The sequence below is a fragment of the Oncorhynchus kisutch genome, linkage group LG5 (assembly GCF_002021735.2).
Source record: "Oncorhynchus kisutch isolate 150728-3 linkage group LG5, Okis_V2, whole genome shotgun sequence".
Classification (NCBI taxonomy): domain Eukaryota; kingdom Metazoa; phylum Chordata; class Actinopteri; order Salmoniformes; family Salmonidae; genus Oncorhynchus; species Oncorhynchus kisutch.
Genome location: NC_034178.2, coordinates 27751231 through 27871934, shown reverse-complemented (window position 1 = coordinate 27871934; position 120704 = coordinate 27751231). Strand labels below are relative to the sequence as shown.

Genomic DNA, 120704 nt, shown 5'->3' with positions numbered 1-120704 from the left:
TCACAAGACAATCATGACAGATAATAAACAGAGTAGCAGCAGCGTGCGTGAAGAGTGTGAAAGAGTGTTAAAGTGTGTCTATGTTTGAGTGTGTGTGTGTGTGGGTGTCGTCAATATGCATGTGTGCGTTTTGTGTGTCTGAGCGTATGTGTGTGTGTTGAAGTGTCAGTGTACTATGTGTGAGTTTGTGGGTAGAGTCCAGTGAGTGTGCATAGAGCCCGTGCAAGAGAATCAGTGCAACATAAAAAAAAGTGGGTCAATGCAAACAGCCATTTGATTAACTGTTCAACAGTCTTATGGTTTTGGGGGTAGAAGCTGTTCAGGAGCCTTTTGGTCCCAGACTTGGCGCTCTGGTATCGCTTGCTGTTCGGTAGCAGTGAGAATAGTCTAGTCTATGACTTGGAAGGCTGGAGTCTTGAAATGTTTTAGGGCCTTCCTCTGACACCACCTGGTATAGAGATCCTGGATGGCAGGAAGCTTGGCCTCAGTGATGTACTGGGCCATTCGCACTACCCTCTGTAGCACCAAGCAGTTGCCATACCAAGCGGTGATGCAGCCAGTTAAGATGCCCACAATGGTGCTGCTGTAGAACCTATTGAGGAACTGAGGGCCCATGACAAATCTTTTCGGTCTCTTTACGTTGGTGTTGGTGTGTTTGGACCATTATAGGTCCTTCGTGATGTGGACACTGAGGAACTTGAAGCTCTCGACACGCTCCACTGTTGCCCCATTGATGTGAAGGGAGGCGTGCTCAGCCCTCTATTTTCTTTAGTCCATGATCGTTGTCCTCTGCTGACGTTGAGTGAGAGGTTTTTGTACTGGCACCACACGGCCAGGTTTCTGACCTCCTCCTTGTAGGCTGTCTCATTTTTGTCGGTAAACAGGCCTACCACCGTCGTGTCGTTGGAAAACTTAATGAGTATTGGAGTTGTGCGCATTAACGCAGTCGTGGGTGAATAGCGAGTACAGGAGGGGACTAAGCACGCACCCCTGAAGCGCCCTTGTGTTGAGGGTCAGTGTGGCGGATGTGTTGTTACCTACTGTCACCACCTGGGGGCAGCCTGTCAGGAAGTCCAGGATCCAGTTGCAGAGGGAGGTGCTTAATCGCAAGGTCTTTATCTTAATGATGAGCTTGTAGGGCACTATGGTGTTGAACACTGAGCTGTAGTCAATGAACAACATTTTCACGTAGGTTTTCCTTTTGTACAGATGGGAAAGGGCAGTGTGGAGTGCAATAGAGATTGCGTCATCTGTGGATCTGTTGGGGCGGTATGCAAATTGGAGTGGGTCCAGAGTGTATGGGATGATGGTGTTGATGTGAGTCATGCCATGTGACCAGCCTTTCGAAGCATTTATTGGCTACAGATGTGAGTGCTACGGGGCGATAATAATATAGAAAGGTTACCTTGGCGTTCTTGGGCACAGGGACTATGGTGGTCTGCTTGAAACATGTAGATATGACAGATTGGGTCACGGAGAGGTTGAAAATGTCAGTGAAGACACTTTCCAGGTGGTTAGGGCATGCTCTGAGTACATGTCTTGGTAATCTGTCTGTTAACCTGGTTAATGGTCATACTCGCATCGGCTACGGAGAGCGTGATCACACAGCAGTCCAGACGAGCTATTGCTTGCCTCGAAGCAAGCATTTCGCTCGTCTGGCAGGCTCGCACCACTGGGCAGCTCGCGGCAGGTTTATCTTTGTAGTCCGTGATAGTTTGCAAACCCTGCCACTTCCGACGAGATTCAGAGCTGGTGTAGTAGGATTTGATATTAGTCCTGTATTGACCCTTTGCCTGTTTGATGGTTCGTCGAAGGGCATAGTGGGATTTCGAATAAGCGTCTGGATTAGTTTTCCAATCCTTGAAAGCGGCATCTCTAACTTTTAGCTCAGAGCGGATGTTGCTTCTGGTTGGGATGTGTACCTACAGTCACTGTGGGGACGATGTCGTCAATGCACTTATTAATGAAGTCAGTGACTGATGTGGTAAACTCCTCAATGCCATCGGATGAATCCCGGAACATATTCCATTCTGTGCTAGTGAAACAATCCTGTAGCTTAGCATCAGCTTCATCAGACCACTTCTGTATTGAGCGCCTCACTGGTACTTCCTGTTTGAGTTTTTGCTTGTAAGCAAGAATCAGGAGGATAGAGTTCTGGTTATATTTGCCGAATGGAGGGCTAGGGAGAGCTTTGTACACATCTTTCTGTGTGGAGTACAAACAAAGCTCAAGTAATGTGACTTTACCTCAAACATATCTGACTGTCAAAAAAGTGTTTAAATTGCATAATTTGTACATTGCAAATTAATCCTGATTATCTGATAATCCCTTGCAAACCACACTATTTCCAGGTAGTAGGTGATGTCTATGCTTTACGACTGTGATACTTAACGACTGTACTGTATGTGAATATACAGTGCAGTGCTGTGTCTATGTGTGTGTGTGCGCATGCATGATTGCCTGTGTGTGTGTGTGTGTGTGTAGTTGACCATGAACTTAATGGTCTCTGTGGCGCCAAGACTCACACTCTCCACTGGGACCCTCTATTAGCTGCAGGCTGCAGGGCGCACACACACACACACACAACCCCTGGCCACTGGTGATGAAATCATCCTCTGGCTGAGCACATACTTAAGTGTGCCCTCCCTCTTCGAGGAATCCTGGCTTTCCTCTCTCTTCTCTTTTTACTTTGACAAAGTATTTTTCAGGCAAGGTTTTAGCCGTTTAAGGCAATAGCTTGTTTTTCTTGAAAAAAATAAAAGTTTTACTGTGTGCATTGGAAACACTAGAGGCTGAAGAGAAGGCTCTTGATTAGTTCTTTATTAGATTTGACACAGCACTGGATCGGCCTGCTCTACTAACCTTTTCCTCATTTCCCCATTTGTCTGTTGTCTGTTTGCTGTGTGGAGTATCACATGATAGCGCCTGAGGGAGGTCCAATGGAGAGGCGCGAGGCCGTTGTTACTGAGAACTATGGAAATGTGACTCGCAGGAAAATATGACTTCCTGGAGTTGAGTTTAACCCTTTTTTTATTATAATTACTAGATGTCTCGGCTGAAAAAGATTCCGTAGTTTATTTCAAACAAATACAAAAATATTCTGCTTATCTGATTGAACATCGAAAAAGTGTGAGAGTGTGTGTGGGGGGGGGGACCTTGCACCCCTACCCGGATCGTTCACTCAACAATCAAGAATGTGTACTTTTACTTCCCTCTCATTGGCTGTGCTTCGCGGCGCACTGTCTGTAAACAGAGTGCAGAGAGGAGAAGTGCATCTCGGGTCATAACGACCACACCTCTCCTCATGAACAGACTCATGTTGGCATGGATCTTTCTTCCTCTAATGGACTCACACAGCCAAGACCCCAACTGGCTGAGTACATACTATGTTTTATGCTAGTAAATATACTAGATGTACCGCCAACCATGGCTGGCATATATTCTCCACGGATGTGGCAGTTTGCTCCGAAATTATACACTACTGCTGATTTCCAAACAGCTTACACCCATCCAATCGTTTCAGAGCTACAGGAGTGGCTATAGAGGGGTAGGGAGGTCTCGTGGTTGAATTGGAACCTAGTGTATGAGAAATGCTCCAAGCACAACGATCGTAGATCAGAGAGTCTTGTTTGTGTATCATTATTCTATTATAGTGCCCTGAGAGCCTGGTTCTTATGGTTGTAGAACGTCATGTTGTTTATAGTGAACCCTAAAGAGACCTCCTGCCATTGTCCCTGTCTTTAACCCTTTTCGAAGCAGCAGCTCCCTCGGGGCCTGGATAATTTAGCCCACATTTTCCTGTTTCGTCTTCATTGTTTCCCCTTCCTGAGGTACGGCATTTCTCTCTCTGTGTACCATTTAACAGGCTTTACAGTGCACCGGGTTCAGTGTCCTCAACTACGCTGCCTGCTGGGTCAGCAGTAAAGTGGCAAACTGAAATATTTTGACACTTCAGACCTGGAACTTGAGCTCTAGGTCACTGCCGCCACCTCTGGAGTGGATGTATTACCACTAGCTGGCTTCAAACCAAATCAAATGTTATTTGTCACATGCTTCGTAAACAACAGGTGTAGATTAACAGTGAAATGCTTACTCAACGAATATTCCCAACAACGCAGAGGAGAAAGAAAATACAGAAATAATAGAAAAGTAAAACACGTAATAATAAATACACAATGAGTAACGATATCTTGGCTATATACACGGGGTACCAGTACCGAGTCAATGTGCAGGGGTATGAGGTAATGGAGAGTAGATATGTACATATAACTAGGAATAAAGTGATAGATAATAAAACAGTAGCAGAAGTGGGTGTGATGAGTCAAAAATGTTTGTGCAAAAAGGGTCAATGAAGAACGTTAACCAAATAGCTACCCAGACTATTTAACTAATTATTTAGCAGTGTTATGGCTTTGGGGTAGACACTGTTCATGGTCCTCTTGGTTCCAGACTTGGTGCATTGGTACCACTTGCCGTGCGGTAGCAGAGTCTATGACATTCTATGACTTGGGTGGCTGGAGTCTTTGTAGGGCCTTCGTCTGACACCACAGTGGAACTTAACATAATCCCCCCCCACCCCCGGGTCAGTGTTTGCACAACCTTTAAAATGTGTCCCCTTTTCTACCCTTTTATTTTGTTCTGTGTTTTGATGTTGTTCTGTTTTGTTGTTACAATTGTTAATGTATTAAGAATGTTGCTTTAACTAGCATTTATTGTGATGTCTTTTCCTTACTGGATGCAACATTAACCCCTATCCTGTCACCAAATGCATAACTACCACGTTCAGCATGTTGTAGTGATGCACTTGATTTGATAACAACAGTAGGTCTATACGTACAATTGTTGTGAAGACACACAGCACCACATCCCTCAGTTACAGTCAGCTTGGTGTACTGTCTCTTTAAAATCTTGACACCCTCTCCCCAGCCCTGAGGTCATTGGCCTTCCTTAGGCCGTCTGCCAAGTGCTGTGTTACTGTCAAGGGTTTACAGAAATGCCAGCAAAGCTATTAGTCTATACTTCTTTCAACAGGCAACGGGCTGGCCAGTGTGATGGGGCATACGGAGAGGAGAGGCGAGAGAGGAGGCGTCTTTCATTCAATAGCTTGAATACTGATTTACTGTTGAGACACAGACAGGTGCAGTCTGCAGATGTATACTGTGTGTGGCCTACAGCACTGTATACCGCAAGGGCTGAATCACAGGAGGTTGGTGGCACTTTAATTGGGGAGGACAGGCTCATAGTGACGGCTTGAACGGAATCAATGGAATAGTATCAAATTCATTAAACACATGGTTTCCATGTGTTGGATACCATTCCATTCACACCATATGAGCCGTCCTCCCCTCGGCAGCCTCCTGTGGGCTGTATACTGTACAAGTGATACTATCATAACTACAGCACAACTGACTATGCTATGAATACTGCTAAAACTACTAAGAATAATATTACCACGAGCAACACATTATTACAACTACTTCATCGTCAGTATTATATTGACTTACAGTCATCTCCGAAAGTATTGACATCCTTGATTAAGATGAGCAAAAAAGACTGTATGAAATAAATTATACAAATACTGAGCTACATCCTCATTATCCTAGCAAGGGGAGAGGGTGCCAGAGTATTGAAAAGTGGGGTGCCAATCATTTTGACCTCAATCTTTTTGAGAGAACAAAAGTATTACTTCACAAAATCTCTCTGAGCAATTGTATTAGTATAATATATATATATATATAACTGAGAGAATAAAAGTATTAATTAAAATCTCTCTCCGAGCAATTGTTATTGTAGAAAAATATATATAAAGTTCAACTTCTTTAGAGCATACAATAGTCAGTATTTTTTATTATTTATTTTATACAGTCATATTTGCTCATCTTTATCAAAGGTGCCAATAATTTCACAGTTGACTATATAAATAGCACAACGAATGAAAATCGTGAAAATAGAGCCTGTGTTGTTACACGGTAGTTGACAGTTAGTGTAGCCGAAACGCAATGTAAGTACACATTGTTACAATGAATGACACATTATCGTCATGCAATAGGCTTATAAAAACATCTAGATGCAACGTAAAATCGATTAAAATGGCTGTATACTCAAATGATTGTGCAGAATCTCTCATAAATCTGATGTGCGCCCCCATGTGCTTTCACTGGCTCCTGCAACACTTGTGGTCTACTGATATTCAGCAGCATCTGGTGGTAGAAAGTAGGAACTACAACTATGCTTCATATGACTGTTGCACGATCACGAAACACCACTCCTCCACCAATGGTAAACACACACTGGTTCTCGTTCATATACCAGAATGTATGTTGAATCGGTTTTTTCTTATGCTGTTCCGGTTAGGGAAACTCTTATAATAGAGGTTGACAATCCAACCCTATCAGATCTCCCTCTTTCTTCTGAAAAGGATTGAAAAGACCCCAGATGGTGTAGAGCTGATTATGGTAAACCGTAGTGAATTGGGGGGGGGGGGGGGGGGGGGTTCAGGATGTCTTGTCGTGTCCTGGTGGGGTGGGTGGTAGTGGAAGGGACAGGTTGCCCTGCTGGCAATCTGATTAACAAGTAGTGGTGGAGAGGACTAGTGGAGTTGTTGAGTGGACCAAATCCTTTGTCGGCAATCCTATTAAGAGGTAGTAGTAGTAGTAGTAGTGTGCAGTGGAATAGAGTGGAGTGGATTAGTGAGGTTGAGGGGACCTGTTGCTCTGTAGACAATCATCTTAGTGAAGTGGTCATAAGACCAGCCCACATAGCCAGGATCAGTATGAACCCCTGTGGGCAGTCACACAGTGGTGGGCTAAGGGGAGACCACACTGACCACAGCACAGAGCACATCCAATGATCAGCATCTACTTGGAGCCAGTCAAAGGTATGTGTGTGTGCATGCATGTGTGAGTCTGAGCTTGTGTTTATGCCTGTGTTGAGGGCTCTAAAGTGCGACCAATTTGGTCGCATATGTGACGAAATATTTATCTGTGTGACTAGGAGTTGAATTTTGGGAGCACCGTGCGACTAGGAAAGCAATATTACACATAATAATTGTTGTAATGCTAAGGCATTGCTGTACCGTGGTTTCCGGGTGCCCTAGAGAAAAATATTTGATAGCGTCATGGTTGCGCTATTACTACAGGGAAAAACGGCTTGCTTCTAGCACAATCAGGTCAAAAGACCTGGCCCACAATTGATGGCGCAACATTTCTTTCTTCCTATAGCGGACCCCGAGACCGCATTTTACAGTTCTGAACTTACTAGCGCATCGTTAACTATTTGTTTACACTTTGTTCAGTCATGTTACCTCATTGGCTAGCTAACATTACCAGTATATCCAAACATTTGGGGCCACAGAAAGAAAGGAAACTGGATTTATACATTTATATTTTCTGGTTGCCCTAAATTTCATGTGGTGCTCCTAACTTTAAAAAAAAATAATAATAATTGGGAGCACCAGTGTTATCAATGAAACATTTGAATTTAGATCCCTGCCTATGTTTGTCTGCCTACATGTGTGTGTGTACATGCATGTGACTTTATTTACATATAAAGTAAGATTTTGTACATTTAACTAGGCAAGTCAGTTAATAATAAATTCTTATTTACAATGACGGCCTACCCCGGCCAAACCCTAACACGGACGACGTTGGGCCAATTGTGCGCCGCCCTATGGTGCTCCCAATCACGGCCGGTTGTGATACAGCCTGGAATCAAACCAGGGTCTGTAGTGACGCCTCTAGCACTGAGATGCAGTGCCTTAGACTGCTGCGCCACTCGGGAGCCCACTAAGATTAAGCACCACCATTTCAATTGAAAAACACTTACTGTAAATCAATGTATTACATTGATGAAGGGATCAAATTTTGAAATCATAGGCTTACAAACAAAAATGTGTTCTTAAGAAGGGTTCTTCCCTCCTTTTTGACACATGTCCAGAACAACCAGCCACTCCTCGAACACAACCACTTTCCTTCTATGATTCCTACCCCTCTCCTCAGGACACTCATGCCTCTCCGGAAGGAAACCCTCAGAGACGTCTGGACAGACGACCGGTAAGATCTTGGTGCATGTCTTAATATACAGTGCCTTCAGAAAGTATTCATACCCCCTTGACTTATTCCAAATGTTGTTCTGTTACAGCCTGAATTCAAAATGGATTACATATATTATTTTTCTCTCCCCCATAATGACAAAGTGAAAATATATTTTTTTAATGTTGCAGCCACCACTGTGCTTGAAAATATGGAGAGTGGTACTCAGTAATGTGTTGTATTGGATTTGCCCCAAACATAACACTTTGTATTCAGGACAAAAATGTAATTGCTTTGTCACATTTTTTTCAGTATTACTTCAGTGCTTTTGCTTTACTGCAAACATGATGCATGTTTTGGAATATTTTTATTCTGTACAGGCTTCCTTCTTTTCACACTGTCAATTAGGCTAGTATTGTGGAGTAACTATAACATTGTTGATCGATCTTCAGTTTTATCCTATCACAGCCATTCAATCCTGTAAATGTTTTAAAGTCACCATTGGCCTCATGGTGAAATCCCTGAGTGGTTTTCCTTCCTTAGGAAGGATGCCCGTGTTTTTGTAGTGACTGGGTGTATTGATACACCATCCAAAATGTAATTAATAACATCACCGTGCTCAAAGGGATTTTCAATGTATATTTTTTTTACCCATCTACCAATAGAGGCCCTTCTTTGCAAGGTGTTCAGGAGGGTGCAATGTTACAGATATACATCATGTAGAACAGACATTACACTATTTTGCGAATAATAATAAATAATGTCAGCTCAATGCATCTCAATGTCATATATGTCTTGCCCAAACCTATGTCTGAAGAAATGAATTATTAAAGTGTCACGATTTTTAAAAATTTATTCCACAGGTCTCAAGAAAGTCAAGATATGTCCACTCCACATAAGGTAAAAGACAATCATACCAAGTTTTAAAATACAAAAAGATACCTACATCAGGGTGTGCCTTTGCGTACATTTTTAAGACACTTGTTGTCCATTTTACATGTGTGTGTGTGTGTGTGTGTGTGTCGTTTAGTTCCTGTGTTGTGTTCGAGTCAAAGTTGGTTTGGGGGGGGGGGGGGGGGGGGTCCGTTATCACATGTGTATAATGGACCTGTGTTTGTCCTCTAACACACCTCCTCCCCTGCCATGTTGGTTCGTCCCGTTGACGTGTCTCTGCCTTTGAAGAGCTGATGACTTTACACATAAATCCTATTAGCAACTTTCTGCTGATTGCCAGCCATTGAGTCCCAGGCTACTCACTCGCTTTATTATCTCCATTGTGTTGAATTTCCCCCCTCCCTCTTCCTTTTAAACTAAAAACTTTTATGGAAAAGAGGAGTCTGTAGTTTGTTAGAGCTGAAGTCACTGGCCACACAATGTCTGCAGAGAAGGTAACGTTATCGAAACTGTTTTGAGGGGCTTTTCTTGTCGAAGGGACGCCGGAGAGAAGGAATATTCGCGATGGGTCCTATAAAGTTAATAACATTTCTCATATAGCATTTTGATTCATTCGGATATACTGTAATGGTGTTTACGATGACTACGGGTCAAATTACTTGCCCTCTTGATTGCTAGACAATTCAGTGGATAGAAAACCGGTTGAGTGATTGAGCATGCTGCTGTGGTATTGTTACAGTTCTAAAGTGACTGGTTTTACCCCAGCCTGTTGTGCGTCGTGAGTAGCCCTTCCTCACAGGAGTAGGACGGGAGCCTCCTGTTTCGTAGCGTGAGGCAGCTTCAGTTAAAAAGGACACCCTCTGGATGCGAGTCTATCACAAGGCCCCCAAATCTATCATCTTAACGCAGAGTGCCAAGCAGAGGTGCATTGGGTCCCATTGGTATCACTCGGACAGCGATCAAACTATTACACCTCCAATCGTACTTTAACCGCAAGGCCAGAATCGGTGTCTGTTGCGTATTGATGGTTATGTAGAATTGGCCACTGGGCTGTGATGAGGCTCTGGTACATTTGTGAGGTAACATATTTGCTGTGATGTGGGAAAGGGGGTAGGGGGGGGGGGGGGTAGAGGGTCAATGTTGACTCTCATTCATGAAATAGCCAACAATCTATTTGATGGACATATTCAGATTTCTCTTGAAAAAAATCCATGATGACCGCTTGGTCTGCAGGCCGCTAGTGGCAGCTTGTCTGAGGTGAGGACAGAAATAGAGCCACATCTTAATCGGATTACTGTGGGCCATCCATCGCTGCACTCCGTCGTCAGTCCGTGTTTAAATGAACAGAATAACAGTGACTGACCTTATTCCAGTTTTCTTGGGATGCTGTGGTGTGGTGATAGTTGGTCCCCCCCCCCCACACACACACACAGCAGCCTTGTGTAATTGATATGACTCTGTTTATTACTCTAAATCTCTAAAGCCCTACTGCTACATTATAATAATGTAACTTCATTTTTTAACACTGGATGTGACAAGACATGTTTGTGATTGAGGCAGGTGACTAATGCTTGATTGTTAGGTCACTGTGTCAGAAGGGCAGGTTACATAACATAGAAAGTATTACCTAGAATATTAGAATGATTGTTATCTGTTCCAAATGTAGACATTACTGAATTGGCCACTCTTTCCTTTTTGAAAATGAATCGGTTTTAAGAGAATGTCTTGACAGTCGTAAAAATATATAATATGGGATAATCAAGTATACTGTGTTTATAGAAGTGTGATTTGAAATGTACAGTGCTTTACTCGTTTCTGTCTCCATACATTTCTGCTTGCACCTTACTGTCTTTTGGATGGTAAGTCACTAAAATCTTCATGCTCCTGCAACATTTACTATTGGCATACACTGAGTGTACAAAACATTAAGAACACCTTCCTAATATTGAGTTGCACCCCCCTTTTGCCCCCAGAACAGCCTCAATTCGTCAGGGCATGGACTCTACAAAGTGTCAAGTGTTCCACAGGGATGCTGGCCCATGTTGACTCCAATGCTTCCCACAGTTGTGTCATGTTGTCTGGGTGTCCTTTGGGTAGTGGACCATTATTGATACACACGGTAAACTGTTGAGTGTGAAAAACCCATCAGCGCTACAGTTCTTGACACACTTAAACCGGTGCACCTGGCACCTACTATCATGCCCTGTCCAATGGCACTTAAATATTTGTCTTGCCCATTCAGCCGTTGAATAGCACACATACACAATCCATGTCTCATTGTCTCAAGGCTTAAAAATCCTTCTTTAACCTGTTTCCTCCCTTTCATCTATACTGTTATAAGCGGATTTAACAAGTGACATCAATAAGGGATCATAGCTTTCAACTGGATTCACCAGGTCAGTCTGTCAAGGAAAGAGCAGGTGCTCTTAATGTTTTGTGCACTCAGTGTAAAAGCATGGTTCATGCAAAAGGCTGTTACGCACATACAGTAGATCTTAAACGTAGGATTTTGTCCATACTGCACAGCTGTGTCATCTCTCTCCGGTGTCTGCCCCGCTCTCCTTGTCTCCTCTCTGACTCTTCTTCCTGCAGATAATGCTTTCTATAAGCCAAAGAAGAAGGCCGAGTCAGCCAACCCAGCCACCAATGGTGCCGATGCCAAGCCCAAAAAGAGCAAGAACAAGAAGATCGAAGAGCTGTCTGGAGAAGAGAATCCTGCTGTTCAAAGTATGGACTGCTCTGCACAGTTTAAATGACATACAGTGCCTTGCGAAAGTATTCGGCCCCCTTGAACTTTGCGACCTTTTTCCACATTTCAGGCTTCAAACATAAAGATATAAAACTGTATTTTTTTGTGAAGAATCAACAACAAGTGGGACACAATCATGAAGTGGAACAACATTTATTGGATATTTCAAACTTTTTTAACAAATCAAAAACTGAAAAATTGGGCGTGCAAAATTATTCAGACCCTTTACTTTCAGTGCAGCAAACTCTCTCCAGAAGTTCAGTGAGGATCTCTGAATGATCCAATGTTGACCTAAATGACTAATGATGATAAATACAATCCACCTGTGTGTAATCAAGTCTCCGTATAAATGCACCTGCACTGTGATAGTCTCAGAGGTCCGTTAAAAGCGCAGAGAGCATCATGAAGAACAAGGAACACACCAGGCAGGTCCGAGATACTGTTGTGAAGAAGTTTAAAGCCGGATTTGGATACAAAAAGATTTCCCAAGCTTTAAACATCCCAAGCAGCACTGTGCAAGCGATAATATTGAAATGGAAGGAGTATCAGACCACTGCAAATCTACCAAGACCTGGCCGTCCCTCTAAACTTTCAGCTCATACAAGGAGAAGACTGATCAGAGATGCAGCCAAGAGGCCCATGATCACTCTGGATGAACTGCAGAGATCTACAGCTGAGGTGGGACACTCTGTCCATAGGACAACAATCAGTCGTATATTGCACAAATCTGGCCTTTATGGAAGAGTGGCAAGAAGAAAGCCATTTCTTAAAGATATCCATAAAATGTGTTGTTTAAAGTTTGCCACAAGCCACCTGGGAGACACACCAAACATGTGGAAGAAGGTGCTCTGGTCAGATGAAACCAAAATTGAACTTTTTGGCAACAATGCAAAACGTTATGTTTGGCGTAAAAGCAACACAGCTCATCACCCTGAACACACCATCCCCACTGTCAAACATGGTGGTGGCAGCATCATGGTTTGGGCCTGCTTTTCTTCAGCAGGGACAGGGAAGATGGTTAAAATTGATGGGAAGATGGATGGAGCCAAATACAGGACCATTCTGGAAGAAAACCTGATGGAGTCTGCAAAAGACCTGAGACTGGGACAGAGATTTGTCTTCCAACAAGACAATGATCCAAAACATAAAGCAAAATCTACAATGGAATGGTTCAAAAATAAACATATCCAGGTGTTAGAATGGCCAAGTCAAAGTCCAGACCTGAATCCAATCGAGAATCTGTGGAAAGAACTGAAAACTGCTGTTCACAAATGCTCTCCATCCAACCTCACTGAGCTCGAGCTGTTTTGCAAGGAGGAATGGGAAAAACTTCAGTCTCTCGATGTGCAAAACTGATAGAGACATACCCCAAGCGACTTACAGCTGTAATCGCAGCAAAAGGTGGCGCTACAAAGTGTTAACTTAAGGGGGCTGAATAATTTTGCACGCCCAATTTTTCAGTTTTTGATTTGTTAAAAAAGTTTGAAATATCCAATAAATGTCGTTCCACTTCATGATTGTGTCCCACTTGTTGATTCTTCACAAAATAATACAGTTTTATATCTTTATGTTTGAAGCCTGAAATGTAGCAAAAGGTCGCAAAGTTCAAGGGGGCCGAATACTTTCACAAGGCACTGTATCTTCAAATGAGACATACGCAAATGATTGGCAAAATGCTGGTGATCCACAAATACATCATTTCTATCTGAGATAGTGTGCAGTATCCAAATGTAATGAATTAATATGGCTATCATTCAAAAGTATATTCATTTCTTTTGGAGGTCATCTCTCAATTCATTTTTTTTGTTGTCAAATAGGTGGGAAAAAGGTCAAGAAAAAGAAATCAGACGGAGAAAAAACAGAAAAGGAAAAAGTGAAAGGGAAAGAGAAAGACGAGCCAAAGAAGAAAACAAAAAGTGTGCCAAAGAAAAAGAAAGGTAAGCAGTCAGCAATATATAACTGAGATGATGCTCTGCGTGGAACTGCATGTTAAAGCATCAACATTTATTTCAAACCCAATAAATAAATAAAAAGTCACCTTTTCTGCTCAAGGTTCAGATACAGAAGAAGATGATGATGAGGAAGAGACTCCACAAAAGAAGGCAAAGAAAAAGACCACAAAAGAAGGTTCTGACAAAGATGGCATGGAGAAGAAATCCAAAGCGAAAGGTGGGCAGGAGTTACTGAAACAACAAGAATACGACCTGGTTTAAGAGGATTCGGTAGGAGATTTCTTAGCGAAATGTTGAGTGAGAGGAAACACTAGTCCCGCACAGCCTTACATTGTCATCACCAAACAAGCTGTTGCACATTACACACCAGACAGAATGCAAATATGTATACAAAAATAGAAAACACGTTTCAGAACTTCTTTTTGTATAGCACTGGGGAGAAAATGGCATCGCTTGAGAGGTGTATTTTTGCCTCGCGCCTTTTTTTCAGATGACAAAGAGTATGACAAAAAAACGAAGAAAGACACCAAGAAAAAGGAACCGGCTTCTCTGTTCTGTGTAAATGGAGATAAGGATAAGTCAGACTCCAAGAGCAAGAAGAAAGGTAAGTGTTAACACTAGCTTTACGTATTGATTTTAAACCGCTGCAATTTTAGGGATAAATAATGATTGATTTGATGGCTGACAATCTCTAACCCATCGTCATGTATTACTTGTGTCCCACACCCATTTTGGAAGAGAACACATTGCAATAATGTTACAGCACTGTAGGTACACTGAGATATGATCATAACCTGGAGTGCATTCTCTAAAACCAGCAGCCAAATCTGATAGTGATGACAGTGAACCAGAAACCAAGTCCAGCAAGCCAAAATCAAAAAAGGAGAACGCCAACCCGGCATCCATGTTCGCAGCAGGGGGAGACAAGGACAAGGACAAGGGTAAAGACAAGAACAAAGACAAGAAGAAAAAGAAAGGCAAGTGTGTTCTGCTTTAATTAAATACAGCCCAAGTGTTTGGGTGTCTTCCTGCCAGTTTTCCTAATGTTTTATTTTTCTATCAGCCAAAGCATCAGAGAGTGACGATTCTGACTCCGAGGCAGAAAAAGGGACAAAAAAGAAAAAAGGAAAAGGGAAGAAGAAGAAGGTAGGTTTGTGTCTGCCGGTCCCCGTTTAGTGACTAGGGTCTCGATTCAATCCGTATCGCATAAGTTCAGCACTATAGCACAATACCAATTGGACTGTAAATGCTGCCTATGTCGGTTCAATCAGAAGTGACCTTTTACATTTCAAACGCACTATAGTGCTGAACTTCTGCGATTTATGGATTGAATCGTGACCTAGGTCACAATGTTGCTACTGCACAGTGATGGTTTGTGGGGTGGAGTATACAATGCTGCATTCTTCTGATCAGGGCTCCAAAAAAGATTACTCCTTGCCTCATCAACCACGCTGGATAAGAAAGTCTAAGGTCTCTCCCCTCTGACCTTCTCCAATGCATTTAAGAAACAGGCGGAGAGAGAGGATGAAAATGTAGATAGAGCCGAGCCATGTATAAATTAACCTACTGATAATCCAGTTTTTTTTCTGTCCCACATCCAGGAGGAGAGGCCTCCATCCCCGGACATTGAGTTTGACAGCCTGGAGGAGTTTGTCCTGCAGCCAGCCCAGCAGGGGGTGACGGTCAAATGCAAGATGACCCGGGACAAGAGGGGCATGGACAAAGGCTTGTACCCCACATATTATCTCCACCTCGACAATGAAAAGAAGGTGAGGCACTCCCGGAGGTCCAATTTAGGGGTTTGTGGATCTCTATTCTGTCTGTCAATGTATTATAACCCACAAATGTGGCTTCAGATGAGTCACACACCGCTTTTGAGGTTTTGGTTTCAAAATGAATCTCAGTCTGAGATGGAGCCAACGTGAGCTTAAAACCAAGTTGTGGATTTACGTTATGTTATGCTTTTGAGGAATCATTGTCCAGGAGATTTATTCTGTGTTTTTACAGGTCTTTCTACTGGCTGGGAGAAAACGAAAGAAAAGCACAACCTCCAATTACCTTATCTCCATTGACCCCACAGACTTGTCTAGGGGTGGAGAAAACTTCATTGGAAAGTTGAGGTATCTGTAACCTATAGTCATAGATCAAAACTGTAACTTGTCTATAAAATACATAGTATTACACCTGGAATCATGCATTTCATAAGCTCGTTGCATTCATGGATTGATTATTTACACTCCATAGGTCCAATATGATGGGCACTAAGTTCACAGTGTTTGACAATGCTCTGCATCCAGACAGAGCTCTACCAGACATGTCCAATGCTCGCCAAGAACTAGCAGCCATCATTTATGTAAGGCTTTGACATTGAAGTACCCTTTATGAAGGTTTTATAAGTCGTTTACAAACTGCTAATTATTTCTGTATAGTTGAGCCATTCAATGACTCTTTAATGGGTTACAAAGGGTTAGTGAAGGGGCTATAGGTACTTCAAAGAATGTTCATTATAAGATTGTAATTAGAAAATCTTATGTTAAATTGATAAATGGTGGACTCCCAACTTCCATGACAATGTAATTCCTATTTCCGCGTATCGCTCTGACCTTTGGTCGACAGGAAACTAATGTCTTGGGAATAAAGGGCCCCAGAAGGTTGACCGTCATCATCCCAGGGATGGGCAAGGACAGTGAACGGGTACCCATCCGACCTCGCAGCGTAAGCAAACCATTGTTTTACAGATGTCATTCTGCTTGTGTTATGGATGAGGATGAACAACACCATTGTCCTGATTTTAAAGGTCTTGAATGAGCAATCTTTTGTAGGAGGCCACATAGTACATCGGATGGTCTCCTTTCACCGCAACATTCCTCGTTGTCCATATTGTTAATGTGACCAGCCACACTGCTGCGTTTCTCCCACATCCCTCTTCCTCAGGACAACAACGGTTTACTGATGAAGTTCCAGAACAGAAAGATGGACAATCTGATCGAACTCCACAACAAGACCCCCACGTGGAACGACGACACGGCGTCACATGTGCTGAACTTCAACGGCAGGGTCACACAGGCCTCCATCAAGAACTTTCAGATCATCCACAGCAAAGATGGTGAGAAGAGCCTCAAACCGAAAAATCATCCACAATCATAACATTGTGTACATATTGCTTATTTCTGGTAACTATCATATACAATACGGTGGATGAAATTCCAAGAACAAAATAAGGTGAATAACGTTGAATAAAGTCACAAAGCTCCCAAATACAGTATATTTTCTGGGAGTTTTTTTGTTGCAAAAGTGTAAATGTAAAACTGTGTGTACATTGTTTTCATTTCTTTCCTTTTTCTAGAGGCCTATATTGTGATGCAGTTTGGACGAGTAGCAGATGATGCTTTCACTCTGGACTATAGCTACCCCATGTGTGCGGTGCAGGCCTTTGCCATCGCTCTATCCAGCTTTGATGGCAAAATAACCTGCGAATAACAGGAAACCATGGGCCCCTGTGCCGCCTCAAGCTGCTGCAACTCGTTATATTACAGATGCACACTACCAGAAAGAAGAATTTCCTTCACCACTCAACATCAGTGCAAGGTACACAGAAGGATGGACGTCCTAGACGAGATGGGAATCCAAGTGCATTTGATAACACATGGACTGCCTTCTGGGATTGTTTGGTTTGTTTGCGTCTCATGCACAGGAGGCTGCTGAGGGGAGGGTGGCTCATAATAATGGCCCGGAACTGAGCTGACGGAATGGCATCTTGAAGACAGCTTGGCTGTCGAAACGTTGGTAATTAAATTTTTGCATCTGAGCTCCTAGAGTGTGCGGCTCTCTTTTTATTTTCAGGAATGGCATCAAACACCTGGAAACCATGTGTTTGATACCACTCCACTAATTCCACTCCAGCCATTACCACGAGCCCGTCCTCCCAAATGAAGGCGCCACCAACCTCCTGTGGTCTCATGATAATGATAATCATAAACTTTTCTGGGAACAATGTTACTTTGTCCATAGGAGATCCTTGCTGATGCTGCATGCAAGGCTGAGCACTTGAGATGTGGTGTGCTTTGGCATTACACCATTTCAGTTTCGGGGGATGCAGACCAATTGGGGGATGAAAGTAACACCTGAAGACAGGCTTTCAATCTCCCTCCCATCTACATCAAGGATTTTATAGTATGTCCAATTCATTCTGTTGTATTTCGTTTGGAAGGCAAATCCGATCATGTGTAATCTCAAGTCCGTTGGTAGAAAAACTGGGTCTACGTGGACTTATTTAGGCATACTTGTTCTTATTATCAGTAGGGTTACGTTTGTTTCCATGCATTGTGTTATGTCAACATTATGAAATTGACCTTATTTTAGCTCAATATGTGCTTATCAGATGTCTACTGTATGTTCATGTTAGGGATTTTTATCACCAATATTATGACCTCCTTAAACAAATTAGAGGTTTCATTGTGAACACTTAAGAGGCAGTGGCACAAGGCAATATGCTTGTACCAATTGACTATTTTACTAATCTCATTTGCTGTTCTCATTCCACTCAAGCAACAATTTTGTTGTTCTGATACCTGCCTTTTTATGTTCTTTCTATGTACAGTTGAAGTCGGAAGTTTACATACACCTTAGCCAAATACATTTAAACTCAGTTTTTCACAATTCCTGACATTTAATCCTAGTAAAATTCCCTGTTTTATGCCAGTTAGGATCACCATTTTATCTTAAGAATATGAAATGTCAGAATAATAGAGAATGATTTATTTCAGCTTTTATCACATTCCCAGTGGGTCAGAAGTTTTCATACACTCAATTAGTATTTGTTAGAATTACCTTTAAATTGTTTAACTTAGGTCAAACGTTTTGGGTAGCCTTCCACAATAATTTGGGTGAATTTGGGCCCATTCCTCCTGACAGAGCTGGTGTAACTGAGTTAGGTTTGTAGGCCTCCTTGCTCGTGCACACTTTTTTCAGTTCTGCCCACACATTTTCTATAGGTTTGAGGTCAGGGCTTTGTGATGGCCTCTCCAATACCTTGACTTTGTTATCCTTAAGCCCTTTTGCCACAACACTGTGGAAGTATGCTTGGGGTCATTTGCCATTTGCGACCAAGCTTTAACTTCCTGACTGATGTCTTGAGATGTTGCTTCAATATATCCATATCTTTCCCTCCTCATGATGCCATCTATTGTGTGAAGTGCACCAGTCCCTCCTGCAGCAAAGCACCCCCACAACGCACAAGATGCGTTCATCTCTAGTAGACAGAACACGTCTCCTTCCTGAGCGGTATGACGGCTGCGTGGTCCCATGGTGTTTATACTTGCGTACTATTATTTGTATAGATGAAAGTGGTACCTTCAGGCGTTTGAACCAGACTTGTGGAGGTCTACAATTTTTTTTCTGAGGTCTTGGCTGATTTCTTTTGATTTTCCCATGATGTCAAGCAAAGAGGCACTGAGTTTGAAGGTAGGCCTTTGAAATACATCCACATGTACACCTCCAATTGACTCAAATTATGTCAATTAGCCTATCATTTTCTGGAATTTTCCAAGCTGTTTAAAGGCACAGTCAACTTAGTGTATGTGAACTTCTGACCCACTGGAATTGTGATACAGTGAATTATAAGTTAAATAATCTGTCTGTAAACAATTGTTGGAAGAATTACTTGTGTCATGCACTAAGTAGATAACCGACTTGCCAAAACTATAGTTTGTTAACAAGAAATTTGTAGAGTGGTTAAAAAACTAGTTTTAATGACTCCAACCTAAGTGTATGTAAACCGAGAAATGTATGTTCTCTCTTAGGCTAGATTCTGACTTTGTATGAATCATGTGGACAAGAGACTTATATTGACAAACATAAGGCTCCATTATTGTTGTTTTGATAACGATTCTTAATGTATGATCAGAAGGTAACAATGCATTTCAGTGTCTTGCGAACCAAAGTGCAGGCTTGGAGATAAATTCATTATTATTTGAGCATGTTATCTGCAAAAAAATTATGACATGTTGAAAACAAATTCTTACAGGATAAGCGTATTGTTGCACAAACAATTTTATTTTACACCTGCTACGTTAGGTTGCACAAATCCAAAAGATGACGCTGTAGTTTACTGTGCATTTGACAGCACTATACTAGTGTTTACATTAAAACGAATTGGAAACTCAATGCTAACTGTGGCCTGCAGTGATTTGACTCTTGCTTTTGTCTGACATCAATGTATTTGTAACTGGAAAATGTTTTTTTATGACAAGAGAATTGGTTACAAATGTATCAGCTGTTGGTTTTCTAGTTGTGGACTATGGAGTGAGATTTGTTTCATTATTCTGTAAATATGTCTACCGCGATCTGTGCGTATTCAGCATAACTCACAAATAAAACTGATTATGAATTTCTAAAAATATCTGTAAATATGTAAACATGTCACTATAAACAATCTGTGAATATGTAAAACATTAAATCAATTAAACCATAACCCGTGAATATGTAAAACGATTGAACAAATGTTCACAATAAGTCATGAATAAATCTATCTGTAAATATATTCAACATAGCTCACAAATAAAACAACAATTTGTTCAGAAATCCCTAACATTGACAACTGTGGAATTTGCACATTCAAAAAGTGCTTGTGGATCTGTATTCCACCTGTCAATGTATTGCAATCCACAAATGAGTCGGCTGTGACGCGCAGAGTGAAGCAAAGTGTCTCATTTATCCATAATAAAGAACAACCATGAAATGTGTGTATAATGTATATTTATCCAACAAATTAAACTCAGCAAAAAAAGAAACGCCCTCTCACCGTCAACTGCGTTTATTTTCAGCAAACTTAACATGTGTAAATATTTCTATGAACACAAGATTCAACAACTGCGACATAAACTGAACAAGTTCCACAGACATGTGACTAACAGAAATGGAATAATGTGTTCCTGAACAAAGGGGGGTCAAAATCAAAAGTAATTGTCAGTATCTGGTGTGGCCACCAGCTTCATTAAGTACTGCAGAGCATTTCCTCCTCATGGACTGCACCTGATTTGCCAGTTCTTGCTGTGAGATGATACCCCACTCTTCCACCAAGACACCTGCAAGTTCCCAGCCATTTCTGGGTGGAATGGCCCTAGCCCTCACCCTCCGATCCAACAGGTCCCAGACGTGCTCAATGGGATTGAGATCCGGGCTCTTCGCTGGCCATGGCCATGTCTTGCAGGAAATCACGCACAGAACGAGCAGTATGGCTGGTGGCATTGTCAAGCTGGAGGATCATGTCAGGAGGAGTCTCCAGGAAGGGTTCCTGAGGGAGGAGGATTGCCTGCAATGACAACAAGCTCAGTCCGATGATGCTGTGACACACCGCCCCAGACCATGACAGACCCTCCACCTCCAAATCGATCCCGCTCCAGAGTACAGGCCTCGGTGTAACGCTCATTCCTTCGACGATAAACTCGAATCCGACCATCACTCCTCGGGAGACAAAACCGCAACTCGTCAGGTGAAGAGCACTTTTTGCCAGTCCTGTCTTGTCCAGCGACAGTGGGCTTGTGCCCATGGGTGAGGCTGTTGCCGGTGATGTCTTATGAGGACCTGCCTTAAAACAAGCCTACAAGCTCTCAGTCCAGCCTCTCTCAGCCTATTGCAGACAATCTGAACACTGTTGGAGGGATTGTATGTTCCTGGTGTAACTTGGGCAGTTGTTGTTGCCATCCTGTACCTGTCCCGTAGGTGTGATGTTCGGATATACCGATCCTGTGCAGTTGTTGTTACATGTGGTCTGCAACTGCGAGGATGATCAACTGTCCGTCCTGTCTCCCTGTAGCTCTATCTTAGGCGTCTCACAGTATGGACATTGCAATTTATTGCCCTGGCCACATCTGCAGTCCTCATGCCTCCTTGCAGCATGCCTAAGACACGTTCACGCAGACGAGCAGGGACTCTGGGCTTCTTTGTTTTTGGAGTTTTTCCAGAGTCAGTAGAAAAGCCTCTTAGTGTCCTAAGTTTTCATCACTGTGACCTTAAAAGCTGTTTGTGTCTTAACGACCGTTCCACAGGTGCATGTTCATTAATTGTTTATGGTTCATTGAACAAGCATGGGAAACAGTGTTTAAACCCTTTACAATTAAGATCTGTGAAGTTATTTGGATTTTTACGAATTATCTTTGAAAGACAGGGTCCTGAAAAAGGGACGTTTATTTTTTTGCTGAGTTTATGTTGAAATGTTCAACAAATTACTTTAGAATTCATGTTAAATTCAACCATTGGGGCATGCAATGGGAGTGTGGGCTTTTGACATCAGCCCACTAGCCAAGCAGCTAGTGTTGGACACTACCGATAGCTAGCAGGTGATCTCGTCAGATGTTTATGCGAACAACCAAAGTTAACGTTTGTTTAACTAGTTCATTGTTTATTCAGGAATGTGTCAATTATGAAGCACCTCTCAGTTTTAAAATCCCGTATTGGTGATCTTTCAGGGACTAAACAGCGCAGTTGATGCATTAGCACTCTTACAAAGCACTCTTTCGAGACTGGTGCGGAGGTAAGAAATTGTAACATTATCTGATCAAATTGTAGGTTTGCTTGCTAGCTAGCCAAGTCATTTGTTGTGCATCCTTAGCTACATGAATGTTGTTTCCTTGTCAATACATGCATTCCGTGTCTGATTAATGTCAGTTCAATTCCTCTGTATTGTGTTGCACTGTTGGATTGAGGGGATGGGCAATGTTACCAGTTAAATAAATGGCCAGGTTATTCTACTCATAAGGTAAAATGTATTAACCTGACACTAATAACGTGAGGGTTTAATTGTGTAACAATGCACAGGTCATGTTATGATGATGGTTCAAGATAATCCCAAAAATTGTTCGGAAGACAATGTCGTCAACTGGTGTGTGCTGCTCAGTTGACGTAAAACTCAATGTTATTATTATATTCCTACTGTTCCCAGAGCGGTCCATTCTGAGTCGGCCTAGCACCAGGACCCCGCTTGGCTGGTTTTACCACTGACCAGCTGCTTTTGGACCCTACTGAATCTCCCCGCTAGTCAAGCTCCCGTTTCTTTCGGGCCCTTCCTGAGTCGTTTGATCTGACTGCTGACTCAGCAAAGGATCTATAGCGGTATTTCCCAAACTCCTGGGGACACCAAGGGGTGGACAAATTGGACATTTAAATAAAATTAAATAAAAATCCCTAGCACGACTACACAACTGATTCAAATAATCAACTCGTAAATCAAGGTGTGATTATTTAAATCAGCTGTGTAATGAAGTCAAAAACTAAATGTGCACCCCTTAGGGTCCCCAGATTAGAGTTTTGGAAACGCTGACTTTAAGAATATGATAAGATGTCAGTAGTGTGGTTCAGCATATCATTTTAAGGGATGTTTTGCTCATTGTGTAAAAGATGGGCACAGTCAGATATGATGGATTCCCCTATATGGATTGATTATAGGATTTATAGAATATAGGATGGATTCCCCACTGTCAAGACCAACAGATTTCCATGTGAATATTCTAATATATATTCTAATATGGTGTGTTTCCACCAAACTGATTTGCTGCAGATAAAAATCAGTGTGTGATGACGTAGTGTACACAACATTTCCTTTTCCGCTTAAATGTTCATGTACCGAGCAATAATCTAAAGTTCAATGCGTTTACATTGCATTTTCAACTCTAACGATAGTTTTGTCACAAAATCTGTTGCGTTAAAAGAGCTGTGGATATCTGTGAAATATTTGTACAAATTCACAGATTATGGTTTAATTTGTGAAATATTTGTACATATTTACGGAGTATGGTTTGATTTACGAAATATTCCAATATATTCACAGATCATAGTTTTATTTGTGAGTTATGTTGAGAACATACATATTTACAGAATAAAGAAACAAATCTCACTCCATTAAGAACCTTGCATTTAGGATGAAAAAAAACTTGTGGGTTGACGATCCTGAGAGCGAGGGGGAAGGTGTGTTCTCTGCCCGAACCTGCTCTGGCAGTTGTCCAAACTCGCAGAGGCAATGAAGCTTGAAAGACTAGGTGTTCTGGACAGATGCAGGGCAACGATGCACAGAGTTCCTCGCTGAATAGTTCTCTCAAGAGTTGTCTAAAGGAAGTGTCCATAGTTAACAGAGCGAGTTAATACTACGACGCTGTTATTTTACCCACACATTTTTGTTGTTGCCTACACTTCACTTGTAACCCTGTACTGCCAATGCCAACAATCGCAATCATGGGTTTGACCAACAGACGGAGCTATTCTATTGTCGGATGTGAATGGTAGTACATGTTCACAAAAAGCTTTTTTTTTATGTTATGAATTTGAGCATACCTCTAAAGGGTTACATCATGGAGTTTGACACTCTTGAGATGCATAATGACATGCTCGACCTACAGTACCAGGCAAAAGTTTGGACACACCGAATCAATCCAAGTTTTTCCTATATTTTTTACTACTTTCTACATTGTAGAATAATAGTGAAGACCTCAAAACTATGAAATAACACACATGGAATCATGTAGTAACCAAAAATATATTTCAGATTTGAGATTCTTCAAAGTAGCCACCTTTTGCCTTGACAGCTTTGGACACGCTTGGCATTCTCTCAACCAGCTTCATGAGGTAGTCACCTGGAATGCATTTCAATTAACAGCTGTGCCTTGTTATAAGTTCATTTGTGGAATTTCTTTCCTTCTTAATGTGTGTGAGCCATTCAGTTGTGTTGTGACAAGGTAGGGGTGGTATACAGAAGACTATTTGGTAAAAGACCAAGTTCATATTATGGCAAGAACAGCTCAAATAAGCAAAGAAACAACAGTCCATCATTACTTTAAGACATGAAGGTCAATCAATCTGGAACATTTCAAGATTTTTTAAAGTTTCTTCAAATGCAGTCTCAAAAACCATCAAGTGCTATGATGAAACTGGCTCTCATGAGGACCGCCACAGAAAGGAAGACCCAGAGTTTCCTCTGCTGCAGAGGATAAGTTCATTATATTTACCAGCCTCAGAAATTGCAGCCCAAATAAAAGCTTCACAGAGTTCAAGTAACAGACGCATCTCAAAATCAACTGTTCATAGGAGATTGCATGGATCAGACCTTCATGGTCAAATTGTGGCAAAGAAACAACTACTAAAAGGACACCAATAATAAGAAGAGACTTACTTGGGCCAAGAAACACGAACAATGGACATTAGACCGGTGGAAATTTATCCTTTCGTCTGATGTGTCCAAATCTGGGATTTTTGGTTCCAACCGCCGTGTCTTCGTGAGACACAGAGTAGGTGACCAGATGATCTCTGCATGTGTGGTTCCCATGAAGCATGGAGAAGGAGGTGTGATGGTGTGGGGGTGCTTTGCTGGTGACACTGATTTATTTAGAATTCAAGGCACACTTAACCAGCATGGCTACCACAGCATTCTGCAGTGATATAACATCCCATCTGGTTTGCACTTAGTGGGACTATCATTTGTTTTTCAACAGGACAATGACCCAACACATCTCCAGGCTATGTAAGGGCTATTTGACCAAGAAGGAGAGTGGTGAAGGTCTGCATCATATGGCCTGGCCTCCACAATCACCCGACCTCAACCCTGTTGAGATGGTTAGGGATGAGTTAGACCACAGAGTGAAGCAAAAGCAGCCAACAAAGTGATCAGCATTTTGGTTACTACATGATTCCATGTGTGTTATTTCATAGTTTGTCTTCACTATTATTCTACAATGTAGAAAATAGTCAAAATAAAGAAAAAAAACTAAAGTGAATAGGTGTCCAAACATTTGACTGGTACTGTATATTCGACCTTACTTCAGTGAAATATGTAAATTCCTCAGGAGGAAACATACAGTAATATAATATGTTAATAATGATACTGTTAATTGTCTGTGCACATTTTTGTGATAATTATAACAATAATATCATAATTGTGCTGTTAGGCCTATTATTATTATTACTTTTTGAAATGTAGCCTACGGGTTCTCATTTAACACACATAACTTTCCATTCACATCTATTCCACTTGCTTTATAACACAGCAAGTTTCACACCAAGCATTACAAGTCATCCTGTGATCTTAGCTGTTTTTTTATTTTTTACATTTTACTGCGTTGGTCATTTCAAGTGGCACAGCCAGAGAACGAAAGGCAACTTCAACGAAGAATCATCTCTTGATAAGACTTCTCTGAAATCGTCTACGGTAGGATCGACACCCGGTACCGTATTTTCAAAATCGTAGGGGGAGATTTCATTAAAGTCACTGCCCCCAAGTATGTTGATTGACGTTACTCAATGGCTCCTCCCTGAAAGATTTTTTTCTTCGTTTTCCAGTGTAGTGCGTTGATTTCATACCAAAGTCATACCTAACATTCCACTTACACTGTCAAACCAGGATAAATATTATTGAAAACGATAATGCGCCCCAAAATTAAGTATCAAAATGAGTAAATTACCTTCGCTTTTGTCAGGAGGGGTGACTACCAAATAAAAGGTGAGTAACCACTAATTTGTTCCCTTTGTTTAAGCGCTTTCGGTGAAGTTTTCATGCTGCGCTCGGTGAAGTTTTCAGATCATTGTCATTTTTTGCATTTTTCCGTGGAACTCCCTGCGTTGGGAGGGAATAATAGAATAAGGGATTGATCGCCTATATTGTGTGTGACTTTCTCTGTGTGCAGGAAATCTTTGCTAAGCTTTTAACTATACTGACCATACTCACTGACAATAATAAGCCATTAGTATTGCTTCTTTGTCAATACTATGGGACAACGACCATGTTTCCTTTCTTTTTCGTACAGCTGCTTGGACCTGGACCACTTTCCTCTAAACTTGTTCTCCAGAAGAATCAAGTGGTTATATACCCAAGAATTGACAGACAGTGAAAGGCAAATTGGAGGAATACATAACTCGACATTTTACGCGCTGTTTTGCTGCACCCCATAGGTAAGTGAATCACCGAATTTGGTAACATCGTGTCCAAGGAAAGATACGACCCCCAACCAATTTATAGAAGTTTAGATTGAAGTAGGTCTAAAAAAAACAACGTTTATTTCATATTATTCTTTATCATATTACAGTAATATGTTATGTGTTCAATAGATGTTTACCTTTTTTTGTTTTACCAGAAAATGGCAACACTGACAAAACAAATCTGCTTCAATCAGTTTCACGCAAAACAGATACGCTGTTGGTCTTGCTACAATTTGACATGGTCGTTTATGCGTATTAATATATGTATAAATACAACAGTGAGAACATGAAGCTATCGTAACTTCAGTACGCACACCACTGCAGCCTCTATACTGTTGTTTACGAAATGTTCAGATTTACTTAGGACACTTGGAAATGGTTTATTTTTCATTGTCCAATCAGTCCTCTGACTGTGTATTCCCTATGATGAAGAGGAACAGTCTGTTTTTATTTTAATATGTCCTAATGAATGTTGTATTATTCCTTTGTGTGTATCCTTTACTGAATAATAGTTCAACAGCCAAATTAGTGCAGATTTTTAAATCAACAATTTTCGCATTAGCCAACTATTTAAACAAAACTGGTTTCTTTCAACCTTTCTTTTATATGGGTAAATCATGTATAAGTAAGGGTTTTGTACTTTCTTTGAGTTGTGGATCCTTCTTGATCTTCTCCACAGGGGCCAGTGATGTTTCACCGGAAATCTTTACTTAAATATTTAATCCTTATATTAGCATTTAAAATTGATGGATCTGTGTGCATTTAATTGTATATCTTCATGAAACACCTGTTCATGGTGTGCTATTGGTTACGCTTGGTAAAACAGACCATTCTTGCTCCAAATGCTTTCCTTATTAGAGAAATACAAAAAAGTGTGATGCTTTGCAAGATTTATCATTTTTAATCTCTGTTAAACATCCTGTAAAACAAGTGTACACAACAATGTTACAGTCCAGTCAATGCCATTCAACAGATAGAACAATATAATGTCTTTCATGTTCATCACTAAGTACTGTTAGTAGACCAGCCAGAAAAGCCTGTTTAGGGTTGAGATTATAGACATTTAGGGTTGCATTCAAATGGTAAACAAGCCATTCATGTTTACTCCACTGTAAAGATAAGAGTCAGTCACCATTTCGTCAAACTATATGAAACAATCTGTCGTTCTGCCCCTGAACAAGGCAGTTAACCCACAGTTCCTCGGTAGGCCCTCATTGTAAAATAACAATTTGTTCTTAACTGACTTGCCTAGTTAAATAAATGTTCAATTTAAATTAAAAAAACATTTGAAAAAATAAACAAGTTAAGAAATAAGAGAGAAAGTCACACACACAAAATAAAACATATTTAGAATCACACCAAATCACAATTTGCGTTAGTTTATAATTGATATAATTGATCCATACAAACACTAGCCCCAGGTCATCTGCCCAACTGTAAATCTTTCAGACGGACTCAGTAGTTTAGCTAAGTTGTTGAAGCACTGCAGGCACTCCTGGTTGCAGCTGCACATTCTCTGACTCTCGAAGAGATAGACCAATGTTTGCCTATAACAGTCTCCCGTAACGATTGAAGCTAACATATGGTATTTGGTTGATAATGTGATACAAGTGTTGTCAATTAGAATGAGTATGCTATAGATAATGTAAGGGTAATATGTGATGTCTATATTGTGGCAATATGAGTTTCAGTATAGGGTAACAGTACTGACTGAGGTACATAGGCGAAACAGGTAGTTGATTTGACATTGTTGGAATTGTTTATACCTGAAAATAGGTTGTACTTCTAATAGTGCAGCCTGTTTTGGATCATATTTTTGTGCAACCAAACAAAGAAGCACGCAGGCTTAGATAGTATTGGACATTTCAGGAATGACTGAAATTTAAGGATCTATATGCACAATAAGTTAAACTGTTTATGAATTTAAAAAAAAGGTTGCCATTAATCATCTCTACACTTTACTGCCAAAACATGCCGTTAGTTTTACAAGTACGTCGTGGAATTAAACCAGGGGAATAGACTCTTGTCTCTATCTATTTTTATTCTGTTTGGGTGGTCCGTTTAAAAAAAAAACAGAACCCATCAGACCATACTTTGAAGTTACACATTGTTGATGTCCTGTGTTGGAAGTATAGTACCTTCCAACATAAACACTTGGGAGACTAAAGATGAATCACACTTAGATGGAATCCACAGTAGGGGGGAAAACAGCGCCACTGGCCATCCCCACCACCTTTATTATTGTTTTGTTTTGTTGCCGAGTTGAGGAGCACCGTGCAGCATGGTAAAAAAAAAAAAAAAAAATACTCTTCTATCTTTTGCGGTGATGTTGGGGGGGGGGGGGGGGGGACAGACGGTGTTTGTTGTTTGCAGTAACTCTGTTGTTGTAATATGGCAAACGGACGTGGCTGTTTCTCCTTTAAGGATTCTAGCTTCAAAAATATGCCACCGTCAGTAGGGGCAACAGTGCCACTGTCTGCCCCATGGCCGTCGTTATTGTTTTTGTTTTGTTTGACGAAGCAGGGGCGGGGAGCATTGGCGCGGTAAAAAAAAGGTTTAAAAAAAAGAAAAAAAGATTGCACTACATATGCTGCTGTTCTATCACGCGTGCGATGATATCAGGGGGGGGGGGGGCTGTACCCTTTAATATCTACAAAGCTGGGCCAATTTACTTTCTCTCTGAAAATGTGGAAATTGTGTGCATGTGAAAAACAAAAGAAGGCAGTGAAGGTATCCTTTGTGAATGAAGGTGTCTAATATTAGGTTGTGATGGAGTAATGATGAGAGGGTAAAATCTGGGAAGGATCAATATTCTGCTGCTCTGACAGATTCTCCCGCCGTCCTCAGTGTGTTTATGCAACATGCATGTAGCAGACTAGCGCTATGCTTTGCTCTGCTCTGCTCTCAGTCCCAACACAATCAGCTCTTTCTCAAACAAATTGCAACACTGCAACTCATACTCTGAGTTTACTCTGTGGGCTAAGTATATTTTGTTTATGCCTGGCAGCTTTACTTGTAACGCAAAGGCCATAGCTGTCTGCCTGCTCTAATGCTTTATTTGAACAATATTATTTTAAAGTGGGTAGTTTATCTTCTGGTCTACCTAGCTGTAGTTCCCCAGGCCATCGGTACAAACAATAATTTCATTAACCTGTTCCATCCCAGCTTAGTGTACGTACGGGCACTGGGCAGGGGCTTTTATTTCAGGACAGAAAGGGTAATAAGACAGTCAAGTGCAGATGTGAACTTACAACACCTTTTTCCAAAGCTAATAATATAGGTTGATGAAGTCGAAAGTGCAATTTAGGAAAACTTTAGAAACTCTGGGGCGGGATGGTGCGGCTATTTTGTATTAAATAAACTGGGTGGTTCGAGCCCTGAATGCTGATTGGCTGACAGCCATGGTATATTTAAGCAATAAAGGCCCAAGGGGGTGTGGTATATGGCCAATATACCACGGATAAGGGCTGTTCTTATGCATGAGGCAACGCGGAGTGCCTGGATACAGCCCTTAGCCGTGTTATATTGGCCATATACCAAATCCCCGAGGTGCCTTATTGCTATTATAAACTTATATACCAACATAATTAGAGCAGTAAAAATACATGTTTTGTCATACCCGTGGTATACAGTCTGATATATCACGGCTGTCAGCCAATCAGCATTCAGGGCTCGAACCACCCAGTTTATAACAGACCGTATACCTCGGGGGTTTGTGGTATATGGCCAACATACCACGGCTAAGGGCTGTGTCCAAGCACTCGTTGCGTTGTGCTTAAGAAGAACCCTTAGGCTGTGGTATATTGGCCATATGTTGCTTAATTATAAACACAGCTACTATCCAGGCATTGACTCGGACCATCATCCATTGTGCATTGGCATGGCATGGATAATAAATGTGTACCTCTCTTTAACAATGTAATCAGGGAATGTTTTTTGTAATGTTGCCACCACTGTGGTTTTCATGGTCGTGAATAAAATGGTCTATTTGGTATACTGCAAAAAAACATCAGAATGACAAGCCTATAATATTTTTAAGGATTCCAAAATTCTACTTGTAATTAGGCCTACTGTTAAAATGTGTCATTTATCTGACTGGGTTAATTGCTCTTCAGATGATATTATCTTATGCTCAGACATCATATACTTTTTAAATGTTTACATTTTGTATACTATCCATTTCCTTTTTTCAAACATACTTTCCTTTAAAATACTATATAGGTTTTGTGTTTGTGCTGGAGAGTGCTAGAAACAACCCAGCATATCTTCACTGGCCATATGAGAGCAACTTCACTGGTTTGTGCAAAAAACCCCTCAGAAGACCGGCTAATGAGCGCTGCCCATTTTGTGCAGACGTTGGTTGCCTTTTTAGCACCATTGCCAGAAGTGGTCTTCCAAATGGTGGCTACATACCCCAGAGGTCTGAACAAATACCACTTGTGACTGTTGCAGACACACAGAGAGAGCCTCAGAGAGAGCCTCAGAGAGATCTGGCCTTCACAACATATAAGGAGTATAATATTTAACTCAAGCGCGCATAAAGAATATTCATTTGGGTAATATTTCATTTATAGCCAGGCACAATGCACTTTAATGTGGTTCTAAGGCATTGTTAGATTTGTCGTAAGCATATGTGATGCTATCCTTATTTCCAGGATCAGAGTCAATGCACCCCCTAAGAAATTACCATGTCTTAGCCTAATTAAAATACCATGAATAAACCTTTGATTAACATTAATGCATTGAGTGCATGGGCTTGTTTACATGTTCTCCTAATGCAGTAAGGCCCTAACTAACAGATACGACTTCTGGCCTCCCTGACTGCTCAAGGGAGGAGCTTGGGAGTGGCCTAGAACAGTATAGTCTTTGTGTCCATTTTTTTCCAAATGGCTTAACTTTTCAGTTGCTCTTGTTGCAACCAACTGTTGATAGTGATGAACTTCACAAACCAACCCTCTATTGTATCGAGAGAATGACAACACAATTCTGTGGGCTCATGCTTTATGCAGCAGTAAACAGGAAGTCTATTTGTTAGTTTGTGTCTCTAGGTGGTGTCCATTATAAATGATGGCGGCAACAAACCAGGCCTGGCTTTCTGGGATCCTGTCTTATGACTGATGTAGTGGGCATCGTGTTGGAGTGGAGCTCCAATGACTTAAAAGGGGCACTCGTATGAAGCCTCGCTCTTAATCCCTGCCTTTAGAGTGGGGAGTTGGAGGACGACCTCTCCAAAACCAAACCACACACTTACTGAAGAATTTAGAGCGTACTAAGCATCATACACATCTAAAAGTGTTGTGTAAAGTATCAACCGGGCTTCTTATGCTTTGTCTGTTAAATGAGTTGTAGGCTACACAATGACTGTGAATTCATTTTGAAAGGATGATCGCCTCTGGGTTTTGGGTTCGAAAGGTAGTTCCTTCATAAACATTTTTTTTTATGTATATATATTTTTTAAACTTTCCTGACTCATTTTTCTTGCCATGCAACAAGTACCACATATAGATGATCCTTTATCGCTGGGCTATATGAGTAACTGTATAAGCTTTGCGCACGTCTTAACGGTTTCACAGATTAAGGCACCAAACCGCTGGCCTCACCACAGAGTGAACAACTCAGGCGAGGAGGAGAGGATGACTGCTCTGCAACGCTCCCTGGAAAATGTCTGATTAAACTGCTGAATCAGGCTGTAAAATAAGCAGTCTGGCGCGCTCTCTCCGCTTTGTGTCAGTCTTTCCTCTGTTGGTCGGCTGGATTAAAGCTGTACTCCATGGAGCTGTGAGATGCTGGGGTAGAACCTAGTCTGCAGGGTCTGTGTTGTAGGAGGACATGGATTAGTCAATCACCCGCCCTTCGGGCCCTGGGTCGATGTTTTATACTTAGAAGGAAGACTTTTTTTGATGTCTCATGGCAGATTGGGAAAGTTACTAACATTTGTTTCTCTTTCTGTCAGACCTTTCCAATTCAAAATGCCTTTTTGTGGGTATCCAAATAGAATCAAGCTGCTTAGAGTGCGACTGCCTTACTGACTGAATGTAAGCCCCTCTCTTTTTCCTTCTGCCTCTCCCTCTATTTCACCCTACTCTTTCCTCCTCTCTTTCACTCTCGTTCTACCTCTGTCCTATACTTTCCATCTCTCTCTCTCCCCTTCTCTAACTGTCTCCCCCTTCCCTTTCTCTCCCTCTGCCTCTTGCCGTGTGAGCTGTCGGTCGTCCAGCCCTCCGCTCACTCTCAGCTCTGATTGTTTCCTGAGCGCCGTGCCAGAGAGGAAGTAGGAGGAAGTTATTGGAGGAGTTGGAGAGAATTTATTAGGGGCAAACACAGACAGGGGAGAGGAGGGGGAGGGGGAGCTCCTCTAGTGCTCGGAGATGGGGCTCTCATACACTTGGGAGTCTAGGAGGGGAGGGAGGACTGGCAGTGTCTTGGCCCTCTCTGCCTCTCTTTCCTCTCGGAGGCAAAACTCGACTAGGCTACTCAATAGGCAGCTCACCTTCCTTTTCAACTATTGAAATGAAAAGTTTTAACATGGATTTAAATCTGATTGCATACTGTAACCCAGTGGTAAAATAAGCTGCATTTGAGTAGAGAGAGAAAGAGCAAGAGTGTGTGTGGGTGGGTGCGAGCACGTGTGTGTGTGTGTGTGTGTCAGTTGGTCAGGGGTAAGGAACTGTCTCCAGCCCTGTGAGAGAACCGATCTCTTGGCCTGAGTGTATTTAAAAAAAAAAAAACTGTAATCTGACCTTAGAGAGCAGCTGCTCCTTCAATCGCCAAGTCCTGTTGTTCTCCTTGTCAAGTGTGTGTTTGTGAGGCTCTGAGTGTGTGGGTGTCTCAGAGAGAGAGAGAATGTGTGCATCTGTGTATAATTGTGTTTTATAGTAGGCCCTTCAGCCATGATAATGGGATTTTCTTTGGGGTTGTGTGCAGAAAGAGAAACATATTTAAATATGGTGTACTTGTGTGTGTGTGTTTAGATGGGTGTGTGCAGGGCTTAGGCTAGGGGTTGGGGTCTGCCCTCGGGGTGGGGGGGGGGGTACCTCTCTTGGAGGCCCTCACCAGCAAAGTGTCCCAGCTGCAATAGCAGCCCTAACAAAGCCTACATTCTGACAGACAGGAACAATCTGACAAAGACATTATAAACAGATGGAAGACTATGCAGTCCACCAACCTGTACCCGTTTTGTTATTGTTACAGTCCACCAACATGTACCCATTTGTTATGGTTAGTCCACCAACATGTACCTGTTTTGTTATTGTTACAGTCCAACAACATGTACCCGTTTTTTACTGTTACAGTCCACCAACATGTACCCATTTGTTATGGTTAGTCCACCAACATGTACCTGTTTTGTTATTGTTTCAGTCCACCAACATGTACCTGTTTTGTTATTGTTTCAGTCCACCAACATGTACCCATTTTGTTATTGTTACAGTCCACCAACATGTACCCATTTTGTTATTGTTACAGTCCACCAACATGTACCCATTTTGTTATTGTTACAGTCCACCAACATGTACCCATTTGTTATGGTTAGTCCACCAACATGTACCTGTTTTGTTATTGTTACAGTCCACCAACATGTACCCGTTTTTTACTGTTACAGTCCACCAACATGTACCCATTTTGTTATTGTTACAGTCCACCAACATGTACCCATTTGTTATGGTTAGTCCACCAACATGTACCCGTTTTGTTATTGTTACAGTCCACCAACATGTTACCGTTTTGTTATTGTTAGTCCACCAACATGTACCAGTTTTGTTACTTTTACAGTCCACCAACCTGTACCCGTTTTATTATTGTTACAGTCCACCAACCTGTACCCGTTTTATTATTGTTACAGTCCACCAACCTGTACCCGTTTTATTATTGTTACAGTCCACCAACATGTACCAGTTCTGTTACTTTTACAGACCACTGACATGTACCTGTTTTGTTATTGTTACAGTCCACCAACATGTACCAGTTTTGTTACTATGGTTAGTCCACCAACATGTACCTGTTTTATTATTGTTACAGTCCACCAACATGTACCATTTCTGTTACTTTTACAGACCACTGACATGTACCTGTTTTGTTATTGTTACAGTCCACCAACATGTACCAGTTTTGTTACTATGGTTAGTCCACCAACATGTACCTGTTTTGTTATTGTTTCAGTCCACCAACATGTACCAGTTCTGTTACTTTTACAGACCACTGACATGTACCGGTTTTATTATTGTTACAGTCCACCAACATGTACCAGTTTTGTTACTTTTACAGTCCACCAACCTGTACCCGTTTTATTATTGTTACAGTCCACCAACATGTACCAGTTCTGTTACTTTTACAGACCACTGACATGTACCCGTTTTGTTACTTTGTTTGTTCTAAATCTCTGAGGCTAGGATTAACTTATTGTGTACGGGCATGACGGTGAGAAAAATGCATGAGGTTGAGCGAAATGCATATCTCTTCGGTATGATCCCATTCAATTTCAATGGGACATCTGCTCAGAGTGGGAGTTAGGCTACTTAGCTCTCCAATACCGTTTGCTTCCTAGTGTCACAGTTGAGTGTTTGTCGAGGGCATTTTACACCGACTTGAAACGACTTCATGTAAAGATGACCTCATTTGATTGACAGCATTGGTTGGCTGTCCAGTCAAGGATTACTTTGGAGGATGGTGTCTGTCTGAACCCTGGTTTCCTCATCAGTTACACCATTGTCCCAGCTCAATAGGCCAGACTTATCCCTCTCGGGGGATGTTTAGTCTCTGTAAAACTATTATTTATTTCTGAAATCCATCCTGTTTGTATCAAAGTGCAACATATGAATGAAACATTACTTTCCCACCACTTTTGGAATGGAACACGGATGACCCCATGTCAGTGTAGGGTCTGTCATTTTTCACCTCGTCATTGCCCTACTCCACCAATTAAAAGACAACTGGATCATCTTTTGAATGCATCAGGGTGATGTCCTCATTTTATAAAACATTGGTTGAGTGTATAAATCACTGGTTATCCCTCTACAATCCTCCACCCACAGCCAAAATACACACAACCTCTACTTGTTTTCCTGTCTGTGGCAGTCTCTGTGAGGGTTTTCACATGTTGACTGTGGACAGTTAAACGCATAATATAACACACGTACTCTCAGGAGTCACATGGAATTCCTTCCTGTGTTTATACCGACAATTTCCCATAGAAGAAGAATGGGCCAGGACATATAATGACTCAAACATATTCAGCATTACATGAGATGTATTATTATAAGCAATGCTGGGAACAGTATAGACCAGAAAACCTGCAAAGGGGCCGGTGCAAAGATATGTCAAAGTCCTGAAAATGTAGGATCTTAATTTGATCACTCTTTAGTTTTTGAATTTTCTTGCACAGCAAACTTGTAGTGTATTTGAGTTTTAAAAAGGCTTTTAAAGTTTGAAATTTCATACAAAATGTGTCAACCCCTACAGAAATGTCCAGTAATTAATAATGACGTAATAATTCACATTCCCTGTTGCTCCAGGATTATTTTTCTGCTGTAGTAAACTGCCTCAAATTAAGATCCTACATCTGTAGCTTTATGAGGCCTGGGAAAACAGATGGAGAGGGTTTCTAGGCTGTGAATGGTGGAGTTTGAATGAATGTGCGAGGTGCATAGCTCTCCACTGGTATTTACATTCCTGCTACGGCTGCACAATTAATCGAATTCACATCAAAATCACAATATTGACATGTGCAATTTCCATATCTTAAGAGATATCCATATAACAATATTTTGAACCTCCACTCAGCCGTTTTCAATTTTTAATAGTTTTACTCATCTCTCTCTCCCTTTCTCCTATTGGGGCTTCTTTCCACACACACAAAGCCTCACCTCCTGTCACTCAAGTTCCTCCTCCCTGCTGTTAGTCACTAAATGTTTGCATGCTGTTCTGTTAGGTTAAATGCAGTCAACAGATCGTTCCAAACAAGAAAAATGCTGCTTTCCACTTTGCTTCTTAATATCATTATATACCCAAGTATTTTGATCTATATCAGAAGCCAAATCACAATATTTGGTAGATAAATTGCAATTAGATTTTTGCCCATATCATGCAGACCCAATTCCTGCTGCACATTAGAATCTGTAGCAATATTGGTCTCAGTCAGGTCTGTGGCTGGACCTACTCCCAGAGAGTGTGGAAGGGGAAGTCTGGTTGTCACTAGTTACCACAGCCACAAAGTTAAATGGCCTATTGTAAAAATTCATGGAAACTACAATTTGCTTTTTGCACTTAATTTAAGGTTAGGCATACAGTTAGCAGTGTGGTTAAGGGTAGGGTTAGTTTTAAAATCTGATTTTAAGAAGATAAATTGTAGAAATAGGCTCAGTTTAGCCATTATTATGACTTTGTGGCTGTGTTAACTAGTGACGACCGGGAAGTGTTTGTGTCTCGCCTGACTTTGTATTCAATCTGTTTACCGTGTCATTCAATCAAGAGGCCTTATCCCATCTGGCAACAGGTGAAATACGCCATTCATCGAAAGTCTATTTGTGTATACGTTTCTGCCTGCTTGTGTGTGTTTGTGTGTCCATATCAGTGTGTGTGCTTGTGTGTGTTTATGTGTGTGTGCATGATGCTAAATCTGTGCTCTCTGTTGTCAGCCTCCCATCACAGATGTGCTGTGTTTCACCTATAAGGAATCAAAGGGCCTTTCTTCTTTGTGAGTAACAGCTGATTTGATATATAGTCTATCTTCTGAGGGTTTTGAATATTTTACATTTGCAGAGCAAATGTTTAGGCGAACCAAACGTGTGCTTACATACACCCTTAAACGAGAAAATATTACAGTTTGTCCACCTTAGCCAGTAGTCACTTGTTAACCCACTGTTCCTAGGCCGTCATTGAAAATAAGAATTAGTTCTTAACTGACTTGCCTAGTTAAATAAAGGTAAAATAAAATAAATTGTCAGAATTAAATCGAGTCGTCTATCGTTGAATCACAACAAACACTTAATTGAAGAATCGAACTGTTGACCAGTCACAGACGAAGGGACGTAGACTTCGGCTTCCAAACTTCGGGTTGCCTCAAGAAAAAATGTGTGCACGAACAGCCCCCCCCCCCCCCCCCCCAAAAAATTGCCAAAACAAACAAAAAGGTCATCATATGCACAAACTACTCCTAACTTTTTCGGGTGGGAAGCATGCGGATGTCTTAATGTAACCTTATAGATGTAGGATCTTAATTTGGGCCAGTTTCCTGCAGCAGGAAAATAATCCTGCAACAACAGGAAATGCAAATATTTCTGTGGATTATAATTTAGGGACATTTTTTGTAGGGGTCGATGTAAAGTCTCACAATTTATAGTGTAAATTACAAACTTTTGTAGCCTTTTTCAACCTTGAGTACACTACAGGTTTGCATTTCCTGTTGCAGGAAATTCTCAGCAACAAAAGAGTGATCAAATTAAGATCCCACATCTGTATGTACCTAAACTCCTTATGGTTTGGTGTTTTAATAATGTTAACACTGTCTAATAACTAACATTTAATAGGTTGATTTCTTTGGTCCCAGGAGTTCCCAATTATCGTAGTAGAAATAGCCATAATGTAGCATCTGACATGTTTACTTTGTAAAACCATTGTTGATAGTTAAATACACAATTGCACAGTTGTATGCAAGTGTCTCATTTCCGTTTGCTGTGTCATAGATAATTTAGACTTTTCTGCACTGTTTTACTGCATAATATTGAATTACCCAGTAACATAGTGAAACAGTCCATATAATCATAGCGTTGACAATGCCCTCCCTCTTTGGTGGTTAGCGTCAGGCAGCGTCATAGAGAGGCTGTGAGTGTGGTTGTGTGTCTCTCTCTCTCGCTCTGTCCATGCTGATGTTGCATTCCAGCAGAAACAATCCTACTGTTCTCCAGACCCCGAAGTGGAAGCCTAAATTGGACAAGCCGCCCACTCCAATCCCCCCCCCCCCTACATGTATCCCTTGGTCTCCAGTCCTTATTTGGGCAGAGACGTTCTGGGCGTAGGGTTGGAGTGGAGGGGGGGGGGGCGTCGGGTTGACACAAAAGAGGCAGGAGGAGGAACAGTGAGCGCTCACAGCCCTTTCTTAATAAGGACATGTCTGGAATGTGAGCCTCGCTCTCCATGAGAGCTTCTCTTTCACACACAGCACAGCAGCACCCTACTAAACAGACTCCTATACTATTATAGCCCATTACTCAGGGATCCTGATCGGTACTGTCAAATCCCCATGACAAAACTTAAGAAACTCAGAATCACTCTCACTATTCAACAATCTACTCCTATGATCCTAGCTTGAATGGGAAAGAGACAGCTGTGTCTTCACTATGAGGATACAGCTAGGGATTAACACTGGGACTGCCTCCAAAAAATGTACACACCATTTGGACATACTTGACCCAACATTGCTGGTCTTAAGAGACCCAACACGTAATGGATTCCACTAGATACTTGCATGTGCATTATGCAATATGCACCTACACCTTTCTACTGCAGTGGACGTTGACTGCGGGAGTTTCTGTAGCCATTTCTGGTCATTGGATCTGCTCATCTGGAGTTGTGTTGGGGTAGATGCATAGCTGCAGCCTGATCTCGGTGGACTTTTACGAGAGCTGCTCAAATTCTGCCGTGATCTCCACATTCAGTCGGAGATTTAACACCAACCTTTGTCCTGGGAGGCCCAAAGCTCTCAGGTTTACCTCAATCTCACACTGTCCCTCTACCAGACTTATTAGACTGCTGAACATTTAAACTGACTACCTGCACCTTAGCACACACCACACTTTGTTCTTATATCCTCCTAGGGACTTAAAATACATTTCCATTCAAAATCCTATTTCCCCTAACCTTAACCCAAATTGTTGTTGCATTGTCGAGAAGGAACCTGCAAGGAAGCATTTCGTTGGACGGTGTACACCATGTGAATCCCGTACATATGACTAATGAAACTTGAAACGAGGCATTACACTTAAGTTATGGATGTTAGCTAGAAACTAACTCTGCTGTTTGTGACTAGCCTACTGTGTTACATTCAGGCCTAGTCAGACTGGATTGGAGGGTTTTCCCTTCAGGAGGTAGAACTGGTTTTCCGGGCAGTTCTACATCCCATCATGCTTAGGGAATGAAAGAATGGCAAGTTGCCCATTATTTTGGCTACCATGGCTAGAAAAAAAAAGAGATCTCAGAGACTTTGAAAGAGGGGTTTCAAAAGGAGCGTAGGGGGTTTCAATTGTGTGTGTGTGTGTCACCAGATCTCAACCCAATTGAACACTTGTGGGAGATTTTGAAGTGGCGCCTGAGGCAGTGTATTACACCAGCATCAACAAAACACCAAATAATGGAATTTCTCATGAAAGAAATGGTGTTGCATCCCTCCAATAGAGTTCCATACACTTGTAGAATCTATGCCACGGCGCATTGAAGCTGTTCTGGCAGCTCGTGGTGGCCCAATGCCCTATTGAGACAGTTTATGTAGGGGTTTCCTTTATTCTGGCAGTTACTTGTAGGGGGTTTCCTTTATTTTGGCCGTTACTTGTACATTTTCTTATTGTATTGTATAGAGGGATAAATGGAGAAACAATGCCCGTTGTCTGCATCTTTGGTCTTTTAGTGAAGAAAAATGTTTTTTTTTTTTTATAAAAAAACTTTGTACAATGGGGTAGTTGTGATTTTTAGTAAATAATACTTTAGCTTTTCTTTTCACATCTGTCTTAAAGTCCTCCGATTCATATTTCTGAAGTTGCATTGTGGAAGTTGTCAAAACAGCAACTTTAAAATGTGCAACGATGCCCTCGTGAATTTGTTTTACAGAGGAACCTCAAAATGTTCTTGCCACGTGAGGAGTTTGAGTTTATACCCATAGGACCATCCCAAGTGGCTTTCCCCATATTTGTCCAATATGTGTATTTTTGTCAACAACTGCAGAATTTCGGATATATAAAACACACGCATCCTAGAATAATGGATACTTCAGGGACGCTCGTTTCAGAAACAATACAATGCCAAAGAGGCATCTTGAAAAATACTTAAGATCTTGGCCTGCTTAGTCATGAGCCAACCACATTGGGACACAGTCCCCGAACCACAATAAATCTTTGAGGCCACTGCTGATTAGTGTGCTCTTTACACTAGGTTTTTATAGAATAGCTTGAATTCATTTGGCAATTTTAGAGACAAAGGCTAGGAAATGGTAATAATTAGTGGCTGTATTGTTTATTTATACAGATTTTATGATTTCAATGAAAACAGACAGCCGAGACCAAATGAGCCTACTTCATAAGGCAGAATTTGAAATGCACTTGCCAGCTAATGGTGATAGTGATGTTGTCGACAACGATTACAACATACCATTCTCATACTTTTTCATAATGAAAGTACAAAAAAAGTATGAATCTGAATGCCTCACTACTGTAATTCACTCTGGATAAGAGTGCAAGCTCTAGATCTATTTCTATGGGCACAAGCACTGTTCACGACACAAACTGTTCACACCCCTCGTTGGCGGAGAGAACATTTTCCAGGTTTAAAGCTTATTTCCTGCAATTCTACACTTTTTGTCATGGGGATCAGAGAAAATATTGCTGTTTTAAAGCTACTTTTCTTGCAATTCTATATATTTTTTCATGTCTAATATGTACTCGTGATATTTTAATGACTTAAACATTGCAACAAAATCTATGGGCAAAAAAAAAACGAGCTAAAAACATTAGCAGACACAGGCTAGTTGATCTGGACATTTCTGACAAGTTATAAGTAGCTCTCTAAGGTATGCAATGACTGACATGATGAGGAAAACTGATGATCCACTACCCAATTTAACTACTGCGCTAAATGACTAAATTGATAAAAATGTTAATGAAGGTCTCTCTCTCTCCCAGATCCTCTGACTGTGGGGCTCGGGGTCGGGCCCAGGGTGAGCCGCCACCATTGCTTCCAACGAGTGGAGTGCCAACGGTAGCCCGGGGGATGGGCTGGACGAGGGGAACGATGAGCTGGACAAGGCCATGGACGGGGACGCCGAGGGGGTGTGGAGCCCAGACATAGAGCAGAGCTTCCAGGAGGCCCTGGCCATCTACCCCCCCTGTGGACGGAGGAAAATCATCCTCTCAGACGAAGGCAAGATGTACGGTGAGTAAAACACATACGCACTGTAAAAAAAAATGTAGATGCCAAAATAAGGTGCTGTGGTTTGATTGGCTCCATCAGCCACATTGTTAATGTTTTACCTCTCAAGAGACATTCTTTGTCGTCAACCAAACCAGATTTAGTAGTTTGTCTAGTTATACCTAACTTAATTAATTAAAGCTTTTAAATACAGAACTAAGTAATTTATGCACTTCTGTACTATTTGGTGTGTAACAGTATAACTTCCGTCCCTCTACTCGCCCCTACCTGGGCTCGAACCAGGGACCCTCTACACACAACAACTGACACCCATGATGCATCGTTACCCATCGCTATTAGCGCGCACCACCGCTAACTAGCTAGCCATTTCACATCAGTTACAGGTTGCGCGCACACACACCAAACTTAGTCCACGTGTCAATTTGCCCTGCATCCCTTTCTGGCTCATTCATTGAAAACGCCTGTGGCTCAATGTGTTTGGATCCCATTCCCTTCTGGAGTGAGGGAGGGAAAACACCTCAGCAGTTTGTAGTCTATAGAAAGAAACATGTTTCTTTGATGTTCATTATTACTGTTAATGAATATATTTTTCATCATTCTGATCACCACAGAAAGCTGTCATGTTAAGGCTCTAGTTGTTCTTGCACAATCCATTAGGCAAAGAAAGCAAAGTTTCCCGCCCCTCCCATACGATTGTGTCACAGGCTAAGATGTAGCCTATTTTTTTCTGAGAGTGCTCTACAGACCAAGTCTGAGCTTGTCTTCCACTGACCCAGGGGCTGGTTCTTCCAGTCTCACTAGAACACAGCAGTGGAGCGGAGCTACCCAGAAGACTAAAGGAGGCAGCTCCCCTCAGCTTGGTTTTCACCTGGCTTTCCTTAGAGCTCCAAACTGGTTCTTTTATCACCTGTCTGTGCAGTCTCCAGCTATGCCACCCATCATCCTCATCTGCAGAACAGTACATCTGCAGCCTACTGTGAATTAGGAAAGTGACAAAACCCAGTGGTGTAAACATACTTGAAAGTACTATGAAGTACTTTTTGGGGGTATTATTTATATATTTTTCCAACTTTTAATTTTACTTCACTACACTCCTAAATAAAATAATGTACTTTTACTCCCTACATTTTCCCTGACACCCAAATGTACTCGTTACATTTTGACAGGAAAATTGTCTGGTTTTCTTAATATAAGGAATTTTAAAATTATTTATACTTTTACTTTTGAACTTAAGTACATTTTAGCAATTACATTTACCTTTGATACTTAAGTATATTTTAAACCAAATATATATTTTAAAAACTTTTACTCAAGTAGGATATTACTGGGTGACTTTCACTTTTACTCCAGTCATTGTCTGTTAAGGTATCTTTACTTTTATTCATGTATGACAATTTAGTACTTTTCCACCACTGGCAAAACCTGCTCTCTGCTTTTGCAGCAAAACCAAGTGCCATTCATTAGACTCATGTCAGTCTAACACTAAAGGTGCTTCTTACAATAAGTAGTCATGCTCACCTGGTCTCAAGAGTAGCTTTTGCTGCTTCTTGAACCAGTTGGACAGCATTGCAATGATTATCTCAACGCCATAAATCAAACCATGGAAACAAAAAAACACTGCAAAATGCGTTTGAATCCTTCACAAGGTCCTATAGGGGTCTAAACTATTTCCTCCACCAGTATGTTCATTAAAATCGCAGGTGGAGAGAGCGCAATTTAGGTGCTGAATTCCTCTGCATCCAGATGGAGGAATTGGCAAGTTGCTGAGTCGAATCGTGAAAGATCCAGGTGTTCGAAACTGGCTGCATTTGTCTTAAGTTATTTTGATCTCCCACTCTCTCCCTCTGATGGGTGAGGAAGAAGGGAAAAAAAGGTCCTCGGCAGGCTGGGCTGCCGGTTTGAATCAGACAGCCAAGGAGGACCTAAAAACAAATTTAAATGTGAAATCATCAGGAAATGCATGGGGCACGGGCTGAGATGAGGCTTATTCAGGGGGTTTGACTTCACATTCTCCTCGCAAAACATCTTTTGGTTTGGGGAACAATGTTATGTTCATCAGCATGATGTCGGCCTGGTCTCCTCCTCAAGTCCAGTTGCGCAAGTCCTTTAATTATTGTTAATATCTCAAAGTTTAATCAAAGCCTGTACCGTCAACCTTTTTAAATCCACCATTGACTTCTATCAGAAAGTATTTCAAGACTATATATTTAGGGGATTATTTTCATGACTCTGTTGTTTTTCTGTCCTTGCTGTTGTAAAATGGAATGTTTTCGCATGAGTCTGTCAGGAATCAAATTCTTTGGGATCTAAGAGATTTTAAATGTTCGTGGATAGACACGCACATACCTCAGATGACTCAGCTGCTATGCTGCTGCGCTAGCTGCGTTTCTGCGCTAGCTGCGTTTCTGCGCTAGCTGCGTTTCTGCGCTGTTTCAGAGAACATGGAGAACATACCAGTATCATAGGCTAAGCTGGCTGGGGTATAAACAAGGCCAGAGCTCTGATTAGCTCGCCTCTCCAGGCGGGATGTGGTGTTGAGTCTGCCACCAGTTCCATTTACGTCATTTCAACTATATCTGATTTGACTGGATGGCTAGCTAGCTTATGAGCGTATTCAGTGACCTGGCTATATGTCAGAGGGACCTGCGGCTAAATGCCATTTCACATTTGGCTTACTTGGTGAGAGGTTCTTAGAATATGAACGGACCAGTTTAGCACCACTTCCATGTGTCTGTGAATTTGTTTATGTATGGCCTATTAGTGATAATGCATTTATTGCAGTGCAGAACTGCACAGTTTGCTCTGACCACATTGCCATGGTTTGACCTGTCTGTCTATTGACCTTCCCCTTGAGTCTATTGAAGAAGAGACTTTAATGGGAAAACAAGATGGCAGCCCCTCTCCTGGTTTGGCAGGACAGTGAATGTTCAGAGCCTGTAGCTCAATATTGTTCGTCAGAGAACGAGCACAACAGAAGTGGCAGGTCAACCCCACAGTGTGTTTCCTCCCTTCGCAGCACAGTGTCAGGACCCCCAGTAGAGGTCAAAAACAGCGCCTGCTTTTTTCCAGTGCAGTAAACACCCTATCCAGTCATCTGAGGCCCTTCTGGCAGCGCCGAGGCATGCCCCCGTCCCTGAAGAAGACTTCTCACAAGGCGATGACCTCAGACATCTAAATCCTGCCCTGACGTGAGGCCGGGGGAATTTTAACGATTGCACTGCGTGTAATGCTTTCTACTTCACACAGTCTCAGACTGGGGGAGCGCTGCTAGCCTAACACCGTGGCCTCCAAAACCAAGCAAGTCATCATTATCCCTACCATTGGGAATTATATCTGGATTTTTCCACAAGGAATGTTCTTGTGGGAAACCTTGGTATTCCGTGATGACTATTAACCCCGGGTATCATGTGGCGCTCAGAATTGACCAGATTTCCCCAATGGTCAGAATGTCAGATGACCTTGGAATGGAAAATAGAATGTGGAATTTTTTATTTTTTATTTTTATCAATAAGTAGAAAACCCCCAAAATGGTAGGAACATAGATGCCAGGCCATGGTTCATTCCTCTGTGTCTGTTGGGGCAACTGAGCACCCAGCGCATTTTAAGGGGACAGACAGGTGGAAGACAGAGATCTTTGGTGGATGAGTGTGTGTCAAAAGAAATGTGGCCCGTCTCGTTTTGTGGTGGGGCATTGCTGACATGTTGTTCACCTGTGTTATCGCTGGAGGAAGACGTTGCCAAGCCCTGAGCACACCTCCGCCTCGCCGAGCCCTGCAGCTGTCACAGCTGCAGTGCACTCTGGGTAAGTTTTTTTTTTTTTTAAAGACAGCAAATGGGGCGCTGGAGGGAAGCTCATGTCTCTTAGTGACCTTCGCGAGCTGCCAGGAATGAGCGATGGGTTCATTGCATGCACAGAGTTAGTAGAGGGACAGAGTAATATAAGCTGCAGTGGGTGGATGAGTATTCTACACTGTGCATCGGTTTGATAGATGGGAGAGGATAGACTCGTGTGATGACTGAGAGGGCCTGGTGTTTCCCTGTTAGCCTCTAGCTGAAATGTCAGGCATGTTCTCTGTGATGGCCGAACAGTATGGTAGCAATTTTAGCATTACCTCAATGTGAAAGGTGGGAGAGAGTTATGGAGCGAGAGAGAGCTTGATAAGAGACAGCAGAAGGGAGGGAGAGAGTGTAGCAGCGAGTTACCTCCACTCCCCATCTCAGTGTGGAAGTGGAAAATTCCAGTGGACAGGCAGTAAAAGGAAAGGATAGGCGTGTCCTGGCAAGGAAGAGGTTAAAACACAGCAAAGTCAGCCTGCGGGGGCTCTGCAAACTGCACTGAGTGGGTGTTGAGCAATCTGAGAGAGCGAAAGAGCGAAAGAGCTAGAGAGAGGTGATGGTAAACAGGGCGAGGAAGAGGTGGGGGGAGATGCGATAGAGATAGGAGGGAGAGAGAGGAAGATGTACAAAAAGTCCATCCTCTGTGTGTGTGTGTGTGTGTGTGTGTGTGTGTGTGTGTGTGTGTGTGTGTGTGTGTGTGTGTGTGTGTGTGTGTGTGTATGTGCGCACGCGCACACCAGTTGTATTTCTCGGTGGTGTGTGTGCCAACCTGTCCACCACCTGACTTGGGGCCTAGGAGGCCCCTTCCCTTCCGCCTAGCTGACCCCTCTGTCTAGTCTGAACAGGCTTAGCCAGCCTGCCTCTCAAACCCAATATTCTACTTTGCAATAGTCATGTCAGGCCAGGCAAAAGACAAGCTTATTCCATGGTTTTCAACCCTAGATAGTTCCAACATTTAATGAAGACACGCAGAACACAACATTTCTTAGAACAGCCTCTATAAATTAAGCTCAAGTCCCGTTATTTTTGTGCTGACAATCTGTATTCAGTAGGGATGGCACGGATTTTAGAAGCAATTACATGCTGACCACACCGGTCATGTTGCGTGCGCAAGCTTTGAAAAATAAAATGTACACATGCATGTTATTCAATAATTTCATCCAAACTGCTCGCGTGCGTCTGTGTAGCCAGGTTCTACTTTAGACGCTTGACGTGCTGCAAGTCCTGCCTCTCCCATCAACTCATTGCTTTTTACGAGAATATAGCCATGTGGGTGATTGAAAGATGAACGAGGTCCACACCTTAAAGTTGGTTGCCAACCGCTATATAAAATCCACAGAAGAACAAAAATGAACGAGGAGAGATTAATCAAATTAACTAAAAACTAACTAGGTTTCCCCATTTTATCTGTGGATTGATTGTCAGAGTAGAGAACACACGATTTTGTATGACTATATTGGTAAAAATTCAACAAAGATTCAGCAAAAAAAAAGGGAACATATTCGTTTCAGATAAAACAACAACCTAATTATTATCTTCCAGGACAAATTACCTAGCAACAGTCGTGTGTGTTTCGATCTGTCCCCAAATAATATAGTTGGTTCAGTTGGTTTTTGGTACTTTAACCTGCGTGTCATGAGCGCATCTGGTGGGGATAGACAAAATCAACATACCCACGATGGCGCACGCTGACCCACGCAGCCGGTTTGGTCAGCATGTTAGTTAGTTCCACTGCTCCCTCAGTCCAGGAGATTGAGAGTAGCAGTTGGGCTAAGGAGAGTAGGGGGTCAGTGGGCCAGGCCAGGGGGTAGGGGGGTTATAATTGTTCTCTCCCACCTCCTGACTGCGACGGTCAGTGGCAGGTGTTACTGTCCGTTGGGTAAGGGGTCACACACATGGGTTGTTTTGGGAAGTGAGGGGTGTGTGGTGTGTGGGCAGCCTTGATGCCAGGTGGCAGTTTTTGGCAAAAACAGTTATGGCTTTGTGTCTCCTTCCAGAATTATACCCTCAGCTGCCACCCCCCCCCCCCCATACCTCCCACTCCAATACTGTCCCCTCACCCCACCCTCTCCCACAGCCCTACCAGCCAACCCTTGGACGTGAAGCCCATTAGCTTAGTGCTGTGCGCATGTGTGTGTCCGCAGTCCTTACAGGCACTGGCTGTGCTCGCAGGGCCCTGGCCAATCAGACTGGCTAGCACAGATGTGACAAGCTGGGAGGAATGCTAAGAATGCGGAGGCGCTGGGGCAGGCGTGTCCCTCCTGAGCCTGGGGGAGAGGCAGAGGGCTGGCCGGCTGCTGAAGTTTAGTGTCGGCAGACCAGGCAGCTCAATGGCGAGAGAAAGATAGAGGCCAGCTAAACTCAGCTCAATGGAGAGAAAGTGAGAGGTTGGGGAGAGAGAGAGGCCAGCTAAGCTCAGCTCAATGGAGAGAAAGTGTGAGAGAGAGAGTGAGAGAGAGAGGAGAGAGTAATTACACCAAGTAGAGCAGAGCCTAAAGGAGGCCAAGGGCCAAGGAGTGTGTGAAAAAGGCACAATGTTAGCTTTTCTCCTGTCATTATGTCTGCGGTGCTGTCTGAAGTCAGTTGGTCTGGCCTGTCACAGGGCTTTTTTTTAATCCTTGGTTTGCGATAATGTGAAGCTTTAGCTGTCCTTTGTTCATAACCTGGACTGTGTGTGTGTGTGTGATTTAGAGAGAAGTGTAATGAACTCATGGCTGGCTCTCAGTTATTCTCAGTGAGTGAGGGAGTCATTATTCATGATGGTGCAGCTGTTGTCTCTCTTTCTTCCTCTCTCTCTCTCTCTCTCTCTTTCCTTTCACATACATAAACACACTGATGCACATTCACATCGACCCTCTTGGGGAAAATTCCAATAATTTATCTTACCAGCAAATGTCCAAATTTGATGTTTTGAAATGCAGACTTCCCTACCTAGGACAAAGATACAAACTGTACCGGGCAAATCCAACAAACATGACCAGACAAGGCTGGTAAATACTAATTGCTTCGAGCATTGACAGATTCCATTGTTCTGTTGCTCTCTCATTTGAAAAACATCCAGAGAAGTTGCATTCAAATAAAAAGTAACCCTTTTGAAGCCCCTATCATCTGTCAGGACTAAAGCCTTTTAAAGCCAAGAATAGAAGGCACTTCTTTGCCGACCTGTCTGTGCAGAATGTCGAGTGTAGATGTTACAATACATTTTTTTTTTATAAAGAGAACAAACACGTTTTTCAAGTACTGCGTCTGTAATTATGTGACCGCATGATCTAAAAGTCAAACACACTAATGAAATGAAGAAGAAGAAAAAAGCTGTTGAAACAGTCAGTCGCAGTTGTATTATATGCCTATAAATTATTTTTTAAATAAAAAAATACTAGCCATGTCTCAGTGGTATATAGGAATGTTCACCCACTGACTGAAAGGTTGGGTAATCTGTGTGTTCCTAAGAACCACCTTTTGGGAGATGAATGGTGTGCTTCACCTCGTATTTTGTTCAGCCCCTGTAGATATTTAGCCGCATACCCTTTAGCTCCACCTTGTGTTTGTTGTGTAGAATCATGGGCAACTTTTATCCGGAGCCATGATAAAGGTTGCACCTAGACACAGATCTAGGATCAGTCTTTTCCTTTCCCGAATCTGAACAACCCTAGGGTGGAAAATGCTTAGCTGATCATAGATCAGTGCACACTCCTAGATTATTGGTGTACCAGCTCTAGAAAAGCCAATGTTTCACAAATGAACGCCTAAAATGTGTGAATCAGATTTGTTTCTTTTGCATGCTGTATTTTTTCATGGAATTCTTCTCCCTATTCCAGGTCGCAATGAGTTGATAGCCAGGTACATCAAGCTGAGGACAGGCAAAACCCGCACAAGAAAGCAGGTATCAATATTAGATTTTTATTTTTAGAGCAATGGGCTGATAAAACCAATTAACCATTCAGACTCAAACATTTATACGGACTTCATTTTACCTCAATTTATTGTTAGAAGTCTTGAGGCTGGAGAAACTACAAGACATGTTAGATATACTGCAGCTTTAACATGTAGAAACTGGGAACTAAACAAATATGTTTTGCAGAAAGAACTTGGCCAATTGTGCACTTTTAGTTTGTAGAAATGAGATTGGACTGTCTTTTGTATTAAAGACATAACACCATCCAAAACAAATCAAATATATATAAATAATGTGTATATATATTTTTTAAAGTAGCGTGTGAATTGCATTAATTTAATGTTTGAGTATCTGTATAATATTGTGTGTTTGTGTGTGTAAGCGCGCGAGCAGGCATGCATCTCTGTGTGTGTGCATGCTCTATGATGCTTAAAACTGTCTCGCACCCCTTTAGGTATCTAGTCACATACAGGTGTTAGCACGGAAGAAAGTTCGAGAATACCAAGCGGGTATCAAGGTAGGTGCTACCGAACGGGCCTCCAGCCAACTGTGACTGGGCATCTCTTTCCTCTTTGGTTATGGCCTCTCTTCTCTTCTCTTCTCTCTGTCTCCTTTTCTCTTTCCCTCTTGGCTCTTCTCCTCTGCAGGTTTCTAGCCATTTGCAAGTTCTCGCCCGGAGAAAATCTCGCGAGATCCAGTCAAAGCTGAAGGTATGCGCTTCTCTGCGGGCTGGGCAGGGCGGGGCTGGTCAAGGCTTTGCTTTGCGCTAACCAATTAGCTCCATTTTGTGCACTTTAGTTCCTATTACAGCCATACATGGATTGGTGCTCCATGACTAGAATATACCGGTGGTGGCAAACAGCACAGTGCGAGACTCTCAGTCTGCATAGGGGGGTGTATGGGCTTGAGGTCACTGCATGACTCATCATTTAGGCTAACGTGTTTGGGGGAGAATAGCTACCATGCTAAAGCTAGTAGCTACCATGCTAAAGCTAGTAGCTACCATGCATGCACGGCACAGAGAGCTACAGGCTAAAAACATGGTCATCTTTTGACCATTGAAATACATCAACGTTTAGTACAGTACAAAGCTGTAAAGAAATTATATTATAGCATGAGCCGGCTTCATTCTACTGCTTGTCATGTATACAGTAACTCGGCATGTGGTGTAGCCTAGAGCAATGCTGTGAGCAGTATGATCTGTCTATGGTGAAAGGTGTTGGCACATGATGGCGTTGTCGCTACAGCTCCACGTCTCTCCCTACTGTACCTATGCCAGCCATGCTTCTGCCGATAGGCTTTCCTCAGCTCTTCCTCTGCCTTCAACCCTTCTCTCCGCTCTGACCCCAATCTCCATTGGATCTATCGGAATGTCCTCCTGTATGATAGTTAACTACTCCAACTGTGTGCAAAGACCTAGAGCTAAATGTCATATTGAAACCTGCATGCATGTTTACACTACTAGAGCAGTATGCTTAGAACAACTGTGTTAGCTGTATACTTCTATTCCACTTCTAGACCATATTGAGTATAACCTATTCCTTCGAACCTGATTCTCCTTTGAGTTTGATGTTTCTAAGCTTCTATTCAGCAGAATATATGCCACTTGTCTTTCGTCCATTGGAGGATGGCAGGCAGGTGTTTGTTATATCAATCATCATCCAACTCTAGGTCTGTAATCTATCCCTCAACCCTAAAACAACTGCAAACATAAAGTGAATCAACGTTTTGGGGCGGCAGGTAGCCTAGTGGTTAGAGTGTTGGGCCAGTAACCGAAAGGTTGCTGGATCGAATCCCCGAGCTGACAAGGTCTGTCGTTCAGCTCCTGAACAAGGTAGTTCACTGGTAGGCCATTGTAAATAAGAATTTGTTCTTAACTGACTTGCCTAGTTAAATAAAAAATTAAAAAATACAATAGCATGCCTGAGGAAATTGCGTTAAAGTGTATTAAATGACTAATTTAGCAAAAAATGCAATTGGTAGTTCACCATTTGCCTTTGGAAGTTTATTGTACCTTTAGACTTCTATTTATTAAGACAGGAAGTATTCTAGTTGACCGTATCTAGTAGAGAGAATCTGATAAGATAGGGAACCCCCCCATTATTTTATCACCCCAATGTTTGGACATTTCGTTTTCTCATGAGGGGGATATTCCCTACATTATTGTCCCTACTTGCATAGTTCCTGTCCCATAGTTAAATTCGGCTCCCCTTTGATGTCGATATCCCTTGATTTATTCATGGCTCCTTCTAGGTTATTTAGCGATAACTATGTAAGTAATGCCATAGTTGGTATCGTGTTTTGCTCTAGTCTTTGTATTGAGTTTAATGATGTGAGATATCTGCAGCTCACAAACTAAGAACCAAAAGATATAATAAATGATTACTTGTTATAAGTGCTTATGTTTTATTAACTCGTACTGTTCTGCCTTTGTATGGTAAAAAAAAAATATATATATATATATATATATATATATATATATATATATATATATATATATATATATACACTGCTCAAAAAAATAAAGGGAACACTAAAATAACACATCCTAGATCTGAATGAATGAAATATTCTTATTAAATACTTTTTTCTTTACATAGTTGAATGTGCTGACAACAAAATCACACAAAAATGATCAATGGAAATCAAATTTATCAACCCATGGAGGTCTGGATTTGGAGTCACACTCAACATTAAAGTGGAAAACCACACTACAGGCTGATCCAACTTTGATGTAATGTCCTTAAAACAAATCAAAATGAGGCTCAGTAGTGTGTGTGGCCTCCACGTGCCTGTATGACCTCCCTACAACGCCTGAGCATGCTCCTGATGAGGTGGCGGATGGTCTCCTGAGGGATCTCCTCCCAGACCTGGACTAAAGCATCCGCCAACTCCTGGACAGTCTGTGGTGCAACGTGGCGTTGGTGGATGGAGCGAGACATGATGTCCCAGATGTGCTCAATTGGATTCAGGTCTGGGGAACGGGCGGGCCAGTCCATAGCATCAATGCCTTCCTCTTGCAGGAACTGCTGACACACTCCAGCCACATGAGGTCTAGCATTGTCTTGCATTAGGAGGAACCCAGGGCCAACTGCACCAGCATATGGTCTCACAAGGGGTCTGAGGATCTAATCTCGGTACCTAATGGCAGTCAGGCTACCTCTGGCGAGCACATGGAGGGCTGTGCGGCCCCCCAAAGAAATGCCACCCCACACCATGACTGACCCACCGCCAAACCGGTCATGCTGGAGGATGTTGCAGGCAGCAGAACGTTCTCCACAGCGTCTCCAGACTCTGTCACGTCTGTCACATGTGCTCAGTGTGAACCTGCTTTCATCAGTGAAGAGCACAGGGCGCCAGTGGCGAATTTGCCAATCTTAGTGTTCTCTGGCAAATGCCAAACGTCCTGCACGGTGTTGGGCAGTAAGCACAACCCCCACCTGTGGACGTCGGGCCCTTATACCACCCTCATGGAGTCTGTTTCTGACCGTTTGAGCAGACACATGCACATTTGTGGCCTGCTGGAGGTCATTTTGCAGGGCTCTGGCAGTGCTCCTCCTGCTCCTCCTTGCACAAAGGTGGAGGTAGCGGTCCTGCTGCTGGGTTGTTGCCCTCCTACAGCCTCCTCCACGTCTCCTGATGTATTGGCCTGTCTCCTGGTAGCGCCTCCATGCTCTGGACACTACGCTGACAGACACAGCAAACCTTCTTGCCACAGCTCACATTGATGTGCCATCCTGGATGAGCTGCACTACCTGAGTCACTTGTGTGGGTTGTAGACTCAGTCTCATGCTACCACTAGAGTGAAAGCACCGCCAGCATTCAAAAGTGACCAAAACATCAGCCAGGAAGCATAGGAACTGAGAAGTGGTCTGTGGTCACCACCTGCAGAACCACTCCTTTATTGGGGGTGTATTGCTAATTGCCTATAATTTCCACCTGTTGTCTATTCCATTTGCACAACAGCATGTGAAATTTATTGTCAATCAGTGTTACTTCCTAAGTAGACAGTTTGATTTCACAGAAGTGTGATTGACTTGGAGTTACATTGTGTTGTTTAAGTGTTCCCTTTATTTTTTTTGAGCAGTGTATATACACACATTCAACAGGCTCAAAAGGAGATGATACCAAGTCATTATGAAGTCTTATAATGCATTTGAGTGCATCATAATGCATTCCACCTGTTGTCTTTTAGTTAAAGTGTCACCAAACTTTTCTTCAGGGATAAGAACATTTTTATTTCAACATCCTAGTGGCCTACAGTACATCTTGAACTGTATTATTTCTGTATTTAGTATGTACTGACACAGCCTATAAGCAAACCCATAGTCTATCAGCATATCCATTTAGGTATATGCAGTTAGATGTGTATACTAATCGTTTCTCTTTCCTTTGATTCAGGCCATGAATTTGGTAAGTGGATTTGACTTTTGCGATTTGCTTCCCCCCTGCTTGGCGGTGCCAGTGCATTGTCCACTCTGCTAATGCCCTCTGCTGGCATGGCAACCCAACCCCGACTGCTATCCCATAATAAAGAAATGCTTAGGGGGGGGAAGGGGGAATGTGTGTGCTTGGAACCACATTGCTGTGCATCGTACCTGATTGTGCTAAACACTGAGCAAATTGCTTGTGCAGGGGGATTCTGCTTCTCCGGGGGCTGCGTCTTCTGAGATACACTTTCCTCTCACAAGCCAGGCCTTCTTTGTAACGCTTGTTCAGTGTCTGCTAAATACATAAACACAAGGAATGTTTGCAGCAGCATTAGCAAACATTTCATGTCAGTTCCATGTCCATAGGCTATTGTGATCCAAGAGAACGTTAAGGCATCGGCCTCATTCAGATAAACATCACGCTTTGATTCCATTGAGCGTCACTTAGATAATATTGGAATTCATTTCAATGTGATTTTCTTGTCTAATTCTGAGGCAAAGCATTTGTAGCGCATAAGTTCAGGGAGCTTTATATTATAATACCCCATTCACCACCAATGTGTACTGTGCTACTTAACCTAGGGATGCACTTACACCATTTAGTGCTCGAATCATCACAGTACATTGTAATATTGTAGAGAAAACAAACGTTGCCCATGTTCCTCCATCTGGCCGGAGTCTATAGTCAGTTATAAACTGGGTGGTTCGAGCCCTGAATGCTGATTGGCTGAGAGCCATGGTATATCAGACCGTATACCATGGGTATGACAAACCATTTATTTTTTACTGCTCTTTATCACATTGGTAACCAGTTTATAATAGCAATAAGGCACCTCTGAGGTTTTTGGTATATGGCCAATATACCACGGATAAGGGCTGTGTCTAGGCACTCCGCGTTGAGTCGTAACCTAAGAACATCCCTTAGCTATGGTATATTGGCCATATAACACACCCTCTTGGGTCTTATTGCTTAATTATATTGCACTGCAAATCACCACTGCCGTAGGATATGCTGTTTCTCACCCTAGAAAATGTCAAATTCTCATCCCTGTGCAACTACACCAAAAGGCGTTGGCCTTTCAGATCCACTTTACTCCCCCCCCCCCCCCTCTCTATTTCTGACAGGGGTCCTCCACTTTAATTCACAGCTCCCATACCAAATAATCGTGGGGAGTGTAGTGCAACTTAACTGTCCCCTCTGTACTTTGTGCCGTGACACTAGTTTCGTGATATTGCTATAGTGTGTCAGATACTGGATCTGTGGAAGTTGTGAGACGCACACCGAAAGTGACGTTTAAGCATTATTGTTGGGGTAAACGTATAAGTAGGGCCGAATGCTCTTGAATGTCCAGGTACAAACATGTCAAGCTTAACCATAACCATCTACGCTTGATTTTTATATCTCTGGCAATTACAATCAGCAGAACATTCCAGACAAAGCAACTGCAATCTGACCAAATACAGTGCATTTGTCAATGCAGCGTTATGAAACAGAGGATTTTTTTCTATTGCAGTCGTATTTCCTATTTTGTCTTTTTCCATAATGAGAGTGGTGGCGTCAACCAGATTTTCTCAGAGACAAACTCTTTCTGAAGGATGTTTTCCTTCAAGGTCTCAGCTAAATTAGAATCATGTGACTCCTGGAATGTTCTGTTTGATTATGTGGCTTGAAAGCTTTTTCATCTGCGCATTGTTGAATGGTATAATTAATCATACCAGTGTATAGATATTCTCTTCACGGCTTCTTTTCAATTACTGTAGCCAAGTAGTACTCCAAAACGTTGTTGCTGCAAAGTGTTCATTTTCAAGACTCAGATGTGTTGTATGTTTATTTAAGAGACTAATGAGAGTACATAAAAAGCTCAGATATTTGAGATTACAGTATAAATGTTGTGATAGTAGTAATAAACTGAGCAAAAAAAGAAACGTCCCTTTTTCAGGACCCCGTCTTTCAAAGATAATTTGTAAAAATCCAAATAACTTCACAGATCTTCATTGTTAAAGGGTTTAAACACTGTTCCCCCATGCTTGTTCAATGAACCATAAACAATTAATGAACATGCACCTATGGAACGATCGTTAAGACACGAACAGCTTACAGACGGTAGGCAATTAAGGTCACAGTTCTGAAAACTTAGGACACTAAAGAGGCCTTTCTACTGTCTCTGAAAAACACCAAAAGAAAGATGACCAGGGTCCCTTCTCATCTGTGTGAACGTGCCTTAGGCATGCTGCGAGGAGGCATGAGGACTGGCCAGGGCAATAAATATCAATGTCTGTACTGTGAGACGCCTAAGACAGTGGTACAGGGAGACAGATCGGACAGCTGATCGTCCTCACAGTGGCAGACCACATGTAACAACAACTGCACAGGATCGGTATATCCGAACATCATACCTGCGGGACAGGTACAGGACGGCAACAACTGCCCGAGTTAGACCAGGAACGCACAATACCTCCATCAGTGCTCAGACTGTCCGCAATAGGCTGAGAGAGGCTGGACTGAGGGCTTGTAGGCCTGTTGTAAGGCAGGTCTTCACCAGACATCAATCCCATTGAGTACCTCTGGGATCTGTTGGATCGGAGGGTGAGGGCTAGGGCCATTACCCCCAGAAATGTCCGGGAACTTGCAGGTGCCTTGGTGGAAGAGTGGGGTAACATCTCATAGCAAGAACTGGCAAATCTGGTGCAGTCCATGAGGAGGAGATGCACTGCAGTACTTAATGCAGCTGGTGGCCACACCAGATACTGACTGTTACTTTTGATTTTGACCCCCTCCCCTTTGTTCAGGGACACATTATTCAATTTCTGTTAGTCACATGTCTGTGGAACTTGTTCAGTTTATGTCTCAGTTGTTGAATCTTATGTTCATAGAAGTATTTACACATGTTAAGTTTGCTAAAAATAGTTGACAGTGAGAAGACGTTTCTTTTTTTGCTGAGTTTAGTTGTAACTGTTTTTGTATGACTATTAAACCAACTGTGTTTCTCTGGGGCACTGTGAGTAGCCTAGTAGTTATGTCACGCCAGTGAACAAAACATTAAGAACACCTGCTCTTTCCATGACAGTCCGACCAGGTGAATACCTGTGAAAGCTATGATCTTTTATTGGATGTCACTTTTTAAATCAACTCAATATTAGAAAAGGTGTCCTTAATGTTTTGCACACTCAGTGTATGTACTAGGTATTAGACTGCCCCCTAGTGGTGCATCTCCTTCACCTCTCCCTTCTCGTCCACAGGACCAGGCGTCTAAAGACAAGGCCCTCCAGAACATGGCAGCACTGTCGTCTGCTCAGATTGTGTCACCGAGCCTGATCAAGAGCCAGCTACCCCCGCTGCCCCATTCACCCTACCCCCCGCAAGCCAGGGTGAGCCCTTCTACGCTGGGTTTGAGATTTCAATGATTGCTCTCTCTGCATTGACACTATTTACAAGTATTTAAACATTATTGTTATACTAGTAATTGATGCAGGCTGTGAAAACAGTACAGTAAAGTACATTACCTGAGCAACTGATTCTGTCATCTTCGCCTTACAGTTTTGGCCAGGCCCTATCCCAGGACAACCTGGCCCCTCTCAGGAGTGAGTATGACTTAACTATCTGTTGAGTGACAGGTTCAGGTTGTATGTTTGGACTGTGCGCTTGATTGATTGATTGACACTTGGTGTGGAGTGGTGGGTTCTCTTTGGCACGTTTAACGGATCGCATTTGTGCACATCAGGCTGGTTCTAGAGCTCAACCCGGGAAGGATTCCTGGGCTTGGCCGCAACAGCTATGCGTAAGTTCCTTCCTAGTCTAGCTATAGCACAAGGCAGCACTAACTCTGCTTCAGTATGCTTCCTGCTCTCATTCGACAACCAGGCCACAGCCAGCTTCACGTCAGAGAGCGAGAAGATTCATCACAATGCTGGAGTTGTCTGGAACGTCGTTCCGTTCTGACCATTTGGAATGTAAATCACAAAGCCATTCGTGATGTAAAAACGTCACACAAAAAGGCGATTTCAAGACAAACTGGCAGCAGAATCAGTCCCTGACATCACCTAACTTCCATATTCATGTTTGTGATTCCAAATTTAAAGAAACTCTTCCATTGACTTCAAAGCATTACTTGCACACAGAAAAAGCATATGGATTTGTACAGAATTGGCCCATTGGGAACGTTGGTGTGACACTCAAGCAGCCCTCTGAAATGATGAGTGTCACAAATGAGCAGAGAATGTCCTCGTGAAGGACAAACATGTATCAAATTAATCGATCAATCAATGAACCAATCAGAGTACGTAAATAGCATCACTAAGTGTATGACGTAGTGCAATATGACAGAGTTAAGCAGAGGTGGACTTACACCTAGCTGGTGCAGCCACATGCCTATGTTGAGACACTAGTCATAACACTGTGGATCCACATCTGTCTGACATGCCAATGAAGCCCAAAGCCACATGCCACTAGCATAACCAGGTTTCACGTGGAATTTCACTTTTGGAAATGTGTTTTTTCAACTAAGAGTTGGATAAGGAATACTGAAAAGTTTGACTCCTAAATGTATAGTAACAATGATGTGACGATCGATCTCTTTCAGTATCAAACCTTTTGCACAGTCCCCATACCCAAACCTACCAGGCCCTGCTCCCCCACCTATATCAAGTGAGTATAGAGTACAATTTAATTATCATTCATTCATGCTTTCTAAAAATACGTTTTACACATGAGACCAGTCCCAAGTTGGCAGTAATGAAACTCGATTGAATAAATAAAATTTTACCTTTAACTAGGCAAGTCAATTAAGAACACATTCTTATTTACAATGACAGCATACCGGGGAACAGTGGGTTAGCTGCCTTGTTCAGGGGCAGAATTACAGATTTCGGTTACTGGGCCAACGTTCTAACCACGAGGCTACCTGCCGCCCCAATATAACATACACATCAGCAATATATCTGGTGCCTAACATTAATGCAGAAATTAAACATCTTCCGAGACCTCAGCCGGACTGTCTCTCTCGCGCTCTGTCTCTCTCTCTAAGCCTATGAACCCTTGGCACCCCCCCTCCCCCCGGCTGCTACGGCAGTACCCGTGTGGCAGGACCGGACCATCGCCTCCTCCAAGCTGCGGATGCTAGAGTACTCTGCCTTTATGGAGGTGCAGAGGGACCCGGACAACGTGAGTCACCAAAACCAACGACAGCACCCAACCACGTTAACCAAAACAGTCCTAATTGCAGATAAAAGCCTTTGTTTGTACGGTACACATAGTCAAGATGAGCCAGACTATATCTAGCACTAACTCAATATGGCCAAGCTAGACTTCTGTCATCGCAGCTGGTCTGACCATCTTTCTCTCTCTCCACCCTGCAGTACAGCAAACACCTGTTTGTCCACATTGGTCAGACCAACCCTTCCTACAGCGACCCTCTGCTGGAGGCAGTGGACATCAGGCAGATCTACGACAAGTTCCCAGAGAAGAAAGGCGGACTCAAAGAGCTTTATGAGAAAGGCCCCCAGAATGCCTTTTTCCTAGTCAAATTTTGGGTGGGTAATTATGACGTCATCTTTCTCACTATTGTATTTATTACTGATGGTTTGACAAATCTATTTTATTATTCTTTGATCCTCACCTTGAATGCTTTACAGCAGGGTTCCCAAACTGGCGGCCCGAATTTGATCCGTGGGTAGATTTATTTGGTCCCCCAAGTTGAATCCAGGTGAAAACTATGATCCCTTATTGATGTCACTTGTTAAATCCCCTTCAATTAGTGTAGATGAAGGGGAAGAGACTGGTTAAAGAAGGATTTTTAAGCCTTGAGACAGGGGATTGTGTATGTGTGCCATTCAAAGGGTGAATGGGCAAGACAAAAGATGTAAGTGCCTTTGAACAGCGTATGGTAGTAGGTGCCACACTCAACAGTTTGCCGTATGTGTCAAGAAAGGTCATCCACCCAAAGGACATCTAGCCAACTTGACACAACTGTGGGAAGCACTGGAGTCAACATGGGCCAGCATCCCTGTGGAACGCTTTCGCCACCTTGTAGAGTCCATGCCGCAATGAATTGAGGCTGTTCTGGGGGCAAAAGGGGGTGCAACTCGATATTAGGAAGGTGTTCCTAATATTTTGTGCTCTCAGAATTTAGAAAATCTTTTCAAGTATTTCCACGTACAGTAATAATAGACAGGCGTGATCGTATACAAATGTAAGCAAGTTTGAAACGTTGATATTTTAGTAAAATATTATCTGTTTGGGCTTCTTGCAGTCTACAAATGCTTTGTAATTGTGTGTCGGGCCCCCTGACCATTAGTTGAGGATCCCTGCTTTACAGGGGAATGTGTGGTTTGAAAACATAATTGAAAAAACAGAAAAATACATCTTTCACACATTTAAACCTACACTGTCACACAGTCCCTTTTGGTGGTTTGATTATTCTAGAGTAGAGTAAAATAAGGAAAAAAATACATTATTTGAGGTTTTAGGCCTGTTAGCTGAGCGTTAATCTGACTCGTCCGGTGTGACCCCTCTCTGCAGGCGGATCTTAACAGCAGTGGCATGCAGGACGGCCCAGGCTCCTTCTATGGAGTCAGTAGCCAGTACAGCAGCTCTGAGAACATGACCATCACCGTCTCCACCAAAGTCTGCTCCTTCGGCAAACAGGTGGTCGAGAAAGTAGAGGTGAGGCCATTTTCAACTGGGTCTGCATTATGGTCACAAAAACAGCCGTCAGGCCGTCATGGTAAATTAGGAGGTGCACTTAAATGACTTAACTGGTTAGATTAAGGTTAAACGAAGTGGGAATTCAATTGTGTCAATTTACTCTCGGAAATTATACGGTATATATTATACAGTTGAAGTCAAGTTTACATACACCTTAGACAAATACATTTAAACTCAGTTTTTCACAATTCCTGACATTTAATCCTAGTAAAAATTCCCTGTTTTATGTCAGTTAGGATCACCATTTTATTTTAAGAATGTGAAATGTCAGAATAATAGTAGAGAATGATTTTATTTATTTCATCACATTCCCAGTGGGTCAGAAGTTTACATACACTCAATTAGTATTTGTTAGCATTGCCTTCAAATTGTTTAACTTGGGTCAAACTTTTTGGGTAGCCTTCCACCATAAATTTGGTGAATTTTGGCCCATTCCTCCCGACAGAGCTGGTGTAACTAAGTCAGGCTTGTAGGCCTCCTTGCTCGCACACGCTTTTTCAGTACTGCCCACAAATGTTCTATAGGATTGAGGTCAGGGCTTTGTGATGGCCACTCCAATACCTTGACTTTGTTGTCCTTAAGCCATTTTGCCACAACTTTGGAAGTATGCTTGGCGTAATTGTCCATTTGGAAGAACCATTTCAGACCAAGCAATATATCCACATAATTTTCGTTCCTCATGATGCCATCTATTTTGTGAAGTGCACCAGTCCCTCCTGCAGCAAAGCACCCCCACATGATGCTGCCACCCCCACATGATGCTGCCACCCCCGTGCTTCACAGTTGGGATGGTGTTCTTCGGCTTGCAAGCATCCCCCTTTTTCCTCCAAACATAACGATGGTCATTATGGCCAAACAGTTCTATTTTTGTTTCATCAGACCAGAGGACATTTCTTTCAGGTTATGTTAATATAGGACTCGTTTTACTGTGGATATAGAAACTTTTGTACCTGTTTCCTCCAGCATCTTCACAAGGTCCTTTGCTGTTGTTCTGGGATTGATTTGCACTTTTTGCACCAAAGTACGTTCATCTCTAGGAGACAGAACGCGTCTCCTTCCTGAGTGGTATGGCGGCTGTGTGGTCCCATGGTGTTTATACTTGCGTACTATTGTTTGTACAGATGAAGGTGGTACCTTCAGGCATTTGGAAACTGCTCCCAATGATGAACCAGACTTGTGGAGGTCCACAATTTTTTTTCTGAGGTCTTGGATGATTTCTTTTGATTTTCCCATGATGTCAAGCAAAGAGGCATTGCGTTTGAAGGTAGGCCTTGAAATACATCCACAGGTATACCTCCAATTGACTCAAATGACATCCGTTAGAAGCTTTTGATAGGCTAAAGCCACAACATCATTTTCTGGAATTTTCCAAGCTGTTTAAAAGGCACAGTCAACTTAGTGTATGTAAACTTCTGACCCACTGGAATTGTGATAGTGAATTAAGTGCAATAATCTGTCTGTAAACAATTGGGAAAAATTACTTGTGTCATGCACAAAGTAGATGTCCTAACCGACTTGCCAGAACTATAGTTTGTTAGCAAGACATTTGTGAAGTGGTTGAAAAAAACAAGTTTTAATGACTCCAACCGAAGTGTATGTAAACTGTATTTACCTCAACTAAGACTGTTTGCTGTTTTGGGTAAGAGTTTTAAAATCTCTCTGTGTGTGAATTGCAGACAGAGTACGCCCGAATGGAAGGAGGGAAGTGTGTCTACAGAATTCACCGCTCTCCCATGTGCGAGTACATGATCAACTTTATCCACAAGCTCAAACACCTGCCAGAAAAATACATGATGAATAGTGTTCTGGAAAACTTTACCATCCTTCAGGTAACATACTGCATTGCAAGATACTAACTAAAATTTGGCAATGCACTGACATTTCAACTGTGGTCATAGGACTATAGCTGGGTGATCCGTTTTTGACCTCATGTTGTTTTGCTTTGCTAATTGATTGATTGATGATATTTACTGTCTCTCACCTGCTGCAAGACCATAGCTGGATCACGTTTCTTATCTAATTTTGACGCACTTCCTCCTTCAGGTGGTGACAAACCGTGATACTCAGGAGACCTTGCTGTGTATAGCGTTTGTGTTTGAGGTCTCAACGAGTGAACACGGGGCACAGTACCACGTCTACAGGCTTGTCAAAGACTGACCCACCCACCGTTCTGCAGGGAGGTTTGGGAATCGGCTTCCAAAGTACTGCGTGACACAATCTGTACAGTACACACAGACTGCTCAACTGCCAAGAAACATTTAAAAACGACGTTAGAATGAACTGACATGAACAGATTTTATACTTCCACACATGTTTTGGTCAAATAGGAAAAAGGATGAAGTCTCAGACAGGAACGGCAACTTATTAACCATATATTTAAAATGTGCTAAGACAAAGTGGGTCATATTGGTAATGACAATAAATGTACAGTAGCTTGAGATGTTTTCACTGAGGGAATGAGAAGGTGTCCAAGGTTAAGAGAGTTGTCTCCAAGGGAACACACTCTAAGCAATATGGGAATAAGTGTATAGATTGGAACGGTACAGCTACAAGGACCATCGAAGAAGAGCAAACCCAAAATAATCAAAGTAGAACTTTCCTACCAAGTGGTGTTGATAAATTAGATAGCCAAGAGCCTTTCTCCAAAGACAAGTATTGATTGATTGCCAGCCTCTCTGGAATGCCTTATTTACTACCTCTGGTCTTTAAATAAAACAGAAAGAAACCAGACAGATATAAAATGCATAAATTAATTGGAAACTGAACATTACTATGCAGCTCACCCTTATCTAGATCCTCGAAGCACACTTCTTATCCAGGCACATTGTGTGACGGACAGAGATGGATGAAACTCTTATTCGTTTTCAATTGATGCGTTGTCATGAATGGTTACACGTTTGGCTGCAGTCCACATGTACAGTAAGGGGATAGCGCGATCAGATCATTCAGTTTCGAAACCCTTGGCTTATTGGGTCTAGACAACAACACATTTATGTGCTGTGGTGCACTTAAAATATCAAGAAAGGGTGAAGCAACAAATATGTTTATTTTCTGCCTTTAGTTATGATATTGAAATTAACTGTTTCTGTACTGTGAGTCAGTGGATGCTACAGGAATATGTGTTACATAGGAGTATTTTTGGGACGTGTTTATATTTGTGATTTACTTTAACTCGGCACAGAGACTATAGCTGTTCTCTTAGAGTGGAGGGGATTCAACACTGTTTTCTTAAAAACATGGCTTGAGAATTCGCCCGATTAGAACTTGCCAAATTGTAACTGATCAAATGTACGGGTGAGTTCAACTAATGTAAGAACTTCAGGTTCTCTTATCTAATCTCCCCATTTGAGCAATCCCAATTGATGGATTTCACATTTAGTCTGATTGTAAAGCCTACATGATGTAAGAGAAGTTTCTCTTTTGTAATGTAACCAATAAAAACAAAAGCTCTCTCTTATCTTACGAGCTTATCAACAAATTCTACTCTTAATTTGTCAATGCCATCAGCCAATGAAAAACAGCTTTTATGTTTCTAAAAATACCTATCCTCTCTGTGCTGTGGTGTGTGACCATTGATTGTTATTTATATTGAAACAAATGGTGGGAGGGCTGGGCTATGGGCCATGTGTTTATCTTTTGCCATGGCAATGGAGGTGTTACAAGTATTGCTGAGCTAAACTTTATACTAAAGACAAGATAACTGTCATCCCATGGATCTAGATAGGGGAAAGTCTCTGCCTTGGATGGTTCACCGGGCTTCTGTCAGAAGAATTCATACATCAGACTTTGTATGGTGGATTTAGTACACCAGGATTTGAATGTCATACTTCAAAAGCTAGACTTAAAACAACTGCTTAATCTTTACTAGCGGATGTCTCAATTGTACCTTTTTTTTACAGGCCCCCTTTTTTTTATTATCATAATTCATATTTTTGTTTGTTGTTTTCTTTTGACTTTCATTGGAAGCCATATGCATCCATTGAAAACATGTTTTTGTTGACATTGATGATGAGATCTTATGTATCATAATCTGAATGGTGTGGGCAAATTTTTTTGGTTAATAGGTGGTTTACTGTGGCCTTGGTTACCAATTGTGCATTGCATTTTTGTATGTTATCTTTGAAGTAAGGGGGGGGGGGGGGTTGTATTATATAATCCAATCAAAGAATATGTATAATCTAACAATAAAAGACGCATTGTGCCTTTGGGGCCATTTTCCCCCAGAAAACCCATTAAAACATGTTTGTAATTTGAGTGGTCAATGCAGTTCTTTCCAGATTAGATACATTGTCTCTTAACTATTGTAGATGGCACCATTGTTATACTGTTTAAGTCTGTGCATGTGCAATATATTGTACAGTACACTTCCCTTGGTCCTCTGTCACATTTCTAACTATGATGTAATTTCACAATTCCGTAGCCTACTTGAGGACAAGGACAAACACAAGAGTAGGCCGCCACCAACCTCCTGTGGAGAAGGCTTTATTCAGGTATATTGTCAAGATACAGTATTTTATACTATTTGTATGCACTGACTGGAGAAATCAATGTTTGACACAGCCTTTTAGGGAAAATTAATGAGCCCAGATTCTCAGAGGCTCAAGCACAGACACAGGCCAGATGTGTAGGTCCAGTCTGCCCCAGTGTCTGTGCGTTATGATGCTTTTAATACAACTTTTTTATTTAACCAGGTAGGCTAGTTGAGAACAAGTTCTCATTTACAACTGCGACCTGGCCAAGATAAAGATAAGCAGTGGGACACAACACAGAGAAACACATGGAATAACCAAACAGTCAATAATACAATAGAAAAAGTCTATATACAATGTGTTTTAAATGAGGTAGGATAAGGGAGGGCAATAAATAAGCCATAGTGGCAAAATAATTACAAATATAGCAATTAAAACACTGGAGTGAAAGATGTGCACAAGATGAGTGAGATACGTTCCAGTCATTGGCCGCAGAGAACTGAAAGGAAAGGCGGCCGAACGAGGAATTGGCTTTGGGGGTGACAAGTGAAATATACCTGCTGGAGTGCATGCTATGGGTGGGTGCTGCTATGGTGACCAGTGAGCTGAGATAAGGCGGGCTTTACCTAGCAAAGACTTATAGATGATCTGGAGCTAGTGGGTTTGGCGACAAATATGAAGCGAGGGCCAGCCAACAAGAACATACAGGTCGCAATGGTGGGTTGTAATATTGGGCTTTGGTGACAAAACAGATTGCACTGTGATAGACTGCATCCAATTTGCTGTGTAGAGTGTTGGAGGCTATTTTGTAAATGACATCGCCGAAGTCGAGGATCGGTAGGATAGTCAGTTTTACGAGGGTGTTTGGCAGCATGACTGAAAGATGCTTTGTTGCAAAATAGGAAGCTGATTCTAGATTTAATTTTGAATTGGAGATGCTTAATGTGAGTCTGGAGGGAGAGTTTACAGTCTAACCAGACACCTAGGTATTCGTCCACATATTCTAAGTCAGAACTTTCCAGAGCAGTGATGCTGGACTGGCAGACAGGTGTGGGCAGCGATCGGTTGAAGAGCATGCATTTAGTTTTACTTGCATTTAAGAGCAGTTGGAGGCCACGGAAGGAGAGTTGTATGGCATTGAAGCTTGTCTGGAGGTTAGTTAACACAGTGTCCAAGGAGGGGCCAGAAGTATACAGAATGGTGTCGTCTGCGTAGAGGTGGATCAGAGAATCACCAGTAGCAAGAGCGACATCATTGCTGTATACAGAGAAAAGAGTTGGCCCGAGGATTGAACCCTGTGGCACCCCCATAGAGGCTGCCAGAGGTCTGGACAACAGGCCCTCCGACACACTGAACTCTGTCTGAGAAGTAGTTGGTGAACCAGGCGAGGCAGTCATTTGAGAAACCAAGGCTGTCTCGGAAACCAGATTGCATAGCGGAGAAGGTACGTTGGGAATCGAAATGGTCGGTGATCTGTTTGTTAACTTGGCTTTCGAAGACCTTATAGAGGTAAGGTAGGATAGAAATAGGTCTGTAGCAGTTTGGGTCTAGAGTGTCTTTGAAGAGGGGGATGACCGTGGCAGCTTTCCAATCTTTGGGGATCTCAGACGATACGAAAGAGAGGTTGAAAAGGCTAGTAATAGGGGTTGCAACAATTTCGGCGGATAATTTTAGAAAGAGGGTCCAGATTGTCTAGCCCGGCTGATTTGTAGGGGTCCAGATTTTGCACTTCTTTCAGAACATCAGCTATCTGGATTTGGGTGAAGGGGAAATGAGGGAGGCATTGGGCAAGTTCTTGTGGGGGGGCACAGGGCTGTTGACCAGTGTAGGAGCAGCCAGGTGGAAAGCATGGCCAGCCATAGAAAAATGCTTATTGAAATTCTCAATTATCGCAGATTTATCAGTGGTGACCATGTTTCCAAGCCTCTGTGCAGTGGGCAGCTGGGAGGAGGTGCTCTTATTCTCCATGGACTTTACAGTGTCCCAGAACTTTTTGGAACTCTTGAAAAAACTAAGTAAAATCATGATGTCAGTGATCTTCAGGTCGTAAAGTCGGAGCTCTAGAAAGATGACAGAGTTTCTGATGTGGAATTCCGCATTGAATGACCGTTCAAAACTATTTTTCCCAATCTGAGCTCCCCCTTCCCCCAGAGTTTCCAGTTTTCCAAATTGGGATTACCAAGTTCTCAGTAGTTTTGAGCGTGGCGACAATGAGTGTCTCGTCTCATGGGGTCATCAGTAGTTACCACAGCCACCAAGTCATAAACCTTGCCTATTTCATCCATTTCTCTTCTTAAAATCGAATGTTATACCCAACCTTAACAGCACTGCTTATCTTATGCCTAACCTTAAATTAAGCATATTTTTGTTCCATTAATGTTTACTTCCTGGCTGTGGTAACATGCACAGGCAGCAATGATTTAAACTCCCAAAGAGTACCACAGTACGAGTCAAAATACCCATAAAACTGAGCAATCAAACAGGAAAATGGTTCTAATCATTTTTCCACCATTCGTTTTTCCCATAGGGGATGTCAGAAACACTTCAAATAAGAGCTGTGTTTGGTGTAGGCTTACCCTCGTGTGACGTTTTGATAACCATGTAAATATCTCTAGGACAAGGTGATTTTAAGCAATATATTTGCTTTGTTTACCCACAAAGAAATGAAAATTAGCTGCTAATGTGGCTATCAAAGAACTACAAATACCATAGTGATCTGGACGAGACTACCAAAGGAGGCAAAGGTAAGAATCTCTGGATTAACTATCTAATGTTAGCTAAATGTAGTAATTAATAAATGGCAATTGTGTGAACTGCAAGTTTTAAATTGACACAATACCTGTTTAGCGAATGTTTCAGCTGGAGACAACATGCAGGAGCTTTGTGGGATTTTTAGTCTTGCATGATGTCTACTTTAATACTAAGTAGCAGTTTCGAATGTGAAAGTAAATAGAGCCGAATATGTAACCTTTATTTCACTAGGCACGTCACTTATTTTAAGTGTTTCTTAAATCCCCTATGGGAAACATTTATGGTGGGAAAAGGAATGAAACCATTTCCCGTTTGACCGCAGGGTTTTATGGGTATTATTGCACCGCCACTGTGGGGCTCTATTAGACAGTTATTCAAGTATTATAATGTCAATATACTTTTGTTACTCACCAAATATGAAGTTTCGCTGAGCAACTATCTTCATTTACTCCCGGTACAGCCAGTATGTACTTCCCAAAAAATTCGGAATAAAAACGTACAAGCAAACAAACAAATTCGTCTTCGGTACCAATGTATTGAGCTGTTGTAGACTTCCGACCTGTGCGTGGCAGTAATGAGGGATTTAGGCCTACATTGGCGGTGCCGAAAAGTCATTTTTTTGTAAATTTGTATTTATTTTGAGAAGACATACATCACACATTCTCGACATCTCTAACGCACAAATACTGGGGCAGGTTTCGTAGTGCCTACGATGTTACGAGTGTACTGATATAAGTAGGACACGTGACATCACGACAGTTTTGAGACAAAAACACTTTATACCGGAGTTGTTTCGAGATGGCTATGCATATTAATGACACGAGGCTAGGCGCGTAGCATCTCTCTCTCTCTCTCCATTGAATACTGGTGGTTGACGTCAACAGCCCTCATCGAATATTCCACCCAAAATTACAAGATTGAGATGTATCCACCAATCCAAAGAAAGGATATGCGGTCGCCTAGACAGCCCACAGTGCCGCTTTGTGGACGACTCCCATTGTTAGGGCGGAGAGACATGTAAATCTTGTCAGAATATTCATCATCTTTGGTCAAGCACAGCAGCGATGGGAAAACTGCCTTGGCTGGAAACAATCGATTTGTCAGTAAATAATACAAAACCCAAAGTAAGGTATTATGACGAACAGGGTTGCAAAAGTATCACCCTGTTTTCTTGACTTGTCAGCACGCAACATGTGACCAATTGCAGCCACACGGAACTTGCTAGTAAGCCTGCTTGTAAGGTTGGTAAATTCATTGAAACCATTGGCTATCTAGCTAAAATAAAGTGCTAGCTTGATAACGTTGGATCATTGTTAAAGTTAACTCGCACCAAGTTGTCACCCATCTGCTCCATTTATGTAACTAATGTTAGCTAGCTAGAGTCTATAAACAGTTAACAGTAAGGGTCTGTTTCTGTGTCATGAAAGTCAAAGCCTGCTAGTTACATAAAGCAAAACAGCTAGCTAAAGCCTAGCTAATGTTGTGTTAGCTAGCCATGTTGATGGTGCACTAACTTCGATAGATTGTCTCTGGTTGTCATTGCAAACGAGTTGCAGTGGTGGTCAATTAGCCTGCTAGGGGTAGCAATCTGGTCTCGAGCTCTCCGGCGCCTAGCTAAGAATTTAACTCCTATTGTAAAACGTCTTCTCTTTTCAGCAATATATATTGCTATCTGGCGCCTAGGGAAGGCAGTTGGCTGTGTCTAACTTTAGGATCATCAACGTATGTTGCCTGCAAGGTTATCTGTTTTGAATACATAGCTAACGTTAGCTAGTTACATTATTGCATGCGCAAATTGACAAATCAGGTACTTTGTGTTTGGTAACATATTTTTTTATTAACAATAGTTTCAATTCACTTAGGCCAATCATCACATATTAAAACATACATAACTTATGGGTATATACAACCAGTTTTGGATTCACCTAATGTTTGTATGGCCTACCTATTAAACAAAGAAAATACCTCTTTTAGGAATGGGTTTTTCTTTTTTTGACTATGGTAATGAGTATTGACACTGGATTAAGTTTAGGCCCACCCTTTGTATTCAGTGGAAGGCCTCTCATTCTTTAATTTTTTTAATTTATTTCACCTTTATTTAACCAGGTAGGCTAGTTGAGAACAGGTTCTCATTTGCAACTGCGACCTGGCCGATTCTAACGTAACCCTCCTGGTCTTTTCACCGGCTGTCATTCTTCTGTCCTGTGTCAGTGTGTCTCCTATGTCAGCAGTGTGTTGGCTTAGGCTAGGTCAGTCTGCTATGCCCCCCTGCAAGAGAGGAGACAGACAGTGAGTGTGGTGGCCCGCTGCGTTGTTGGACTGTGTGGGTTAATGATTGAGTGCTGACAGGTATATTTACATAGCTGTTTTATTGAACTTCCAAGTAATGTTCTCTCCTCTCTCACAGGATTGTGAGCATACAATAAAAGTTGCTTAGGCTGGCTATAGACACTTAGAGAGCATTCAGCCTCAAAGTTGATTCGCTCTGCTCTGTCAGTGTTTTTTCTTGTTGGAGTTCCAGTCATAGACCTCACTGCTCATTCTAACCAGGGATGTGGCTTCATCCACACAGCAGGGACTAACCTCAGCTGCCACACAGGGACTAGCCTAACCACACAGGCAGGCATTGACCACCGTTGAAGTCTGCCATCACTGTTCATTTATTCCTATAACCATGGCTGACAGCAACACCATCAGGCTCCGAGTCTTCTCCCTCAACTGCTGGTGAGTGCTGTTTTTAGTGTATGCAGACTAAGCATATATTTTTTTGCACCGCACACATACTTGGGCTATAATGTTGTCTGTCTGTCCTTCCTGTTCTCAGGGGTATCCGTTACCTCAGCAAGCACTGTCGGGAGCGCTACGCCATGATCGGAGAGCTTTTGAGCAGAGAGGAGCACGATATTGTCCTGCTGCAAGAGGTTGGTGCACACTGGTCTGTTCTGCTCATATTTTGGTGAAGGAGGTCCACTGTGTTACACTCCATTCCACCACTCTCACAGCTGTCTCAGCTGTCTGGGCATTTCGCCAAAGCTGTGGAATTTTTCCACCCTTACATTCCTACTATATATATATATATATATATACTGCTCAAAAGAATAAAGGGAACACTAAAATAACACATCCTAGATCTGAATGAATGAAATATTCTTATTAAATACTTTTTTCTTTACATAGTTGAATGTGCTGACAACATAATCACACAAATTATCAAGGGAAATCAAATTTATCAACCCATGGAGGTCTGGATTTGGAGTCCCACTCAACATTAAAGTGGAAAACCACACTACAGGCTGATCCAACTTTGATGTAATGTTCTTAAAACAAGTCAAAATTAGGCTCAGTAGTCTGTGTGGCCTCCACGTGCCTGTATGACCTCCCTACAACGCCTGGGCATGCTCCTGATGAGGTGGCGGATGGTCTCCTGAGGGATCTCCTCCCAGACCTGGACTAAAGCATCCGCCAACTCCTGGACAGTCTGTGGTGCAACGTGGCGTTGGTGGATGGAGCGAGACATGATGTCCCAGATGTGCTCAATTGGATTCAGGTCTGGGGAACGGGCGGGCCAGTCCATAGCATCAATGCCTTCCTCTTGCAGGAACTGCTGACACACTCCAGCCACATGAGGTCTAGCATTGTCTTGCATTAGGAGGAACCCAGAGCCAACCGCACCAGCATATGGTCTCACAAGGGGTCTGAGGATCTCATCTCGGTACCTAATGGCAGTCAGGCTACCTCTGGCGAGCACATGGAGGGCTGTGCGGCCCCCCAAAGAAATGCCACCCCACACCATGACTGACCCACCGCCAAACCGGTCATGCTGGAGGATGTTGCAGGCAGCAGAACGTTCTCCACGGCGTCTCCAGACTCTGTCACGTCTGTCACGTGCTCAGTGTGAACCTGCTTTCATCTGTGAAGAGCACAGGGCGCCAGTGGCGAATTTGCCAATCTTGGTGTTCTCTGGCAAATGCCAAACATCCTGCACGGTGTTGGGCTGTAAGCACAACCCCCACCTGTGGACGCCGGGCCCTCATACCACCCTCATGGAGTCTGTTTCTGACCGTTTGAGCAGACACATGCACATTTGTGGCCTGCTGGAGGTCATTTTGCAGTGCTCCTCCTGCTCCTCCTTGCACAAAGGCATCATGTTGTGGGCGTGCTTTGCTGCAGGAGGGACTGGTGCACTTCACAAAATACATGGCATCATGAGGAACGAAAATTAAGTGGATATATTGAAGCAACATCTCAAGACATCAGGAAGTTATAGCTTTGTCGCAAATGTGTCTTCCAAATGGACAATGACCTCAAGCATACTTCCAAAGTTGTGGCAAAATGGCTTAAGGACAACAAAGTCAAAGTATTGGAGTGGCCATCACAAAGCCCTGACCTCAATCCTATAGAAAATTTGTGGGCAGAACTGAAAAAGTGTGTGCGAGCAAGGAGGCCCACAAACCTGACTCAGTTACACCAGCTCTGTCAGGAGGAATGGGCCAAAATTCACCCAACTTATTGTGGGAAGCTTGTGGAAGGCTGACCCAAGTTAAACTATTTTAAAGGCAATGCTACCAAATACTAATTGAGTGACTGTACTCTTCAAGTACAGCATGTAAACTGCTTACCCATTGGGAATATGATGAAAGAAATAAAAGCTGAAATAGAATGATTATCTACTTTTATTCTGACATTTCACATACTTAAAGTAAAGTGGTCATCCTAACTGACCTAAGACAGATTTTTTTACTAGGATTTAAATGTCAGAAATTGTGAAACATTTAAACTCAGTTTATTTGGCTAAGGTATTTGTAAACATCCAAGTTAAACTGTGTATATATACGCCACAAAGTTATCCCTATCTATTGAAGAAGCTTTTCAACACTTGTCTTGATGCAATGAATTAGCATGGTGTGAAGCCTTCGCTAACTGAGCGCTTGTTATTCAATATCTTCAAGTACAGTCAGTGCCTTCAGAAAGTGTTCAGTCCCCTTGACGTTTTCCATATTTAGTTGTGTTTCAGCTTGCATTTAAAAATGAGTACATTTAGATTTCGTTTGTCACTGGCCTACACAATACCCCATTAATGTCAGTGGAATTGTTTTTCCAAATTCATTAAAAATTAAAAGCGGATGTTTCTTGAGTCATTAAGTATTCAACCCCTTTGTTATGGCAAGCCTAAATAAGTTCAGGAGTAACCATTTGCATAACAATACTAGTGTTTAACATCTCTGTACCCCACACATGCAATTATCCGTAAGGTCCCGGAGTCAAGAAGTGATTTTCAACCACAAAGACCAGGGAGGTTTTCCAATGCCTCGCAAAGAAGGGCACCTATTGGTAGATTGGTGTAAAATAAAAAGCGGACATTGAATGTCCCTTTGAGCATGGTAAAGTTATTAATAACACTTTGGATGGTGTATCAATACACCCAGTCACTACAAACACACAGGCTTCCTTCCTAATGCAGTTGCTGGAGAGGAAGGAAACCACTCAGGGATTTCACCACGAGGCCAACAGTTACAGAGTTTAATGGCTGTGATAGGAGAAAACTGAGGATGGATCAGCAACATTGTAATTACTCCACAATACCAACCTAATTGACTGTGTGAAAAGGAAGCCTGTACAGAATAAATCCAAATATTCCAAAATATGCATCCTGTTTGCAACAAGGCACTAAAGTAATACTGCAAAAAATGTGGCAAAGTAATTTCTCCTGAATACATGGTGTTATGTTTGGGGCAAATATAACGCATTACTGAGTACCACTCTCCATATTTATAAGCATAGTGGGGGCTGCATTATATTATGAGTATGCTTGACATCGTTAAGGACAGGAGTTTTTCAGGATAAAAAAGAAACGTAATAGAGCTAAGCACAGGAAAATACTAGATGAACACATGGTTCAGTCTACTTTCCACCAGACACTGGGAGATAAATTCTCCTTTCAGCAAGACAGTAACCTAAAACACATGGCCAAATCTGCACTAATGTTGCTTACCAAATAGACCGTGAATGTGGCTGAGTTACAGTTGTAACTTAATTCTGCTTGAAAATCTATGACAAGACTTAAAAATGGGTGTCTAGCAATGATCAACAACCAATTTGACAGAGCTTGAAGAATAATGGACAAGTATTGTAAATTCCAGGTGTGGGAAGCTCTTTGATGCTTACCCAGAAAGACTCACAGCTGTAATCACTGCCAAATGTGATTCTAACATGTATTCACTATAAGGGGTGTGAATGAGATTTAATTTTCAATAAACATTTCTAAAAACACGTTTTCACTTTATCATTATGAGAATAAAAAGCAATTTAATTAAGGTTTTATTCAGGCTGTAACACAACAAAATGTGGAGTAAGTCAAAGGGTATGAATACTGTGTGTTCTCAATGTTCCCCTGGGTTTATTTTTCAGGTCTGGAGTGAAAAAGACTTCCTCTGCTTGAAAAGGAAACTTTCCTCTACCCATCCGCACTCCCATTACTTCAAAAGGTACAATTAGAAATCTGGTTCAATCTGTTGGTGTTGCTGGCCCTATAGGACCTCCATGTAGTTAGTTTTCCTAGTAATCCCTTCATCAACTCTCAGAACATATGTGGAAAATATTTTAAATCTGACTCCCACGTTTTCACTCAGTTTCTCAATCAAACATTTCTTTAAGGACTTCATTTAATGGGAACACAGCAAACACACAGTGATCCCTGTGCTCTGTATTGTACACTGCGTTTTCATGTCAACCACAAACATTACTGTTAATTTGGTATAAAAAAGAAATTCAGAGAATGACCTCAAAGCAGGAAGATTAGCTAGCTATTGCACAATGGAATTTCTCCAAGTTAAGCTTAATACTTGCTTGACCTCCCATACCAAGGCACAGGGTTGAGATGAGTTCGAAAGCCTTGCTTTTCTAATCCTCTCAGTAATTCACTAAAAGAGTGGAGGAGATATTTAAGTCTGCAGATTTGAGTGAGTTGGTTCTTACATTTTTAGTCAGAGGTCGCATACACTTTTTAGCGTATATACTTTATCTGGACTGGTGTAGTTTGCCGTCTTATCATGTCTAACAGTATGCAGCTTTTAGACATAAGAGAAACAGGACTAAACACTTTACTTGAACAGTAGGACTTCAAAACCCATGCATACCACATTCATAAGCAGTGCATAGGTATGAATGTGTTATAAAGTCCTTCTGTATGTAGCCTACCCTTAAAGTGTGAACAAACACACTCTAGTAACATATGGTAGCCTACACATGTATCTTAATGTTGTGTTTGTGTGTCCACAGTGGAGTCATAGGCAGTGGAATGGCCACGTTCTCCAGACATAGAATCCATGACGCATTTCTCTACCGCTATTCATTAAACGGCTACCCATACATGGTAAGTCATCTAGTCCTCAGACATTTGTGTGTAAAGTATGATGAGTTTGTATTTGGTAGGTAGTCAGGCGTTCTCTTCAGTCCTCACTATGTATCCTGTCCTCTGTTCCAGGCCCACCATGGAGACTGGTTTGGAGGCAAAGCTGTGGGGATGGTCATATTAAACATAGGCAGACTGGCAGCACACGTCTACGTCACACATGTGAGTGTTTCTATCCAGACTTCTCATCCACACCTGGGAATAAGACGATGGTGCCCTGGTCCAAGGGCAGTTTAGTTAATCTCTCCATAATGGTTTAAAGGGAAATCTGTAGTTGCTACATACATTTTTTTTAAAAGAAAATGACCGTGCATTTGGAAAGTATTCAGACCCTTTGACGTTTTCCACATTTTATTACATTACAGCCTTATTCTAAAAATGGATTAAATACATTTTCCCTCATCAATCTATACACCATAATGACAAAATGGATTAAAAAACAGAAATGCCTTATTTACATAAGTATTCATACCCTATGCTATGAGACTTGAAATTGAGCTGAGGTGCATCCTGTTACCATTGATCATCCTTGATGTATCTACAACTGGTGACAGGTACCAAAAAAATGTCTGCAGCATTGAAGGTCCCCAATAACACAGTGGCCCCCATTATTCTTAAATGGAAGGAGTTTGGAACCACCAAGACCTTTCCTAGAGCTGGCTGCCCAGCCAAACTGAGCAATCGGGGGAGAAAGGCCACCCCACATAGCCTGGTTCCTCTCTAGGTTTCTTCCTAGGTATTGGCCTTTCTAGGGAGTTTTTCCTAGCCACCGTGCTTCTCCACCTGCATTGCTTGCTGTTTGGGGTTTTAGGCTGGGTTTCTGTACAGCACTTTGAGATATCAGCTGATGTACGAAGGGCTATATAAATAAATTTGATTTGATTTGATTTGAAAGGACTTGGTCAGGGAGGTGACCAAGAACCCGATGGTCATTCTAACAGAGCTCCAGAGTTCCTCTGGAGATGGTTGTCCTGAAGCCACTCCTCAGTAAAAGGCACATGACAGCCCTCTTGGAGTTTGCCAAAAGGCACCTAAAGAACTCTGACCATGAGAAACAAGATTCTCTGGTCTAATGAAACCAAGATTGAACTATTTGGCGTCACGTCTAGAGAGAACCTGGCACAATCCCTATGGGGAAGCATGGTGGTGGCAGCATCATGCTGTGGGGATGTTGTTGGGACACTAGTCATGTTTGATGGAAAGATGAATGGAGCAAAGTGCAGAGAGATCCTTGATGAAAACCTGTTCCAGAGTGCTCAGGATCTCAGACATGGGAGAAGGGTCACCTTCCAACAGGACAACGACTCTAAGCGCACAGCCAAGACAAAGCAGGAGTGGCTTCGGGACAAGTCTCTGAATGTCCTTGAGTGGCCCAGTCAGAGCCCAGACTAGAACCCGATCGAACATCTCTAGAGAGACCTGAAAATAGCTGTGCAACGCTCCCCATCCAACCTGACAGAGCTTGAGTCAATCTGCAGAGAAAAATGGGAGAAACTCCCCAAATACACTTGTGCCAAGCGCTTAGCGTCATACCCAAGAAGACTCAATTCTGTAATCGCTGCCAGTGGTTCTTCAACAAAGTACTGAGTAAAGGGTCTGAATACTTATGTAAATGTGATAAACTAGCAAACATTTAAAAAACGTTTTTGCTTTATTATGGGGTATTGTGTGTAGATTGATGAGGGGGGGGGGGGGTAAACAATATAATCAACTTTAGAATAAGGCTGTAACGTAACAAAATGTCAAGGGGTCTGAATACTTTCCAAATATACTTTACATGACTCATGAGCTTAGTTCAACTGTAGTACCCCATCAGAACCCAAAATATATACGCTTTTTCAAATCAAATGTATTGGTCACATACACATGGTTAGCACTGCCAATGAATTTGAGAGTGCTTACATTTCTCCAAACCCATCCCTCAGCAGTGGTGGGGAGTCCGCTTAGTTGTTTGATCTGCGGAGTGCCCTTTTAAGGTTAGGATTTTCGGGAGTTTGCTGATCCTGGATATGTGCCTAGGGGTAACTTCTACCTGAAGCAGACAGATGCATATGAGATGTATCTATCGCTAATGTGTGGTGTCCTCTTCCTGTGTGTGTTGTCCAGCTGCATGCAGAGTACTGCAGGGAGAAAGACTCCTACTTACCTCATAGAGTGGTACAGGCCTGGGAGCTGCAGCAGTTTATTCGGTAAGGAGGCTAACACTCAATGCACACTGCCTCTTGCCATCTTAATTTCGGTGCCATTTTAATGGGTGTTATTCTGATCTATTCTGTTAGTCATACCTCCAGTGGAGCAGACCTGGTGATTTTGGCCGGAGATCTGAACCTGCATCCCCAGGACCTTGGCAACCGGTTGCTACGGACCTACACTGGCCTCCGGGACAGTTACACAGAGACTGCTAAGTTTGATGTATGATGATCAGTCCAATGTCATTCTTTTTTTCATTTGAAATCGAACTGAAATATCTTGCAGAGGAGAGATTGATTGTTTTATTAGTTGTGGACATGCCTCTAATGCTTTATTACAATTAACTGAAAAGCTTTTAATTATCTTTTCTCCGTAGGGCTGTGAGGACGGCATCACACTTATAGCAGATAACCCTTTCATCAATCCCAAAGAGCTCTGCCCCTTCGAGAAGGGCATCAGAATAGATTACATCCTCTACAAGGTGACAGTGGGAAGGATTGTTGGATATCTGGCTTTTGTTGTAGGTTCTAACAGTCTGCCAATATGTACTGGATGTTAAATGTGCCTACTTATTATAAAATATACATTGAAGAGACATTGATCATTGTATTGATGGTACATCTTGTACACTAAAATGTGTTGTCATTCCTAGGGGTCAGGAAGAGTCTCCATCCAGTGTGAGTCTCTGTCAACCACCAAGGGTTCTGTCCCTGACCATCCCTTCCCTTACTCTGACCACGAGGCCCTTAGCGCAGACCTGCAGCTGCAGACTCTGACCCAACAGGCAGGAAGAGACGAGACCAGAGGTGAGCAGGACTGTGCTGCAGGTACTGATTCTAAGCCTAGATGTGGTTCACAATGATTTGAAGTGTAAACGCTTTGTTAGAGGAATTACTTGATGTTCATTAATTACTAATATGTTCATTAACCAATTCAATTATAACAAAGCAAAACACTTTGTCCGTTTCTAAGAATTTGTAAGGTTCTTATTTGCATAAAATAATGTTGGTTGGATCTAGTCACCGTTCCTGTCAACCTGGGGTGTATACCGGCCTGTTATAGAGCCCCAATGTCAGGGGACAGGACTTTATTTTACGGGACCACGGCCCGCCCGTGCACGGTTCTCGGCTTGTTACCTTCAGATGACCGGACAGATATTTGGATCCGGCTTCGAAGGACCAAATGTTAGATTAATTTAGTTAATATGTGTTCATTAATCAATTCAATTAAAACACACTGTCCATTTCTAAGAATTTGTAAGGTTCTTATTTGCCTAAAAATGGACAGAGACCAGCCATCAAAATTAATCAATAGCGTTTATTCTCGAGAGCTCTACCCATCATTTCATGTACATTGGTTTATATACCTCTCATTTAGTCATAAATGTCCCTCCTCCTCTAAGACAATGACAAAGCTGCTTTTCAATTCCATTCCAACACATACATATTGCTTAACATATGCTACCACATGTTACACAATCTACTGCAAGCCCAACGGTTTCTCCCCTCCCTGGTTGGGGACCAGACATCCTTCCTGTTGTTAGTTTCACTGTGATCACAAGTTATCTGTTAACCCTTCCTCTTGGCCTATGTACAAACATTCTTCATCAGACAGCATATAAATCTGTACGTTATAACTCTACGCCAAATGTATACATTATTTAGTCATTATTGATAAAAATCCTTCAACATATTGGCTTTGTCGGCAGGATGAGGGACATTTTAATTGAATTGATTAATGAACACATATGAACTAAATTCATCTAACACTCTTACAGGTTTTTAATATTGTTATTATGACTTAAAGCTGATGTATGCATTTTGTCAGTAATCTTCCAAATGTGATGGCCTAGGATTTGACTTGCTATTTCCCTTCTTCCCTCAGGTAAGCTGGCTGAGCTGGTGGACATTGTGACGGAGGCCCGTACTGAGGTGAAGGTGGGCCTGTACTGTGCTGAGAGGATGCGCTACACAGCAGCTCGTACCGGGGTGATGGGCATGGCCCTGCTGCTGTTGGAGCTGGCCATCGCTGCTGTTCCCTGGCTGGCCCTGAGAGCTGACCAACCCTTCCCCCGGGCCTCCTTTTACCTATTGGGGGTGCTGTGCTTTGCCATCCTGATCACCACCTTCCTGCTCTACATCTTCTACACCATGGAGGTGAAGGCTCTACAGGGGGCAGAGGACCAGATGAGGCTGGCTGTGGGGAGCCTCCAGGAAAGGCTGAGGGGATTCCCCCTTGCCCAGCCTCTGAACCGCCTCTGTAGGCCACTGGAAGGACAGGACCCCTGCCCTCTGGAGCCAGAGGAATAGAGGCAGGAGGAGGGTGGGGGTATAAAATGAACTGTGAGGAACTGATCTTAAAGAGGGAATCTGCTGTAGGGGAAATAATGCCCCATGGCTGTTTTTGTTGATGAAGCAGCGGTGGGGAGCGTCGAGGATTAAGATCAAATAAATGACAGTACATATGCAGCTGTTCTATCGCGTGGTGAATGACGTCCGATGGGGGAAAAGTGTTTGCAGTTACTTATTTGCTGTTGTAATATTGCAAACGGACGTGGCAGTTTCACCTTTAAGGATACCAGCTTTAAAGAGGTCCTGGGACTGTCTGCATCGACTGAATGTACTTTATGCTATTGAGGATTCACTGCAGTAGAAGCATGCAGCATAAGGTTTAACTTAATGACTTGAACCAGAAGAAAAGGACATTTCTTGAAGTGGTTTTGCTCATGTGCTTAGCTGCTATGTTTTGTTTAGTTTTAACATTGTCCATCTGTAAATTCCACTCTGCAATCTTTGGATTGCTTACTTACTCATCTTCATTCTCGAAACAATGACAGCTTCTCGTGACAATTGGCCATGAGACAATCAGGTGATAAACACATTCTTAACGTACATCTTTCCTATAGTCCAGACTTGAGGATTGCATTGGCACTAGGAGGTTCCTCAGGTCTGGCTTGCATTCCACCACTCAGGGTCTTGGTGGGACCAATTCTTTCCTCTGTTTCATGACTTCCTTTTACAGTGTATAGCAGCTTAGAGCCTCTTTAGCACAACTCGGGGACGATGTATGACGTCTGCTTTTAGTTGGAGCCATGTTTTGTTCAGTTGTTGTGAATGTTACACTAAGTTCCAAATTGACCCCCCTAGCCCTTACACCCTAGGCACTCCTGGAGATCTGAAAGGCTTGGATAGGTGGATGCATTGCTGTCGTAGCTTTGTCTACTGATTGGATGGGTGGAACTATTACCATATTGCTTCCACCTATCCAAATCCTCTCAGATCAGCAGGAGTGTCTTAAGGAGTAGTCTTAAGGGTCCATTTGGAATTCAGCATCCGAGTACCCTGCAGGACAAGAGCTCCTCTGACATGGCCAGTTTCAAATGGACTGTGGGGCGACAAAGCACAGTTCCCCCTCTTGAGCTGTACATTAGGCTTTTATTTCGTAGACGTGTTGGGAGGAGATGATCAGATCTCTTGAGCGGTGGCTGCACTGTCCCAAAGAGAGAGATTTGAACGCATTCGCTTGTCTTTGTGTAGTGTTTTTAGAAACTGTTGATTTTAATCATAGTCATTTGCTCGAATGATTTGTATTTATGACGTTAACAAATAATTTTGGTAACCAATCAAGGCACACTTGTAAAGAGTCACTTAGAGTTGAGAAGATCAAGTTTGTTTGGGTACCTGCACTTGATTAGCAAGATAAAGCTTTTAATGTACCTACCTTATAATTGAATGTACTGTAAAACGAAGGCCAGTGCAACCATTGCTGCATATGCAGAGATTGTCAATTTAAAAGCACAGAACTGTAACCCTGTCCTGCTTCTTTCAGGGGTTCAGTTTAGTGCAATTAATGATGGGAAAAGACTGAATCATTTGTTTGTTTTTTATATTACACATAGATACATTCAATTATCATCACAAATGTGGGCTAGTTAAATGTATCTTGTCACTCCTTTGAATCATCTTGGTTAAAATGGAACTCTAGCTAATATTGTGTAGTTACTAACAATCCATGGTAACATTTCAGGCAGTATTCAATCCACTTGATTATATGGATTGTTATTGACAATTTGAAGGACATGATTGTAAAGTAAATAATAAATAGTCTATACTAATATTTGGATTTATGTGAACTGTGTTTGTTATAGTGTGATTACTTCTTAGGATCTGCAAATTAATGACTCCACTTTATTTAAAAAAAACATTTTGTCATTTTAGCAGATGCTCTTATCCAAAATGACTTACAGTAGTGAGTGCATACTTTTTCAGACTGATCCCCCATGGGAATTGAGCCCACAACCCTGGTGTTGCAAGTGCCGTGCTCTGCCAACTGAGCCACACGGGAATCAACACTCAATGACGCTGCAGCTTTGAAAGAGCCTACAGTCTTTCAGACATTCTGTTCATATCATCTGCTAAGCTTAGTTAGTAACTTAATAGGTAGAGCATGGCGCTTGCAACACCAATGGTTGTGGGTTCGATTCCAGTCACAGTGCACCATTCACTTTGGAGTCTTGCGGTATAAAGATATCTCCATTTCGTTGTGGTTCTAATTTACCTTTTTAACCACCAGAGGGCAATGTTGCACATGTAGCAGATACTAACCACCTGAGGATAGCAATACAATTCTAATGGCAAACCAAATAAATAGACAGGCAAGATAAGGTGACCCATGTGATATACCTTTCAAAGATTAACCATGTGATGTCTCCCATCTGTGGTATAGTCTTTGCTGGCAATGCAAACACTTACACACAAAGATCTTCAACTTGAAGAGAAATAGATGTATTTTGAAATATGGACCTTTAGTACATTTACTTACCATATACAGGTATTGTTTCTTTGTTTACACTGGCATTTGGGTTTATTACAAGGTAATAATCATATAGCCGACCACTGACTTTTGGAAACTACAAACCGTAAGTGTGCATAGATAGTATGATTGAAGGATAGAAGTGCTGTTACTTCAACACAAAAGTTCAACTCTGCTCTAATGAGTCATTTAACATGTCTGAACATCAACACCTAATTCCATTTTAGGGTTTCCTGAGAAGTGGGAAATGATTGCTTGGTGCAGATTGCCAGGTATAGTTTGGCCACCACCCATAGCAATAACTGCCCTAGGGCGCCAAGCTGTGCCCATGGGTGTGGTGCTGCTTTGTTTTGTCTACACCAGAGCATTTGGCCAGTGAAGAGGAGTTGCCTGGCCTAACAGCATACAATCTGACAATTGAAATGGGTATTTTCCCAGGGTATTCTCACGGGCTTTGTTCTTCAAAATAGGTTATGTTTGATCAACTGTCATAAAGAGATAAGAATCATTAGACAAATAGGTTCACCATATTCAATATCACATTTGGGAGTGTTTTTTAATTTTTTTTACAAAAGACTCCGTGAAGGCTTATATACAATGTAATTAATTTCAATTTAGTTCCTCCAGAGTCTGACCTTTGCTCTCACACGTTCCTCATATAAAATCAGGTAAAGCTAGGTGTGATCGACAATCTATCTCACTTTGTTAGAAATGTGTCACCGGCTTGAGCGATATTGAATAAGGCGGTACAGAACGATCTATTCATGAACATCTTGAGGGTCAAAAGGGGTGAAGAGTAGTCACAGTTCAGAAAGGTGTGAAGAGCATAATTATTAATTCCACCAGTTGCCTGACTATTTGATTGCTGAACTCTCGACCTTGCTCTGGGTCTGGTCTTGGGTGGAGATCACATCATGGATGTTGGCTACCTTAAACAGTCTTATGATGAATGCAGTGCTCACCAGTGAATTCAGTTTATTTATCGAATGGTATTATTGAGCATATTGTTATTATTAACATATTGTTGCCTGGGAGGGGGTCCCTGGGCAAGAAAAGGTTGAAGACCCCTATTCTACAGAATCTTCAGTCAGCAGCCGCACAGGAAGACATAATTACTAGTATGAATGATAATAAATGAACCCTTACTTTCATTCACACCCACACGCACAACCGTGTTATTGCTTTGTAATGGGCGTGGTTCATTGTTTAGGGCAGGGCAAGGTGCATTGTATATTCGATTGCACGTACACACGCCACCTGTACAGACCTAGGAACGGACTGTCGCCTTTGTTAATTACAGCTGGAAACGGACCTTCATGATGACAATGGACCCGTTGAAATCGGCCATGTCCATCGGGAATGTGGATGAGACATCTCTTGCTTTGCCATCCGATAAAAAACTTCGGTCCAAACAGCAGCGAGTCTTGGATCAGGTGCAAACCATCAAGAGGGGCAAGTCGAAGTACAGTAAACATGGATCTGTGTCGTCGCCAACGACATCCCCAACGAGTAAGCAGAGGCCTAATTATTATTATAGAAACATAGATAGCCTAATAAGTTATTTGTATGCTATTTGATTTGACCTAAAGTCAAATCTGGTTCTGGTTTCATTATTATTATTTATTTTTACATACGATGTGCATTGTTGTGAATGATTTAGCGTATTCATTGTCAAATATGAAAACCGCACAAATACAATTTCAGCAACTCCACTTTTGTAGTCTGTTAAGTAAACAAAGTGCAACATTTGTCATTTTAATATCAAAATAACCATATATTTAGGCCAACTGATATATATTTAGAATCCTTTACTATTGAACCAATACAAACATCAACTTATTGATGGCTTTCTTTTCCTCATTGTGCTCCTGCTTAACTTCAAAAAGTTATGAAACCTGTACAGGGCGATTAAAGCGTCACATTTGTTAGAGTTGCTCTTTGAGATTTATTAATTGATATTAGAAGCACCCCTATTTTTTTTTATTTACACAAGCCAATGTATGGCCACAAATACTGAATCAGATTTTAGAAATGTGATATTACTGTTGACCTTTTGTCAACAGCCATATATAATACAAATATTGTGTATTTGTAAGTAGCACTGAAGCAGTCTTATATTTCATAGCCAACCTGCCTAAAGTGGAAGAAATTGTCAGGAAACACCTGAAATCAACCTGTACACCTCTCAAATGTTGTTGAACTACTACACACGAATCACCTCAACAAATGTCTTTAAAGGGTTAAAAACCTGTTACGTTATCAAGTAAAAAGAATTGCCAACACACCAAAGGAGTTACCATATATAGCAAATATTTTGAGAACATGGCTTGTTTCCTCTGAATATGACCTTAAACTAACATAGGCTTTTACATTACACTACGATTTATGTAATATCACCTTGATATGAAACTGTTACCCAGTGGATTTAAGCCATTTGTATGAGATACTCTTTGGGATGTGTTAATTGCTATTAGAATGGATGCCCAAAAATTGGGGCATGGAACCCTGATTCTTTTTAACATAATAATCCATTATAATCGCCAATACTGAATCAGATTTTGGAAAGGGGATATTACTGTTGAATTTTTGTTGCCATTTATAATAAAACATATTGTGGATTTGTGAGTAATGGACCAGCCTTCAACAATATGCCATTATATTTAATAAGCAATGTGACCTAAGTGTCAGAAATCTATCTATAAACCACTTTTGTTGAACTACTACATGAATCACCTTAACAAATGTCTTTAAAAGGTTAAAGACATCATGTTATCAAGCTTTTAAAAATCCCAACACACCCCGGGAGTTGCATTATTTAGCTAATTGATTGATAACAAGGATAATTTCAAAATTACTTTAAACTGGAGATGGTCGTTCTAACATAGGCTTTTACATAACCCTAGCCGTGTCAAGAAAAGCTAGCCACAGTTTTTGTTCACTTAAAATATTATTCTTGTTGGTTACCTAGCTAAAGGAAAACAACAGGCAACATATACTGACCAAAAATATAAATGCAACATGTAAAGTGTTGGTCCCATGTTTCATGAGCTAAAATAAAAGATTCCAGAAATGTTCCATATGCACAATCTTATTTTGTCTCAAATTGTGTGCACCAATTTGTTTACATCCCTGTTAGTGAGCATTTCTCCTTTGCCAAGATAATCTACCCACCTGACTGGTGGGATATCAAGAAGCTGATTAAACAGCATAATAATTACACAGGTGCAACTTGTGCTGGGGACAATAAAATGTGCCATTTTGTCGCACTACACAATGCCACAGATGTCTCACGTTTTGAGGGAGTGTGGAATTGGCATGCTGACTGCACAACTGTCCACCAGAACAATTGCCAGAGAATTCAATGTTTATTTCTCTACCATAAGCCGCCTCCAATGTCATTTTAGAGAATTTGGCAGTATGTCCAACTGACCTCACAACAGCAGACCATGTGTAACCACGCCAGCCCAAGACCTCCACATCCGGCTTCTTCACCTGTGGGAACATCTGAGACCAGCCACCCGGACAGCTGATGAAACTGTGGGTTTGGACAACCGAAGAATTTCTGCACAAACTGTCATAAACTGTCTCAGGGAAGCTCATCTGCGTGCTCGTCATCCTTGTGTGTTGGCGAGCGGTTTGTTGATGTCAACGTTGTGAACAGAGTGCCCTATGGTTCCGGTGGGGTTATGGTATGGGCAGGAATAAGCTACGGACTTTGAACACAAATGCATTTTATCTATGGCAATTTGAATCCGCAGATATACCGTGACGAGATCCTGAGGCCCATTGCGATGCCATCACCTCATGTTTCAGCATGATAATGCACAGCCCCATGTTGAAGGGATCTGTACACAATTCCTAGAAGCTGAAAATGTCCCAGTTCTTCCATGGCTTGCATACTCATAGACGTGTCACCCATTGAGCATGTTTGGGATGTTCTGGATTGATGTGTATGACAGCGTGTTCCAGGTCCCACCAATATCCAGCAAATTTGCACAGCCATTGCAGAGGACTGGGACAATATTCCACAGGCCACAATCAACAGCTTGATCAGCTGTATGTGAAGGAGATGTGCTGCACTACATGAGGCAAATTGTGGTCACACCAGATACTAACTGCTTTTCTGGTCAATGCCCATACCTTTTTTAAAGGTATCTGTGATCAACAGATGCATATCTGTATACCCAGTCATGTAAAATTAATATATTAGGGTCTATTGAATTCATTTCAACTGACTGATGTCCTTATATGAACTGTGACTCTTTGACATTGTTGCATGTTGCATTTTATATTTTTGTTCAGTGTATAATATTAAATCTAGCTATCTACCCAGCTAACAAAATGACGTCCTTAGGGAAATTGGTAGGGGACCAACAGGGAATGTTGTGAGGTGATGGTTATTATTACGCTGGGGTGGAAACTTCAGGGACAGCAGGCTCATACTTACTGTATAGGCAGCACACTTTACCAAAACAGGCACAATCAAGTTACTTTGCTTTCATTGTCAAAACTCCTGAAAGATGCTTGGCTGTTGGAGTCCACAATGCACTTATTTTGATACATAGAAAGAAGCAAGTATCAAACCTTCCAGTTCTGGAACATTGTTCTTGAATTTTAAAGACTTGTGATGATATTTCTCTGTGTGCACAGAACTAGAGATTTTGGTATTTCTGTTGAAATATTAGAGGCCTTGGCACCAAGGTTCTTTGCACTGGACAGAGCAAACTACGCAAGGTGGATTCCTATCCACATTCAAGACATGAAAGCTCTACCGGCTAACATCAGAGAAGCATTCTCAGACTTCTGGGTCCTGCCAAAAACACAAAACAAGTTCTCATTCATGCAACTTGACCAAGCCCATGAGAAAAATCATTAGCTGGTAAAAGGAACATGGGGGAGCCATTGGACTAACAGAGAACCCCACTGCCTTCTGGAGATGGATATTAGAGGGACCTGAGCAGCATTAAAAAGTGATTGCACACTTTTCAGCCAACTTTACATTGCCAGAAAGTTCCAAAATGGAAACATGGATGAGTTTTTCTCTCATGAGAATAACACATGTCCTCCAATCCTTTTTAAATACCAGATTGCTTAACCTTGCAACCCCAAAATCTGCTAGGCATGATCGCTGTAGATTCCTACCTACCTGTGCCCCTCTTCTTTTGATGCCAAAATCATTGACAGAGCTGTAATTGTCCATTCCTTACCTACTCACCAAGTTTACACATTAGGAGAATATGGCAGTAGTGTCTTCCTGCCTTGGCTAGAGCACCAGTTGAAAAACTGCAATATAATTTATATTGTTTGGGACATTCAACAAGAGAGAATGTGTCCAAATGAAAGTTGGGAGACAATCATGCTTCCATGTAAATTATCTGATTTTATTAGAAATCCTAACAAACAGGAGCTTTTCAAAATGATGACACAGACTGTGTGCCAATTAATTTGAAGGTGGAAAAGAGATCGACAATAGGTCACAAAGCAAGCAAGTATAGTATAGAAAATCATTGTACCATCGAAACTTAGACTTGCTTTCAATGAGAATGACAGATCTATAAGTCACATTTCTATATGAATTTGGTCAGGGCTCCCAAAAAGTTACACATTGCAGCTTTAATTCAAGTGAGCGTGCATTTACCACGTTTGTTTGGTTAGCAGTGTTTCGGTAGCACACACACACACATGATGGAGTTTGCAAAACAAATGCCCACCTGGATTGATGCAAATAATCATGATTCTGCCACGTAGGCTTCTTTGTTGTAGATAGAAAGCCTTTCCGTTTACCCGAAGACGGTTATCATTAGCATCGCTAATGGCTATACGCACCGCACACACACAGACATGTGCCGTTGCCTCTACAGAAAGTTGCAGGGAATATGAATCACTGATGCATTCTGTTCATGTTTTACGATAAACTTGGGCAAATTAATACATAATATAATAAATGAAATACATTTTGTTGGATACCAAAGATACCTTTGATAGATGAACCGAAAGGAACAAAATTCAGGTACCAAACCGTTTTTTCACGTTGTAGTGTCGGAAAAGTACAGACGTTTCGGTGTACCGTGCAACACTAGGGGCTGCGAAAGTGAAGCCCCTCTGTTGTCGGAAATGTCAATGCCAGGATGCTGGATTATCATGCACTGCATTATGCCATTGTGCTGGCACATCTGAACCAGCGCCCTAAATCTTTGATTTTCTAAACTAATTAGAATACATTTAATGTATACTCAACTTAATTTCATGAAAATGTTGTTACCATCTACATCAGAGCCCAATTTGAATTCTACCTCTTCAATATATTTGCAATGAGCACCCTATTGCACACCATGGAAGGCCATGTCCACACCCATAAAATGATGTCCACACCACTCAGGCCTGTTCTACATTTTCAAAAGGAAATTGAGAATTGACTACAGCTAATGTTTTCCATCACTAACTGTCTACGTAGCCTACATTGTAAATCTTGCTCAACTGTATTTATTATAATAAGTAGCCTACATTGGAAAATTTACTCACCAGAGCTCTCACAATAAAACAATTTCAAGAAAGCAAGTTCAAGACAAATATGTACAAACATAAGTAAAATAATTTCTTATTTGTTGTAAGTACTATAGCCGAACACTTTTTACATTACATTTGAGTCATTTAGTAGACTCTTATCCAGAGCACGGATTTGCTCAATTCCGAATTTAATTGAGAATGACTCATAAATTCCAATTCAGTTATTGAATGTGAATTTAATTTGAATTGAAGTAGTAAACAGCACACATAGTTGCAAATATAATATGAATGAAAGGAAATATAATTTAATTCAGTGAAATTCAAATGCCTCTGCTATTCTATATCAGGTGTACCCTATTTAAGTGATAATGCCAGAGAAGCCGGTGTTTGGAGGATATATTGGCATGGGGGTGTTGTTGAGGGCCGGCAAACCGTGCCGATATATCCTCCAAACACCAGCTTTGAGGGCATTATAACGGGTTACCAACATATTCTAATAATGTTTTCATATTTTTTTTAATGTTGATTAATTTTTTCATACTATTTCATCTTTCCACAAAATATAGTCCCGATACACATTTAGGGTTGCTACCCAAGCCAGCTGGTCGTTCGATCTATCGGTTCGGTTGCCAGAGACACGACCCAGTCTTTCAGTCTTTTTGTTCTGTATCTATGAAACACAAATACTTGTTATGTATTTTGAACGAATGTCATTCGTTCTAAATGTTCCATTACCATACTGGCTGGCAACGTTCTTATCCCTTGCTAGCTAGCCAGCCAACTACGGCTAACTTATAGTCACATTAAAAGTGCAGCCAGAATTACAGAAAAGTAGCTGCATTTGCATTTATTTAAGCTGTTTTCTAGTAACATTTATTTGGATACATCCATAACAAATGAGCTAATTAGGCACAATTTTGCCTGGCATAGAAAATGTGCTCTCTCGTCAGGACACTGTTGTTCAGAGGGGCTAGCCAACAACACAGCTAACACAATCACTTCAAACTGAAGCTGGAAAGACTGCAAACTAGATGCACTTCATTTCGTTTTACCTTTTTTCAATTGACATTTCTTTGTATATATCCATAAAAATTATGCCAGCTGATTCATGGTTTCAATTAGCTGAGAAACGTTGCCTGGTTGTTTTGTCCGGACTCCCGACACATTCCTTACAATGGGACAGCTGGAGATCGAATTTGAATATTGAAACGATGTTGAAAATGTTGGCGAGACAGACAGCAAGGTTTACACAAATCTCCGCTGTTGAAAACTAAATGTTAGTCTCAAAGAAATGTGAGATAATGTCTAGATGCTTTTTATAGTGGAGATCCACGTTTTTAAAGTGCCTGGCTGGGCTGACGAGACAGCGGATTGCACAGTCAGATGGAACATAAATAGGCATTTTAATGTCATAGATTTATCCGGTGGTAATTTGTGGAATAGACACCGGCTGGAATGCACTTTTAACCAATCAGCATTCAGGATTAGACCCACCCGTTATATAAACAAATATACATACTGTAATGTACGTAACATCAAACATGTCGTTATATGCATATAAAATATTGTTGAAACAACTGATTTTCAGAAACTCTTAAAATGAATAATCAAGGAAAACAAAACCTGAATGAGAATGTTCTATGTTATACAAAAAAAAATCTATATGGGGAAAATACTACCTCTCCCAGAATGCATTAGTTTAACCCTCAAGTTGACCCTGAGGCCTTCAAAAGAAGCCTAAGAAATGAAATGGTTGGTGGAAACATGATTGGGTATTCTAAGCACTTAAAATAGTTTCTGAACATTGTTTCCAGAGAAAAGTGAAATATTATTTGGTAGCTGCAAGTGTGACTTGTCAGATTCAATGAAACTCTCTCATGTTTTATGACTGAGTGGAATTGATTTGAATTGCACTGAATTAAATTATACTTCATGTCATTCAAGTTATACCTCTTGTGGGGTGCGGCCAATTTCAATTTGAATTTCAACTCATGAGTTGAATGGGAGTCAGTTCCAAAGTTCTGAATTAAGCCTAACCCCGATCCAGAGCAACTTACAATACATATTTCCCTTGAATGCATAAGTTCCCTGTTTATTATCTGAAAGCATAAGACACTGTGGATGGCATGACAATGACGTTAACAGTACAATACCAATCATTTGTTTTTGTCAAAACAGCAAATAGGTATAATGCTTGGTTGGCAGGCTCACATGAAACATGTTCAAAAATGCATTTTGTCCCACCTAAACAAAACACATTTGATGTTTGACAGTTTGAAAAACATGGCCAAACATAGTTACTGCATCTCTCATCACAGTGCATCTCGTAATGTGATTAAAGATTTCAAACATATTAGTCATTACAGCTTGGAGACTTGCTTCCTCAAGCCCTCAATTTAATCATATCAAGGCAATAAATAGTGTCTCTTTTCTCGCACTCAATATTTTACAGTGATAACTAATATTAACATATTTTAAGAGCCATTTACAATCTCTTGTTTTTCTCCGTAGGTCCTGTGTACATCAACATATTCGCTGACTCCTTTAAGTCACCTACCAGTCTTAATGGGGGTGCCTTCTTTAATGGTACAAATGGCCTCTCAAAAACGGTATGAAGCTTTTCATATTTCACATCACATTCCCTTTTGTTTTAAATACAAAGATAGAAAACACTGTCCCATATTTTGGATGACTGTGCTTGGTTTATCAGTTGTATTTAGCAGTATATCATTTAAGGACAAATTATGGTTCAGTGGTGATCAACAACAACAAAAATCCCCTAAAATCCCTTTTACAGCTTTAGGCACAGTGGATATTAATGAAAGCAGTGCCATGGTCATCATGGGGTAGTAAATCTGAGACTATTCTCGGAACCCAGAACCATATCTCACATGGCCAGCTACTCAATGTATGGGAACAGTCTGTCATGAGAGTCTGAGTCAGGTGTAACCAGGTGCTGACTAACCACAGGACTGGGTGTGAATGTGACATACTGCCCAGTCATTATTGCTCCAGAAATCTGGGGAGTGTTGTTCAGCTTTCTCTCCAGCACAAGTGAGAAAAGTGAGGCATCCTCCCATAATGGCACCTGACTCATTGTTGAAACTGACATCTTTCTCTCAATCATGTGCTTTCACTTATCCACCATGAGGCATGATGAGTACTCCAAACGGAAATCTGGTCCATGCCAAGTTTCCACCTCAACCGAGCTCTGGCATGATGAGTACTCCAAACGGAAATCTGGTCCATGCCAAGTTTCCACCTCAACCGAGCTCTGGAGGCCTTCATTCTTGTTCATGAACAAAGAGAGAAAGAAATCCATATTGACACTCAACATATTATATAGATTATCGTCACACATTACCCTTACTATTACTTAATATGGTTACTAATTACTATTGTCTGTTAACCATTGCTAACACATTATTTACAAATGATTTCTCACACAACTCAGTCTGTGAGAAAAACAAGCATTCACAAAATGTTCTGTTTGTATGTACTGTGTCTTGGCCTGTCCTTTCCAGTCATGATGATGCCTGTCACAACTGTTTATGTAACATAAATCTTATTCTGGAGAGGTGCCCACTACAAATCGTATATGAATAGTTCTGATTTCCCACTGCCCTCTGCCAATTAGACAAGTCTAGAATAGTTATCAATAAAAATAGATTGATTCAATGCAGTACACGGTATTTATCTTCATCAAAGTGGGTCTAGGCCTTTGTGTGTATTATGATTTTGGAAATGAAGTTGAAAGTTTTGCAATATTCCTGCTTTGTGCTCGCATTTACTCAATTCCTTCGTCCTGCAGCTCAGCTATGAGAAAAGCACCAAGCGAAGGGTCGTGGCCTCCAAGGAATCTACGGTCCAGAGGAACATGAGCAGCTCCAGCCAGTGGGAGAGACGATTCCCTCTCAGCCCCACCATAGGCAAGCACAACAGCAGCCGCAGTGTGCCTGACCTGGCCCCCTTCCCCACCACTACTAGTACCACCACCACCATGCAGCAGCAGCTACTGCAGTCCTCGGCCCCCGCCCGGCAGCTCCAGCCCAACAGGTCCAGCTTCTTCCTGACCGAGAGGAATAGCAGTCAGGTCATCTCCAATGGCAACAGCTCCTCTCAGGTCGCTGTCAAAGGCAACGAGATGCAGAAAAGGAACAGCCAGTTGATTGGCACGCGTCAGACGAAAAGTAGTGGCCAGATTACCAGCAGCCAAGGTCGTATTGAGAGGGCACCCTCAAACCTCTCTGTGGCTGAGTCCAAGATATCAGGGATCAAGATCAAGGGTGAAGAGGGGTGAGTGGAATGAGTGAGTGTGTAAATGCTGCTTTGGGCTTTGATGAGTTGCATTTGAAATGTTTGTGAACAGGTGTTGATACATGTATGTGCTTTTCCCAACAGGATTAATGGTAATGGTCAGATAGCTGATATAACCATGAAGGAGGCGGTGGAATACCTGTCCAGTGGAGATGAGAACTACCAGCTCTGTGGAGCCTCCTTCATCCAACACGCTACCTACTCAGAGGACAAGGCCAAGCAGGAGGTGAGGACACGCATCTGGGTCTCTTGGACCAGGATTAAACAACTCTGTCCTGTCCTGAAGGACACTGTCCCGAATTAGGATGTCTTAACAGTATTACATGTCTCTCAGGTGTTGCGGCTCAAAGGGATCCCCCCTTTGGTGAACCTGCTTAGGTGTCCCAGTCCCCAGGTCCAACAGACTGCCTCCGCCGCCCTGCGGAACTTGGCCTTTAAAGATGCGGGCAACAAGGAGGAGGTCCAGCGCTGTGGGGGCATCACTGAGGCACTGGCCCTGCTCCGAGACACAGACTCTACCGAGACACAGAAACAACTCACAGGTAGAGAACACTATTCTATTTCTGTACACAACACTTCTCCGTCTAGTGACATCACAGAATGCTGATGCTTTGCAGACATGTGCCCCAGTGTGAATGCAAGCGGGTATGAAAGCGAAACACGCTTGTGTTGCTTTCCTGATACCAAAACATGCATATTTACATTAAATATATTTGTGCCGTAGAGCACAGGAAATCACTCACTCTCACTAAACACGCTCCCCTTAAACAGTCACACCAGTGTTCTCTTGTGCTGCATTGTGCCAGGGGAACTTGATATAGGTGAGACATCTCACAATAGTCTGTGTGTAAGGGATCTCATCCTCCTCTTCTAAGGAGGAGAAGCGAGAAGGATCGGAGGACCAAAACGCAGCGTGTAAGTGTCCATAATGTTTATTTTAAAACATAAACTGAACACTACGAAATACAAAACAATAAACGTGAAATGAACGAAACAGTCCCGTGTGTCGACAAACACTGACATGGAAGACAAACACCCACAACTCAAAACTGAAACCCAGGCTACCTAAGTATGATTCTCAATCAGGGACAACAATTGACAGCTGCCTCTGATTGAGAACCATACTAGGCCGAACTCAAAAACCAACATAGAAAAACAAACATAGACTGCCCACCCAACTCACGCCCTGACCATACTAAAACAAAGATAAAATAACAGAACTGTGGTCAGAACGTGACACTGTGTTCTGGAGGCTAGACCAGCCTGCTCTCACTATTGTTCCGTCTTCCAGAGGCTGTGTTCAATCAACCGGCTCTTGTGTAATCAAATATTTACCCTGGTTCTTGACTAGCAACAGTACTACAGTATCTGTGATATATATGAATCAAATCAAATTGTATTAGTCACATGCGCCGAATACAACCTTACAGTGAAATGCTTACGTACGAGCCCCAAACCAATAATGCAGTTTCAAAAAATATGTATAAGAATAAGAAATAAAAGTAACAAGTAATTAAGAGCAACAGTAAAATAACAATAGCGAGACTATATACAGGGGGGGGCACCGGTTAGTTGATGAAGTATGGACATGTAGGTAGAGTAATTAAAGTGACTGCATAGATGATAACAACAGAGAGTAGCAGCGGTGTAAAAGAGGGGGAGGAGGTCAGAGACCTGGCCTTGTGGTGCCAGGACAACAATCTCGCCCTCAACGTGATCAAGACAAAGGAGATGATTGTGGACTACAGGAAAAAAGAGGACCCAGCATGCCCTCATTCTCATCGATAGGGCTGCAGTGGAGTAGGTTGAGAGCTTCAAGTTCCTTGGTGTCCACATCACCAACAAACTAACATGGTCCAAGCACACCAAGGCAGTCATGAAGAGGGCACAACAAAAACCTATTTCCCCATCAGGAGACTGAAAATATTTGGCATGGGTCCTCAGATCCTCAAAAGGTTCTACAGCTGCACCATCCTGACTGGTTGCATCACTGCCGGTTATGGCAACTGCTCAGCCTCTGACCGCAAGGCATAACAGAGGGTAATGCAAATGGCCCAGTACATCACTGGGGCCAAGCTTCCTGCCATCCAGGACTTCTATACCAGGCGGTGTCAGAGGAAGGCCAGGTCTCCTCCCTGTCTCGTCATTGTCGGTGATCAGGCCTACCACTGTTGTGTCATCGGCATGTAATGATAGTGTTGAACGCTGAGCTGTAGTCAATTGATAGCATTCTCACACAGGTGTTCCTTTTGTCCAGGTGGGAAAGGGCAGTGTGGAGTGCAATAGAGATTGAATCATCTGTGGATCTGTTGGGGTGGTATGCACATTGGAGTGGGTCTAGGGTTTCTGGGATAATGATGTTGATGTGAGCCATGACCAGCCTTTCAAAGCACTTCATGGCTACTGACGTGAGTGCTACAGGTCGGTAGTCATTTAGGCAGGTTACCTTAGTGTTCTTGGGCACAGGCACTATGGTGGTCTGCTTAAAACATGTTGGTATTACAGACTCGGACAGGGAGAGGTTGAAAATGTCAGTGAAGACACTTGCCAGTTGGTCAGCACATGCTCGCAGTACACGTCCTGGTAATCCGTCTGGCCCTGCGGCCTTGTGAATGTTGATATGTTTAAAGGTCTTTACTCACATCGGCTGCGGGGGAGCGTGATCACACAGTCTCCCAGAACAGATGGTGCTCCCATTCATTTTTCAGTGTTATTTGCCTCGAAGCGAACATATCAGTAGTTTAGCTCGTCTGGTAGGCTCGTTTCACTGGGCACCTCGCAGCTGTGCTTCCCTTTGTAGTCTGTAATGGTTTGCAAGCCCTGCCACATCCAACGAATGTCAGAGCCGGTGTAGTACAATTCGATCTCAGTTCTTTATTGACGCTTTGCCTTTTTGAGGGAATAGCGGGATTTCATATAAGCTTCCGTTTTAGAGTCCCACTCCTTGAAAGCAGCAGCTCTAGCCTTTAGCTCAATGCGGATGCTGCCAGTAATCCATGGCTTCTAGTTTGTGTATGTACGTACGGTCACGGTGGGGACGACATCATCAATGCACATATTGATGAAGCCAATGACTGATGTGGTGTAGTCCGCAATGTCATCGGAGGAATCCCGGGAACATATTCCAGTCTTTGCTAGCAAAACAGTACTGGAGCCGAGCATCTGCTTCATCTGACCACTTTTTTTATTGATCTAGTCACGGGTGCTTCCCTCTTTAATTTTTGCCTGTAATGAGGATAGAATTATGGACAGATTTGCCAAATGGAGGGTGAGCGAGAGCATTGTATGCGTCTCTGTGTGTGGAGTAGAGGTGGTCCAGAATTTATTTTCCTCTGGTTGCACATGTGACATGCTGATAGAAATTTGGTAAAATGAATTTCAGTTTCCCTGCATTAAAGTCCCCTGCTATTAGGAGCGCCGCCTCTGGGTGACCGTTTTCTTGTTTGCTTGTGGCGGAATACAGCTCATTCAATGCTGTTTTAGTTCCAGCCTCTGACTGTGGTGGTATGTAAACAGCTATGAAAAATACAGATGAAAACTCTCTAGGTAGATAGTGTGGTCTACAGCTTATCATGAGATACTCTACCTCAGGCGAGCAATACCTTGATACCTCCTTAGATATCGTGCACCAGCTGTTATTTACAAAAATACATAGTCGGCCACCCCTTGTCTTACCAGACGTTCTATCCTGCCGATACAGTGTATAACCAGCCAGCTGTATGTTGATAGTGTCGTCGTTTAGCCACAACTCTGTGAAGCATAGGCTATTACAGTTTTTAATATCCCATTGCTAGTTTAATCTTTCGCGTAGGTCATTGATTTTATTCTCCAAAGATTGCACATTTTCTGGCAGAATGGAAGGAAGTGGGGGTTTATTCGATCGCCTACGAATTCTCAGAAGGCAGCCCACCCTTCGGCCCCTTTTTCTCCGCCTTCACGCAAATCACAGGGATCTGGGCCTGTTCCCGAGAAAGCAGTATATCCTTCGCATCGGGCTCGTCAAACACGTAAAAGGAAAAAAAGGATTCTGCTAATCCGAGGTGAGTAATCTCAGTCCTGATGTCTAGAAGTTATTTTCGGTTATAAGAGACGGTAGCGGCAACATTAGTGACAATGACAGAGCTGTACTGTAGTTAAGTGAAAATGAAACACCTCGTATTTCATGTCAACCCTGGTCGTGGAGACTCGAAGTGTCACATTCATTGGTTGAATTAGACCAAGGTGCAGCGTGGTAGGCGAACATCTTACTTTATTTAAAATGAACACCGAAAAACAATAAAATACAGGCAGGCTACACAGCACCTATTCAAGATCCCACAAACTAAGGTGGGAAAAAGGCTGCCTAAGTATTATTCCCAATCAAAGACAACGATAGACAGCTGCCTCTGATTGGGAACCATACCAGGCCAAACAAAGAAATAGGAAAACTAGATTGCCCACCCTAGTCACACCCTGACCTAACCAAAATAGAGAATTAAAAGGATCTCTAAGGTCAGGGCGTGACACGAAAGGTGCACAGGCTTTTGTCCAATTTCCTAGTTATACTTTGGGAAGTACACGCCGTGCCCGTGTCATAACAGTTTGATCAATGTGCACTGTGTTGGCTATCTAGTATTGCTTGTGTTCAATTTATTGTTTGTGTTGAGCTTGCTAAGATCTATGGTAATAATGCCACATGAGTAGCAGGTACCAGCTATTTGAACAACTGCTGCTTCTACTACCACTGAACTACTGCAACTTTGTCCTTTCTCTTCAGGTCTCCTTTGGAACCTGTCATCTGCAGACAGTCTGAAGCCAGAGCTGGTGCGTAGTGCTCTGCCTGTCCTGACTGAGACTGTGGTAGTACCATACACTGGAGATGAGACAAACAACAACCAAGATCCAGAGGTCTTCTACCATGCTACGGCATGTCTACGGTGAGACGCATCAATCAATGCTGTAGACCAGGAGTGCACATTGCACAGATGGATACTGGCAGTTATCCAGGAAGTTAGAGAGACAGACTTATGAACTGGCAATGGGAGGGGCTAATGATGATAGATCCCAGGTACCATCTACGCTTGTTTTGGCATTGAGCGAAGCGCTTAATTAGATTTGTTCCAGTAGCACTGCACTGGCTGAACCTGTAGCTTACTCTCGATACTACTCCTAGCCTCTTCAATTGTGTCTGTGCCAATCTCAGGATTGGGTGAATAGCATAATACAAATTCTTACTGTCACTAATGGATGAATGTACTGTTTTGTTCTAGTCTGTATTGTTATCCACTGTCAGACTACACAATGCTGGCCTGACTTGCCTTTACCTGATGTATGACAAGACCAGTTTAACTTCATTTTCCCCGACTGTCCCAACAGAAACCTGAGCTGTGCGACTCAAGGCAACAGGCAGGCCATGCGTAACTGTCGAGGCCTCGTCGACTCTCTGGTCAGTTATGTCCAGCGTTGTGTGGCTGCAGAGAGGCCAGATGACAAGGTGAGCATGCAACATTGAATTACTTAAAATAAAGTTTAAACAGGTAATGTTGAATTCATGGAATATAATTATTCAGCAATAATAGAAAGTCTAGCTCTAACTACATGTGAAAGTTTCATGGAATACATTTTCTCCAATGGTTACATGTTTGTTGCTACCTACTTTCTAACTTGGAGTTGGATGGATCATACTATGAACATGCGTGTGCTCAAATGGAGATACAGTACATGCTAAGCTAACCAACTCTTTAATACTTTGCCTCTGTCTGTGTCAGTCTGTGGAAAATTGTGTGTGTATCTTGCACAACCTGAGCTTCCAGCTGGAGAGTGAAGCCCCGGCCCTCTTCAGCAGGATCAATGCCCTGGCCAGGACCCCCAGCAGGGCCAACACCCCCAGTGAGACCGGCCCCATTGGGTGCTTCAGCCCACAGAGCAGCAAGGTCCAGGACCAGGAGGTGAGACATGCATATGGGTCAAATCAAATCCAGGGAGAGCAGAGAGAGACGGATACACAATAACAACATATAGTATTGAATGATCTATACATATTATCATTACACACGGCAATTACATGTACATCAACTTCCATCGTATATTTTCCATCACCTAAAAAAATCTTCTTCTTTTTTTACTCTTGTAGAGTCACTTTGACTACCCTGTGATGGAGGAGCAGAACCCTAAAGGAGCAGGCTGGCTCTTCCACTCCAAGACCATGCAGAGTTACTTGTCTCTGCTGGGGTCCAGCCAGAGAGAAGAGACCCTGGAGGCCTGCTCTGGAGCCCTGCAGAACCTCACTGCTTACCATGGCATTGTATGAACAACACTCATCATTTGGATTATTTCATTATATATTCACACAAAAAGTCATTTAAATGCAACAAATGTATAGAGAAAAACATGCACCACATGTGTGTAGAAAAAACAACATTCACGTCATGGTCCCACTTAACTTAATATGCTTCATAGACCCTTTTATAATGTCTTCATCTCTGTGTCCACAGGTATCTAGTGTGATAAGCCAGAGCATCGTGCAGAAGCTGAACGGCCTGCCTCACATCTCTCCCTTGCTGCAATCCTCCAACCCCAGCCTCCAGAAAACTGCTGTGTCTCTGGTAGGGAACCTGGCCAAGAACCAACGCCTTCAGAGCACCATGGGTGAGCATGGACACCAACCATAGCCCTGTTCTTTGTAGAACAGATGGAACCTAGAATGTTTGGTCGGAGGCAACCTTGTTTCAATGATTGTGTAGTTTGCATTGAGAGCAAACATCTCGCAGGGCCAGTTTAGCTAAGCAAATTTTCTCCTGGTATTTTAAGGCTGCCCTCCCCCACCTCTCTGATTCTAAGCGGTTGGGTACTTGGGTTAAATGCGGAAGACACATTTCGGTTGGATACATTCAGTTGTGCAACTGACTAGGTATACCCTTTCCCTTCACTTTCCCCTTCCCTTCAGAGAGGATTAAACATTTTATTTACACCTGACCTTTGGTTGTTTTAGCTTTTAACATTTTGTGGTTGAATTAGCAACACTTCATAGAGTGCGTTTGCTGGAAGTGAATGACCTAATGGGATGTGTTTTTGTCTGAAGCCCGACAGACCCTACCAGAGCTAGTTGGCATCCTCAGCTCATGGACCAAGGAAGAGACGGAGTGTGATGACACCCTGGCCATGGCGTGCCAAACCAGCCACAGCCTGCTGATGAAGGAGCCCGAGCTGGGGAAACCCCTGCTGACCAACAAACTGGTCAACTCAGTTAACGACCTGAGCAAGAACAGGTAAGGCCTGGTCAATATTCTGTATTGCAAAAAATGTTCATGTTAGCCGTAGTTAGTCCTGCGGCTAAGGAGTTGGACCCGTGGCGGAAAAATGGCCCGTTCGATCTGGCAAATGGATGGAGGGCTGCTGGATTCACATCCTCAAGGATACAGAGACTACGAGGACCATGGCAGCATCTCTGATCCAGTGCCACTATGGCTATGCTTGTATCTCATGGTTCAGTGGCATGACAACAAATCTGAAAGACAAACTTCAAACAACCCAAAATAAACTGATGAGAATTATACTCAAGCTCTAGCCCTAGGACGCACATTGGTCATAATATTCAGGGAACTGCACTGGCTTCCAGTTGATCTCTGGGTGGTGAAAATCAAACTGAATGTTTTTTAAGGTTATACATGGCCTTGCCCCCAGTTACCTGTCTGGTTATTTTAATTACATTTGAGACTCATAGCCAGTTTTTTTAGTGTTTTTTTTGTGTGCCAGTTTTGCCATTATCAGGCCGGTGCGCTATAGAAGCATAGCTGAAAAAAGCTTCCTTAACACTGGTCAGGTGCACAGGAATGGAATGGTGTACCAATCCATATAAAATCCATCCCTACGCTAGGGAGTTTTAAGGTAAACCTTAAGACATGTTTTATGGGGATTTTTTTTTTAAACTGCACATACTTGGTCATCTATTTGATTGCTTTTCCTGTTTCCTCCCTGCTGATGAGATGTATTTGAAATGTATTTTGTTTTCGTGTTATAATCTTGTGTATATTTTTTTTCTTCATGTATTTTCAACAGGACAATAATGGAAATATGTGTTTGAACAATGATTTGAATGGCATTGTACTGTATCCACATGTGTGGTTTTATTGTGTTTAAAATTGTCCAAAAAAAATCTATAATAATCCCCTCCCATTCCCCTACCTTTGGGCCCTTGGGCAAGGCCCTTAACCCTACAACATGCTCTCCATCCAGGTGCACTGCACTCACTGCAGCTTGACCCTGTGCTCGTCTCAACTGTGTATGTGCTGCCTGGGGCAGAATACATTTCCGTGGTTCACTGTAACTATTGGACAATACATTAGAGCAGTTTGCAATGTACAATACTATATAAAGAACAATTGGGGAAAAAATCAAACAGTTGTGGGCAGCCACATTGGAGTCATTCTAAAGAACCCAGATAACAGAGCTTTGAGTTTGAGTATAATAGAAAGAATGCCCCAGTCTTACATGGATTGTTTTTTCTCTTGATAGGGATTTCCCAAAGGCCAGCAAAGCTGCAGGTGTGCTCCTCTACAGCCTCTGGTCAGAGAAAGACGTACAGAGTTTCCTAAAAAAGGTACGGATTTTGGGGAGGATATTTCAAACAAATTCTGTTTTTGCAAGATGCAATGTGATATCCCTGTTGCAGATATAGACCTCTTTTGTCAGATATGTGTTTTATCTACCAGTTTACTCCTCAATACCAAATGAAATCGAAGACAACATGTGATTGGGTGGGTTTTACAATGGGGGCAATAGAAAGGACAATCTGAATAGGCAGGCTCAGTCAGGTCAAATACGGTAATCTGTGTGATGACTCATCACCCCTTCCCTGAAGGTAGTTGCTATTATTTCTGCTGGATCCTTTTTTATGTTGTGGAAACACAGAATAGAGATCCACAGTATCTGTCTGTACTCGACTGGGTGGGGTGTGTCGAGGGTGTGTCGAGGTTATTTCCTCAGTTCTGTGAACCTAATCCACGCCCCAGTCAGGTAATTATCCAAAACAGTGGAGGATGGATGGAGAGATTATGTTCTGTTTGGTGGTATTCTGCACACCTGAAAAAGATTAGATGCATGGGAACCATAGGGGTGCTGAAATGTTACAGCCAAGGAATCTAGAGAAACAGGTTCGACAGTGCTAGGCTCTGCAGACCTAGGACAACTTATCCCTTGTCTTTTCATCCTTAATTTATAATGACTATAGTTGGGTCTTGATCTCTTCCATCAGTTGCTTGACATTTCAGCTTCACTTGGGCAACACTTGGTGAGAAACCTGCTGTGAGCTAGTAACTGTAACTATGCCATAACTTATTATTTTGTCAAGGGGGAAATAGTCAGTATCAAGGGGGAAATCTAATGTATATTTTAATAATTTGTCCTACAGCAAGGGATGAATAAGGGTTCCTTTGTGAACGACATCACCAGTGCGGCTCACCGGTCTGTGCAGGTCATTGAGTAACAAGACAACTGGCATGGATCTCTTGGCACAACTTCCGGATGTACTAATGGACTTGTGGGCCTATAAACCTACTACAGTACATATCAGATCTGGTCCAGTTAATCTGATTACAACATTTTTACGTTAGATTTTTAAAACAATTTATAGCTAATGAGAATGCCTATCCATTATGTTTAGTTGTGTCATTCATCTTACGTCAGTACCAAGGTTTGAACTTGCACTTATATTTCTGTTATTTTCTAGGCTATTTTGTGTTCATCATTTGTTTCTGTTTTCCACTGTAAACATGATGATTTTGTATTGATAATGTTGGTTAATGGGATTGCTTGAATAGGGCCCCTTTGCTTGCATAGCAATTATGGTTGATTGCATATTTAATTAGCCAGGATAGTCCACTCAGTAACAATTGCCACTGTTTGTCAGGTAGTCCTGAGGGTATACTACAAAGCAGGATCAATGAGTTAGCCAGCTAACTTGCCTGAACACATATATACTCATATATATATGAGAGAGGGAGACAGGTTTGAAATGGGCATGGTCAAATTGATTAATCGAATGAAACATATCTAAGTTTAGCTTTTTAATGAACCAGATAATCAATAGTTATTTCTGGTTGCTTATCAAGGTTAGCTGGCTAACTAATTGATCCACCATGCCACTCTGGGTTCCACAGAATCAAAAAATATATATATAGAAAAACATACACATCACAAAATGGACATATTGTGATGTCACCGATGTTTAACCTTGTGTAGCTACTGTGCTCCTCCATATGGTGCATTCATACTTTAAGCATGTTTGCTACATTGATGTTTTTGTCCATCACTGCATGGTTTCGATTATTTTTTGTCACTTGACATTTTAGTCACTAGCTAGGTTACCATCCAATTGGCGTCAGATGTTCATGCAAATATTCAAAAATGTGCATAAAAACAATATGCACATTTTCCAACCAGAAATGTGTTTCCCTCAAATTGACTTGTCGCAGATAAAAGGCTGTGCGTGATGACGTAGTGCACATAAAAATATTGTTTTGCTTTAAATTCCCATGTACCTAATAAAAATACAAGTTAAATGGTTTTCCATTGCATTTTGAAATCTACATATGGTTTTCTCACAATTTTTCTTTTGTTATAAGGGGAGTTTGTCCACTCTGGTATTGGAACGTGCTCTCTAGCCACGTATAGGCTACACGATGAGATTATTATAGGCAAAAGAGCAAAAATATTTTTATTTGCCAAACTGCAGCCAAGCATCGATGATCACGTCACCAGAGTAAGACCCTCGATAATTATTGGAAAGGAGCATCAAGCTTATCACCTTGCACTTTCACCACCCTGTGAAGTTCAATGCATTTAATCTGCAGCCTAATAAACTGCGTGCTTTCTCGACGAGTCGTAATGGAAGGACCACACGCCACGTCATCGCGTGACTCCCAAGTTTACTTCGATATGATGATTATTATATCAGCTTTTCCGCCGACATTTCTCGCATAATTAATTTTACAGACACAACTTTTGGAACGTTTACAGAAAAATGTTCTGTTTCCATCAGGCATGTCATGACATTTTTTATCCAACATGTACTTTACTCCCATAAAAAGGTTGGAAGGAAACCTGGTTACTGCTGTGTATTTAAATTCAAATTTAGATGAGGTATTGTAAGGGGGCGGCAGGGTAGCCTAGTGGTTAGAGCGTTGGACAAGTAACCGGAAGGTTGCAAGTTCAAATCCCCGAGCTGACAAGGTACAAATCTGTCATTCTGCCCCTGAAAAGGCAGTTAACCCACTGTTTCTAGGCCGTCATTGAAAATAAGAATTTGTTCTTAACTGACTTGCCTAGTTAAATAAAGGTAAAAATTAAATGTGTAATGTATCACCAAAGATATTTGCTGTTCTGCACTCATTGGATAATGGATAAAGTACATTTTCAAAACATGTGTTCATGAGAACTCTTTATGCTTGTTAGCTTAGTGTTTTTTTCTTCTTCCCAAGTTCACTTAGATGATACATACCAGTACTCGTGTGAGTACATGCTGTACTTAACAGAACCATAACAACCATTGGCAGAGGTAGTAGATCAGCAATTGGGGAATGCAACTATGTGAAGCCTGAAGACAAATGTGTTAGAAACATGAGAATAGAAATTCCAGAGATGGAAAGTACATTAGGGGGCAACGGAGCTGACACCAGGTGAAAATTATTTTATGACTGATTATTTTATGAGGTAGTGTCGTGAGCAATGCACACATGTTGTGATGAGAAACCTTGGCAGGGATCTGAAGACTTGTCTTACCTTTCCAAGCTAATGCTTAGGCTTAAACTCAGTGTGTTAACATTGGCCCGGGATTCAATACAAGGTGTGGCGTGAAAGCTCTGTTTGCAATGTGCCTTTTAAATGCAATGTTCCTGACATTCACAGAGATTGTGTTCACGGTAAACGCTGCAGATGCCGGCTCAAAATGGAAAAATAGCAATAAATGTCAAGCACTCTGAAACACGCGTTGGATTGAATCCCGGCCATAGTCTCAAAGGCACAGACGACTCGCGATACCCACTCGGTCAAACAAGGACGGTTCTGCTCCACTTGAATAACAGCTGGTGATGCAGCAGGAGCAGACACATACTGTCCTTGGTCTACGCTCATGCCCTCACTTTGTTTTGTTTCACTCAAGCAGCCTGTCTTGTCTGGTCTGCTGTGGTTGGTCTGGGCATAGGGTGCAATTTGTTTTGTAGGCAGATTACCAGGTTGTCTTTCACCAACTATTCACGCTACTTAACTGATTTACGGTTTCGGAATTAGCAGGCGGTATTCAGGTCCTGCTTTAAATTATGTTCTGCTTATAAAGGCTTCATAAAGCCTTCATAATACCTCCATTAGCACTACATTAACATGTTACATGTTTTATGAAGGGTGTATACATGTCAAATGTAGAATGTCACTATGTTAATTATAATGTAAACGTGCTTTATAAAGGATGGCATGTTGTGCTGAAGGAGGGCACACACTCTAAAGTGAAGTCATGTCAGTCGCATTACACCTACAGTAATCTCATTCACAGAAACCTCCGCCCAAATGCGTGGAAGATATGGTGGACCAATGCATTGAAGTTGGCCTTTAGTTAGGGTTACGTTTAAAATGTAATTTTAAGAAGATCAATTGTGTAAATGGGCTTTAGCCATAACTGTGACTTTGTGGCTGTGTTGACGAGTGACGATTGAGGGAGAATGTTTTTGCTAGCAAAGGATGACAAATACTTTACTCAGTAAGGTCACCTCCATAGAATTCTATGGTCACTCCCACTAAGGTCAACTTTGAAGGGTTGGTATCCCAGGCTTATGGGTGCTGTGTGCAATAACCTGGGGACGATGATACACCATGAAACACTTACCTTGATGAAAGCCCCCAACATCAGGAAATAGAAAGTGGCTTTCTTCTGTCTTTCTACATGTTCCTCAGTAAACAAACACACACTCAACAATATAACGAGCCGTACCGTGCAGTGACGGGCCCAGTCAGGTCTTTGACACATTCACCCACTCCCCTGCTGAAAGATTAGCCACAAAATGTTGGCACCATTGTAACAGTTTGCAATCAAGCCCTGGTGTCCAGCATGGGAACACAAGAGGAATACCCGGTGTGATAGTCTCAGGTTGGATTCATCCAAATCATCTTGGCTCTGATACACACACACACCTACATACACCTACACACACACACACACACACACACACACACACACACACACACACACACACACACACACACACACACACACACACACACACACACACACACACACACACACACACACACACACACACTTTGCAGGTCCATTAAACCATTTTAATACCGCTAACACCCTAGAGTAACCTGTGGATCATGAGAGAACCTTCATAAATCAGCAGAATGTTAGTCACCTATTTATTGGCACTTTAAGTAGTGTCCTGTTATACTTTGTTGGAAGTGAGACACCTTCTGTCATTCAAACACATCCATTCCAAGCATTTCGCTACATCCGCGATAACATCTGCTAAACACCTGTATGTGACAAATAAAATTGCGTTTGATTAAGACTCTATATCGCATAATGCTGTACTTCATTTAAAGTCAGACCCCTTCGGTAGTTATAACACATACATAAATGCCTTGTATCATATGACGCTGTACTTACTATAAAGTCAGACACCTTTGGCCATTCATAACACATATGGAATTATCACTAACAGCTAAAACAAATGAACATTAAAGACATGTTAAAAACAGATCACTTTTTGAATATATATTTTTTTAACAATACAAATATATTAAGTTTAAAAGGTCCAGCAATGCAGTTACATTGAACATTTCACAGGGCTGTGAATAGTCTAGAATGCCTCTCTGCCTGCTGGAGGTACTGCATGTTGGTAATGTCACACAGTTATGCCACATTTATGAACCCTTTTATAGAGCCTGACATACAGTTATAGATGATTTGTGACACCTTTATGTAGTGTTCACGAAGGCTTTATGAAGCCTTTTATAAACTGCACATCATTTAAAGCGAGACCGGTATTTGTATGGTAACAACAAGCAATTGTGTGGTTCCTTTGGAATTTATAGATTTGTGGACACGTTTTGTTAAAATAAACTATAGGGAATGTATATGGTTTGGCGGTGGGTAATGTTTAACCTTTTAGCGTGAGATACACTACTGTTCAAAAGTTTGGGGTCACTTAGAAATGTCCTTGTTTTTGAAAGAACAACAGTGAAGAGGCGACTCTGGGATGCTGGCCTTCTAGTTGCAAAGAAAAATACATATCTCAGACTGGCCAATAAAAAGAAAAGATTGAGATGGGCAAAAGAACACAGACAGTGGATAGAGGAACTCTGCCTAGAAGGCCAGCATCCCGGAGTCGCCTCTTCACTGTTGACGTTGAGACTGGTGTTTTGCCGGTACTCTTTAATGAAGCTGCCAGTTGAGGACTTGTGAGGTGTCTGTTTCTCAAACTAGACACTCTAATGTACTTGTCCTCTTGCTCAGTTGTGCACCAGGGCCTCCCACTCCTCTTTAAATTCTGGTTAGAGCCAGTTTGCGCTGTTCCGTGAAGGGAGTAGGATACAGCGTTGTACGAGATCTTCAGTTTCTTGGCAATTTCTCGCATGGAATAGTCTTCATTTCTCAGAACAAGAATAGACTGATGGGTTTCCAAAGAAAGTTCTTTGTTTCTGGCCATTAAACTAGTCTAAAGAAGACCATTTTTATTGCTTCTTTAATCATAACAACAGTTTTCAGCTGTGCTAACATAATTGCAAAAGGGTTTTCTACTGATCAATTAGCCTTTTAAAATTATCAACTTGGATTAGCTAACACAAGGTGCCATTGGAACACAGGAGTGATGGTTGCTGGTAATGGGCCTCTGTACTCCTATGTAGATATTCCATTCAAAATCATCCATTTCCAGCTACAATAGTCATTTACCACATTAACAATGTCTGCACTGTATTTTTGATCAATTTGATGTTATTTTATTGGACAAAAATGTGCTTTTCTTTCAGAAACAAGGACATTTCTGAGTGACCCCAAACTTTTGAACGGTAGTGTATATTATTTTCATACAAAGAACATGATAGCTACTCTCTCACATGGTGTACAAGTACAAAAACACAGTGTCAAAAAATGCAGGATGATTGACACTTGCGAGACTTGGCACTGGCAGCCAGGTTGTCAATTATGGCCATCAAGGAAGGTGTGGTTGGTATTTTAATGCCATTGGCATTAATCCTTAACAGAGTAGATGCTTCAGGTTCCCACCAACTCAGCCATGGGTACAGAGTCATGGGTACAGTCACAAAGACATGAGGCAGAAGGAGCGCAGTGTACTGTCTGGATCTTGTGAAGAACCACCCTGTGACGTCATTCTTCCACCTCCAGTGTTTCATTGTCTAATTATGAACTAGGCAGTATATTTAACTGGCAGAAAATGAACGGTAGCAGACGGCGCCAGTTAACCCAAAGTTAACTGCTATTCATTTACCTAAGCCTAACCCTTACCTTTAAGCTACAGTCCTTAGCTGAAACAATAACAAAGCAGTCACCACGCTTTTGTTTTGGCAAAAATCTGAGGGATGGGACTGGAGAAATAAACCACTCTTAAATTCATAAACTGAGTTATGGATGCAATGATATAGAAATTATAGTTTTAACTATGTGTTTGTTTACATTTACATAGTTGACAAACATTGAACTCTCTGGATAACATGAAAACTGCCTAACCAGCTCTGCTAGGGTGAGTAAAATGGTCAGACTGGTCTCCTTTGTGTCTGGAAGTAGCTAGCAAGCTATCCAACATTAGCTTTGGTGCTTGACTGATTTTGTAAGGCCAGTAAGCTCAAACCAACACTACTCCTCGGCCAGAGCGTCCAGTGTGCGCTCCGAGAGGTCTGAATTTACAAACGGACAATCTGACAGCGCTCTAAATTTATGTGTGTACTCTGGCACTCCAGATTGAATTAAGAACACACCAGAAGTCGTACAATGTCTAACTAGTAATTTTGTATACTTAGTTGTATTAGTCGTATGTACGGGATACGCATGGTATACATCATCCAATGAAGTGCTTAGTTGCAGATTCCTTCTCGACAAAGCAACAACAATAAAACGTTCTCAAACATTTAGGCAAATCTGACCATGATTCCATTTTTTTGCTCCCAGCCTATACACAGAAACTAAAACAGGAAACGCCTGTGCTCAGGTCTGTTCAATGCTGGTCCGACCAATCTGATTCCACGCTTCAAGATTGCTTCGATCACGTGGATTGGGATATGTTCTGGATAGCATCAGACAACAACATTGATGTATACGTTGATTCGGTGAGCGAGTTAATTAGCAAGTGCATCGGTGATGTAGCCACGGTGACTATTAAAACGTTCCCCAACCAGAAACCGTGGATTGATGGCAGCATTCACGCAAACTGAAAGCGCCAACCACTGCTTTTAATCATGGCAAGGCGACCGGAAACATGAACAAATACAAACAGTGTAGCTATTCCCTCCGCAAGGCAATCAAACAAGCTAAGCGTTAGTATAGAGACAAAGGCCCGCTACCAAAACCTGCGGGCTCTCCTTCACCGCAGCCAATGTGAGTAAAACATTTAAACGTATTAACCCTCGCAAGGCTGCCGGCCCAAACGGCATCCCTAGCCGCGTCCTCAAGCATGCGCATACCAGCTGGCTGGTGTGTTAGGGACATATTCAATCAATCCCTATCCCTGTCTGCTGTTCCCACATGCTTCAAGAGGGCCACCATTGTTCCTGTTCCCAAGAAAGCTAAGGTAACTGAGCTAAACAACTGTGAGTAGCACTCACTTCCGTCATCATGAAGTGCTTTGAGAGACTAGTCAAGGATCATATCTCCTCCACCATACATTACACCCTAGATCCACTACAATTTGCTTACCGCCCCAATAGGTACACAGACGCAATCACAATCACACTGCTTTAACCCATCTGGACAAGAGGAATACCTATGTAAGAATGCTATTCATCGATTACAGCTCAGCATTTAACACCATAGTACATAGACTCTGGGTCTCGACCCCGCCCTGTGCAACTGGGTCCTGGACTTTCTGACGGCCCGCCCCCAGGTGGTGAGGGTAGGAAACAACATCTCCACACCGCGGATCCTCAACACTGGGGCCCCACAAGGGTGCATTCTCAACCCTCTCCTGTATTCCCTGTTCACCCATGACTGTGTGGCCATGCACGCCTCCAACTCAATCATCAAGTTTGCAGACGACACTACAGTGCTAGGCTTGATTACCAACAACGACGAGGCGGCCTACAGGTGAGGGCCCTCGGAGTGTGGTGTCAGGGAAATAACCTCACACTCAACGTCAACAAAACAATGGAGATGATCGTGGACTTCAGGAAACAGCAGAGGGACCACCCCTCTATCCACATCGATGGGACAGTAGTGGAGACGGTGGAAAGTTTTAAGTTCCTCGGCATACACATCACAGACAAACTGAAATGGTCCACCCACACAGACAGCGTGGTGAAGAAGGCACAACAGTACCTCTTCAACCTCAGGAGGCTGAAGAAATTTGGCTTGTCACCAAAAACACTCACAAACTTTTACAGATGCACAATCAAGAGTATCCTGTCGGGCTGTATCACCGCCTGGTACGGCAACTGCTCCGCCCTCAACCATAAGGCTCTCCAGAGGGTAGTGAGGCCTGCACAACGCATCACCGGGGACAAACTACCTGCCCTCCAGGACACCTACACCACCCGATGTCACAGGAAGGCCAAAAAGATCATCAAGGACAACAACCACCCGAGCCACTGCCTGTTCACCACACTATCATCCAGAAGGCGAGGTCAGTACAGGTGCATCAAAGCTGGGACCAAGAGACTGAAAAACAGCTTCTATCTCAAGGCCATCAGACTGTTAAACAGCCATCACTAACATTGAGTGGCTGCTGCCAACATACTGACTCAAATCTCTAGCCAGCCACTTATTAATATTTTTTTGGGGATGTAATAAGTTTATCACTAGTCACTTTATATAATGTTTACATAGCATACATTACTCATCTCATATGTATATACTGTACTCCATACCATCTACTGCATCTTGCATATGCCGTTCGGCCATCGCTCATCCATATATTTATATGTACATATTCTTATTAATTCCTTTACACTTGTGTGTATAAGGTAGTTGTTGTGAAATTGTTACCTGTTAGATATTACCTGTTAGATATTACTGCACGGTCGAAAACTAGAAGCACAAGCATTTCGCTACACTCGCATTAACATCTGCTAACCATGTGTATGCGACCAATACAATTTGATTTGATTTGATTTAAAAGATAAGAATACGAACATAAAGTAAACGTAAACATTTTGGCATAAGTTTAACACAGGAATGCACAATTTATAGTCCAATATTTACATGTATATTGGGGAAGGGGGGATGGGGGGCAGTCTATAAACTGAGCATTATAATAAGAGTCTGGTAGCAGCAGTTGTGATGTGTGTGTTTATTTGAATTTTTTTTATTTCACCTTTATTTAACCAGGTAGGCTAGTTGAGAACAAGTTCTCATTTGCAACTGCGACCTGGCCAAGATAAAGCATAGCAGTGTGAGCAGACAACAAAGAGTTACACATGGAGTAAACAATTAACAAGTCAATAACACAGTAGAAACCAAAGGGGGAGTCTATATACAATGTGTGCAAAAGGCATGAGGAGGTAGGCAAATAATTACAATTTTGCAGATTAACACTGGAGTGATGAATGATCAGATGGTCATGTACAGGTAGAGATATTGGTGTGCAAAAGAGCAGAAAAGTAAATAAATAAAAACAGTATGGGGATGAGGTAGGTGAAAAAGGGTGGGCTGTTTACCAATAGACTATGTACAGCTGCAGCGATCGGTTAACTGCTCAGATAGCTGATGTTTGACGTTGGTGAGGGAGATAAAAGTCTCCAACTTCAGTGATTTTTGCAATTCGTTCCAGTCACAGGCAGCAGAGTACTGGAACGAAAGGCGGCCAAATGAGGTGTTGGCTTTAGGGATGATCAGTGAGATACACCTGCTGGAGCGCGTTCTACGGATGGGTGTTGCCATCGTGACCAGTGAGCTGAGATAAGGCGGAGCTTTACCTAGCATGGACTTGTAGATGACCTGGAGCCAGTGGGTCTGGCGACGAATATGTGGCGAGGGCCAGCCGACTAGAGCATACAAGTCGCAGTGGTGGGTGGTATAAGGTGCTTTAGTGACGAAACGGATGGCACTGTGATAGACTGTATCCAGTTTGCTGAGTAGAGTGTTGGAAGCCATTTTGTAGATGACATCGCCGAAGTCGAGGATCGGTAGGATAGTCAGTTTTACTAGGGTAAGCTTGGCGGCGTGAGTGAAGGAGGCTTTGTTGCGGAATAGAAAGCCGACTCTTGATTTGATTTTCGATTGGAGATGTTTGATATGAGTCTGGAAGGAGAGTTTGCAGTCTAGCCAGACACCTAGGTACTTATAGACGTCCACATATTCTAGGTCGGAACCATCCAGGGTGGTGATGCTAGTCGGGCATGCGGGTTTGGAGATTAGATAGCACAGTGTCCAAAGACGGGCCGAAGGTATATAGAATGGTGTCGTCTGCGTAGAGGTGGATCAGGGAATCGCCCGCAGCAAGAGCAACATCATTGATATACACAGAGAAAAGAGTCGGCCCGAGAATTGAACCCTGTGGCACCCCCATAGAGACTGCCAGAGGACCAGACAGCATGCCCTCCGATTTGACGCACTGAACTCTGTCTGCAAAGTAATTGGTGAACCAGGCAAGGCAGTCATCCGAAAAACTGAGGCTCCTGAGTCTGCCCGATAAGAATATGGTGATTGACAGAGTCGAAAGCCTTGGCAAGGTCGATGAAGACGGCTGCACAGTACTGTCTTTTATCGATGGCGGTTATGATATCGTTGAGTACCTTGAGTGTGGCTGAGGTGCACCCATGACCGGCTCGGAAACCAGATTGCACAGCGGAGAAGGTGCGGTGGGATTCGAGATGGTCAGTGACCTGTTTGTTGACTTGGCTTTCGAAGACCTGTATACCTCCATGAATGTATACAGTGCATTCAAAAAGTATTCATACCCCTTGACTTATTCCACATTTTGTAGTGTCAAAGCCTGAATTCAAAATTAATTGAATAGATTTTTTTTCTCACCCCCCTACACACAATTCCCCATAATGACAAAGTGAAAACATGTTTTTAGACATTTCCACAATATCGAATTTATATTCACACCCCTGAGTCAATACTTTGTAGAAGCACCTTTGGCAGTTATTGCAGCTGTGAGTCTTTCTGGGTAAGTCTCTAAGAGCTTTCCACACATATATTGTGCAACATTTGCCCATTAATCTTTTCAAAACTCTCCAAGCTCTGTCAAATTGATTGTTGATAATTACTACACAACCAGGTCTTGCCATAGACTTTCATGTAGATTTAGGTAAAAAACTGCTCAGGAACATTCACTGTCTTTTTGGTAAGCAACTCCAGTGTAGATTTAGCCTTGAGTTTTAGGTTATTGTCCTGCTAAAAGGTGAATTTATCTCCCAGTGTCGGGTGGAAAGCAGACTGTACCTCTGGGATTTTGCCTGTGCTTAGCTCCATTCCATTTTTTTTTATCCTGAAAAACTCTCCAGTCCTTAACGATTACAAGCATACCCATAACACGATGCTGCCACCACCATGCTCGAAAATATGGAGAGTGGTACTAAGTAATGTGTTGTGTTTGATTTGCCCCAAACTTAACACTTTGTATACAGGGAAAAAAAGTTAATTGATTTGCTGTATTACTTTAGTGCCTTATTGCAAGCAGGAGGCGTGTTTTGAAATATTTGTATTCTGTACAGGCTTCTTTCTTTTCACTCTGTCAATTAGGTTAGTATTATGGAGTAACTACAATGTTTTTCATCCATCCTCAGTTTTCTCCTATCACAGCCATTCAACTCTGTAACTGTTTTAAAGTCACCATTGGCCTCATGGTAAAATCCCTGAGTGGATTCCTTCCTCTCCAGCAACTGCATTAGGAAGGAAGCCTGTATGTTTGTAGTGACTGGGTGTATTGATACACCATCCAAAGTGTTATTAATAACTTTACCATGCTCAAAGGGACATTCAATGTCTGCTTTATTCATTTGTTTTACCCATCTACTAGTAGCATCACTTCTTTGCGAGGCATTGGAAAACCTACCTGGTCTTTGTGGTTGAATCTGTGTTTGAAATTCACTGCTCAACTGAGGGACGTTACCGATAATTGCATGTGTGGATTACAGAGATGAGGTAGTCATTCAAAAATCATGTTAAACACTATTATTGCACAGAGTGAGTCCATGCAAAGTATTATGTGACTTAAGAAAATGTTTACTCCTGAACTTATTTAGGCTTGCCAATACAAAGTGGTTGAATACTTATTGACTAAAGACATTTAAACTTTTCATTTCTTAATCATTTCTAAAAAACGTAATTCCACTTTGACACTATGGGGTTAATCCATTTTAAATTCAGGCTGTAACACAACAAAATGTAGGAAAAATCGATGGGTGTGAATACCTATGTGTGTGTGTGCATGTCTATGTCGAAGGTGTGCATCTGTGGTATGGTGCAGAAAATTAGAACAGCTGGTCAGTCAAGTTCAAGTGTTCAGCAGTCTGATGGCTTGTAGATAGAAACTGTCTCTGAGCCTGTTGGTATCAGGCCTCATGCTACGTTACCATCTGCCAAACAGTAAGAGAGATTACAGCTCGTGGCTGGGGTGTGTGGAGTCCTTTGATGCTGCGCGTCTTCCTCAGTCACTGTTCCGGGTAGATGTCCTGGACGGGTGGGAACATGGTCCCAGTAATGTACTGGGCCGTCTTCGCCATCCGCTGGAGGGCCTTGCGGTCGGGGACGGAGCAATTCCCGTACCAGGCAGCGATGCAACCGGTCAGGACACTCTTGATGGTGCAGCGGTAGTATTTGGAGAGAAACCGGTGGCGGTATGCCTCATTTTTTCAGCAGCCTTAGGAAGCAGAGACGCTGTTGTGCCGTCTTGACAAGAGTTGTTCCACGGCAAGTCCTCAGTGATGTGGAGGCCGAGGGACTTAAAACTTGTGACTTGATGTGGATCGGGACATCCTCTGCTTCCTGCAGTCAACAATCAACTCCTTTGTTTTGCTGATGTTGAGGGAGAGGTTGTTTTCATGAAACTACAATGCTAGTTCACTTACCTCCTCCCTATAGGCTGACTCTGCGTTGTTGGTTATCAGGCCTATCAGATGGTGTCGTCAGTAACCTTTATGATGGAGTTGGTGTCGTGCAAAGCCACGCAGTCGTGGGTGAACAGAGAGTACTGCAGAGGACTGAGGACACAGCCCTGGGGGGCTCCTGTGTTAAAAGTCAGTGTGGAGGAGGTGTAGTTGCCAATCCTCACTGCACCCTTTAAGGGGCAATAAGCAGTTGACTTATAATTTAATAATTTATTTGAGCTTAGTTCAACTGTCATGCCCCATTAGAACGCAAAATATAAGCTTGTATGACTCCAACGTTTGTAAACTAAGTAAATGTAAACAAATACTGTACAGCCTCAAAACATAGTTAAAACTATAATGTTGATATCATGGATGGCCAGGCCTTGCAACAATAGCTCTGTCTATGAATTTGAGAGTTGTTATATTTCCCCAGCCCCATTCCTCAGCTTTTATCGAAACAGTTGCAGAGAATATGCTTTGTTATTGTTTCAACTGCTGATTGGCGCTTCAAAGAGCCAATCTGCTGTTGCTACATCCGTTTTTGGACTTATAAATTAAACATTGGCAGGAATAACCTTTGTTGTTGTTTCAACTGCTAATTGACACTTTAACCTTAACCCTCATTTCTAAACCTGACTTTATGTCATATGTGTGTCAGGGTGAATATTTAGAATATTGAGGTTATGTGTCCTTACTGAAAGGATAAGAGATTCAAAATGGATAAAGTTGCCATAACAATGTTCAACATTTTGTTTCCTCCATTGCAACACAAGAAAGGTCACCATCTTACCTTCTTAGTCATCTATGCTGTTGATCATCACACGCGAGGAGAGAGACTTTCAAACATATTTTTGTTGGTTTATTATGATACATTTTTCCCTAAAAATAACAATCCACATAAGTTAATTCCAAATATTTTTTCGGAAAAATATTCCACATGTCACACAAGTCTTCCTTGTCTGTAGAGTACCAGGATGTCCATCGGGCAAAGTGGTATGAATGGAATGGACTCCTATGGTCTCAATTCTGATCTGCAACATTATTTCCTCAAGCCCCGTTTGCTCCTGGTCCCCTTGGTACTGAGAAGAGACACAAGGTTAGCACTGTTATATCAACCAGGCCACCCACCACCCAAGAAGACAAGTATGTCTCCAAGTGAATCCACACTCGAGCCACCTAATTACATTGCTTGAGAGGTTGGCACTGCAAGGTATGAGTGGGAAAACCCAGTACAATACCAATAGGTAAACCAAATAGGGAAAGAAAGAATTCAGAAAACAAACTAATCTTACCAAGTGTTTGGCTTTGTTGTCTTATGGCAATTGGTTTACCCTTCTCAGATACACTGCTATACTATACAAACATGGGTAATGTGTCGTATAGTAGTTAGAATGAAGAGTCGAGCACAACCGTTGTGGTCGGATCCCCGAGATGCGTGTACCACTCATGCGGAACAGCTTACAAGGGGAGGCATTCACACCTTTCATATGCATTATCAACGGTACCTGCCATGCCTTCTCCTCCTGAAATATGTTACCTTCATTCTAACCTTTGAATGAAGCCATGAAGCCATGTTCAGTGCTTTTTATGTGTGTAAGCCCCCAGGCATGTGTAGCATGGTGCAGATCATGTCCCCATACCCTGGCAGTGGTTGTTTGAATGTGATGCCCCTTTAGAGAGAAGCCAGTAAAGGCTGTTGAAAACTATGTGTCATGAGACAGGGATTAAGCAAATTCATAGAGCTTGACTCTGCGACTGAGAATAACTGCGTACTCATTTTATGTAGCTACTCTGGTGAGTGATCTTTTTGCTTTATGCTGGCAACCAGCCGGCCCCTTACTCCACATCGCCACATGTACTATGCCACAACGTGTGATTTCAGCATTCGGTTCACCTCCCCAGATATTAAATTACACACTGATGTTTTAGACAATATCGATAGTATTGATTAACACCCAGATTGTGGGATTAAGTCTGGCAAATTGGTGCAGGTCTGAAACCATTGACAAATAGCAACAGTGTGGGGGTCCGCAGCCTTATGACAGCTGTTTCATGTCCTTCTTAGGACACTTACTGACATGCTCAGGCTAGTTTAAAATGGTCAGATCAGACCCAAATATAGTGCCTTCAGATATCCTACACGAGGTATCTGAAGGTAGGATATGTTTAGAATACCCGTGTTAAGTCTCCTCTATTGTATTGTGGAGCGTATTACTAGTTGTGACCTCACAGGTAGATTCGGGGCCTTTCAGCTGTTGCAGTTCCATTGTGTGTGTGTGTGTGTGTGTGTGTGTGTGTGTGTGTGTGTGTGTGTGTGTGTGTGTGTGTGTGTGTGTGTGTGTGTGTGTGTGTGTGTGTGTGTGTGTGTGTTGATGTGCATGCTTGAATTTGTTGTTTTGGTTGTTCAGGCGCCCTATTGGCTGCTCTCTTCTCAGACCATTTTCTTTAATTAACCCCCAGGCCTTTGTTGTCTGGATCCCGGCAGGCTGGGTGTGCAACAGCGCCAGCCCCTCTCAGTTCCTCTCAGCCTGCAGCTGTTCGTAGAGTCACTTCAAACAACTGGCAACAGGCAGCGGGAGGGTGGAGGGGATGGAGGGGGCAGAAACTTGATTAGGCTCAAGGTGAGCCTCTACATTGGGACGGCTTATCAGTCTTAGCAGGGTATTATCACTACTGGAAGGAAACTAGGCATAGTATCGAGAGTTTAGAAATTACAAATACGATTAAGAAATTACAAGATAGAAAATATAGGAGGAAATTAGGATTATTGGAATGTGTTGTGTATGTTTAAGAAGCATATAGAAGTGGAGGCTTCTCAGAGGAGGAAGGGCAGGACCATCCTACTAAGTGAATTTCAGGAACATGTATATAGTGAAAGATTAAGAAAGTTATCCTTTAAAGAGAAAACTATACTATATATATTAACGTCAGCAAATAACTAATTAAAACACACTGTTTTGCAATGGTCTACAGTATCCTCAACAGCACCCTCAAGGGTAGCACCATAGTGTAGACGGAGGACAGCTAGCTTCCGTCCTCCTCTGGGTATATTGACTTCAATACAAAACCTACGAGGCTCATGGTTTTCACCCCCTTCCATAGACTTACATTGTAATCATGACGACTTCCGGAGGATGTCCTCCAACCTATCAGAGCTCTTGCAGTATGAACTGACATGTTGTCCATCCAATCAAAGTATCAGAGAATGAATCTAGTGCTGAAAGCATAAGCTACAATTAGCTAGTACTGCAGTTAATAAAGTGTGGTGAGTAGTTAACTCAAAGAGAGAGAATTCATTTCTAAAAACATTGAGAAGAAGTTTACCTTTCACTTTACCTTTCACTTAGTGTAATACTATTTATGTCAGCTAGTTGGCTAAGGCTATCCAACACTGCAACTCTTCCAAGTCAAGGTAAGCTTTCAGTTTTATACATTTATTGCCCCGGGGCCCTCTGATGTAACTGGCGAACTGCTTCTGTACACTGTAAAATGGAACGAAACAGGGAGGGGACCTACCTTTGTCCAATTGAAACTCTTGTTTTAGTTGTCCATTTTGCAACCGTTAAGATGAAGGATTACTCCCCAGCGGACTAGATGCATGCAAGACTGTGCAAGGCGGTATTGTGTGTGTCACTATCTGTCCCCTTGATGACCGCAATTTGTCTTTCAACCTGTTATAAACGTTTGTTTGTGGGCTAGGTTGTAGCAACCTCATGATCGGTATAGGGCAAATTGAAGTATCATGTAGTAACCTAAACCTACCAATGTTACATTGAGCTGGGTGAATGGAATATGAACGACAGTCAACCAATATGCTGTAATAGTAAGGTCTGCACAACGCATCACAGGGGGCAAACTACCTGCTCTCCAGGACACCTACACCACCCGATGTCACAGGAAGGCCAAAAAGATCATCAAGGACAACAACCACCCAAGCCACTGCCTGTTCACCCCACTATCATCCAGAAGGCGAGGTCAGTACAGGTGCATCAAAGCTGGGACCGAGAGACTGAAAAACAGCTTTTATCTCAAGGCCATCATACTGTTAAACAGCCATCACTAACATTGAGTGGCTGCTGCCAACATACTGACTCAATCTCTAGACACTTTAATAAAAAAAAATTGGACGTAATGAATGTATCACTAGTCACTTTAAACTAGGCCACTTTATATAATGTTTACATACCCTTCACTACTCAACTCAAATGTATATACTGTACTTTATACCATCTACTGCATCTTGCCTATGCCGTTCGGCCATCACTCATCCATATATATTTTTATGTACATATTCTTATTCATTCTTTTACACTTGTGTGTATAAGGTAGTTGTTGTGAAATTGTTAGATTACTTGTCAGATATTACTGCGTGGTCGGAACTAGAGGCACAAGCATTTTGCTTCACTCGCATTAACACCTGCTAACCATGTGTATGTGACAAAATAAAATTGGATTTGATTTGAATAGAAATAAGGCCATGCTCCTCCCTAATGTTAAACGACACACGCCGCCACTGGTATCTAAGGTCATGTCTTTTGTACTTACACTTTCTGATGATCGCTGACTCGATTCCTGAGTACGGTGACCTATATAAATGAGAGTTTTGACAGTGAACACAACCATCTACACACACACACTACATGTTAATGTTTTTAAAGGTATGACAATTGTAAAGTCTTTCTGTTGTTGTCTTTTTCGTTATGTGTCGGACCCCAGCCAGGACTAGCTGTCTCCGTCGGCGTCGGCTAATGGGGATCCTAATAAATGAAATCTTTAATCAACATCTAACGTATGTCTTGATATTTCTCTTGGATCACAGCCAATTGACTTGTCTATGCCTCCCTGTCATGTCCATTGAGATATAGTTACCAGATCTTGAATGAACTCTAGTTATAAAGAGGGCGAGGTTTTGTGGTGTTGTGCATGTTAATTTATACGAAAGCAGTGTATCAAATCTCTACTCGTGTCACAGGAGGAGTTAGCAAGGCTGGTGTTTATAAAAAATATTTTTAAAAGCATGCTTATACTTTCACTTTCATGTGAATCATATGCACATATAATTTTTCATTTCAAAGTCTAGAATGAAAAGAAAGTGGCATAATCTTACATCATATTTCTGTCGGGAGTGTTTGTACTGGAGATCAAATTTCTCTGCCTCAAGTTGATGTATCCACTTCCACAGTTCAGTAGCCTTCTCTCTATATGAGGGAGAGAGTAGAAAAAAAATGAAAATTGCGGCAATTAGGACAATCCTATAATGCTGCTCAGTGGTTAACTGAATATCTGTAGCATAATGAGAGAGTAGTCATTCATCTCGTTAGGGTGAGATTATAACATTAATAATAATTGGATAATACCCCTTTCATACTGTATATTATCACTACATGCCAGTGTAAAGCTTTTTCTCAACCATGCCTTAGTTTGTCCTCTTT

General features: G+C 42.1%; 5 protein-coding genes across 38 annotated transcripts in view; 4 read left to right on the top strand and 1 right to left on the bottom strand.

The window, feature by feature from the left end:
• Window positions 1-6546: 6546 nt before the first annotated feature.
• Window positions 6547-19790, top strand: LOC109891501 (tubby-related protein 1). Of its 3 annotated transcripts, none has more exons than XM_031824790.1 (15): window positions 6547-6877; window positions 7998-8051; window positions 8894-8930; window positions 11517-11651; window positions 13491-13610; window positions 13726-13842; window positions 14116-14229; window positions 14444-14602; window positions 14689-14771; window positions 15227-15394; window positions 15633-15745; window positions 15870-15978; window positions 16242-16340; window positions 16560-16731; window positions 16972-19790. In XM_031824790.1, exons 6-15 carry the CDS (start codon window positions 13818-13820, stop codon window positions 17103-17105), a joined length of 1176 nt encoding a protein of 391 aa, XP_031680650.1. In that variant the 5' UTR covers window positions 6547-6877; window positions 7998-8051; window positions 8894-8930; window positions 11517-11651; window positions 13491-13610; window positions 13726-13817; the 3' UTR covers window positions 17106-19790. The 3 variants fall into 3 exon arrangements, with proteins under 3 accessions (XP_031680650.1, XP_031680649.1, XP_020339654.1); XM_031824789.1 differs by having other exon boundaries at window positions 8894-10783; XM_020484065.2 differs by lacking the exon at window positions 6547-6877 and having other exon boundaries at window positions 7724-8051.
• Window positions 19791-25908: 6118 nt separating this feature from the next.
• Window positions 25909-64833, top strand: LOC109890838 (transcriptional enhancer factor TEF-5-like). 10 transcript variants are annotated; one of them, XM_031824782.1, is made up of 17 exons: window positions 25915-26109; window positions 26414-26558; window positions 37217-37275; window positions 41468-41717; window positions 49370-49434; window positions 49901-49963; window positions 50094-50156; window positions 53848-53859; window positions 57117-57245; window positions 57415-57458; window positions 57599-57655; window positions 58457-58521; window positions 58901-59037; window positions 59232-59405; window positions 60394-60537; window positions 62256-62408; window positions 62623-64833. In XM_031824782.1, exons 4-17 carry the CDS (start codon window positions 41594-41596, stop codon window positions 62734-62736), a joined length of 1344 nt encoding a protein of 447 aa, XP_031680642.1. In that variant the 5' UTR covers window positions 25915-26109; window positions 26414-26558; window positions 37217-37275; window positions 41468-41593; the 3' UTR covers window positions 62737-64833. The 10 variants fall into 10 exon arrangements, with proteins under 10 accessions (XP_031680643.1, XP_031680646.1, XP_031680642.1 ...); XM_031824783.1 differs by lacking the exon at window positions 37217-37275 and having other exon boundaries at window positions 25909-26109; window positions 58946-59037; XM_031824781.1 differs by lacking the exon at window positions 37217-37275.
• Window positions 64834-68425: 3592 nt separating this feature from the next.
• smpd2b (sphingomyelin phosphodiesterase 2b) lies at window positions 68426-81516 on the top strand. 18 transcript variants are annotated; one of them, XM_031824775.1, is made up of 12 exons: window positions 68426-69040; window positions 70011-70148; window positions 70372-70523; window positions 70624-70720; window positions 74208-74284; window positions 75078-75171; window positions 75283-75372; window positions 77317-77399; window positions 77490-77622; window positions 77777-77881; window positions 78053-78206; window positions 79285-81516. In XM_031824775.1, the coding sequence occupies exons 3-12, from the start codon at window positions 70474-70476 to the stop codon at window positions 79707-79709; spliced, it is 1308 nt and encodes a 435-aa protein (XP_031680635.1). In that variant the 5' UTR covers window positions 68426-69040; window positions 70011-70148; window positions 70372-70473; the 3' UTR covers window positions 79710-81516. The 18 variants fall into 18 exon arrangements, with proteins under 18 accessions (XP_031680635.1, XP_031680637.1, XP_031680633.1 ...); XM_031824777.1 differs by having other exon boundaries at window positions 68715-69040; window positions 70375-70523; XM_031824773.1 differs by having other exon boundaries at window positions 68715-69040; window positions 70375-70523; window positions 78053-78227.
• Window positions 81517-83449: 1933 nt separating this feature from the next.
• pkp1b (plakophilin 1b) lies at window positions 83450-103601 on the top strand. The gene is made up of 13 exons (XM_020482890.2): window positions 83450-83721; window positions 91231-91328; window positions 92531-93015; window positions 93121-93262; window positions 93371-93578; window positions 97793-97952; window positions 98392-98509; window positions 98784-98963; window positions 99149-99319; window positions 99510-99663; window positions 100097-100283; window positions 101530-101614; window positions 102425-103601. The coding sequence occupies exons 1-13, from the start codon at window positions 83529-83531 to the stop codon at window positions 102497-102499; spliced, it is 2256 nt and encodes a 751-aa protein (XP_020338479.1). The 5' UTR covers window positions 83450-83528; the 3' UTR covers window positions 102500-103601.
• A 12515-nt stretch (window positions 103602-116116) lies between these two features.
• Window positions 116117-120704, bottom strand: part of tnnt2b (troponin T type 2b (cardiac)) — a 9910-nt gene continuing 5322 nt past the window's right edge. For all 6 annotated transcript variants that reach the window (XM_020482103.2, XM_020482104.2, XM_031824769.1 and 3 more), the window contains 4 exons: window positions 120688-120704; window positions 120380-120470; window positions 119818-119858; window positions 116117-116351 (listed from right to left, as the gene is read on the bottom strand). The exon at window positions 120688-120704 is cut by the window's right edge and continues 96 nt beyond it. In XM_020482103.2, coding sequence (XP_020337692.1) covers window positions 116312-116351; window positions 119818-119858; window positions 120380-120470; window positions 120688-120704 — 189 coding nt within the window. In that variant the 3' untranslated portion in view covers window positions 116117-116311. The remainder of the gene's footprint in view (window positions 116352-119817; window positions 119859-120379; window positions 120471-120687) is intronic.

Bases quoted from the DNA above. Each gene is read 5' to 3' on its own strand.
- LOC109890838 (XM_031824781.1), top strand. From the start codon at position 41,594: ATGGACGGGGACGCCGAGGGGGTGTGGAGCCCAGACATAGAGCAGAGC. The intron at 57,656-58,456 runs GTAAGTTCCTTC...GATCTCTTTCAG, and splicing joins CTTGGCCGCAACAGCTATGC to TATCAAACCTTTTGCACAGT. The intron at 59,038-59,231 runs GTGAGTCACCAA...TCCACCCTGCAG, and splicing joins TGCAGAGGGACCCGGACAAC to TACAGCAAACACCTGTTTGT.
- LOC109891501 (XM_031824790.1), top strand. From the start codon at position 13,818: ATGGAGAAGAAATCCAAAGCGAAAG. The intron at 14,603-14,688 runs GCAAGTGTGTTC...TTTTTCTATCAG, and splicing joins AGACAAGAAGAAAAAGAAAG to CCAAAGCATCAGAGAGTGAC. The intron at 15,395-15,632 runs GTGAGGCACTCC...GTGTTTTTACAG, and splicing joins ACCTCGACAATGAAAAGAAG to GTCTTTCTACTGGCTGGGAG.
- smpd2b (XM_020482899.2), top strand. From the start codon at position 70,474: ATGGCTGACAGCAACACCATCAGGCTCCGAGTCTTCTCCCTCAACTGC. The intron at 74,285-75,077 runs GTACAATTAGAA...GTGTGTCCACAG, and splicing joins CACTCCCATTACTTCAAAAG to TGGAGTCATAGGCAGTGGAA. The intron at 75,172-75,282 runs GTAAGTCATCTA...CCTCTGTTCCAG, and splicing joins TAAACGGCTACCCATACATG to GCCCACCATGGAGACTGGTT.
- pkp1b (XM_020482890.2), top strand. From the start codon at position 83,529: ATGATGACAATGGACCCGTTGAAATCGGCCATGTCCATCGGGAATGTG. The intron at 98,510-98,783 runs GTGAGCATGCAA...TGTCTGTGTCAG, and splicing joins CAGAGAGGCCAGATGACAAG to TCTGTGGAAAATTGTGTGTG. The intron at 100,284-101,529 runs GTAAGGCCTGGT...TTCTCTTGATAG, and splicing joins AACGACCTGAGCAAGAACAG to GGATTTCCCAAAGGCCAGCA.